The following is a 144,179-nucleotide window of genomic DNA, read 5'->3' as shown; positions in this document are numbered from 1 at the left end:
GCCCTCTTTGGGACAATGTTGTAGACCTACTGACCAACTACCACCCAATTCTGCTTCTCCAAGGGAGTACTCATTGACAGTACTAAAAGCTTCTACCGTGACGTTATTTCAAGTAATAATGTCCAGTGTTACAACTATCTTACATTAGCATCTTATCCTTTTCGGATAGCTTCCAGATGAAACATAACACTTTTTCAGATGATAACACTCTGGTCTCATTCACAAAAATGCTTAGAAATCATTTCTTAGGCTAGGCTATTTCTGGAGAGTCCCATTGATATGTTTCAGTTTTTTAATCTCATTGTTTATATGCCTTCTTGATACATAAGAGAAGTGATTCGTAAGCAGATGTGTGCCTTGGAGTCTCCACACGCACTGAGTCAAAACCTTTACACTTATAGTCTCTGCTGTGCTCTGAATGTTTGTGTCCCTCCAAAATTCCTGTATTAAAACCTAATGCCCGGTGTGATAGTGTTAGGTGGTGATGCCTTTGGGAGGTGATTAGGTAATGAGGAAAGAGCCCTCATAAATGGCATCAGTACCCTTATTTAAAAAAAAAAAAAAAGGCTCAGGTATCTTGTTTGCCTCTTTGACCATGTGAAGACACAGCTAGAAGATACCATTTACGAACCAGGAAATAGGGCCTCAACAGATACCAACTCTGCTGGTGACTTGATCTTGGACTTCTCAGCCTCCAGAACTGTGAGAAATAAATTTCTGTTGTTTATAAGCTACCCAGTTTATGGCATTTTGTTATAGCAGCCCAAACAGACTAAGTCTCCTCCCACTTTCTTGTCATATGTATTTTGAGACTATGTCCCAGGTGAATTGTTACTTCCATAGTTAAAAACCATGCTCCTATGTGAACAGATATTTATATGCCAATGTTCATAGTAGCATTATTCATTATAGCCAAAAGGTGGAAACAACACAAATGTCCATCATCGGTAGAATGGACAAATAAAATGTGGCATGTACAAACAAAGGAATATTATTTATCCTAAAAAGAAAGGAAATTCTGACTCATGCTATGATATTAATCTAAATGAAATAAACCAGGCACAACAGGAGAAACATTTTATGATTCTATTTATATGAGATACCTAGACTAGTCAAATTTATAGAAACAGAAAGTATAATGGTGATTGCCAAGATCTAGGGAGAGGGGAAGAAGTGGAGTTGTTGCTTAGTGAATATGGAGATTCGGTTTGGAAAGATGAAAAAGTTCTGGAACTGAATGGTGGTGATGGTTGCAAAACAATGTGAACGTACTTAATGCCACTGAACTTTACACTTAAAAAAATATTAAAATCGATAATTTTATTTTGTATAAATAAAATCTCTCTCTCTCTCACACACACACACACACACACACACACACATACACACACATACAAGAATACTTTCCCATAGTCCTATTTAGCTGATTTTATACCAAAATAAGCTAAGGTGGGGGGGCGATCCCAATAAGCTAAGGGGAAGAAAATCATAAAATCAAGCCCGAGGGCCACCTAAGAAACTGCCACAGTGCCAGCAGCTCCCCATTTGAAAGCCAGCATTTTTCTCAGCTTTGCATGTGGACAGAGATCTGCACTGTGGCCACTTTGGTTCTTGTTTATTTTGTCTGACTGTTGACTTATGGGATCAAACATTATGTGCTCAGCCTACAGCCTGCATATGGTTCCTTTAGCTTGTTGATTAAAAGCAGCCTCTTATCTCAATGAACTCCTTAGGAAGCTAAGCCCCATCTGGCAACAGTTGACATGCCAGAGGGACTTTGTTTAAACATCATTCAAGAAATGAAACTAATAAGCATTAAAGAAACCCCACAATAAAGAATTTCTTTTCACTTTGCCTTAACTCTTTTAAAGAAAATATCGTTTTTCTCTGAGCATACTGTAATTATTTTTAGTAATGAATAGTTTATTATTTTAGGCATTTGATTCTTTTCATTTAGTTTATTTATAATGAGTTTTGTCGTACCACTCAGCTGTCAAAAGATACAGGAAAATCTTTCTGGCCTTCCCACTTTGGGGAGGAATTCTGATTCATTATGACTTCGTTGACATTCAATATGCAAACTTCTCTAAAATGCTTAGTATGTATCAACAACATTAGAAAATTACACTGTGATTAAAATTGTCCCAATACTCTTATTGTAACCATTGTATTCATGACAATCAGACTTTCACTGGTAGCTTTTCTAATATAACTGTAAGCTCTCTAACCACTTCTTGAAATCCAGTTGCAAATGTATATTTTTTCTTTTGTTAACTAAAGCTGTGGCAAATATAAGGTGCTATTATTCCTCTTCCTCGCTCCACCATTGCCACAAAAAATGAGAAAATGCCTCTTATGAGCTAAAGAATTGATGAAAATGACAATGTGGGGACTTTTCTACTACCAAGTATGGTTCCAAATTAAAGTGCATTGACTTAAGGCGATTAATCTTTTAGATGACCCATACTTTTATGGTTAGTAGAATGTAATGATAATTATCTTCTCAACCTGCTACACCCAAGCAGCAGTGGGTTTGGGAAATGCATAACATTTCAGACACTTTTCACCTACCACTCCAGCAGAAACTGATAAAATTTATTTCCTCGCTAACAGAACATTGACTTCATCTGGGGCAATGTATTAGTTTCCTGCTGCTGTTGTAACAAGTAACCACAAATTTGATGACCTTAAAAAGCCACAAATTTATAATCTTGCAGTCCTGGAAGTCAGAAGTCTGAAATCAGCTTCACTGGACTAAAGTTAGGCAGGTCTACCTCTGTAGGCTCTATTTCCTTGTCTTTTTTAGCTTCTAAAGGTCACCTGTTTCCCTTTGCCTGAGACTCTTTCCTCCATTTTCAAAACTCATCACTCCAACCTCTATTTTCATTGTCCAACGTCTATTTCCTTCTTCTGCTTTTAACCCTCTTTCTTCTCTCTTACAAGGATCCTTGTGATTACAATGGACCCATATGGATAATTCAAGACAATCTCTGATATGGTTTGGCTGTGTCCCCACCCAAATCTCATCTTGAATTTTAGCTCTCATAATCCCTGTAAGTCATGGGAGGGACCCAGTGGGAGATAATTAAATCATGGGGGTAGATATTTCTTGTGCTGTTCTCATGATAGTGAATAAGTCTTACAAGATCTGATGGCTTTATAAAGGGCAGTTCCCCTGAACACTCTCTTCCCTGCCACAATGTAAGATGTGCCTTTGCTCCTGCTTTGCCTTCCACCATGATTGTGAGGCCTCCCCAGCCATGTGGAACTGTGAGTCCATTAAACCTCTTTTTCTTTTTAAATTACCCTATTTCAGATATGTCTTTATTAGCAGTGTGAGAACAGACTAATACAATCTCCCTATCTCAAGATCCTCAATGTAATCACATCAGCAAAGTCTTTTTTCCATGTAAAATAACATAGTCACAGGTTTTCATGGATTAGGGTTGCCACTATTCAGTCTGCCACATGTAGCTATATCACCATCTAAAATAATACATTTGTATGCATTATTTAATATTAAATTTTATAATAGTTAATATTATACATTATATAATATTATAAAAGTTATAATATTAAATTTTAGATAATAGTAAGCAAATAGGTGGGCCTTTGGGGAAGAATGGTTAAAGGATGTTGATTTAGCTGGAAAGCACACTATTTTCTTCTTCCTCTTTCCTTCCTTCCTTCTGCCTCAAAGACAGACATGATGGCTGGAGTTCAATAGCTACATTGGATTGTGAGGTTAATACCAGGCATGTAATCTATGTCTAAGATAGTGAAGCAAAAAAGGTAGGATAAGCCTAGGCCTTTGTAGAGCCCCTATACCCCATTCTGAACTGCCAGACTCTGTGCTTATTGCACATGAGAGAATAAACTCTTGAGTATACAAGTCACTGTTGAGGTTTATGTTACTATCAGTCAAACACAATTCTTGCCTAACTAACATCAACAAACTAATTCAGCAAATCCACCATGTCAGTTGGCCCAAGGATATTTGTTGAGAGTCACATTGCACTGTGTGCCTCTGTATCAGTTGAGCTATCAAGCTAAACTTAACAAAAAAGAAAAAAGAGTATGTAGGCCCCTATAACTGAAACCTTCAGTTAGGGCTGGCATCAGGTACAGCCTGACTTTAGGTCAAACTGGAACACTAGGACCTAGGTTGACTCTGCCTCTTTGGGATTTCATCATCAGGCTGGCTCCTTTTATGATTTCAAGATGGCTGCAACGATCCAATCTTCCTCATATCTTTAGTTCCATAATCTCAGAAAAAGGGTGAAAGCTTCTCTTTTACTGAAGCTCCTACAAGGTCTTCTATTGAGTATTGATTCTAATTAAGTGTGAATTTCCTTGCCTTTTTTTTTTTTTTTTTTTTTTTTTTTTTTTGAGACAGGGTCTTGCTCTGTCACTAAAGCTAGAGTGCATAGCTCACTGCAACCTCATGCTCCTGGGCTCAAGGGATTCTCCCACCTCAGCCTCCCAAGTAGCTGTGAATACAGGTTCATGCCATCATACCTTGCTATTTTTTTTTATTTTTTGTAGAGACAGTGTATTAGTCTGTTCTCACACAGCTAATAAAGACATCCCCAAGACTGGGTAGTTTATAAAGGACAGGCATTTAATTGACTCACACTTCAGCATGAGTGGGGAGGCTTCAGGAAACTTAACAATCATGGTAGAAAGGGAAGCAAACACATCTTTCTTCACATGGAGGCAGCAAGAGAACTGCAAATCAAAGGGGGGAGCCCCATTATAAAACTATCAGATCTCATGAAAACTCACTCACAAGCACAAGAACAGCATGGAGGTAACCACCCCACCTCCTCATGATTCAATTACCTTCCACCAGGTCCTTCCCACAACATGTGGGGATTATGGGAGCTACAGTTCAAGATGAGATTTGGATGGGGATACAGACAAACCGTATCAGGTGGGTTCTGGCTATGTTACTGATATGGTTTGGCTGTGTCCCCATTCAAATCTCAGCTGAATTGTATCTTCCAGAATTCCCATGTGTTGTGGGAGGGACCTAGGGGGAGGTAATTGAATCATGGGGGCCAGTCTTTCCCATGCTATTCTGTGGTAGTGAATAAGTGTCATGAGATCTGATGGGTTTATCAGGGGTTTCCACTTTTGCTTCGTCTTCATTTTCTCTTGCTGCCACCATGTAAGAAGTGCCTTTCAGCTCCCACCATGATTTGAGGCCTCCCCATCATATGGAACTGTAAGGCCAATTAAATCTCTTTTTCTTCCCCGTCTCAGGTACATCTTTATCAGCAGTGTGAAAACGGACTAATACAGTTGCCCAGGCTGGTCTTGAATTCCTGGACTCCAGCAATCCTCCCACCTCAGCCTCCCAAAGTGTTGGGATTATAGGCTTGAGCCACCGTGCCCAGCCTAAGTGTGCATTTCTGAACCAACACCTCAGGGAAAAGAAGCTGAAATAGGTCAATTGGTTTGGTTTATGCCGATCAGGATCTACCCCTACAGATAGGAGTGGGGTCAGTCCCATACAAACAACATGGCTGAAAACCAGAGAGGGAATCATAAAGTGCCACAGTATGCAAGCATGTGAACTCAGAGGATGTCTAGAACATTTAAGGTGGCAGCAAACCACTTTCCTAAGAGATTTCTCCTAGAACCCAGAAATAAAATTTGTACCATCTCATGAGAACAATAGGAGCCTGTCTTTGTTATATGCATAGACTCAGCTACTTTTTTTGGACCACCAGTCTAGGTCTTTAAATGTTCAGTCTTTATTTTCCCTTTTCCATATTTATTTCACATCTGTTTTTTTAGAAGTTAAATACTATTTTCAGAACTAAGCAAGAAAAGGCCCTAAAAAAAACTAAAGTAAAAAGAACTAAGCTAAAAAGTCCTAATTCCCATTTTCCCTCTCTTCCTCAGACATAACCACTACCCTGAAGTTGATGTATATAATTCTCATCCTTTGTTCATGGGCTTTTTGTTTCATTTTTGGTAACATTTTTCTTCATGTGCATATATTCAGATATACTATGGTTCAATCAGTTAATATCCCAACAAGAAACTGATGGCACACTCAAAGGGTAATTAGAGAGAGAATAAATAGAGGGGTAATGAAGGGATTATTTAAAGAGGGATGGGCAATTTCAAAGAACAAGAAGACATGGTAAAACGTCCAGGGAGTGATGAGAGTGGGAGACTCTTACCACCTCCGAACGTGAAGGAGGAAGGGAAGGAAGTAATGATCCCAGGGGCTGGTGTGGGCTGCAGCAGTGGGACAGGAGTCAGAAAAGAGCTGAGAACTTTAGCAGAGAAATTAGAGGATCTCACTTGCTGCCTAAACCAAGGTCTGCTAGGGAAATAAACACCAGGCTCTCTTTCCTTCCTCCCCCGATTTCCTGTCTGTGCCTTTCATTGACCAAAACCAACCAGAAGCCAGGAGAACCTATAATATATGATGTTGTCCATAAAGGTCAGTTTCTTGCAGCACAAAACAGGAAAGAGAAGGGAGAAAATTGATTTGGAAAGGCAGATAGATAATTATCAGTGTGATTGTTTTGTATTTTCATAATTAACACAAATATTAGCAGATAGTACATAAACTTAATTTTAAAATGATCTGTAAACTATTTCTTTCCATACAACCATAAACTAAAAATCCAAGTTATTAAACTACAAGTTTTATTTCTGACACTACACTTGTTTACTAGTATGAATTGGCAACAACAACAGAAAAGAGAAGGGGATGGAGAGAGAGAGATTGATTCCAGAGTTCCGTGAAGAAAAGGGTAGATGTGTTTTTCCTCTCTGATGTTTTACAGAAGCAGCAAGAAAAGAGAAGATTCTGTCTTCTTGTCAGTTGAACAACTTCAGAATTGCTGAGTGTTCTACCTTCACCTTGTCCTAGTGGGAAGCAGAGATATGACAGCAGAAACAAATGCTGTTAGCAAATCAATACCATAAATACCATTGCCCTGCCTTAAACATTTTTTCCATTGAGATATAATTCAAATACCATATAATTCACTCATTAAAAGTGTGCAATTTGATGGTCTTTACTATGTTTAGAGTTATGCATTCATCACCACATCAATTTTAGCACATTTTCATCACCTCAAAAAGAAACCCATACCCCCTAAGTCATCAACCTGATGCACTTTCTTTTTCAGCTTTTTTGATCATTTGGTGTAACACTGAAAGAACTATTACTGTCTAATTTATATAGTTCTATGGCACATGCAATATGTGCTTTTCTTCTAAATTCTGACTCAAATCTGAGAGACTAAACTAGGTTAATCTTTTCAATGTATAAGTAACACTTTTCCCTTATTTATTACCCTTCACCAGGGATGCCATAATTAGTTTGTTAAGCATGTCAATAACTACATGTTCACTTCCTACTCTTTTAAATTACTTTAGATATGTTCCAAAATATTACTTTGGTAAAATTTCAGTTATCTTTAGCCTCCTTCAATATTGTATAAGATATGTGAAGCAACATTTTGGATGCAATAGACTGTTTAAAAGTTTTAAATGATGTAATCGGCATAAATTAAAAAAATCATGAAATATCCAGAAGATAGTTTTCCTTTATTGGGAATTAATTAGAACCTTTATTAATGCACTGCCTTTAAGTGTTCTTCTTTTTTAAAATTGATAAATAAAGGATATGCACATTTTTGAGGTACACATGATAACAATACATTCATATAGTTTGTAAAGATCAAATCAGTGCAATCGAAATATATATATCACCTTAAATATATATCTTTTCTTTAGGATGGAAGCACTCAAATTATTGTCTTTTAACTATTTTGAAATATGCAATAGATTCTTGTAAACTATAGTCACCCTACTGATTAGTAAATACTAGCTTTTATTTCTTCTATGAAAGTATACATTTGATAGAAGAAATTAATCAACCTCTCTTCATCTTCTCCTCTACCCTTCCTGGCCTCTGATAATTACCAATCTACTACCTTTATGAGATCGACTTTTTCAGCTCCCATATGAGTGAGAACATGTGATATTTGTCCTTCTGTGCTGGATTTATTTCATTTAACATAATGACCCCCAGTTCCATCCATGTTGCTACAAATGACAGAATTTCATTCTTTATTATAACTGAATAATATTCCATTGTGTATATATACCACATTTTCTGTATCCATTCATCCATTGGTGGACACTTAGGTTGGTTTTATATTTTGACTATTGCGAATAGTGCTGCAATAAATATGGGAATGCAGATGTATCTAACACATTGAGTTTATTTTCTTTGGATATATACTTAATAGTGGGATTGCTGAATTATCTGGTAGGTTTATTTTTAGTTTTTTGAGGAACTTCCATATAGTTTTCCATAGTAGCTATACTAAATTACATTCCCATGAACAGTGTATGAGAGGTCCCCTTTCTTCCCATCCTTGCCAGCACTTATTATTCCTTGTCTTTTTGATAAAAGTCATTTAAATAGGGTGAGATGATATCTCATGGTTTTGATTTGCATTTCTGTGATGGTCATGATGTGAGCCTTTTTTTATATATGTGTTGGACATTTGTCTTCTTTTGAAAAATGTGTGTTCAAATCTTTTCCCATTTTCCATCTCATTATTATTATTTTGCTATTAAATTGTTTGAGCTCCTCATATATTCTGACTATTAATTCCTGACAGAAGGATAGTTTGAAGATATTTCCTCCCAGTGATCTAGTTTCATTCTTCTGCATATGGAATATTCCATTTTCCCAGCATCATTTATTGAAGACATCCTTCTTTCCCTATAGTATGTTCTTGATGCCTTTTTTGAAAATGACTTGACTATAAATGTTTGGATTTATTTCTGGGTTCTCCATTTTGTTCCATGGTCTACGTGTCTATTCTTATGCCAGTGCCATGCTGATTTGGTTACTATAGGTTTGCCTCTAATTTTAATTCCTTCATTTAAGTGTAACATAGAGAAACAAGAGATAGTTCAGAGGGGAGCAAACAAAATAAAGGATTATAAAAGGGAGTAGGTGTAAACAGAAGTGGATTTTGTTTCACTCTGAAAATGGGAAGGCTGAGGAACACATTGGCTGTCCTCAAGTTTAGAGAAAAGATATTAATTCATCTACATCTCTACTGATACCTGCATTACTCTCACTGTGTACACCCTCCCTGGGCAATCTCATCTACTTCCACTGCTTCACCTACTGGTTGTGGATCTACGAGTAGATTCTGAATTTACAGCTCCATCTCTAAACCTCTTTTCTGGTCCTGGATCTACATATTCCACTGGATATCTGTATTTGAATGTTACATGAAACTCAAAATGTCCAAATTAAACTAATCTTTCCTCTTGGGATGGACAGACTCTAAGGTAGCCCCTTGATCCCTGCCTCACTGTGTTCACACCTCAGTGTCATCCCTCCCCTTTGACTGTGGGCAGGACCTGTGACTTGCTTCTAACCAGTAGAATATGGCAAAGGTAGTGGATGTCACTCCTGTGGTCCTACTATGCTATATAACATTCCATTTTGCCAACAGGATCACTTTAGAGACTCTCTCTGCTGATTTAATAACATTAGTCATGTTGGGAAAGCCCAGGTTGCAGGAAACTGTGACCGGTCTTCAGAAACCTCACGTGACCTCAAGGAGCTAAAGTAAAAAGCTGGGACCCTCAATCCTACAACCACAGGACATGAACTCTGCCAACAACCAATGAGAATGCAACTTGGCCAACACCTTGAGTACAACCTTGTAAGAGGCTAAGCAGAGAACCCAACTAAGTCATGCCCAGATCCCTGACCTCCCCCACAAAAAACTGTGAGATAATAAATGTGTTGTTTAAACTGCTAAGTTTGTGAAAATTTGTTACACAGCAATAGACAACAAATATATCCCCAAATCTCATCCTCTTCCTCTTTTCTGTCTCATTAAACAGCTCCATACTCTACCCTGTTGACCAAGTCATTCTGAATTCTTCCCTCTCCACTCCCACATTTAACCAGTCTCTGTGGGCCATCATTTCTGTCTCCTGAATAGCTTCCTCATTCAACAATTCCCAAACTAGATCCCATAGACTTCAAATAGATGCTCTACACACACACACACACACACACACACACACACACAATTCAGTGTCAATTAAGTATGCCATATGTAAATTCCGATAGTGAGAGTAATGCAGGCATCTGTGGAGATGTAGATCTTTAGAATCATTTGCTTGCCATATCACTACCATAGCCTTTTATAATTTGTCTCTCTACCTCTATTCTTTACTATTTCCAATTCAATCTCATAGAACTACCACATTTATCTCTCTAAAGCACAAATCTATCCATTTCGTTCCCTAAGTAAATGACTTCAGTGGCTTACTGACAAAATCCAGACAGCTTCAAGACAATGTTCAGAGTCCTTATCACAGCTTTGGTCTAACTAGTGCCTACTTGCCTACTTTCATTCCTCACCATTTCTGCTCGAGTCACACTGCACTTTCAGTTCCCCATGTGCACCTTGCTTTCTCAGTACCTAACACACTTGCACAGGTTGTTCTTCCCACCTGGGGCTCCCTTTCTGTCTTTAGTCAACTGGATAACTCCTGTTCATCGCTTTTCACTTAACTCTGACGTTATTTCCTCCAGAAAACTTTCTCAGACCCCTATCCTAATTAGATTCCCCTCCTGAGCCTATTGCAGGAGGTGGGTTACTTGTTTGGGTTTCAGTCTTTCTAACAACACAGTGAGGTCCTCGTCTTCTGGAACTTTGCCTTATTAATTTGCTACCCCTACAGTTAGCATAGTGTCTGATCCAAGCAATAAGTGGTCAGTTAATGAATTAAGTCAGCTGACACCTCATATACAGTTTGGCAGAAAATGCAGTTATTAACTGTACAGGGAGAAGGCAGAGACTTTTGTAGGGGCAAAATGTGAAATAGGAAAGCAGTCTTTCCTCTGCCTTCAGCTCAGGACTAAGCTTCCATTTCTAGGGCATGTTTTGCAAATGCGCTGCTTCTTTACAGAAAAAGATGGTGGGAGGTTGAACATGGTTTTTTGAGCTTGGGTCTTGGGCCTACAGGCCTAAGATCTCCTAAGCATTGGTGAAAATAGTAGAAAGTTGGGGATAGGGCTCAGTGTCATCTCAGAGATGCAATCAGTCTTTGCATATTGGAAGGAAGGTACTGAGAACTGAATGCAGCTCTGATATGGGTTATACTTTTAATTTGAAAAAACAACTCAAATAAAACATTTGATTGCACAAAAGAAAACCAGAGCCCATATAAGACAGTGTAGATATTGGAGTTCTTAGTGATTGGGTTTTTCCAATACCTGAATCTGAGAAAGGACTTGGGTGCAGATTGTTTATTTAGGAGGTGATCCCAGGCAGCTAAAATAAGTGGGCAGGGAAAGTAAAACAGAGAAGGGAGAAGAGTCAACAAAGAGTGCCTCATAGAGTTGTAGGCAAATGGAGTTGGTTGAGGATTGCCCTAGGAGCAACTGCCACCTCCTCCAATGCTCTTCCCTGAACTTTTCAGCTGAACCTGCTCAGGTCGGGTTGAATGGCCTTCTGTCTTTCAAAGAAAGCCTTGAAGTAGAAAGGCAGAGAGATGCCACTACCCACATTTGAGGTTGGATATGGCATGATGCTTGGAATTGTCCACTGCAGCTATGCTGAAACCACCTGGGCTAAGAGTGTGGTTTGGGACACCCAAGTGTCTGCTGTGAGCTCTAAGAAGCTAAACTGCACTTGTGGTCATGGATTTTTTTTTCTATGATATAGCCAGAGCTGAATATCTGCCATCTATGTCCTCTTTGGAGAAATATTTCCTGTAAATAGATTTAAACTGCCTTGTCCCTGCAAATGTTGCTGGGTTTTGTTGGGATTATTGTGTTCTCATTTGAGCAGTTATTGCAGATCAGGCCCAGTCATCCTCAAAACTGCAGGAAGCATATTCAGACATTTTATTCATCTCACACTGAAGAAGAACTCATAAAAGGAACCAGACTAGGTTTAGCAAAGCTCACCTTGGACTGAATTGCTGCTGTCAAGCATATGATATTATTGAAAATATAAAAACACAGGTTTGAGAAATGTTTAAGAAATGTTTTATTGTCTCTTTGTTATTTGGAAGTGGGGCATTTAAGATTGTAATCCTGCTGTTATTAGGTGTGCATCTCCCGTATCGATATTGGATACTATGCTCTGAGGTGTCACATTGAGTAGGATATGTAAGTTGTTATGGAGGGCACGGTGGCTCACACCTGTAATCCCAGCATTTTGGGAGGCTGAGGCGGGCAGATCATGAAGTCAGGAGTTCGAGACAAACCTGGCCAACATGGTGAAATGCTGTCTCTACTAAAAATACAACAATTAGCCAGGAGTGATGGCGGGGGCCTGTAATCCCAGCTACTCTGGAGGCTGAGGCAAGAGAATCCCTTGAACCCAGGAGGCGGAGGTTGCAGTGAGCTGAGACCATGCCATTGCACTCCAGCCTAGGTAACAGAGCGAGACTCTGTCTCAAAAATAAATAAATAAATAAATAAAAATTAATTAATTAATTAAAATAAATGAAGGGCATGGTTGTTTTCGTGCCTATCATCTTGGGAAGAAGAGGATCCTAAATCAGATGAGAAGGGATTTTTTTTCAGCTCTCTAGGCCTTGGCTCTAAGAACATACATGAAGCTACTCATAAAGAGTAAAGGAAACTGGCATCTGACACAGGAAAATATGTGGTAACCAGGCAAAAGAGCAGCCCTGTGGACGAACCATGGTTACAAAAAGAACCATACCTGGTAGCCAGTTATTTGCATTGTGCTTCCATCTGTCCTGAGACTCGTTAAGTTTTGTTAGAGTGGACAGCCTAGCTTCAGCTCAGTTTTGAGGTTGGGAGTCTATCTGTGCTTGATGCAGAGGGCTCTATACTAAGACAAATAAACACAGAGTGCCCAAAAGAACAAGGATGGTCAATGGCGTTACATGCTACAGAAAGGTGAAAGAATGAAGACAAAAATTTTTAAAGCCACAGGGACCCTGCAAGATAGAGGTCAATAGTGCCTCCCAGATGGCCACTGCAGGGAAAGTACTGAAGCTCAGCATCCAATTACAGTCCCTAAACATAGATAAAAGAAGTGAACACAGTTTAGAAAATTCTTTATGTTACAAATTAAAGGGAATCACTGAGTTTTTCTTAGTTATTATTTTAACTATCACACCTTTATATTGCAAATAAAGAAACTGAGTCTCAGATTGTGACTTCCCAAAGTCACACAGCTAGAAAGTTGACAGAGCCAGATTGTTTTTCCCTCTAGTTCAATTATTTTCCCCATTCAATTTCAGGCTGGTGGCTTGATAACCAGGGTCAAATAATGTTTTTTGTTTTATTTTTATGTACTCTTTTCCACACACTCCCTCCTCCTCCAATAAATGGCTGTCTGGGCATATCTATAAACAGAAGATCAAAAGCCAGGGGTATATTCTAAAGAGAAGATAATAATTCAAGAGGTAAACTGGGCTTGGTGGTGTGTACCTGTAGCCTCAACCACTTGGGAGGTTGAGGCAGGAGGATCACTGGAGCCCAGGAGTTCAAGGCTGCAGTAAGCTAAAATCACTCCCCTGCCTTCCAGCCTTGACAACAGAGTGAGAACCTATTGCAAAAATAAAATAAAATAATAAGGGGGCAAAATTCTCCCAGTCAGTAATTTGTTGAAGCTATTACCCAGAGCCAATAACATGTGAGAAAGTGTTTGCTGGGCCTTCTGGGAGAGAAAATCATGTACTTTTCACAGATGCTATTAGTGCTATCTCCCTCCCTGGACCTGCTGGAGGCATTGGAGGAAGAGGAGGGTGGTGAGGTGAGGATGGTGTAAAACCAGAGATTGAGGACAACACTTTGGGAGGCAAAAGAGGGTTAGTAGACATACAAAGACAACAGAATCCTTGGAAATAGATATTAACTTTGAGTTCTTACATTTTTACAGCTCTCTACCTTATACCAATTAACAACCACAAAACACAATATGGTAGAAATCAAGCCTAGATGGAGAGAGAGAAAAGCTAGCAGTCCAAGTTTAGGTCTGACACACCCATCAGTATGTCTAAGTGTTCATGATGACAACATCAGAAGCAACAGATGATGGAGTCCAGAAGATGATTTTTATATGTGACCAGAAGTAGACTGATTAGGTAAATTGTAGAGGAAATCATGATTCAACGTCCTAAAGAATATAGGAGGTGAAATGGCTAATGCCACTGGCTATTCCCAATATTTATTTCACCTTTCTTTCTCAGTAACAGAAGCTGATTGTGGGCTCACTGTCACTAACATACCTCCATTTTCTGTCCTGTCTCACAGCTACATGTGGCTATATTCTGATCAATGGAATATATCCAACTTTCAGGACATATCCTTAGGAAAGAGATAGGTTCTTCTTTATTCCTTCTTTTCTGCCTTCTGGAATACAGACATGATGGCTAGAGCCTCAGGAGCCATCTTGGACCCTGAGGTTGAAATAACTTGTTAAGGATGCCAAACAGCAAGGTAGGAAATCTCTGGGGCCCTGGCACTGCAGAGCATCTGCCAGCCCTGAACTATCTACCTCCAGATTTCATTTATGTAGAGAAATGCAAATTGTTTATTTAGGAGATGATCCCAGGCAGCTGAAATAAGGGGGCAGAGAAAGTGAAACAGAAAAGGGAGAAGATCCAACAAAGTGCCTCATTGAGTTGTCCCCCTCCTACCACAGACACATACCTCAAGCTATCATTATTTTGCATTTACTGTCACTCAAAGCAAAATCTAATATTAACTGATATAGCTAGTAAAGTGGATGAGTGAGTGCAGACATGCTGATAGAAGAGGAGACAGATTGTGGTCTTAGAAATGGTATGATAAGTTGGTAATCACAATGGAAATGTGGGGATATGTGTTGACATTGTTCTTGCTGTGGCCTTGCTGGGTCTCATCAGTGAAAGGACCAACTATGATGAAGATTTCTTCTCTTTGGCTGATCAGCACCCCTCTCTCCTTTCGAAAATTTGTTACTTTTCCCATGTGTTTCTAGTGTAACTGCAATTACATTACCTTCCCCCTAGTCAAGGGGGACTGCAAGTAACTCAGGTTGTTCTGGCTTATAATTATGTTCTCTTCCATTTATTCAGATCATTGAGTCAATGGTTGGGCAGTTGACCCAAGCTAATATCTTCCTCTGATGTTGCCCTAAATGACTCTAAAGGGTAAAGCCCCATTTAACTCTGGAGACACAGGGCTGAAGAGAGGTGAAAGTTGTTAACAGGGCTTGGTCCTTCTGGAGATTCTAGAGGAGAATTTGGCTCTTTGAGTTTTATAGATTGTAGAGGTATCTGCATTATTTGGCTCCTTGCCACTTCCTCTAACTTCAAAGTCAGCAGTACACCATCTCCAAATTTCTCTTTCTCTCTCTCCATCTCCCTGACCTCTGCTTCCATAATCATAACGCCTATGGTTTTAACACTCCTGCCTCCCTCTTTCTTTTTTTTCCTGTTATAAAGACCCTTCTACTAGATTTGGACCTGATAACAGAGGATAATCTCTGCATCGCAAGATTTTTATCTTAATCAGCAAAGCCCCTTTGGCCATGAAGAAAACATATTCCTCATATCACAGATTCTGAGAATTAGGATATGGATATCTTTGGGGAGCCATTAGTCTTTCTACCACCCTAACCTCACTTCTGGACTTGCAAAATAATTATTTTATTCTTCTCTTCTTCCTATCACTTGAAAACAAGAGTTCTGGCCTCACTGACTGTTTAACTTCTCATATTAAATCTAACAGAATAAATACTTTGAGTACACTTACATTTTCCAATAGGCTATAAACCTCTTGACTTAGGTCATCTTGGTTTTATCATAGGAATTCATTCACCTACTCTTACTAGTAAAGAACCTCGGGAGTCATGAGAATTGATGGTCCTGGGTAAATTCACCATGATATTGCCTTTTGCATATGCTTAATCCCAAGAAGACCAAGATTTTAGAGCTAAATTATTCCCAAATAGTGATATAAGGATTATCAAGACATTGTTTAGGATGTGCTCATTTTCCGGAAATTTCAACCTTTTAATTATTGGCAGGAGTCAAAATCTTATGTAAGTAAAAACTCTGAACAATACACAAAAAGTAGCTACCTCAAGACTTTAGAAAACAATAGCAGGTGGATTGTGGAAAGGAGTCAAAACTTAGTGAATAACTTGTACTGGGATAAGTTTTCCTTCTCTGCTCCCCTTCTCTCTGCTGGTGTTGACTTAAGAGCAACTCTAATTGCATGTAACGGTGCATCAGCATATGTATCTATAATTATAAGAGAAATCCCAGCCTTCTAACCAGAGGACTGGAAGGAAGGGCCTTCAGGAATTGTAGAGAAGGAGGAAAATATAGAGGAGAGAGCTGGAGAAGAAAATCCCTTAATTCTGAGTATAAACCAACACGAGTTCCAAGCTCACCCCTGAGCTGAGCATACATGAAAAAGATGTAAAACGGTATAGTGAAGCCTTTGAAAACTAAAATTACATTGGAATTATTTCCCACAGAAATTGAAACAGAGATTGAGGTATGAACCTAACTTGGTTGATTGTCTGTTAAAACAATAAGTAAGCAACATTCTAGAGGACTTTGACAGGTCCTGTAGTCATTAGACAATATTCAAAATGTCCAGTATACAATCCAAAATTACTCAACATACAAAGAACCAGGAAAAAGTGACCAATTCTTAAGGGACAAGACAATCAACAGATGCAAAACCTGAGCTAACCCAGATCAGGAGAAAGCTTTTTTTGTAAACAGCTGGATGGAAGGAATATTTTAGGCCATGTGGGCCAAATGGTCTCCATCACAATAACTCAACTCTGTCATTTAGGACAAAAAAAGTCACAGACAACATGTAGATAAATAAGCATGGCTATGTTCCAATAAAATTGTATTATGGAAACCAAAATTTGAATTTCACGTAATTTTTATGTGTCACAAAATATTAGTCTTTCTTTGATTTTCTCCCAAACCATTTAAAACTAAAAACAAAACAATTTTTTGTTCATGGGCCATGCAAAAACAGGCAGCAGTTTGGATCTGGCACATAGGCTGTGGCTTGCCAACGCCTGATCTAGATGTTGGAAACATCATATGAAGACTCCAAAGCAGCTATTATAACCATACTCCACCAGGTAAAAGCAAACACTCTTGAAATGAATGGAAAAACAGATGTTTTCAACTAAGAAATAGAAACTATTAAAAAGAATAAAATGGAATTTTTAAAACAGAAAAATACTATATTTGAAATAACTGTCAAGAAACTCAGAAAATCTTCAAATACTCTTAGAAATGCTCTGCTTCTGAAGATACCTAATAGAATTAAGATGTACCCCACAATTCTAAGGGTGATTATGAGGAATAAAGTAGACCATTTTTGAAGTAGAATGAAGTTTTGCAGGGGCAGGATCTCAAATCTACAACGTCTAGATATTAGATTTGTTATTTTATTATTTTGTGTGCTGGGAAAAGGGGATGGAGAATGTATCATCAACTAGAAAATACCTGGAAAATAAAAATATTTGCTGTCAGTCATTTTCTTTTATTATTTGTTTGTTCTATTTGTATTAGTTTTTCATCACAAAAGTAATATATGTATATAAAACATTTTTCCAACAATACAAAAGTACATAAAAGCATAAAGTGAAAGTCATCTCTTCATCTCCCAACTCCAACCCTGACAGATAAATACTGTTAACACTTTGTATATTTAACTCTTTACTATGCATATAAAATAAATATGTGTAAATACATTTAAAAAACAAAAATAGGGTCATCTTATAGATATTTTACAACTTGTTTCTTTCATTCAGTGATGTATTGTGAACATTTTCCATTTTAGAGCATTCAGATGTACTCAGTCTTTCTGATAGCTGTTTAGTTTGGCTATACTATTATTACGTAACTGCTTTTCTGTTAATGAGTACGGTAGGTTGAATTATTGATTCTAATTCTTTACTATTCTGTAGTATATCCAACACCCTCGCATGGGTGGCCTCAATGTGATTTTCTCTGCCTTGACTTTGGGCTCAGTTATGTTGCTTGCTTCAGCCATTGGGATGTTATTATGTGACACAAGCAGAGGTTTCAAATGTGCTTGTGCCATTAGATTTGTCATCTTGTTCTTCTATCACAGCCAAGAAAAGCATGCGTGAGGTAGTGAGGTCCCATATGCCTGGGCCCCAGAAAGGGACACATGGAGCAGAGCTGTCCCAGATAACTCATAGGCAGTATGTGAGAACAAATGCTAATTATGTGTGACACTGAGTTTTAGACTGATTTTGTTAGGCAGTATTACTGTGGCAATATAAGAATTACATTTTGGCTAGGCATGGTGGCTCACATTTTTAATCCCAGCATTTTGAGAGGCCAAGGTGGGTGGATCACCTGAGGTCAGGAGTTCAAGACTAGACTGACCAACATAAAGAAACCTTGTCTCTACTGCAAATACAAAATTAGCCAGGCGTGGTGGTGCATGCCTGTAATCCCAGCTATTCGGGAGGCTGATGCAGGAGAATCACTTGAACGTGGGAGGTGAAGGTTGTGGAGAGCCAAGATTGCACCATTGCACTCCAACCTGGGCAACAAGAGTGAAACTCCATCTCAAACAAAAAAAAAAATTACAGAAGTTTCTATAAGAATGTAATATAAGGCATTTTAGAATGTTCATTTAGGTTGGTTATAATTTTTTGTTGTCATAAACAATTTTGCAATTACTATCCATCCTTTTAAACATATCTTGTGGCCAGACACAGTGGCTGTGCCTGTAGTTCTAGCTACTCAGGAGGTTGAGATGGGAGGATCACTTGAGCCTGGAAGGTTAGGTTGTAGTGAGCTATGTTTGCATCACTGCACTCCATCTTGGGTGACAGAACAAAACCCCATCTCAAAAAAAAAAATTACCTTGTAACTCTAAGCCGGATAAGTACCCAGAAATATAATTGCTAGATGAGAGCTTAGTATTTTTGAAGCCACATAATGTTGATAGTAATAAATATTAATAAGGTTAATGTTTGTTAAGCATTTCCTATATTCTAGACTTTTTTTTTTTGAGATGGAGTCTCACCCTGTCACCCAGGCTAGAGTGCGGTGGCATGATCTTGGCTCCCTGCAACCTCTGCCTCCCAGGTTCAAGTGATTCTCCTGCTTCAGCCTCCTGGGTAGCTGGGATCACAGGCACACGCCACTGTGCTGGCTAATTTTTGTATTTTTTTTAGTAGAGATGGGGTTTTACCATATTAGCCAGGCTGGGCTCAAGCTTCTGACCTCAGGTGATCCACCTGCCTCAGCTTCCCAAAATGTTGGGACTACAGGCATTAGCCACCATGCCCGGCCATATTCTAGACTCTTAATCTTTTATGTGTCAAGAACTGTAAAGGGTCTGAGAGTCGACCTCACTTTCAAGCTAATAAGTTATTTTGCCACAGTTTCACAGATGCTAGCAGAGACCTGAAACTCCTGGGTCAGAGACGAAGGACTTTGTTATTCATGATACAGTAAGCAACATGATCATCAGCATGTTTGTATTAGTTGCTCCTGCCCCAAAGTACCACAGGGACATCACATATCAGTCCAGATGGGTACTTGTACATGTAGTGGGTTGCGTTTCAGTGGATGATCCCTGAGTTTAGGGAATCCAAATTTTTTATAATTGATGGTAAGCAAGACTGCCCTTCACTTCAGAGGAAGACATTGTCTCCATTTTCCAAGGCTGTTCCCTATGCAAATACTCTTGAAAAGATAGTCCAAAATAAAGGGCATTCAGTGCCTTTTCTAATAAGTCTTGTAGAAATGTGAAAGACCTAAAGACAATTGTCTCCTAATGGTATTTATTAACTTCCTTAATATTCTCTACTTTATAAATATGGAAACGAAAACACAGACAGTGTAAGAAACTTACCCAAGATCACACAGCAAATGAATAGTAGAGCCAGGCATATTGGTTAATTTTTTTCATTATCATTTAAAACAATAGCCCTTTTGAATTTATTAAGCTGTTCCATTCATATAAGGAAAAAAATGTATCTTGGTAGCACTCTAACTAGAGAGAATGTTTTCCATGAACAGTTATTTATAGAAGCCAGGATGCTTTCCAGGAAGAGAGTGTATGGGAGTATAAAACGAAAGCAGCCAAGCTGTCGAAAGTTCAAAAGACAATATGCACTTCAGGGCTAATGTAGAAATTTGATTTTTTGTCAATAAGTTTGATTGATTTACTACCTCGATGAGTCTTCTCTACTGATCATTATGAGGAAGAAGCAAAGGAAGCAATGTGAATATGGATTTTTCTCTTTGTTGAGGGCCAGAGGAGAAACAATTCTACTTTGTAATATAATCATACCAAAGAAAGTTTTATAAAGATTTAGCCTTTTACCATCTGATAATTGTCTCACCAAGATATCCAAGTAATACCTTGAGCTCAATTTTAATTATTTTAGTGGAATATATGTTTTTGTATTTTGTAGGGGGTTACCACTGTTGTAACAATAAGGTGTCATCTGTATCTAAATACGATTAATATCTAGAAAGGAATCAGAGAACCTCTCCAAAAAAGAAAAAAAATCCTGAGAAATAGGATTTATAAATCGTTTGGAATTCAGTGTCTCAGGAAAATGTTATTTTGATTTCCACTTTTGTCACCCACCTGAAATTTTCTACATCTTTGATGAGACATTTTCTTGTTGTAATAATAACTTTTAGGGACGGGGTCTCACTCTGTCGCCCAGGTTGGAGTGCAGTGGCACAATCATAGCTCACTGTACCCTCAAAACTCTTGGCCTCAAGCGATCCTCCCTCCTCAGCCTCCCAAAATTCTGGGATTATAGGCATGAGCCACCAGACTGGCTGCCTTGTGTTCTTTGGAGGGCTGTATTAATCTTTAATTACTATAACCAGGAGCATTCTTATTCTTTTCAGGAATACAGTCAGTCCTCCATATCCACGGCTTTCCCATCCATAGATTCAACCAACCATGGATCAAGAATATTAGGAGAAATAAAACTTGAAAAAAACTCCACAAAGCCCAGTGCAGTGGCTTATGCCTGTAATCCCAGCACGTTGGGAAGCCAAGGTGGGTGGATCGCTTGAGCTCAGGAGTTTGAGACCAGCCTTGGCAATTTGGTGAAACCTCATTCCTAAAATTAACCAGGGGTAGTGGTGTGCACCTGTAGTTCCAGCTACTTGGGAGGCTGAGGTGGGAAGATTGCTTGAGCCCAGGAGGTTGTTGAAGCTGCAGTGACCCATGACTGAGTCACTGCAGTAGAGAATGACCCTGTCTCAAAAAAAAAAGTTCCATAAAAACCAAACTTAAATTGTGGTGCACCACATACTACATTGGATCCACATAAATGAAGTGATGTGTAGGCATTGTACTAGATATTATAAACAATCTAAAGATAAATTAAATTATAGGAGAGGATTGCATAGATTGCATGTAAATACTGTGCCATTTCATGTAGGGGATTCAAGCATTCCCACATTTTCTTATCTACAGGAGTCCTGGAATGAACCCTCCATAGATACAAAGAAACAACTGTATTTATCTGAATGTACTACTTGCATTTAATTTATCAAATCAGTTCTTTAAGATATATATATATATATATATATATATATATATGTGCCCATGTTTTTCATACGTTTCTAAGAAAGACATAATTTTCCCCCAAATCTACAGAAGGAATAGTGTTATAGCCTTTTTCATTCCATAAATAAAACAACTGTATTCTATTCATCTGATTTACTGGCTTCTGGAATTCAAAGACATACTAAATGTCCAAAAATGCAGCTAGGTCTCAGGAACAAATGAATCAAAGTTCTGACTGCAGTTACAACATTTCACCCAGACATTGAATTCTAAATAACAACTTTATAAATTTTATTTCCAATCAGTTTTCCTATTATTGTGTAGGTTTTCTTGTGCAAAAATTGTGTTGAAGAGACACTGGCTGTGCTGCAGACATACGTTTAGAACATATATGAAAATGAAAATTCTCACAGTCACCATGTAGATGGAACACAAATTTTGAGGAAAAGGATCAGAGATAGGGAGACTCTCAGTGACAACCTCTACAGAGAATCTGGAGTCTTCTTTTCTTTCATCTTGATTTTTTACAGCAAGTTGCAGTTTACTCTTTCTTTGTATGCATGATGCCTCAAATGAATTGGAAAACAGGCAGAGAAGTATATAAATAATAACAACAAAAAAACAAAATCTGTGTTGATAATACTTTATGTTACCAAACCCACAGTTTAGGAATGCAGAACAAATCAATCATTCAGTTCTGCTACATATGTTATAGACTTTCAGATTTGGATATATAATGATTACCTCCATTTTCTTCAATGAAGTCCAGGTAATCACAATGCTAACAGATTGCTTCATTCATTCATTTATTCAACAAGCTTACATTGAGATCTTTTTACATGAGAGAAACATTTCTCTCATGTAAAAAGATATTTGAATAATGCATTTATTTTATTTTTAAATAGGTTATACATTCAAATGATTAACATAGATGCAAAAATCCTTGATAAAGTACTAGCAAACCAAAATCAACAGCACACTAAAAGGATCATATGCCATAGTCAAGTAGATTTATTCCTGCTGTGAAAGGATGGTTCAACATATACAAATCTATAAATGTGACATAACACATTAACAAAATGAAGGATAAAAACCGTATGTGATCATTTCAATAGATGCAGAAAAAACATTTGACAAAATTGAACATCCTTTTATAATAAAAACTCTCACCAATTAGCTACAGCAAAAACATAACAACACAATAAAGGCCATGTATGAAAAGTCTACAACTAACATCATACTCAAAAATGAAAAGTTCAAAGTTTTTCCTCTAACATCACAAAAAAGACAAGCACATCCATCCTCACCGCTTCTATTCAACATAGTGTTGCAAGTTCTAGCCAAAGCAGTTATGCAAGAAAAATAAATAAAAGGTATCTAAATTGAAAAGAAAAATGTGAAATTGCTTCTGTTTGCAGATGATATGATCTTATATATAGAAAATCCCAAAAACTACCTTATAAAAAACGACAGAGCTAATAAATTCAGTAAAGTTGTGAGACACAAAACTAGCATACAAAAATCAGTTGCTTGTTTAATACACTAACAGTGAACTATCTGAAAAAGGAATTAAGAAAACAATCCCTTTTATAATAGCATAAAAAATAAAATGCTTAAGAATCAATTTAACCAAGGATGTGAAAGATCTATACAACAAAAAGTCTAAAACACTGATGCAAGAAATTGAAGAAGACACAAAGAAGTGGAAAGATATCCTGTGTTCCTGAATTGGAAGAGTTAACATTTTTTAAATGTCCATACTGCCCAGTGTGATCTCTAGATTCAATGCAATCTCTGCTAAAATTCTAGTGGCATTTTTCACAGAAATAGAAAAAAACCAATAGTCCTAAAATTTCTATGAAAACACAGAAGTCCCCAAATAGAGAAAATAGAGAAAACCATCTTGAATAAGAATAACAAAGCTGAAGGCATCTTTCAAACTATATTGCAAAGCTGTAGTAATCAAAACAGTATGGTACTGGCATAAAAACAAACACATAGACCAATGGAACAGAATAGACAGCCAAGAAATAAACCCATACATATTTGGTCAACTAATTTTCAACAAAGGTGACAAGAATACAAAATGGGAAAAAATAGATTCTTCAATAAATGGTTCTGGTAAACTGGATATCCTCATGCAGAAAGAAAGAAAGAAAAGAAAGGAAGAAAAATAAATAAATAAATAAAATGAACTCTTCTCTTATACCCTACACAAAAATCAATTTAAAAGGGATTAGTGACTTAAACATAAGGCCTGAAACCATAAAACTCCTAGAAAAAAAACGTAAGGGAAAACCTTCACAACATTGCTCTCAGCAATAGTTTTTCAGATTTGATAACGAAAGTACAGGCAACAAAAACAGAGATAAACAATGTACAGTAATAAAACTAAGTGTACCTAAAATACAGTATCAAACTAAAAAATTTCTGCATAACAAAGAAAACAACAAACAAAATTAAAAGGAAACTTATAAAAAGGTAGAAAATATTTGTAAATCACATAGCCAATAATGAGTCAATATTTAAAATAGGTAAGGAACTCATAAAACCCAATAGCAAAAAATAACAAAAAACAAAACAAACCCTAAATAACCCAATTTAAAAATGGGCAAAGGACCTGAATAGACACTTTCCTTAAGAAAACATACAGGCCGGGCGTGGTGGCTCACACCTGTAATTCCAGCACTTTGGGAGGCTGAGGTAGGCGGATCACGATGTCAAGAGATAGAGACCATCCTGGCCAACATGGTGAAACTGTCTCTGCTAAAAATACAAAAATTAGCTGAGTGTGGTGGTGCACACCTGTAGTCCCAGCTACTCAGGAGGCTGAGGCAGGAGAATTGCTTGAACCCGGGAGGCAGAGGTTGCAGTGAGCCAAGATTGTGCCACTGCACTCCAACCTGGTGCCTGGTGATGGAGTGAGACTCTGTCTCAAAAAAAAAAAAAAAAAAAGAAAGAAAACATACAATGCCCAACAATTATATGGAAAGATGCTCAACCTCACTAATCATCAGAAAAATGCAAATTAAACTGAAATATCACCTCACAGTGAGATATTACCTCACACTTGTTAGGATGGTTATTACCAAAACGTCAAAAGATAACAAGTGTTGGCAAATATATGGAGAAAAGGGAACCCTCACACATTGTTGATGAGAATGTAAATTGGTATAGTTATGGAAAATGGTATAGAAGTTTCTCAGAAAAATTGAAAGTGGAATCACCATGTGATCCAGAAATCTCACTTCTGGGTATGTATCTAAAGAAAGTGAAATCAGTGTGTCAAAGAGATTTCTGCACTCCCATGTTCATTGCAGCATTATTCACAACAGTCAAGATGGGAAAACAACGTAAGTGTCTGTCAACAAATGAATAGATAAAGAAAATGTGGTATATATATACAACGGAATATTATCAAGCCTTATAAACTAAGTAAATCTTGCCATTTTTGACAACATGGATTAAACTTGGAGACATTATGCCAAGTAACAGAAACCAAACACAGAAAGACAAAACTGCATGATCTAATTTATATGTTTAAAGAAAAGTGGAACTCACAGAACAGAGAATAGAATAGTTGTTACCGGAGACTATGGAAAAAGAAGATATTAGAGGTACAAACCTTCAGCCACAAATAAGGTAAATAAGTACTGGAGACCCAATGTACAGTATGATGGTATATTAGTCCATTCTTGCATTGCTATAAGAAAGTACCTGAGACTGAGTAATTTATAAAGAAAAGAGGTTTAATTGACTCACAGTTCCACAGGCTGTACAGGAAGCATGGCTGGGGAGACCTCAGGAAACTTACAATCATGGCAGAAAGTGAAGGGGAAGCAGGCACATCTTCCCCTGGTGGAGCAGGAGAGAGAGAGGGAAGGGGAAGGTGCCATACGCTTTTAAGCAACCATATCTCCTGAGAACTGTATCACAAGACAGCATTAAGGCGATGGTCTAACATTAGAAACCACCCCCATGATCCAATCAATCACCTCCCACCAGGTTCTACCTCCAACACTGGGGACTACAATTCAACATGAGAAGAGGTTTGTGTGGGGACACAGAGCCAAACCATGTCAGCTGTAGTTAATAATAATGTACCCTTTTGAGTTGCTAAGCGAGTAGATATCAAGTATTTTCATTTAAAAAATAGGTAATTATGTGAGGTGATTGATATGTTAAATAGTTTGATTGTGGTAATCATTCCACTATGTATACATATATCAAAACATCATGTTGTATATTTAAAATAGATCCAATTTTTATTTGTGAATCATATCTCAATAAAGCTGAAGAAAAATCCAAATGATTTAAAATCAAAATAATACTAAAAGGTATACACTGTAAAGTTTTATTCCCACAGAGGTTCCCATCTGCTTCTCTTCTCCCCGTTATATATCCTATAGGCAGAGTGATCATACATTGTGTAATTTACCAATTAGCAAACTAAAGAAAAAAAACATGATTATCTCAATAGCATTTGACAAATTCAAATCTCTTTCCAATAAAAACTCTCAGCAGACTAGGAATGAAATGAAATTGACTGGATATAATAAAGGTCAACAATAAAAACCTATGATTAACATCATACTTAATGGAAAGAAGATAAGGACATCCTTCTTTCACAACTGCTATTCAATAATATCAAAGTCTTAGCCAGTGCAACGAGTCAAGAAAAATAAAGACATTCAGATTGAAAGGGGAAAAAATTCTACTTGCAGATGACAGAATTGTTTATGTAAAAAAAATCCCAAATAATACACATGCAAAACTAAAGCTTGTCCTAAAACTAGTAAGGGATTTTAGCAAGGTCATAGGATAAGAGATCAAAATACAAAAGTCAATTATATTTCTATATACTAGCAACAAACAATGGATTTGAAATTTTTAAAAAACTATTAACAAAAAATGGAAAATTTAGATTCAAATCTAACAAAAATATATATTATCTATGTGTTGAAAACTATAAGACACTAAAGAAATAAAAGATCTTAGATATGTGGAGAGATACATTATCTTGGTTTGGATGAAAAATTATATGGTCACATTATCTACACAGGTAATAAAAGACACTTTTTTTGTGTGTACTCCCAGTGCTTATTTATACAAATATAAAATTTTTATCACCCCTGTTGTCGCACAATACCTTACTTGTTCAACTTAAAATATATCCTATAGAATTTTCCATATAAGTACATAGAAATTTTCCTCATTAAAAAAAAAAATTTGGCTGGGCACAGTGGATCACGCCTGTGATCTCAGCACTTGAGGAGGCTGAGGCAAGCGGATCACGAGATCAAAAGATCGAGACCATCCTGGCCAACATGATGAGGAACCCCATCTCTACTAAAAATACAAAAATTAGCCAGGTGTGGTGGCATATGCCTGTAGTCCCAGTTACTCTGGAGGCTGAGGCAGGAGAATCACTTGACAGTAGGAGATGGGTCTAACCAAAATGCACAGGCTTTGAAGCCAGATAGAGCCAACTTCAGATAACCATTCTGTCACTTATTGGTTGTATGGCCCTTAGGCAAGTTACTTAACTTTCCCCAGTGTCAGTTACCTCATCAGTAAAATGAGAATGTAACTACTACACCACAGGTTACAGTCAGAATCATGTGTGGTGATATGAGAAAGTACAAAAGAGTACTTTAATCTTAGGAAATGTAAAATAGAGCTGCAGCAACTCATCACAGCCTTGACCTTATTCATAAGCTTGGTTAATGGAACAAGGTGAGAATCTACCTGGCTATAAAATTTAGTTGGAGCTAAGTGACAGAGACCTTGTAAGAAACACTGTTGCCCTTGGCCACTTCAATTAACAGATTTATCTTCTCAGCCTTGGGCTGATTCACCAGTTCATTAAAAAGCCAGAGACTCTTTCAAATCCTAATCTCTATACCCAGAGCCAATACTTCACCAAAATATCTGGATTGCCCACATAAGGTGAGGAACCAGTTTGTGAATTTGCCATTCTTATTTTTTTATTGTACCAACAAGATATGAAAACTTTGGGTTGTTTCGTCTGCATTTCTTTGTCCATGGAATACATTTCCAACTCCAAGGGGAAGTAGTTGCAGGTGACTTTACTGCCATTTGTGTAACTACAATGGCAAATCATCATCAGCATATATTCTATTTGTAGACCTTTTCCCGGCCTACAAGTAGAGAATGAAACACAGCCTCTACTGGTAGAGGCATTCAAAATTTATTCATTCACTCACCTAACAAAAACTTTCCAAACCCCTACTGTGTGTCAGGGATTGTACTTGGTGTTGAAAATAAAAAACAAAATTCCTGTCCTTAAGTAGCTTACAGTTCAACTAAGGGGAAATAAGATACATTGACAGTTATGAAGTGCTTTGGGAGGGAACAGAATGGCTTCACAGAAGAGGCTAAGTTTCTGTTGAGCTCGAGAGACTGATGAGAGGAAGGCCGTGCCCGGCAGAGTGAGCGTAACTTGCACGCACAAAGACATTCTACGTTAGCAGGCTTGAATTCAGAGTTCCACTGGGGCACTAGGTGCAGAGGAGGCTGGAGGGTTTGGCTGAAGCTATCAGCAGTTTGGTCTTCAATCTGCTCAACGGAAAACTTTAAGTTCAATGAAGGAACCATTAAATGCTTTAAAGCAATGGCGGGAGATAATCAGATTTACTTTTTTCTGAAAGATCTTCTGGTAGTCCTGTGAAAGATACTTTGGGGAAGGGGTAATAGAAAAACCAGTTAGGAGGGTATTGTAGTGAAAGAGAATGTGGTCCTTATGGAATATCTAGGATTTCCATGAATGAAATTATCTTGTTTGGTAAATGGGGTAATGTCTGAGAACTATTTATCAACTGAAAATCAAGAGGGAAATCAGCAAGAAAATCGATGTGTTCAGCATTATTTCAGTCAAAATCCTAGCAGAATTTTTGTAGGTATCAACAAGTTGATTCAAAAAATTGAAAGATAAAGCAGCTAGAAAGTTAAAGAAACAGCCAAGCAAATTTGAAAAAGGACAAAGTTGGAATATTGTACTCCCCAATTTCAAGTTTATTGAAGACTTCAAATCCTTTTCTCTAACTTTGTAATTGCTTAGGTTCTTATACGGTTTGCCAGATGGTGGATAGGCGAAAACAAATGAAAAACACTAATCAATTTGGTTCCTTACTGCTGCTTAATATGGAGATTTGAGGAGGTGAAAACTCTCATTACACAGAAGCACGTGGATATCTTTGAAATGCATGCACGTATCACTTGTCTCTTAATTCCACTGTAAATCAGAGGTCATTGTAAGATAAAACATACATAATGAAAATAATTGGCTCTTTGCACGGACGCTTTAAAATACATTTCCATTTCCTATTAAAAGCTTTATTTGGTCCCTTGCTCTGAATAATGTATGCAGTACTCATTTCTCCTTTGAGTCGGATCGGCTCAAAGCTTGATGAATATGGCTGTGGTTTGATGGGCAGTCTCTCCATCTCACGTTGAGGCTCCGCTATGGAAAGAATTAGAACAGCAAGATCAATGGTCAGGCTAAGTAAATGAGATCTTATCTCAGATCTGATTGCGTTTGGGAGGGCTGAAGTGATTCTTGGCTGCACCCTCAGGTAGAAGAGAGAATTGCATTTTAATTGCCCTGGCAGGGATAACAGGTGTTCTGTCCAGCTACCCAAATGCAAAGCTGCGTCGTCTTTGCACTATAGAAGCCTTTCCCTTACGAGAGAATTCATATTCTTAAAGCAAAACAACTCAGAAGTGCCGGCATGGTGATGCACGCCTGTAATTCTAGCAGTTTGGGAGGCCGAGGTGGGCGGATCGCTTGAGCCCAAGGGTTCGAGACCAGCCTGAGCAATATGGTGATAACCCCGTCTCCACGAAAAAATACAAAAATTAGCCAGGCGTAGTGACGGGCCCCTGTGGCCCAGCTACTGGGGAGGCTGAGATGGGAGGCTCGCTTGAGTTCGGGAGGTCGAGGCGGCAGTGAGCCAAGATACACCACTGTAATCCAGCCTGAGCGACAGAGCAAGACGCTATCTCAAAAAAGTAAACCACCATAAAAAGGAAGGGTAGTTCATGCTCTTTTTCGTTTCATAGCTACAGATTTACAAATACCTATTAACTTGTCGACAGGGCAAGAAATAATTTATGCTGAAGAGACGAAAGACCAGAAAGCGGATTTCTGTATTTTACTCTCCATGTGGCCATCATAGACGAGGACGAAGAAGGACTTAGTTTTTCCTGTAACGAGAATGTTTAAGCTCTCAATTTTTAACCAATTTTTATGCTTGTTAACAAAATCTATTATTTTTCTATCGTTCGGAAATGACTTGATCCTTTAGTCCTCCTACATGTAAAAACGCTGTCTAGGCTTGGACTCTGCTGCAGGGTATGTGTTTACCAAGATTAGCCCAACACCGCAAGTTCACCAGGCAGAGATAAGTCACTGTGAGGTGCATAGCAGAGGACCTCCCGGAGGGCAGCGGCCGGAAACTACATATCCCGGCGTGCCCCGCTCGCGAGTACAATGGAGCCTATAGTCATTCGGTCCACGGCGCTGCGCGTTCCCTGCGCGCCGCCGGATGCTGGACTGGGTGCAGCCCAGGGCGGAGGGGCCTCCTGGGACGGGAAAACTGCAGTTCCCGACATGCTCTGCCACGGGTGCGCCTGCGTATGGGAGCTACTGCGCATAGGAGCGGGTTGGTTTAAAACGCCGTATTAGTTCCATGGAAAGTCGCCAGCCTGCCGCAGTACGGAGCCTCAGGCGCACAGATGGACTGTGGGGTGAGGCTGCTGGGCCCTGGGCGGGTGAGCGGCGGTCGGAGACCCGTAGGGGAGAGGCGTCGGCTTAGATAATGACAGGCTCAGCTCCCTGCCCCCCTCTCCCTGTCCTGAGGGAGTCCAGTTTCTCTCCTTGGAACTCAGGGCCCTGACCTAAGGAGCTTCGGCGTTGGTTGCAGGTGAAAGCCATTTAGGAGCGAAGTTTGCATTGGCCTAGCTCCAGCTAAGGGGTGGGAGATAGCCACCGAGGCCTCCAGATAAGCCCAATACCACCTTCATTTATATGTTAAGTTGGAGGTTAATAGGTTCCTGAGAAGGCTATTTCGGCGTTAATGTTTGATTTTTTGCCACTAGTTATCCTCCCTGGCTTGCTTACCAGAATATAGGTGTCAGAAATTTGCACTTCTTTACGGTTTCCGCAGTACCTGGCGCTTTTGCTGGAACGGAATAGACATTCGTTAAATTCCTGTCGAAGTATCTCCTGTTTATTTACCACCCATAATTTCCAGGCATTGTGCTAGGCTCTAAAGGTAGAAAAATGTCTATCTTGACCCCACTTTGGAGAAGTTTGTATTAATCCGTCGTAAACACCCCACACACGTGCTTCGAATTTGTTAATCTTGGCGTGCTCGGGAGTAGGTCCTTTAATCCTTTCTGTTCTGTTATCGCGCCTTAAGGTTTTATTGAGCTTTTTTTTTTTTTTAAAGAGAAAGAGAGAAAGAGAATGGGGAGGAGGGAGAAGGAAAAGAAAGAGGGAGAGAGAATGGGAGTATTGCTTTCTTGCCCAGGCTAGAATGCAATTTAGTAATGGGTATTGAAAACCTCTTTTATACTGATAATTATACTTAATGATGTAGTCAGGAAGGAATAAGGGAAGAAGATAACAAACAAACAGCCAACCAATATTTAATTTAAACCTATGAAATGCTATGCGATTACTGAGGAGTGATTTACTTCCAATTATATAGTCACCTTTGGAATAGGTGTGAGATGGTAATGTATGTTTTGTGTATTTGAAGTGGAGAGTTCTATAAATGTTTATTAAGTTTACTTGTTCCGGGTCTGAGTTCAAGTTCTGAATATCCTTGTTAATTTTCTATCTCGTTGATCTATAGAATCGTTAGCTCTTCTTGTTGCATTGATCCTTTTGCCATTATGTAATGTCATTCCTCGCCTCTTTTGATCTTTGTTGCTTTAAAGTCTACTTTATCAGAGGCGAGAATTGCATCTCCTGCTTTTTGTTTATTAGTTTATTTTTACTCTCTGATTGGTAAATCTTCCTCCTTCTCTCTGAGTCTTTGTGTATTGTTGTATGTAAGATGGGCCCGGATGCAGCATACCGATGGGTTTTGGCTTTTTATCCAATTAAAATATATATAAGTTTAATACCGGCGTTTGATGCTAGCTGGCTGTTTTGCCCATTAGTTGATGTAAATTTTTTATTGTGTTAAAGTTCTTTGCTTTTTGATATATTTTTGGAAAGGCTGATATTGGTTGTTCCTTTATATGTATAGTGCTTCTTTCAGAAGCTCTTGTAAAGCAGGCCTGGTGGTGGTGAACTCTCTAAGTACTTGTTTGTTCGCAAAAGATTTAATTTTTCCTTCGCTCATAAAGCTTAGTTTGGCTGGCTAGGAAATTCTGGGTTGAAAGTTCTTTTCTTTAAGGATGTTAAATATTGGTCCCCACTCTTTTCTGGCTTGTAGGGTTTCTGCTGAGAGATCTGCTGTAAGTCTGATAGGTTTCCCTTTATGGGTAACCTGACCTTTCTCTCTGGCTGCCCTTAGTATTTTCTTCTTCATTTCAACCCTAATAAATCTGGCGATTATGTGCCTTGGGGTTGGTCTTCTTGAAGAATATCTTTGTGGTGTTCTCTGTATTACCTGGAGTTGAATATTACCCTGCCTTGCCAGGTTGGGAAAATTTTCCTGAATGATATCCTGAAGAGTATTTTCCAACTTGGATTCATTCTCTTCATCACATTCAGGTACACCTATCAAATGTAAATTAGGTCTTTTCACATAGTCCCATATTTCCTGGAGACTTTGCTCATTCCTTTTCATCCTTTTTTCTGCATTCTTGTCTTCTCGTTTCATTTCACTGAGCTGGTCCTCGACTTCTGATATCCTTCCTTCTGCTTGATCAATTCGACTGTTTAAACTTGTGCATGCTTCGCGAAGTTCTCGTGTTGTGTTTTTCAGCTCCATCAATTCACTTATATTCTTCTCTAAATTGTCCATTCTGGTTAACATTTCGTCAAACCTTTTTTCAAGGTTCTTAGTTTCTTTGCATTGGGTTAGAACAAGTTCTTTTAATTCACAGAAGTTTCTTATCACCCACGTTTTGAAACCTGCTTCTGTTACTGGAACACACGTGTAATCTATTAAGCCTTGTTCCGTTACTGATGAGGAATTGCAATCCCCTGTAGAGGGAGAGGCATTCTGATTTTGAGTATTCTCTACCTTTTTACGCTGGTTTCTTCCCTTCATTATATATTTGTCCGTCTGTCGTCTTTATAATTACCGACTTTCTAACTGGGTCTCTGACGTCCAACTTGTTGATTCCCTGCGCCGAAATCTGAGCAATCCACTGAGCCGGCCAAAACAGCGGTGTTAAGATTGATGGTGCTTTTCTGCCCGGGAATCTCCAGACTCTGCACCAAGAACTGGCGTGCTAAGGCACCAGCAAAACCGCCACGCCGGCCACAAGAGTCGCCCTGGCGACCCGTGGAGCTCCTCCACTGGGAATCTCCTGGTCCGTGAGCAACTAATATTCGTCTGAAAGTGTGGCGTCCTCTCGTTCTTTGCGCTTTCTCTGGGAGGTACGTGCCCGAGCTGCTAATCATCAGCCATCTTGGATCTCTCTCTCTTATTGAGCTCTTAAGAATTTATATCTCCAGTCCACACCTCATCCCCGAACTTTAGATCCACAAATTCAGTCGTGTATTGGGTATCTTTCATGTTTTAAATTTGACAATTTATAAAGTACTCTCTCTCTTTTCCACAAAACGGGTTCTTCCTTAGTAAGTTTCCATTGTCTCACTGATAGCACCATCCAGGCCAAAAAACTTATTTTAATCTTGGCTTGTTCCTTTCCCTCATATCTCATATCTAATCCATCAGCAAAAACTATCTTTCAAGTATATCTAGCCACTAACCACTTCTTAAAATAGGAATACCACTGCTGTCACCCTGGTTCTGGCCAGCAGCATCTCTGCTTCTCTTGTTCTTCCACCATGTGGAGTGGAAGGGAGTCAAAGTGATCCAGTTAAAAGGAAAGTTAGACAGAACTCTTCAGCTGTAGACCTCCGGTGGCTCTGAGAATCACTGAGAGCAAAAGCCAGACTTTTACAATGGCCTCCAAGGCCCTGTGTATTCTCTTTTTATTATTACCTTCTGACCTCATCTCTCCATATTCTCTGTGTTACTCCTTCCTCTCCAGCCAAACCCACCTCTTTATTGTGTGTGGACTCATCAGACCGTCTAACTTCAGGCCTTTGCACTTGCTGTTTGCGTCTTCTGGAACTTTCTGTCCTCTGATACCTATATAGCAGGTCTTTACTCAAATGTCATGAGGGTTTCTTAGACCGCCCTGTTTAAAATGAAAACCTACCCTGCAGCCTCCATCCCATGTTCTTTCCTATTTCATTTTTCTCTTTTGCACTTATTACAAACAAACTATGTATTTTATTTACTGTCCGTCTTCTTCAACTGGAATATAAGCTCCATGAAGGCAGGGAGTTTTGTTGGTACTGCTCTACCCTGCCCCCATCCCTCCCCATTGCCTATAATAGTATCTGGTCCATGGTAAATGTTCAGGAAATATTTGTTAGATGTGTGAGTGAATGAAGACATTGTTACCAAATTATTTTCCGGTGGTTGTGATAAACAACTTGATTCCCTGGACTGTTATTTTGGAACCAACAGCATATACTTGTATATGCTTTTGCCAGTGTGCGCCTATTGCCAGGTGTAGGAATGGAGTCTGTGTCCACAGAAGCAAGTGTTTTCTTTTCAAAGTCATCTGGCTTATACTAGTATATTACTTGTGACATTGGTCTCTTTTTTTGGTCATGCTTTCCATAAGGTTACCTGCCTAGAAGCTCTTTGGAAGTATTCTCCCTAAACATTAAGACAGAATTCTATTAGTTTGATTTTGATATTGCATAGAAGTTAGTTATGAATGATCTTTTTTAAAAAGAAAAGTTTTTATCTTAGTTTTTTTAATTACTGTTACTATTAAGCATTCATTAGGACTTAGGTTCAAGGCAGCAGTCAATATTTGCTTCTTTTCAAACACAACAAAGCACAGATTTATTAAAGCTGTTGTCTCTGCTAGAATGTCAGCCATTAGAGGTAAAAACCATTCTTTTCATGTAAGACTGTGCTTCTTAGACTATGAGCTATAGAACTATGACTTAGGAGGATCTGCCAAGTGGCCAACAGAGAGAGAGAGAGAGAGAGAGAGTGAGAGTGTGAGTGTGAGTGTGTGTGTGTGTATGTATATATATGTGTGTGTGTGTGTATATGTATGTATGGGGATGGGTGGCATTTCTGCTATCCCTGTTTTGGGCCTACCAAATGGGGAGAACAGGCAAGGGTGTGAATAACTGCAGTGAAAATGAGAATCTCTCCCTAAGTTTAAGCCCCAACTTGGTAGATTCATTTACTGGATTGAAGTTCTTATCTCTACTTTAACAGCCTCCCAGATACTTGGGGACTCTGCCTGGTGACTTTAAGGCTGTCCTCTTGCTACTCAGCCATCATTGCTCCCTAGCTTCCAAGGACTCTCCTGACCTTGGCACTGTTTGGTTTTTGTTTTTGTTTTCCCGTGGTAGAGGGTGGAGGTGGTGGTTGGGAGAAAGGGTTTTCAGGTAATCCCGAGACTTGTTTTTTGTTTTTTGTTTTTTTTTTGAGACTGAGTCTTGCACTGTTGCTGGGGCTGGAGTGCAATGGCGTGATCTTGGGTCACTGCAACCTCCGCCTCCTGGGTTCAAGTGATTCTCCTGTTTCAGTCTCCTGAGTAGCTGGGATTACAAGTGCCCACCACTATGCCCGGCTAATTTTTTGTATTTTTAATAAAGATAGGGTTTCACTATGTTGGCCGGGCTGGTCTCTAGCTCCTGACATTGTGATCTGCCTGCCTCGGCCTCACAAAGTGCTGGGATTATAGGCGTGAGCTACCGAACCCAGCCAGACTTGTTTTATTTTTATTTTTTTAGAGACAAGGTCTCGCTTTGTCACCCAGGCACACTCATAGCTCACTGTAGCGAGAAGCTCAGTCTTGCCATAGCCCCCACCATGCTTCTTGTTCCCTTCACTCCTGCCACCAGTCTTCTACTTTATGAATTCCTGCCGTGGGTCCTGGGACCACCTTCAGCAACTTGAACATGAGGTGGACCCCCCTTTCACTTCCAGGAAGGTGAGGGTAAGGGAGATACCTGATTATATAGCAAGTGGGTAGAAAGGTATACTCCTGATATCCCTGATTGGCCCCTTGTGAACACATTCCCATAGGAACACTAATGCTAGAGATGGCTAAGGTTTATAGCATGATTGGTATAGAAATGTCTGTACAGGATGGAGTTGCAAGAAAATGTTTTTAAAGTTTTCACCAATTACCTTGTCATTGAACATGGTTCATTTACACGTTGGGACCACATATAAGCTAATTCTGCTTCTGTCACTAATGTCTTGAAAGAGTATTCTCACTATTATTTATTTTCATTGGGTTTTGTGGGAGAGTCTGGAAATTTGATGTCAATAGCCGTAGAAAGGTCTTTGCTCATGCTTTAAGATAAAGTTACATATTATTTTTTAAAATTACTCCTTCAATTTAGTATATATAGTTGGCAAATCATTTATTTTATGACAGCTGTACAGAGGTCCAAGTATATGTTTTTCAAGAAGGTTGGATGGTAATAATGTTATGATGAAAATGGCTAGTAACAAAAGCCATTCCCTCAGCAAGTCCTAGGTCCTCGTGTGTGACTAATAGTGACAAATAGGATAGGCTAAATTATGATGAAATAAACTATTCAACAATTCAATGGCTTACAACAACATAGATGTATTGTATGTCAGGGTTCTACGCTGTATATCATGAATGGGTTGTGGGTCTGTTTGATGTCATCGTCACCTTGGGACCCTAGCATATGGAGAAAGTCCTACCTGGGATGTTTCTCTTCTCATAGAGGAGGGAAAAGAGAGAGATGGTGAAGAACAAGCTGGCTCTTCTAACTTCCACCTACATTTAATTAGCCAAAGCAGGACACATGATCATTCCTGAGTTTAACAGGACACTGATGTGTAATCCTAACACAGGAATGGCAGTGATTATTTTTGAACAATAATAGGACCTATGACACTAATATTGTGACTATAAGGTACATACGGAAACTACAGTGTCCAGACCTGTCCTTTCTCCAACCCACATCAATACTACAGCTTCTAAAGCATTCACTGTACTTCAGCAGAGGATGAGAACAGTTGAGGAACAAACCAGTTCACTGAGGGATGACCTAATAATGTTGGACTTTTGTGAAGAAAGGTAACAAAGAAAAATGAACTAGATCTCTGTAGGTTGAAGAATTTTGCTTCATTGCCTATTAAGTCACAGTAGTTTGGCAGATGAGATGGATATTTACAAAATAACAGAAATAATTTTCATTTGAGCATTACTTAGAAAACATTTGCAAAATGAAGAGTTGTCGTTCTGTGATGGAGCTAGAGCTACTATCACTTTTCCCCTAAACAGATATTTAAAGTGTGTTAATTAAGTGTACAAACTTTGGTATTCTGTTTACTTGATTAAAAACAAACATGTAATTTTTCATGTAATAAATGATTCATTCTTGTTTTAAAATAAAATGACATATTAAAGTTAAAAGCTAAAATATTGCTTCATGACATTAATTTGGTCATTTTCTTCTCCCATATTGTAAATTAAAAGAGGTTTTTGAAGTCTTTAAAAATTTTATGATTTAGAATGAGATTAAAAAATTGTTTTTCCCCTAGTGCTTCTAAACAAGTTATTAAAAGTGGGATTATCAATGGCCTGCAGAATCTGTGGGCTTAAGTAGCCAGTTTAGAATTTACTGGTGTGATTTTTTATTAAAAGTTACATATATATTTCCTGAATGTCTCTCATTCAGGAAAGATATAAAATTAGTATAGTTGGTATTCTAGCACCTATGGAATAAATAACTCTTTAGCAGTTAAAGATTAAATTTGGTACAAATGTTGAGTATGTTGGTTACACAATAGGAATATTTATTGTGACTTTAAAAATTTTCTAAAAACATGAATATATTGCCTCCATACTAACTTTAATAGTTCACTATAATAGAATTAATATTTAACATTTTAATGCATATAAAATATGCCCATAAAATATACATATATGCATACATATTTTATATGCATGTATATATTATGCACCTAATATACTTTAAATAATATATTTTATGTATCACTTGTTTATACATTAAAAAAGTTTTATGAAAAATCCATATTAAAATAAACAGCAATTAAAAAGTCAGTGGCCCTCATTTATTCCACATTGGTCTGATGTTTACCTAATAGCAATCTCTATATTTAAATTTGGAGTGGTTAATAAATGCTTGTTAATGAAAGAATCCGTTCTTTTTTCTTTTTGTGTATTTTTAATTGGTAAATAATTGTACATATTTATGGGGTAAAATGTGATTTTATGATACATGGATACATTGTAGAATGATTGAATCAGGCTAATTAACATATCCATCACCTCACATACTTATTTCTTTGTGGTAAAGAGATTTAAAATTACTCTTAACAATTTTGAAATATGCAATACATTGTTATTAATTATAGTCAATGTACTTTGCAGTGGATTGCTAGAACTTAAATCCTCTTAAAGTGGAGCTTTGTATTCTAATGAACAATCTCTTCTTTCCCTGTCCACCTCCTCACTTCCACCCAGCCTCTGGTAACTACTGTTTTACAGCCTTTACCGTTCTACTTCTATGAATTTGACTTTTTAAGATTTATGTATAAGCAAAATCATGCATATTTGTTTTTTCATGCCTGGTTTATTTCACTTAGTATAATGTCTTCCGAATTAATCCATGTTGTCACAAATGACAAAATTTTCTCATTTTGTAAGGGAGAGTAGTTTTTTATTGTTTATAGATGCAGGGTACCACATTTTCTTCATCCATTCATCTATTGATGGGGATTTATGTTGTGTCTGCACCTTGGCTGTTGTGAATAGTGCTACAGTGAATACGGGAGTGCAGATATCCCTTTAACATACTGGTTTCAGTTCCTTAGGATATGTACCCAGAAGTGGGATTACTGGATCATATGGCAGTTCTACTTTTAGTTTTTTGAGGAACCTCCATACTGTTTTCCAAAATGGTTATACTAATTTACGTTCCCATCAACTATGTACAACTCTGTACAGTTCCCTTTTCTCAATACCCTTGCCAACTTGTTATCTTTTATCTTTTTGATAATAGCCATTCTAACAGATGTGAGGTTTTCTCACCATGTTTTTAATTTGTATTTCCCTGATGATTTGTGATGTTGAGTATTTTTTTTCATATATCTATTGGCCATTTGTATGTCTTCATTTGAGAAATGTCTATTTTGTTTTTTTGCCCATTTTAAAAAATAAGCTTATTTTCTTGTTATTGAGTAGTTTGAGTTTCTTGTATATTTTGAATATTAGCCCTTTATCAGATGTATGATTTGCAAATATCTTCTCCCAAACTGTGAGTTGTCTGTTCACTCTGTAATTGTTTCCATTGCTGTGTGGAAGCCTTTTAGTTGGATCCATTCCTATTTGTCTATTTTTGCTTTTGTTGCCTGTGCTTTGGGAGTCATATCCGAGAAATTATTGCTGAGACCAATGTCAAAGAGGTTTTCCCTTATGTTTTCTTCTAGTAGTTTGAGTTTCAGGTTTTATGTTTTACATCTGTCTTTAATCCATTTTGAGTTGATTCTGGTATATGGGGTGAAATAAGGGTCCAATTTCATTCTTCTATATGTACATAGTTTTCCTAATACTTTATTGAAGAGACTGTCCTTTCCCCATTGTGTATTCTTGGCATCTTTGTTGAAAATCAATTGATCATAAATGCCTGGGTTTATTTCTGAGCTATTCTATTTCATTGGACAGTGAGTCTTTTTATGCTGCTACTATGCCCCTTTTATACTATATCTTTGTAATCTATTTGGAATTAGCTAATATGATGGCTCCACCTCTGTTCTTTTTGCTCAAGATTGCTTTGGCTATTTCAGAGGTCTTTTGTGGTTCCATATGAATTTTCAGGTTTTTCTATTTCTATGAAGAATGACATTGGGATTTTAATAGTGATCGCACTGAATCTGTAGATGGCTTTGGGTAGTATGGACATTTTAACAGTACTCATTCTTCTAATCCATAAACCTCAGATGTCATTCCGTTTACAGTAATGTGGCACATAAGGACATTTCAGTCAGTGACAGAATGTATATTAGATGGTGGTCCCATAAGGTTGTAATGGAGCTGAAAATTTCCTATCATCTGGTGATGTCTAGCCATGGAAGTGTTGCAGTGCAAGGCATCACCTTTTCTATGTTTAGATATACAAATACTTACCATTGTGGTACAGTTGCCTACAGTATTCAGTACAGTAACAAACCATAATGGTTTATAGCCTAGGAGATATAGCCTAGGTATGGAGTGGGCTATACCATCTATGTTTATGTAAATATACTCTATGATGTTTGTACAATGACGAAATCGCCTTACAACACGTATCTCAGAATGTATCCCTGTCATTACATAACTCATTACTGTATTTATGTCATCCTCAATTTATTTAATCAGTCTTTTAAGAGTTTTTATTGTATGGATCTTTCACCTCCTTGGTGAAACTTATTCCTGAGTATTTTTTTGATGTGATTGTAAATGGGATTACTTTCTTAATTTCTTTTTCAGATAGTTCATTGTTAGTGAATGGAAATGCTACTGATTTTTGTTTGCTGATTTTGTATTCTTCAACTTTACTGAATTCATTTATTCTAATAGTTTTTGGTGGAGTCTTTAGGGTTTTCTCTACATATGATTTTGTATGTCTTCAGCAAAAAGAGACAATTTCACTTCTTCCTTTCCTGTTTGGATGTCTTTTATTTCTTTTTCCTTTCTGATTGCTTTGGCTACGACTTACCACAGTATACTGAATAGAAGTGGTGAGAGTGGGCATCCTTATCTCAGTCTTGATCAGAAGCTTTCAACTTCTCACCATTGAGCATGATGTTACCTGTAGGCTTATCAGTCTTTATTAGGTTGAGGTACATTCCTTCAGTACCTAATTTGGTGAAAGTTTTTATTATGAAACATTGTTGAATTTTGTTAAATGCTTTCTCTGCATCTATTGAGATGGTTATATAATTTTTATCTTTCATTCTGTTAATACAGTGGATCACATTTATTGATTTGTGCATGTTGAACTGTTGTTGCATCTCAGGGATGAATCTCATTTGATCATGGTGAATTATTCTTTTACTATACTGTTGAAAATAGTTTGCTAGTGGGTGTTTTTTTTTTTTTTTTGACTGAGTCTCACTCTGTCACCCAGGCTGGAGTGTAGTTATGCTATCTTGGCTCACTTCAACCTCTGTCTCCCAGGTTCAAGTGCCAGCCTCCTGAGTAGCTGGGATTACAAGCACATGCCACCATGCCTGGCTAATTTTTGTATTCTTAGTAGAGATGGGGTTTCACCATGTTGGTCAGGGTGGTGTTGAACTCCTCACCTTGTGATCTGCCCTGCTCGGCCTCCCATAGTGCTGGGATTACAGACATGAGCCACCGTGCCCAGCTGCTAGTGTTTTATTGATGATTTTTACATCTATGTTGAGGGATATTGACCTGTAATTTTCTTTTCTTTTAGTGTCTTTGTCTGCCTAATTTCAGGGTCATGCTGGCCTTGTAAAATGAATTTGATATATTCCCTTCTCTTCAATTTTTTGACAGTTTGTGAAGAATTGGTGTTAGTTCTTCATTAAATGTTGGTAGAAATCTACAGTGATGCCATCTGGTACTGAGTTTTTATTTGATAGGAGGAAACTTTTTATTACTGATTCAATCTTCTTACTCTTTATTGGTGTGTTCAGATTTTCAGTTTCTTCATCATTCAGTCTTGGTAGGTTACATGTTTCTAGGAATTTGTCCATTTCTTCTAGGTTATCCAATGTGTTCACAATTTGTTGTGTGGTTATTCTGAGGATTACAGAAAACACAATAGGCTATTTTAAGGTAATAACAATTTAATTTTTACTGCATATCCAAACTCCACACTTTCCCTCTCCCTGCTCCTACAATTTATGTTCTTAATGTCACAAATTACATATTTTTATAATGTGTATCCCTTAGCAAATTATTGTAGTTGTAGTTGCTTTTATTAGTTTTGTCTTTTAACCTTTATACTAGAGATATAATTGATTAACACACTACTATTACAGCATTAGAGTGATTTGAAGTTGACAATGCTTTTACTAGTGATTTTTATGCTTTCATATATTTTCTTTTGTTAATTATTGTCCTTTTCCTTCAGCTTGAAGTTTTTATTTTTCTTTTGCTTTTCTTGTAGTGTTGATAAACTTCTTCACCTTTTGTTTGTCTGAAAAAGTCTTTATTGCCTCTTCATTTTTGAAAGATAGGATTGTATTCATATTTTGAAAGATAGAGTATAGTATTCTTGGTTGACAGTTTTATTTTTCTTTTGGGATTTTGACTATACTACTTTCTGCTAGCCTACTAGGTTTCTGTTGAAAACTTCATTTATAGTCTAATATGGGTTCTCTCGTAGTAACAAGCTATTTTTCCCTTGATGCTTTTAAAAATCTTTGTCTTTAACTTCTGACAATTTGATGATAATGTGTCTGTGTTAGTTCATTCTGCATTGCTATAAAGGAATACTTGCGGCTGGGTAATTTATAAAGAGATATATTTGGCTCATAGTTCTGCAGGCTGTACAAACATGGTCAGCAACTACTCAGCTTCTGGTGAGGTCTCAGGAAGCTTGCAATCATGGTAGAAGGCAAAGGGGGAGCAGGTGAGTCACATGGTGAGAGAAGGAGTGAGAGAGAGGAGGAGGTACCAGAATCCTTTAATCAACCAGTATGGACTAATAGAGTGAGAACTCACTCATTACCATGAGGAGGGCACCAAGCATTCATGAGGGATCTGCCCCCGTGACCTAAACAGCTCCCACCAGGCCCTACCTCCAACAATGGGAGATTACATTTCAACATGAGATTTGGATGGGACAGATATCCAAACTATATCATTCCACCCTTTTACCCCAAATCTCATGTCCTTCTCACACTGCAAAATATCATCCCTTCTCAATAGTCCCCTAAAGGCTTTACTTATTCCAGCATTAATTCAAAAGTTACAAGTCTAAATTCCAAAGTCTCACCTGAGACTCAAGTTATTTCTACCTATGAACCTGTAAGACAAAAAGAAAGTTATTTACTTACAAGATATAATGTGGTACAGACATTGGGTAAACATTCCCATTCCAAAAGGAAGAAATTGGCTAAAAGAAAGGAGCAACAGTTTCCACACTTTAAAAGTCCAAAACAATCTTTGACTCTGTGTCCCACATCCTGGGCACACTGGTATGCCAGGTGGGCTCCCAAGGCCTTGAGCAGCTCTGCCCCTCTGGCTTTGCAGGTTGCAGCCTCCATGGCTGCTCTCAAGGGTTGAAGTTGAGTGCCTGTGGCTTTTACAGACTCAGAGTGAAAGCTGCCAGTGGCTCTATCCTTCTGAGGTCTGGAGGGTGGGTTCATTCCCACAGCTCCCCTGGGCAGGACTGTTTGTAGGAACACCAGCGACACATTTCCCTTCAATACTGCCATAACAGAAGCCTGCTGCAGGGGCAGAGTCTTTGCAGAGAGCTTCTGCATGGCATCTAGACTTTCTCAAAAATCCTCTGAAATCCAGGTGGAAGCTGCTAAGCCTCCTTCATTCTTGCATTCTGTATGCCTGCAAGCTTAGCATCACATGGAAACTGTGAAGGCTTATGGCCTATGTCCTTTGAAGCAGTGGCCTAGGTTGTATCTGGGGCCCTTTGAGCCATAGTGAGAGCCAGAGCAGCCAGGATGTGGGCAACACTCCTGAGGTGGTGCAGGACTGTGACACCCAGTACCCCAAATCATTCTTTCATCCTAGGCCTTTGGGACTGTGATAAGAGGGGCTGCTTCAGACATTTCTGAAATGCCTTCAAAGCCTTTTTCCCATTTTCTTGGCTATTAGCATCTGGCTTCCTTTTAGTCATACTAATCTCTCTAGCAAATGGTTGCTCCACAGGCTACTTGAATTCCTTTCCTGAAAATTCTCTTTCTTTTTCTACCACATGTCTCGGGTGTAAATTTTCCAAATTTTTATACTATACTTCTCTTTTCAATGTAAGTTTCAACCTTAAGCCATTTCTTTGCTCCTGCATCTAATTGTAGGCTGTTTAAAACAGCCATGTCACTTTTGGAACATTTTACTACTTACAAATTTCTTCTGCTGGATACCTTAGGACATCACTCTTAAATTCAAACTCCCTGGCATGTAATCCCAGCACTTTGGCAGGCCGAGGCGGGTGGATCGTGAGGTCAGGTGATCGAGACTATCCTGGCCAACGTAGTGAAACCCCATCTCTACTAAAATACAAAAATTAGCTGGGCGTGGTGGCGCGCACCTGTAGTCCCTCCCCATCTCCACTAAAATACAAAAATTAGCTGGGCGTGGTGGTGCGCGCCTGTAGTCCCTCCCCATCTCCACTAAAATGCAAAAATTAACTGGGCGTGGTGATGTACGCCTGTAGTCCCAGCTACTCAGGAGGCTGAGGCAGGAGAATTGCTTGAATCCGGGAGGCGGAGGTTGCAGTGAGCTGAGATCAAGTCACTGAATTCCAGCCTAGCAGCTGGAGACAGAGCAAGACTGTCTCAAAAAAAAAAAAAAAAAAATCCAAACTTCCACAGATCCCTAGGACATGGACATAGTGCAGCCAAGTTCTTTGCTAGGGTGTCACATGGGTGTCCTTTACTCTATTTTCCAATAACTTCCTCATTTTTATCTGAGACTTCATCAGCCTGTCCTCTGTCTACATATCTAGCAGCATTTTTGTTACAACCACTTAAGTCTCTAATAAGTTTCACTTTCTCTTGTTTTCCTGTGTTCTTCTCAGTCCTCCAAACTCTTCCAATATCTGCCCATTACCCATTTCCAAAGCTGCTTTTATATTTTCAAGTATCTTTATACCAATGCTTCTCTCTGTTACCAACTTTCTGTGTTAGTCTATTTTGTGTTGCTATAAGGGAATACTTGAGGCTGGGTAATTTATCAAGAAAAGACATATATTTGGCTCATAGTTCTGCAGGCTATAAAAGCATGGCACCGGTATCTGTTTACCTTCTAATGAGGGCCTCAAGAAGCTTACAATCATGGTGGAAGGCAAAGGGGGAGCAGGTGAGTCACATGGTAAGAGAGGGAATGAGAGAAAGAGAAGGAAATGCCACGCTCCTTTAGACAGCCAACTCTTGTGTGAACTAAAAGTGAGAACTCACTCATTACCAAGCCACTCATAAGTGATCTGCCCCATGACCCAAACAGCTCCCACCAGGCCCTACCTCCAACAGTGGGAATCACTTTTTTTTTTTTGAGACGGAGTTTCGCTCTTGTTACCCAGACTGGAGTGCAATGGCACGATCTCAGCTCACCGCAACCTCTGCCTCCTGGGTTCAGGCAATTCTCCTGATCTCGGCTCACCGCAACCTCTGCCTCCTGGGTAACTGGGATTACAGGCACTCACCACCGTGCCCAGCTAATTTTTTGTATTTTTAGTAGAGACGGGGTTTCACCATGTTAACCAGGATGGTCTCGATCTCTTGACCTCGTGATCCACCCGCCTCGGCCTCCCAAAGTGCTGGGATTACAGGCATGAGCCACCGCACCCGGCCCGGGAATCACTTTTTAACATGAGATTTGGAGGGGACAAACGTCTAAACTGTATGTGTCTAAGTATGGGACTATGAAACTCTGAATTCATCTTATTTGTTATCCTTTAGGCTTTTTGGATCTGGATTTCTATATCCTTCTCCAGGCTTGGGAAGTGTTTTTGTTATTTCTTCGAATGTGTTTTCCATTTCTTTTACTTTCTCTTCTGCACTTTTGATCATGGGCATATTGTTCTGTTGATGGTATCTCATAAGTTCCATAAACTATCTTTACTCATTTCCATTTTTTTCTTTCTGCTCCTCATGTTGGATGATTTTCAGTGACCTGTCATCAGGTTTACTTATTCACTTCCACTTGATATAGTCTGTCATCGAGCCCCTCTATTGAATTTTTTCAGTTCTATTATAGTATTCTTCACTATATGACTTGTTGGGTACTTTTTTATACTTTCTTATTCTCTTTTGTTGAAATTCTGTTTGTTCTTGCATTATTTTCCTGACCTTGGTGAGCATCTTTATGACCATTATTTTGAATTCCTTCTTGGATAAACCACATATCTCCATTTCAGTAGGATTGGTTTCTGGAGATTTATCTTGTTCTTTTATTTGGAACATTTTCCTATGTCTTCATTTTTTTTTTTTTTTTTTTTTTTAACTCTGTGTTCGTTTCTGTGGATTGAGTAAGACAGTAACCTCTCCCAGTCTTGTCAAACTGGCCCTTGTGTAGGAGATCTTACCAATTCATACAGCCAGAAATTATAATACATCTCTCAAATATCTGTATTTGTACAATCTGATCTCTCTATTTTTGGTGGCCCCAGAAGATTAAGATATGCCAAGTCTTGTTAGTACCATGAGAGCGGTAAGACAGAAGCCATGCTCTCTAGATGCAGCTGAAAATGTTGGGGTGTTAGATGCATGTTCCAGTTCCTTCTATCCTCAGGGTGAAGCCGAGAGCAGGTATTTATCCCTTATTGCACTAAAGCAGGCATTATCTATCTGTGCAAAGGCAGGCATTTTTCTCTCTTTTCTCTAAGCCAGGGAGAAGCTCTGTGGCAAATACCTGTAGTACTGTCATTCAGACTGCATCTTCTGAGGATATGGCCACTGGAAGTGGGCCCATTGTATATCTACCTCTTTATTTTCTGTGGCCTAAAGATACTTGGAAATGCAGAGCCAGAGCTGGATGTCTAAGGAGGCAGTCCTTGTATGAGAGCTGTAGAAGTTATGACACTTGATGAGTGGACAAACTACGTATAGGAAACTTCTGTAGACTTGGCGTTATCACTGGGGCAAGCTAGGGGAGAAGTCTTGGCAAGTACCAAGCTGTCATTTAGGCTACCGGAGGTTTATTGTTTGCCTGCCCCATTAACTCCCTGATGTAAATTAGTTAGAAGCCAGACCATCAATTATTCACTGGAAGAATGTACAGAGAAATCCTTTTCAGACAAAAACAAAACTATGTGTTTTAGCACTTTATCTTCACTGCTTCCAAGAGGTGTAGTCCCTGAAACTGCTTACACTCCTGTTTAAAACCACCTCCTGGTATTGCAATCTGTGAGTCTCATATGAGAGTCTTGTATTCCTAATCCTTGCTACCCCTAGAGCTAGGATATTTAGGATGCAGTCCCTCAAGTAGAAGTTTTAAAAGTTGGGGCACTTGATGCATGGAAAAACTTTTTCCAGGAGGAATTGGTAGAGCGGAGTTATTGATGGAATGAGCCAGGGGAATAGGTTTGGGGGCTGCCAGGCTCCCTTTCAGGCTGCCAAAGGTTACTGTTTGTCAGCCCGGTTAATTCTCTGGTGCAGGCTTGTATGAAGCTCAACTCTTAACAGCAGCAGTTGATAGAGTACACTGGCAAACCTCTTCCAAACAGAAACTGGGAGCTTTGAGTTTTAGTCCCTTCTCTACCCTGATCCTGGGGGCTGAAGCCTCTGTAAATGCTTACACACCCATGTATAATCACCTCTTTGTTCTGTGGTCTAGGGAGACTCATGTATGCCTAATCCCTTCTGCTCCTAGAGCCAGGTGAATCAAGAGCCACACTGTGGGGAATCTTAGAGTTAGGACTCTAAATATGTAGTCCAAACCCTTCTCTCCTCAGGGAGAGGGTGGGTGTTGGGGATACTTTCCTACAGTGCCTGGGGTGGGGTTTGGGCCTGAGTGTGCCTCAGCTTTTCTTACCTAGTCAATGTGAGTATTTTCTCAGTTGCCAGGTACAGAAGAGTCTCTCAACTTGTTTCTTTGTCTCAGAGGGAATAGATCTGTGTATATCTATACACAGATGTATAGATAGTATATCCCTACATTGAGGGAGAGTCAGAGGCCTGCCATGTTGGTGATGTCACTCTCCAGTTATTCTTACTGGAAATGTTACATTGACTCAATTGTTGGGATTACTGTAGTAGAAATTGCATTGCATAATATTGTTATATTGGGATCTTTTTCCAGAGGCCAGTTGGAAACTCCAAGCTGTTTAGAAGACCTGGAGAGCCAGAAAGTCATCAGTCCTATCCAAAATGAAGTAATTTGTGCAGGAAAAACTGACATTTTATGGAAGAACTGTGAGTTTCTAGTAAATCGAATGTGCCGTCTTGAAAGCCTCATTCAGTCCTTGAAGATGAACATCTTTCGCCTGCAAACTGAAAAGGATTTGAATCCTCAGAAAACAGGTATAGAGATAAGAATCATCAGAAATTTGGTCCTGTGTAGGTGCTTGATTTCCTTTACTGACTTTCTATTGCTCGATGCCCCTCCTGTGCTGTCTGGTAGCTTTTCTGAAAGATCGACTGAATACAATACAGGACAAGCATTCTAAGGACCTGAAGCTGTTGCATCTCGAAGTTATGAATTTGCGCCAGCAACTGAGAGCTGTAAAAGAGGAAGAAGACAAGGCACAAGACGAGGTGCAAAGGTTGACTGCCACTCTGGAGATTGCCTCGCAAACAAAGGTTTGAGTCTAGAGTCCTGAAGTATGTACTGTTATGTGTTAGCTGGAGGAGGCAACAGACCTATGACACTGACTTTTAAAAATAGGTGATGTTTACATGAAGATTCTCGGCATTTGACATTTGGCATGTTGATTTGAGGACTCTTGGCCTATGACATTTGCATTGATAACCTAAACTACCATGTGCTGTCCGTGATTGATTATTTATACAACGCTTACCCCATACAAGTGATGGTAAGGGTCCAGAGGTATGAGATAGAGCCTGTGCTCTTCAGGAACTCTTATGCTCATTGGGAGAACACGCCACAGCATGAAAAATTCAATAAGGGAAAAATAGGATTATAGGAAATGTTACAGTATAGTATAGGACAAAAAGTGAATATTGCCAAGTAAGGGCTTTGTGTTCAGACATTTTTGAGAGGGTGAGGATACCCTATCTAGAATAGATTAAGTAAGCTTCAGGAAAGGGATAGGACCTTTAGAAGCAAAGTATAGGGGTGAGGAAATTTCAAGGAGCATACGCAGAGGCAGCAAAGAATAAGGACTCCTTGGAAAAGAAACTGACAATGTTGTTCTCCCTTCATGGGCTAGGCAACATAATAGATGATCAACGTGTTATTTTGTTTAATCTTTGCAAAACCTTGGGAAGTAGGGTATTACTGTCCCTATTTTTTTTTTTTTTTTTTTTTTTTTTTGGAGATGGAGTTTTGCTCTTGTTAACCAGGCTGGAGTGCAATGGCACGATCTCGGCTCACTGCAACCTCCGCCTCCTGGGTTCAGGCAATTCTCCTGCCTCAGCCTCCTGAGTAGCTGGGATTACAGGCACGCGCCACCATGCCCAGCTAATTTTTTGTATTTTTAGTAGAGACAGGGTTTCACCATGTTGACCAGGATGATCTCGATCTCTTGACCTCGTGATCCACCCGCCTCGGCCTCCCAAAGTGCTGGGATTATAGGCGTGAGCCACCGCGCCCGGCTACTGTCCCTATTTTTTAACAATGATAGTACTGGGTCCCTGGGAGAAATCACTTGTCTAAGATCGCACATGCCTGTCGTCTTCTTGTTACTCAGGTTTGAACCCAGATGTTTCTACTGGTTACAGCTAGGGGAAATGTATAAACTAGCCTTTCAAGAGTGAGGATTTGTTTGTGGGAAATAAGTTGGATATCAGCTAGCAATGACATTATAGAGCAGCTCAAAATCATTAATAATTAGTAGTTGGGGTTGATCCTTTCAAGACAGCACTCCCCATAGGATCAACCCCAACTACTTGAAAGATTAAGATTTTTGATATGGAAGTGACATAATGAAAACAGGAAAACAAATTTAGCAGTATTACAGGATATTGAAAATAGGGAGAGAAATTGGAGGCAGGGAAACCAATTAGGAATCCATGGCATTATTTGAGGCATGAGCCAAATTAGTTCTGATCTACAGTTGTGTCATTTTGAAAAGAAAGAAGAATATTCTTTAAAAAAAAAAAGATATGTTAGAATATGGTACTGGGAGGAACTGATGGCAGTAAGGAAGGCAAAGATGGCTCTGAGGTTTTACATCTGAGATTGTGGTGCCATTCATCTTAAAAAAGAAAGAGAATAAATAGGGAAAGCTGTCTTTTTCATCCTCAGCTCGTAAGCATGAATAATATTTGAAGGTGGAAAAAATAGAGTTCTTAAAAAAAATTAAGAATTTACCCTGTAAGTAAAATATCTTTCGATTACCAGATTATCTGCTAATTACTGAATTTTATATAGGAGGTGGGTGCAATTAATCACTTTATGATATAAAAGAGGAAATTATAGAAATCATGTATATATAATATGCATATATAATAAGATAACCTTATATATAATAAAATAACCTTCCTGCTAATTAACTCATGGTAATAATTACTTCAGGCTTATAACAAAGGTTATAACCATATTAAAAATGGCATGTATGTATAGGTTGCCAGAAAAAAAACCTGATTTGATCTGATAATACCTATAGACAATTCTTTCCTGTCATTTCAGATTATTTAGAACCTTTTCTCCTTCTACTTTTAGAAGAATGCAGCCGTTATTGAAGAGGAACTGAAGACCACAAAACGTAAAATGAACCTAAAAATTCAGGAGGTAAGACAAAAAGATGGAGGGTGGAGGAGGTGTTGGAATTGCACAAGAGAGATCAAGAAAGCTGAAAGAGAGAATGAAAAGAAACATTTGAAGAAGGAAATATGTGACTATGTAGTAGGGAGACTTTAAAAATATGCCACATTGAATTCAAGTGAAAGTCTCTGCCCTTATATGACATTAAGACTTCCTTTTACCTCAATACTGTCATAAAACTAGAAATAAAAAATAAATGCTCTGTGAGCCAGGAAGGAAATAGTTATCACTTGTGGCTGCCCCTATACTGTAGTTAAGTGGACACTTTCATGCAAAGGCCTTTTAATCTAAAGTTGTATTTAAAATAAAAAGTTATTAATAAGTCTGCTCATCTAATTTTACCTTAAACTTTCATTTCAGCTTGTTTTAGTAGATAGCAGATTGGGAAATATGAAGTAGGTGGCTGCTAAAAGCTGTTGGACTAAAAATTTGCAGCTAAAAACAGTGGAAGAATCAGAACTACTAACTCAATATACTCTGGCAGTGGCCTGAAACCTCAATATTCCGTGACATAATAGTATTAATAATTGATGTTAGTTCAAATCAAGTGGGTCAAATTATGTTTAAAAGATTCTGTTATACAAAATAGAGAAGTAGACATATTTTTAAGGAAAATTCTTATGCAAAACTATTTTTAAGGTTCTAAATTTTAGTGCTTAGGTGGTGAGCATCGGTATTTGGAAAATTGTCTTATATTGAGTATTTTATTTGCCAGTAATTTCTGATAAAAGCTTGATTGTTCATAGTTAGACTGTATTAAGTTTATTTTTAAGACATTTTAATAGACTATTTTTAGGGCAGTTTTAGGTTCACAGAAAAATGATACAGAAATCACAGAGTTCCTGTATGCCCTTCTCTCCACTCCTGTAGTTTCCCTATTATTAACATCTTGCATTAGTATGGTACTTCTGTAACATTTGACGAGCCATTATTGATCCATCATTTGGTGAAGTATGTTAAGATTCACTGTTCATCATGCTGTAAAGTTCTGTGGGTTTGACAATGCATAATGCCATGTATTCATCATTATGGGATCACACAGAATAGATGCACTGCCCTAAAAATGCCCTGTGCTCCACCTACCCACCTACCCGTCCCTCCTCATGTCTTCCCCTGAGCCCCTGACAACCATTGATCTTTTTTTTTTGTCTCTATAGTTGTGTTATTATTGGAATCATACAGTATGTATGTAGCCTTTTTGTACTGGCTTTTTTTTTTAGCATATGTGCTTCAAGTACCTTCATGGTTTATCATGGCTCAGTAACTCATTTCTTTATATAGCTGAACAGTATTCTATTGTATATGCCACAATTTGTTTATCCATTCACCTATTCAAGGACATATTGTTTGCTTCCAATTTTTGACAATTATGAGTAAAGCTGCTATAAACAATTGTGTGCAGGTTCTTACATAGACATAAGTTTGCAGCTCTTTTGGGTAAATATAATACCTAGGAGTGTAATTGCTGGATCATCTGGTAAGCCTATGTTTAGCTTTGTATGAAGCTGCAAACCTATCTTACAAAATGGCTGTATCATTTTTCATGCCCATCCGCAAGGAATAGGAGTTATGGTTACTGCACATCCTCACCAGCATTTGGTCTTGTCAGTGTTTTGAAATTTTTGCCATTCCAATAGATGTGTCGTGGTATCTTGTTTTGATTTGCATGATATAATGACATTGAGCATCTTCTCATGTGTTTATTTGCCATCTGTATATCTCCTTCGGTGAGTTATCTGTTAGGCTTTTACCCCATTTTGTAACTGGGTTATTTCTTATTGTTATGTTTTAAGAATTCTTTGTATATTTTGAATACTAGTCCTTTATCAAAGATGTGTTATGCAATTATTTTCCCCTACTGTATAGCTTATCTTTTTATGCTTTTAGTTGTCTTTCACAGAACAGGAACTTTTAATTTTAACAAAGTCCAGTATATCAATTTTTTTCTTTCATGGATTGTAATTTTAGAATTGTATCTAAAAAGTCAGCAAACCCAAGTCACCTAGATTTTTTTTTGTATAATCTTCTAAGAGATTTTGTAGGTTTTCATTTTACATTTAGGTCTTTGATCTATTTTGAGCTAATTTTTGTGAAAGGTATGAGATCTGTATCTAGATGAATTTCTTCTTGGTGTATGGATGTCCAGTGTTTCTGGCACTGTTTGTTGAAAAGACAATCCTTTCTCTTTTGGATTGCCACTTAATATTATTTTTTACTAGGAAAGTCTTATTCTTAATTCTTGGTTCTATGGTAGTCTTGAATTTTGATTAAACTCTGTCAAAGATGTGCAGAAGTACTACACTAGGTCAAACATGGGCATTCTGAGGGCATGTGAAATAGAAAGCGTGTATTAGTTTGCTGGGCTGCCATAACAAAGTCCTAAAGACTTGGTGGTATAAACAAATTTATTTATTTATATGTTCTGGAGGCTTGAAGTCCAAAGTCAAGGTGTTAGCAGATTTGGTTTCTCTTGAGGCCTTTCTCCTTGGCTTGAAGGTGTCTGCCTTCTAACTGGGTCCTCACATGCTCTTTTCTTCGTGTATACCCATCTCTGGTATCTCTGTGTGTCTAAATCTAAGAAGGATATAGTCAGATTGGTTTAGGGTCCACCCCAGTGGCTTCATTTTAATTTAATCACCTGTTGAAAGACCCTATCTCCAAATAAAGTCTCCTTGTGTGGTAGCAGATGTTGGGCTTCAACGTAAGAATTTTAGAGGACACAATCAGCCTATGACAGAGGATTATATACAGATAGAAGAAGTGTGGTATTTATCTTCCTAAGTGATAATAAATATAAGATAGATACAAAATCTGGATATGATAAACATTCAATGGATTAACTGATTGCCCTTAATAGTACTTCAGAAACAAATACTTCAGTATTAAAGCATTCTCTTTGTAATATGCTTTTGTATAGCACATTATAGGTATATCATGTATAAGAGAGGAAAATGTCTGTTTTTAAAAGTGGCCATTCTTTAAAAAGGTGGCTAGCTGAATGCTTTGAAGCATACATAATAGGGGTGATTTACACAGAATTTAAAAGAGTGAAATATTTAATTCCGAATGAACTAGAGATTGAATCACATTTGACAGTGAGGCAAATAAAATTTAAATGAGATGATTTCCTGAATATTTTGAAACTTTCAAGAAATAAATTTTATCTTGAACAAATTATATTACATAATTTGACACAAAGTTCAGAAAAGTATACTAAGCTACTCTATATGATAATTATAATCTGATACTAAAATCTGAAAAAATATAACCACAAATAAAATGGCTCATTCTTACATAAGATTGTAATGTTTAACATATCATTGAGTAAATATGCAATTTCTAAGCTTAAAAGGAATGATATTATTAAAAGGTCAATAGATTTGACCACATAAGAATACTTCTACATATAAAAAGCAAAACTAATAAAGCAGCAGTCCCTAACCTTTTTGGCACTAGGGACCAGTTTTGTGGAAGACAGTTTTTCCATGGAGTTAGGGAGTTGAGGGGAATGGTTTTGGGATGAAACCGTTCCACCTCAAATCATCAGGCATTAGTTAGATTCTCATAAGAAGCACGCAACCTAGATCCCTTGCTTACACAGTTCACATTAGGGTTCACGGTCCTATGATAATGTAATGCTGCCACTGATCTGACAGAAGGCAGAGCTCAAGCGGTAGGGCTGGTTCACCCACTGCTCACCTCCTGCTCTGTGGCCTGGTTCCTAACACGCCACAGAGCAGTACCAGTCTGTGGCCCCGGGGGTTGGGGACCCCTGTAATAATTAGGCATTATAACACAACTAGGCAAAGAGTTAATAGTTTTCCCTTTTAAAGAACTTAACAGCCTGAGCAACATGGCAAAACTCTATTTCTACCAAAAAAAAAATTAGCCAGGCACAGTTGTGTACACCTGTGGTCCCAGCTACTTAGAAGGCTGAGGTGGAAGGATCAGTTGAGCCTGTGAGGTTGAGGCTGCAGTGATCATGCCACTGCACTACAGCCTAGGCCACAGAGTGAGATCCTGTCTCCAAAAACTCCCCAAAAACTCAAAACTGCCAGGCACAGTGACTCATACCTGTAATCTCAGCATTTTGGGAGGCTAAGGTAGGAGGATCGCTTGAGCCCAGAAGTTTGAGACCAGCCTTGGCAACAAAGTGAGACCCTGGATCAATAGCAAAATTTTAAAATCAGCTGGGCATGGTGGCACACTCCTTTAGTACCAGGTACTCAGGAGGCTGAGGTGGGAGGATCACTTGAGCCTGGGAGGTCAAGACTGCAGTGAGTCATGGTTGTACCACTTCACTCAGCCTGGCTGACACAGTGAGACCTGTTTCAAAAAAAAAAAAACAAGGGCCTGGCGCAGTGGCTCACACCTGTAATCCCAGCACTTTGGGAGGCCGAGGCGGGTGGATCACGAGGTCAAGAGATTGAGACCATCCTGGTCAATATGGTGAAACCCCATCTCTACTAAAAATACATAAAATTAGCTGGGCACAGTGGTGCGTGCCTGTAATCCCAGCTACTCAGGAGGCTGAGGCAGGAGAATTGCCTGAACCCAGGAGGCGGAGGTTGCAGTGAGCCGAGATCGCGCCATTGCACTCCAGCCTGGGTAACAAGAGCGAAACTCTATCTCAAAAAAAAAAAAAAAAAAAAAAAAAAAAAAAAAAAAATATATATATATATATATATATATATAAAATTGTCTAAAAATACCCAAAAAAATGGACAAAGGATAAGTATTGACAGTTTATTAAATAAATATATAAAGAGCTGATAACTATATTAGAAGATATTTAATCTCATAGTAGCCAAAGAAATGCAGAAATATTAAGATGTTAGTTTTCATTTATTAGATCAGAAGAGATTTAAGCAAATTTTAATACATAGTACTGATGAGATTTATTCAAATAGTACAGATAGGAAGGTAATAATTGGAAAATTACAGTATGTATCAAAAATTTTAAAAAACATTTATACCTTTAACCTAGTGATTCTTCTTACAGGAATTTGTCCTAAGGAAATAATCAGAAAAGTAAGGAAAGATCTACTCACAAGTATGATCAGGAGAGCAGTATTTAGAATAGTGAAAAATTGGAAAAACCTGTATGTCAAATATCAAGGATATGATTAAGAAAGTTATAGAACATTTCCAAAATGATCAATAAAATATAAAATATATTATTCATAGAGGAAAAAATATGTGTACACTTTAGAAAACAGGTAGAGTGTACTCTTACCATCATCTACAGTGGGGTTTTCAAATAGAAGTTCTTTCAGTTTCACATCACTTCTTAAAAGGAATAGCATTCTTTGCAATTCCCGTTTCAATTGGAAAGGATCTCTTTACCTAATAATAAAAGAGACTCTTAACCTTCTTTTTATTTTGTATGATTCTTTTTATAATCATTTATTGACAGAAATAAGGTCAGTGTGCCTCCAAAATAGAGGGAAAAAAAAGTGTGTTTTTCTACTCTTATATACCTCACAGCACAACAGTTCTGACACCCAATGACACACCAAGAAATTCTGATCTTCATGGACACCAGTTGAGTGTCCTGTAATTCAATTGAGTCCTGACACTATCTACCTGGAGATAGGTGAGGATTCAGTCTCACAAGATTTCCCCCCCACTTCAGATGCCAATTGCAAGCCCCAAGTTGTCCTTCTAACTGACTTGCAAAAAATCGTTGTTCCTATGTTGCCTCTCCACAAGTTTCAGTAATTTGCTAGAATAGCTCAGAGAATTCAGACACTTCATTTACACCCATTTGTTCTAGAGGACATTACAAAGGATACAGTTGAGCAGCCAGATGAAAGAGATGCATAGGGCAAGGCATGTGGGAAGGGGCGCAGGCCCTTTCTGGGGCTCATCACCCTCCAAGCACCTCCGTGTGTTCAGCTATCCAGAAGCACTCTGAACCTAGTTCTTCTGAATTTTATGGAGACTTCATTACATAGGCATGATTGATTAAATCATTGGCCACTGATGATCAACTTCCCTTACAGCCCTTTTCCCATCATTAGAGATTGAAAGGAGGGCTAGAAGTCCCAATCCTCTAATCATGCCTTGGTCTTTTTGGGGACCAGCCCCCACCACAGCTACCTATCTTCCCCCACCCCCAGCCAATCATTCATTAGCACACAAAAGACACTCTTTTGAAGTGATTCCAAGGTTTTTATGAGCTATGTGCCAGGAACTAGCGTCAGAGACTAAGTATATATTTCTTTTTTTTTTTTTTTTGAGACGGAGTTTCACTCTCGTTACCCAGGCTGGAGTGCAATGGCGCAATCTCGGCTCACCGCAACCTCCGCCTCCTGGGTTCAGACAATTCTCCTGCCTCAGCCTCCTGGGTAGCTGGGATTACAGGCATGTGCCACCATGCCCAGCTAATTTTTTGTATTAGTAGAGACGGGGTTTCACCGTGTTGACCAGGATGGTCTCGATCTCTTGACCTCGTGATCCACCCGCCTCGGCCTCCCAAAGTGCTGGGATTACAGGCTTGAGCCACCGCGCCCAGCCGATATTTCTTATTATATCACAATATTACAGCACCTAAATTCTTTGAGTATCAGTTTTGTCTGCTACTTACTGGTTATTTCATTATTTGTTTAGAACTCTAAATTCCAAAACACAATGAAAACAGTTTTCAGAGAGATATTTATAATACTGAAGGATAAAAAATATATAGATAAATCAAAATATAGGAAAATTAGAATTGAAAAATAAAGCCAGAAAATATAGAAATACAAAAAATACACAAAGAATTACTAGTGTTTTTCAAACTTTTTTTGACAATCCATTGTTGGACATATATTTTACACCGCAACACACACATATATATATATAAACAAACATTTCACAAAGCAGCACTTACCCTTAGTACTTCCTATGCACTCTGATATTTTTTTTCTAGTCTTTTTTCCCCCCTTTTTGTAAGTGCTTCTTTCAATTTACAAATGGGTTTTAACCTCCAATTTGGAAAACAGACCTAAACTATAGGAGGATGAGAGCAATAAATTTTGCTCTACATTCCTTAGGAGGTATTTCTAGTTAATCCCGGGAGAAACAAAGGCATGTTTCTGAGTAGTCATAAATGAATTAAGACTGTTAGGGGGTGAGATGGCATGTCTGATAAACTTCTCAGGTAACTGATGTTTGTTTAACTAGTATGATGTTCAGTTGGTCTTACCTAACTGCAGTGTTGCTTTGTAGCTAAGGAGACAACTGGCTCAGGAGAAGTACCTTAGAGAATAGAGAAATCAGGATCAGCCATGCTCCTCAAAATACAAGAAATGGGATCAACAGTGGAGGTAGAACGAAAACAGGTAGAAAGAATTCCTCTCCTTATGTATATTTGGGATGTGAAACCAAACAAAAATTGATATTTTACCTGTAAACTTAACATTTTACTAATTTCCTCTAGATTTATTAAAATATGTACTTTTTGTTAGTAATATGTTAACAGTCTTACTACTGTTTTTAAGTTAGTGCAAAATAAGAAAGACCCTAATGTCATTATTAAATGCTCTTAATTTATAAATCAGAGAGCTAAGGACCAGAGAGGTTAATTTACTTCAGGCTTTATAGAGGTGAACTCTTGGCTCCTAAGGAAAGATATCTTTGCCTTATACTATATACTTTCTGCTATAGTGATTGATTTTGGAAGGCATTGCCCTGGTCTCATTCTGTGTATGTCTGACATGGACAGAAAATAAAGGCTAAACTGATCTAACACTGGAAGCAAAGGATGTCAATAAGTAAAACAATCAGGACTATGTTTATACTGCTGTTCAATTATCATTATTTATTTTAACATGATATTTTTACCTTCATATTTATTATTTGAAGTATCTACATATAATTTAGCATACTTTAAATTCTAACTATCTGAGTCGATTCATATTTTCATATTTTAAAATAATTTTCTTGGATGATATAATCTTTATTTTAACCAATGGTTTTTCTTCATAACTGAATTATAACTTAGATTCTACTTTAGGAATTTACAAATGACCCTTTGTTGCTCTAACTTGCAGTGCCAATATGGTAGCCATTAGCCATATATGGCTATTTAAATCAGTTAAATAAAATATTTATTTCTTCACACATTAGCCACATTCAAGTGTTCAGTAGCCACTTGTGGCTTGTGGACTGTTTTCATTGGAGAGTGCACAGAAGGTTCTATTGGGTGGCACTGCTCCAAGACCGCATTTTATTGAGATTTTAACTGTAACATAGACCAACTTCTTGTTGCTTCTCAGTGACATTAAGATTGGAATGTTGCCTTACACATGTGGTATACGGTAGTTTATTAGAAATCTTTATCTTACAGAAAAGGAGTTTTTCTGATACAATTTCAGGGGTACATTTTGCAGCAAAACTGCATTGCTCTACGCGATTCTATACAGAGCACTCAAGAACTACTGGCCCAGGAACAGAAAAAAAAAGAAGAGTTGGAGACTGCTACTTCACAGCTCAAATCTGATCTAAGTATGAAACTAGATGCCAGAAATCAGCTTCTTGTTAGTTTTTTGAGATTTCATCGAAAAACTCTTAAGATCCCACATTCTTAAAGTGGCAAGTGTTACTGGTATTTCCCACAGTGCTGTATGTAAAAAATTGCAGATTTCCCTTCTACCTGTAGTACTGAAATAGAAAGGAATGTTGTTAATAATAGATTTGACCTTCTTAATTGTAAACAAGTCCTTATTTAGTTTTTTTCCAGCTTGTTTGTGGACCTGGGGATATTTGGTTTCTAGACATCTGGATTGAATATTTGGCAAAAAAGTAAAACAATAGATTGAATATTGGATAATAAAATAATAAGTAAGGCCATGAATCCTTGGTAACTTACTGATTCTGTCAATTCATCATGTCAGAGTCTCCATTCTTCGTGTTATCAGTCTATTTTGGTTAACCTATATTTGTAGATGTGGAAATTGTAAGGTACCTTAAAGAGAGCTTAGATTAATCTCCTCTTTTTATAGATAAGTCCTCAAAGGTGACAGGGCTAGGAAATGAAACAGCCTAGACTTGATCCCAAGGTGTTCAGTTATGTTTCTTGTAACACATCAGCCCTTTATCATACCACTGTTGCTAGTACTTTATTGTAAAGCAGTTTCCAGATAGTCTCAATGACAGAGGTCACAGAGTAATAGTGCAGTGCTTCATGTGACTAATACATCATGGTTTACACTGAACTTTCACATAAATTATTTCATTCAGTACTCAAAGCTATCCATATTTCCCAAAGTTACAAAAGGAAAAAAAATGACAAAGTAAGACCTAGACCTGGATCTCCTAACTCCAAGCCTAGTGTTCTCTCTAGTTTACCTTTTCTGCTCTGTGGCTGTAATGGGGGCTGATAATACCAAAAAGGAAATGGAAATGATAAAAAATAATAGAGCAAGAGTAATCTGTTCAATGTTTTGACTTACTGCTTTTAGCAGAAAATATTCCGTTTTCTTACAGTAGTAAATTACTGTGTGAAGTTCTCACTGACAATGCCCCTGGATAATTTTCTGTCTTTCTGTAATTGTGTGCCTACGAACATACATGTACATTTTATGGTGCTGCCACATTATCTCATTTGAGCACTGCAACAACCTTGTCAGAAAGATAAGAAGATATACACATTGCGTAGAAGATTGAAAATGATCCACACTGACTGTACCCAAAGACCCACAGCAAGTGGAATAGCTGGGCCTAGAACAGTTTATCTTTCTATTATATTAGTTGGCCCTCTGAATTTTTACGTTACTTTCTTGTTGGATTAATGCTTTATTTTTGGATTTTTATAAAGAGTTTGTGCAAGACCATTAAAAATGAAGATTAAAACACAATTTCAAACTGACACAAGGAAAAGGAAGCCTGTCTGAATGCCAACTAGATGCTTAATATTGAATTATAGACTTGACATATATTGAATTATAGATGACATATATTTTATTACTTAAAGGTACAAGTAGTTGTTCGAACTACATTAATAAAAGGAATGCCTTTGAATGTTTGCTTCAATGGATTAAAAGTGTAATCAAGTTTATTAACAAGCATTTATATACATATTTATAGTACTTAAAATGAATAAATTGTTCTTCCAAGTAAAACACTTCTCTTTTATTCTTATTTTGGTTAGTAGAATTTTCCAAAAAAAGTCATATAGTTCATCTGTTTTAATCCTTCATATATTTTAAATTAGAGTTTATTCTGATGAGTTGTGGATTCATATGTTCAAAAAGTATAGTTTATCAGAGGTATATCCTATATAAAATGTGAGTTTTATGTGTTTTAGAATTTCTGGCTTTAGAATATTTAAGTCAAACAAAACTGATCTCTGTGAATTTTTCTGTGAAGGCAATTACTCTCAGATAAGTTTACAGTTTTTGGCTACTGGTATATAATGCCAAACTTCCACAATTTGCTGTCTTTGGTTTTCTTTTCGCTACGTATGCTCTGAGTGGTTTCCAGTCTTTTTTTCCATGCAAAGTCGTCCTCCTGAGTTCTAGACCAGTATGTTACTGTCAACTAAATATCTACATTTAGATACCTTGCAGATGTCAAAACACGTGAAAAATTTAAGTGTTTCACTCTTTCTATACCTGCTCCATGCTCTGTATTCCCTATGTAGCTGAAGAGTCCACTGTTCACCCTGCTGCCCAAGTCTGAATGCCAGTTGTTCTCCTTGTCTCATCTGTTGCTTTTACCCCACCAGTAAGCCACCAAATCCTAAAGTGCTCTCTGTTTAGTGTTTCACATATCTGTTTTTCCTCTACATCTCTGTTGTCATGACCAGTGAGAGTCAGTCCTCATTGTCATTACTTTATTGAATTGTCATTTACTCATGTGTCAGTTACTTTAACAGCTACTAAATTCATCTCCTTGCCTTTATTGTACCTTGGTTAGAGTGATCTCTCTAACACATATCTTTTGATCATACCCCTCCTCAGCATAACATCCTTCAGAGTCCTCATTTACCATTGCAAATGACTGTGGACTAGTTTCTTGATAATTCCATAACAGTTTCTAATCTATAAAAATATGATAGAAATAGTTGGGTTCTCCTTATCTCTATAAAAAATAGACATAAAAAATTTAAAGCTTCTCACTATGTGATTTCAATGTAGCAAGTTACTATTATCATAGTTATGTGGAATTTTTGTTTTTAGTTTCTAGAGACGATCTCATTTCCAAGTTGGTTGAAGAAAATAAGGTAAGTTTTGAAGTTGTGGAGTACAGAGGTGGTCTTTTCTGTCTTTTCTAAGTCCTATTTCCTCATCCATGTTGGCTTACAATCCTTCTGATTCTCATAAAAGTTTTATTTAAAAAAGTCTCATGTAAATGAGTAGTATATTTAGGATAATAGTATTAAGAAGGTTACTAGAGTTTGAAAAATGTCAGTTGGCAAATTAATAAGACATTATTTTTATTAGACTTATTTTGATAGACTTAAGCCTACTGCAAACAAATTGTTATAAAATAAACTTAATGAAATGTAAGAAATAAAACTACTTTTTGGTGTTGGTGGTTGCACAACTGTGAATGTATTTAATGACACTAAACTATACACTTACAATGGTTTGAATGATAAATTTTGACTTATGTATATTTTGCCATAATTTTTAAAGTTAAAATGACTGGCCAGGCATGGTGGCTTACACCTGTAATCCCAGCACTTTGGGAGGCCGAGGTGGGTGGATCACGAGGTCAGGAGATTGAGGCCATCCTGGCCAACATGGTGAAACCTTGTCTCTACTAAAAATACAAAAATTAGCTGGATGTGGTGGCGAGCACCTGTAGTCCCAGCTACTTGGAAGTCTAGGGCAGGAGAATCGCTTGAACCAAGGAAGCAGAGGTTGCAGTGAGCCAAGATCACACCACTGCACTCCATCCTGGCAACAGAGCAAGACTCTGTCTCAAAAATAAAAATAAAAATGATTTTATATCTTATTACATTTCTAAATCTGTTGATGTGTTGATTGTATTTCTTTTGGATGCTATCTCATCCTGTGTTATATGATGTTTATTTTTCTTGAGATGCTTCTCCTGGGAAAATAGAAGGGTGGTTCTTCCTCTGTAGGAAGAGGATTTATACTTTGTCCTTCCCCTTTCTACTAAATACCTTTTAGGGAAAGCCTCATCTACAGTGCACATCTGTATCACTTCTCTCATCTCGAAGGAAACTAGCTTTTTTTTTTTTTTCTGTAACCGCAGAACAAAGGTGCTTTCTTCTGCTCCACACTTGGGTCCTCGTTTTTGAAAATAACTTCACTTTTAACTTTAAAAGATCTTTGAATGTGTTCCTTTGAAGTCATTAGATCTTACTACTAATAGGAAAAAAATGTGTTTGTATAATAACATAATAGATATTTAATTTTAGGAAGTAGAACTTTGATATAAAGATACTAGTTTATTTAGGTTATACTTTTAGGCAAATTCTTTCTAACTGGAATCTCAATATAAAAATAGATGTAATCGTTTTTTAAAATAGGCTTTATTTTTAAGAGCAGTCTTAAGTTCACAACAAAATTGAACAGAAGGTAAGGAGATTTTCTGTATACTCTCTGCCCCATTCATGCATAGTCTTCCTCATTAGCCATTTGATGGATATCCATTTGAAAAATGGATACACCATTTTACATCCCCCACCAGAGTGGTACATTATTACAATTGATGAACCTATGTTGACACCTTATTATCACCCAGTGTCTATAGTTTACATTAGGGTTCACTCTTGGTGTTGTGCATTCTATGGATTTAGACAAATGTATAATGACATATATCTACTATCTATTATAGTAGATATGTTTTATAGTATCATATAGATTAGTCTCATCGCTCTAAAAAATCCTCTGTGCTCTGCCTCCCTTCCCCACTAAACCCTGGCAACCATTGATCTTTTTATTGTCTCCATAATTTGCCTTTTCCAGAATGTCACCGAATAGTTGGAATCACACAGTCTGTAGCCGTTCAGACTGGCTTCTTTCACTTAGTAATAAGTATTTATGTTTTCTCCATGTCTTTTCATGGCTTGATAGCACATTTTTCTTTTCTTTTTTCTTTTTTTTTTTTTGAGACACAGTCTCGCTGTCACCCAGGCTGGAGTACAGTGGCATTATCTCAGCTCACTACAATCTCCGCCTCCTGGGTTCAAGCGATTTTCCTGTCTCAGTCTCCCGAGTAGCTGGGATTACAGGTGCTCTCCACCACTCCTGGCTAATTTTTGTATTTTTAGTAGAGACGGCGTTTCACTATGTTGGCTAGCTGGTCTGGAACTCCTGACCTCAGGTGATCTGCCTGCCTCAGCCTCTCAAAGTGCTGAGATTACAGGTATGAGCCATCGTGCCTGGCTAAAAGCTTATTTCCTTCCTTTTAGTGCTGCATAATATTCCTTTGTCTGGATATACCACAATTTATCCATTAACTTACTCATGGATATCTTGATTGCTCCGAGTTTTGGCAATTATGATTAAAGCTGCTGTAAGTATCTGTGTGCAGGTTTTCCTGTGGGCATAGGTATTCAGCTCCTTTGGGTAAATCCCAAGGAGCATTATTACTGGATCATATGGTAAGAGTATGTTTACTTTTGTAAGAAACCACCAAACTGTCTTCTAAAGTGGCTATACCAATTTACATTTCCACCAGCAATGAAGGAGAGTCCCTATTGCTCTACATCCTTGACAACAGTTGGTGTTGTCAGTGTTCTAGATTTTGGCCATTGTAATAGGTATGTAGTGTGGTATCTCATTATTGTTTTAAATAAACAGTCTTGTTTTTTTTTTTGAGACAGAGTTTCGCTCTTGTTACCCAGGCTGGAGTGCAATGGCGCGATCTCGGCTCACTGCAACCTCCGCCTCCTGGGTTCAGGCAATTCTCCTGCCTCAGCCTCCTGAGTAGCTGGGATTACAGGCACGCGCCACCATGCCCAGCTAATTTTTTGTATTTTTAGTAGAGATGGGGTTTCACCATGTTGACCAGGATGGTCTCGATCTCTTGACCTCATGATCCACCCGCCTCGGCTTCCCAAAGTGCTTTGATTACAGGCGTGAGCCACCGCGCCCGGCTAAATAAACAGTTTTATTAAATAATTTAGAAATAAAGAGAAGTTCAGGAGTTGAAGATGTCAAGATTTTTATAAATTCTTTATGAGACACTTATAAAGTTGCAGTGTATGTCATTGGAACTTGAACTGGTATTGACTGAAATACAAAACAGTTATTTTTACAGGGGTGCATGTAATATCTCTTATATGTGAAAAAGAGAGTTATTATTTTTTCCTTACAGAACGTGCAGATATCTTTCAACAAGGAACACAAAGAAAATGAATATTTGAGGTCTGAAATAATATCTCTTCATGAAGCATCAGAAAAAGCACAAGTAAATTTTCATGCTTTCACTAGTTTTTAGATGTTACTTAATTTTGTTCAATTAAATAACCAAGAAACAAAATTAGTCTTGATTATATAAATTCATACCATCTCCATCACCCAACTTTTCATTTCTATAAGACTTATTTCGTCTTTGAAACATCAAATTAACTGCATTTCTCATTTCATTCTCTGAATTCCTATTATATGTAAGTATACAAGCTATACCACTAAAATTATGCACTAGTTTATACTTTGCCTTTGTTTACTTTCTGATTTTCTCATTTAATATATGTCTTCCTCCCTTCAAAGTGAACTTCTGAATAGTTCCATGGCAAGAGGTATGTCTTACTTTCTTTGTATCTTCTATAGTAAATAGCATAGTGGGAACCTAACAAATGTCTACTGAATTTTAAAGTTTATGTGTAGTCATTTCTGGGATGGTGATTCCCAAATTGGGCTGATGTTTTATATATATGTGCACCTGCAGCAAGAAGAGTCACCAGATATGCAGGCAAACTGGAGTTACTTGTCACAGAGCCCAAACAATTGTTTATCACTTAAAGTAACTTTTCTCTTGGTACAATTTGATTGTCTCAATATTAGGATCATAGTGTTGCTGGGCTCTCTTTATAATAAAGAAAAATAATTTTAAAAATACAAAATGTGTTTTTAAATATAATAGCATCAACTACTATTACTCTTCCTATGCTAATAGTAGTTAAGATTTTTACTGAGCCCATTCCACATTGTAGGCACAATTCCAGGCACCTTATATTACTAACAAGTTGTAATCCTCACAATTGGCCTATGAAATGGAAACTGTTATTCACATTTTAAAGATAAGGAAGCTGATATACAAAGAAGTTCAGGAACATAGAGAGTAGGTGGTAGAGTTGAAATTTGAACTCACATAATCTGGCTCCAAAGAAAATTAGCTATTTCTTTTCAAAGAGCAAGGGTTCTCCTCTGTTTCACTCCCAGGTATTCCTTGATGAATAGCTTGTACATCTGGTGCGACTTTATGCCCCTGAATGTGTTTCTAACTACTGTACTGTCCATACCATTTGAGATGTTTGCCACGTAATCTTTTATTTATCTTTTCTTTTATTCCATTTTATTTTTTGTGTTTCTTTTTCATAGTGTTCCTTCGAAGTTTCTTGTTCTTGAAGAACTTGTTTAAAACATAAGTTCTTTGCTAAATCTACCTTGCAAAAATAACTGATAATTGAGATAAATCTTCTTGGCAATAATACAAATTTCAAATTATGAAAAGAAAAGAGAATGATTAACTACCTACATGTATGATGGATCTGTGTAACTCAAAAGATTTTTGTTTTATTTTGAAAGATTAATCCTGTGATGGTAAAATCATTATATTTTGCTTTTATGAATATTATTAGTTGGTGGCGAAGGAGCTTAGGTATTTTGTGTTACCAGCTAAATAATTCTGAATGCTCATGGATTTCTATAATATTGGCTAGGCACTGACATTATAAATTCCATTTTGCAGATGTCTTGCCCCAATGAACCAGTGTTCAAAGTTGTGAAGAATAGATCAGTAAAATGCTGTGTGCATCAGTTGCTCTACCAAATCAACAAATCTCTTCTTTTAATTTATAATTATTTAGAGTATAGATTTTTAGTATTCAAAAGTAATTTTTAGACTAATGCAATGTGAATTGAGGATAGGTTAAATAAATTAGGTTCACATACATAGTGAGATATTATGCATTCATTAAAAATAATGATACATAAGTAAAAATAGTTCTTTATTGGAGAAACCAATGAATCGGTGTGTGTGTTTTCTTAGGTTTTGAATGACCAATTGACTAAAAAGTGTTCAGAGCTGAGCTGCATGCTTCAGACTGTTAGTATGGAGAAAGCCAGAATCATTGCTGAGCATCAGGCCATTCTGCAGGTATTCATTTAACACTAGTGAATGTGTTAAATTTAATAAGAGTTCACCAGGTGGCAGAAAACCACCCTGGTTGATAGATCAGGAAATGTCCATGGCCAACTGGAAAAATAAAATATTTTAACAATAAATTTCAAAAAATTGACAGAATTATCTTATTTCTATTAATGCTTTTCACTTTTCATCAGAGGGGTGATTTGGCCTTACAGTCAGGGCTTTTCATGGTTTCTTCTCAAATATTATCACTTGAGGAAAAAAATAATTATTTGTCCCATTATTTATAGAATCATGGAGAACATGTATGACTAAACCTAAAGTACTTAACCTTTTCCTCAAATACCTTGCAGTTTCCCATTTTGCTTATGCCATTTTCTATGCTGAGAATGCTTTTTACTTTGTCTTCAATATCTGAAATTCTGTTTATTCTCTAAGAGTCACTTTCATCAGGGAGCTTCCTCATCCCAATAAGAAGGGATAAGTTTTCCCTTTCAACTTCTATTCCTGGGACACTAAACAGACTACCATAGTAATAATCACTTTCTCTTTTTATAAGCATTGCTTGCTATATACACCAAACATTGTGCTTAGGATTTTACACATATTACCTCCTTTAATTGTAGCAGCCATTATGTAAAAGGATATTTATTATCCTCATTTTACAGATAAGAAAATGAGGGTTAGAGAAGTTCACTTGCCCGAATTCACCTAACTAGTAAGAAGTAGAGCTGCGTTTTAATCTAGGCTGACTTCAGAGTCAGTATGTTTAATTGTTATGTTACTTCCCTATTCTGCATTCTCTAGTAGTAATTTATGTGCCGGTTCTTTTCTTGGGTTACACTGTGAGTTCCCTAGAAGCAAGGGCATTATTTCTCATAGTGCTAAGCACACTTTGCACATAACATATACTGAATAAATAATTCGTTTTTTAACTCTGTGCAAGTATAATGCTGTATCTAGATAGGATTATAGTGGTGAACAAGACAGAATTCCTACTTTCATGGACTTATAATTCAGTGGACTGACTATATAATACTATTTATTACAAATATTTTAAAATTTTGTAATATAACACAGTTGGGATCCCATTTTACTAAGTGTGAAGGCTTGCTTTGCAATCAAATGTTGTTAAAATAGAAGTATTTAAAAAAGTATTAATAAAACTGATTGTTAATATGTACTGTATTTGCAAAAACTTTATAGATTATGTGTAGGGTTATGTGGTACACAAAAATGTTATGTTTTGATAATTCCAAAATGGTGAGCCAAATAAAATAAATTATGTAAAACAGTTATAGTGCTTCTGCTGTAACAGTATCTGACTGCAATTTAAGATAGTCTCAAAAGAATTCACAGCAAACTGTTCAACATGGTAATTCTTAGAATGTGGGATTATTTAGAGGGGAAGTGTGAATAGGAAGGGATCTTTTCATTTTATATACATTTATATTGTTTCACTTTTAAAAATAAAGTACCATATTGAAATTTTAAAATGCCAAAAATACTCCTAATACACTATCTTTAAAAATCTGTTGGTATTAGGAGTTTTATAATTTTTCAGCAGGCTGGGTAAATAATGTATCTTGACTATTGGTTAGTAGAGCTATAAAATGATAGAATTGTGGTCAACTCAGAAGAGTACAAAGAGAAACTGGGCATTAAAATAAATTATTTTAAAAAGAGGTTTTGTTTATATAAATAAAACTTGTTTTTTTTTTAAGTTAGTTCAGTGTCTTTGATCAGTTACTCCAAATGATACCCTGTAATCCCAGCTATCAAAAGACTTTCTAGAGCCTCAGCTTCCAATACTGCTTTTAACACTCAGGTGGAGCAGAAAATGATGACGCAGACATTTCAAGAACAAAACTTACTGCTGGATGCAGCCCATGCCAGTATCACAAATGAACTACAGACCGTTCAGAATGAGAAAACCCAACTCCAAGAACATCTATAAGTAAATTATGGGCAACTTCTTACACATTTTTCGTTCTTGCATTTGTGTTTCTTATCATGTGTGTGTGTACGTGTGTGTGTCTGTCTGTCTGTCTTATCTGCAATGAAAGAAAACATTTGATCCTGCAATTTTTGGGCCAGTTACAAAGATAAAATTAAGACTCTGCCCTTACGAAACTAGTTTTGTTAGACCATTTTGGTAACTACTCTCAGTCAGGAAATATGTTCTATAAGAACATTTAATTGCTCTTTCTGTTAAATTAGAACTCTCATTTAGCTTTCGTATGTTCTTGTTCTCTTCCTGCAGGGATCATTTAATCCTTGAGCATGACCAGTGTATCCAGAAAGCACAGGATGCTGAAAAGAGAACATCTGTGCAAAAAGAGCTGCTAGAATCAACTATTGCAAGATTGCGAGGTGAATTGGAAGCATCAGTGCAAGAGAAGAAGTTTCTGCTAGAGGAGAAAGAAAGATTTCAGAGGGAGGTAGGTAGAAGCAGATTTACATTATCTTCTCTTTGTGGTGTGGTGATGTTTTAAAATTATATTTTAAATGCAAAAGACAATAAAAGAAACCCAGATGCAGTTTGTCTGAGTTGCCCAATAAAGAATCTTTAGGTGGCTAACCTATGCCTTTTAGCATGTGAAGTAGTCTGTGCCAAATAGAACAGTATATCCTTACCCAGCAATAGTGAATGTTAACTAGTAATTCACACATCCTTGTGTTAGTTAAGGGGTCAGATTTAAAAAATTGATTTCCCCTGAAGGAGTAGGACAGTGGAGGTTAAGGGGTAACAGCCCTGTCTTCCTACTTAGGAAGGAACCAGCAAAGTCTGACATGTAGACGTGTCTTTCTAATTTCAGGGCTATTTGTGAAGTCTGCTCTGCTTCAGAGACTCCCCGATTGGCCCCTTTTCTGAGAGGATGTGCTATCTCTGCAGTGTATGTATCTATTGACACACTGGATATGTCTGCTATAGTGGAGCCTGTCAACTGCTGTAAAATTGACCCATTTCTTTTTTTTCCCATCCCCCTTTGGCAGGTTAATAAAACAGAAAAAGAAATAGCACAAGAAAGATGCAATTTGGAAAAAGAATTAGCTAAAAAAAGGTATTCTACATTTTACTTATTGATATTTCACTATATTTCCATCTGTATTGCTGCCTACTGTATCAGCTTATCTTAATGAAGAGATGGGTGATGAATACCAAGCTGTGGGAGAAAGGAGAGCTACAAAGCTGGATACCACTCACAGTACACCAGTCACTGCAGCAGAAGGCTGTTTCTGGGGAACATTTTCTTGTTGAGCATCTGATGTTTGCCAGTGAGTCATCACTGCCTTTGGCCCTAGTGTTAACTGAGGATTTTAGCCAAGAAGTCACCTGAGAGTTAGCTAATCGGTCTGTGAGAGGCAAAGAGATGATTGCTGACTAGGCTGTTTTTAAATAAAAATAAACAACTAACAGCCAGGCGTAGAGGCTCATGCCTGTAATCCCAGCACTTTGGGAGGCCGAGGCAGGCGGATCATTTGCGGTCAAGAGTTCGAGATCAGCTTGACCTACATAGTGAACCCCCATCTCTACTAAAATACAAAAATTAGCTGGGTGTGGTGGCAGGTGCCTCTAATCCCAGGTACTTGGGAGGCTGAGGCAGAAGAATCGCTTGAACCCAGTAGGAGGAGGTTTCAGTGAACTGAGATTACGCCACTGTACTCCAGCCTAGGTGACAGAGCAAGACTCCCTCTCACAAAAAACAAACAAACAAACAAACAACTAAGACTGCCTAAGTACCTATCAGCACTTGCCACTTTATCTTCTAGGTACCATGTTATGGGTTCTAAAAAAGTAGAATGTCCAGAGAAACAAATGAAATCCTACCAATCTTTAAAACATTGCTGTTTGTGTTTCAAATTTTGAAGAGAGTAAAGATTATGTATCACTGTCATCTAGAGAATATATCTGGAGCAGTAAGGAACATTAGCTTACTTAGACAAGAAATCCAGCAATAGGTATTGGGTAGAGTCATCAAGCCTTGATTGCTTCTTTGCTTCTCGTTTGCCCAAGTAGCATTTATATTACCATATATACATGTAAATTTTTTTTTTTAATTTTTATTATACTTTAAGTTCTGGGGTACATGTGCAGGTTGTGTAGGATTGTTACATAGGTATACACATGCCATGGTGGTTTGCTGCATCCATTCCCCCATCACCTACATTAGGTATTTATCCTAATGTTATCCCTCACCAGTCATTCAACCCCCTGCTATCCCTCCCCTAAGCCCCCCCACCCCACAACAGGCCCCAGTCTGTGATGTTCCCCTCCCTGTGTCCATGTGTTCTCATTGTTCAACACCCACTTATGAGTGAGAACATGCGGTGTTTGGTTTTCTGTTCTTGTGTCAGTTTGCTGAGAATGGTGGTTTCCAGCTTCATCCACGTCCCTGCAGAGGACATGAACTCATCCTTTTGTATGGCTGCATAGTATTCCATGGTGTATATGTGCCACATTTTCTTTATCCAGTCCATCATTGATGGGCATTTGGGTTGGTTCCAAATCTTGGCTATTGTAAACAGTGCTGCAGTGAGCATACATGTGCATATGTCTTTGTAGGACGATTTATAATCCTTTGGGTATATACCCAGTAATGGGATTGCTGGGTCAAATGGCATTTCTATTTCAAGATCCTCTTAAAGAATTGCGACACTGTTTTCTACAGTGGTTGAATTTACACTTCCACCAACAGTGTAAAAGTGTTTCTATTTCTCCACATCCTCTCCAGCATCTGTTGTCTCCAGATTTTTTAATGATCACCATTCTAACTGGCGTGAGATGGTATCTCAATGTGGTTTTGATTTTCATTTCTCTAATAACCAGTGATGATGAGCATTTTTTCATATGTTTATTGGCTGCATAAATGTCTTCTGAGAAGTGTCTGTTCATATCCTTTGCCCACTTTTTGATGGGGTTGTTTTTTTCTTGTACATTTGCTTAAGTTCCTTGTAGATTCTGGATATTATCCCTTTTGTCAGATAGGTAGATTGCAAAATGTTTTCTCATTCAGTTATTCTGTTGGTTGCCGGTTCACTCTGTTGTAGGAAATTTTGACATCTAAATGTGAATCTCCCAACTTTTTTTTATTTTTTTTGAAGATTGTTTTAGCTATTCTGGGTCCTTGCATTGCTATATGAATTTTAGGACCAGATTTTCTATTTCTGTAAAAAAGAATAGCTGGAATTTTGATAAGGCTTACATTGAGTCTGTAGATCAATTTGAGGAGTATTGCAATCTCAGTAATACAATTTGTTATGTATTTTCTGTATACAGTAAGTCCTGACAACATCAATAGGTTCTTAGGTTTAAACTTCAAGTGAAACGATATACAGCAGGTCCTTGAATAACATCATTTCATTCAATGTTGTTGTGTTATGATGTTGATAAGAAAAAACTGATTTTGTTATACATTATCATTTCACTTAAAGTTGCAGTCTCCAAAAACCTATCAATGACAGTGAAGACTAGTGTATAAGATAGTATAATCTACAAATAGAGATAGTTTCACTTCTTCCTTTCCAATTTTGCTGCCTTTTATTTCATTTTCATATATAATTCCTGGTAGAATCTCCAGTGCAATATTGAATAGAATTGGTGACAGCAGACATCCCTGTCTTGTTTCCGATCTAAGGGGGAAAGCTTTTAGTTTGTCACCATTAAGTGTGATGTCAACTGTGAGTTTTTTCTTTTTTTTTTTTTCTCACTGTTATCACTACAAATTTTATTCAGAAACCCATCTTTGTGGTTTTTTTTTTTTGTTGTTTTTTAAAAAAAATTCCCCTTATGAACTGGTTTGGTCAATCAACTACAACACTTTCTAGCAGACATAAGGTAAAAACGGCATGGCTCAGAATCGCCCAGATCTTTCACTATCTCTCGACCGCCTCCTGTCACGCTCCCGTCCGCCGCCGCCTCCGCCACCGCCGCCGCCACTGCCACGACCATGGTCTCTAGACCGAGAACGACACTCACGGGATCGGGATCTTGATCTATGCTTCTTGCGATGGCGCCCATACAGCTCCCGCCGCAGCTCTCTGGAAATGGGCTTCAAATGCATGAAGTTGCAGAAGCCGCCTCGCGTGCATTCTCCCATCTCATACTGACGGCAGCAGGCTTCTCTGAAGTCCGTCACAGGCGACAGCTCGGCGTGGATCGGCTGTCCATTAAACCAGCGGTTATTCAAGTCAATCACAGCCTTCTCCGCATCTTCCTCACGGCGAAACTTGACATAGACGTTCCCCACCAGGTGGTCGCCCAGGTTATCACAGACGTTCATCTCCTCAACTTCCCCATACTTCTCCTCCATCTCTGTAAAAACCTCCTCAAAAAATTCATCATAGTGTTCCTGCATCTCAACATCGCTCACAGCACAGCGCAAACCGTCGGCAGACTGGGAAGAGTTTTGAGGGTTACGGTAAATGTTCAAGAGGGCAATGGTCTGGCTAAACGTCGGTTTATTGTGCAACCGAGAGCACCTGTCTCCATGACGACATGCTCCAATTTTGAAATAAAATGAACAGTTGACTTTGTCTTTCTCGGTGCCGAAGATGGAGGCCAGATACTCCGCCATTTCCCACCCACCGCCGCCGCTGACACTGCTGCTGACCAACTGTGAGTTTTTTCAATGCTCTTCATTAGGATTAGAAAATTCCCTTCTATTTCCAGTTTGTTGGGAATTTTTGTCATGAAATTATGTTGAATTTTGCCAAATGCTTTTGCTATGTCGATTGAGATGATCTTGTGTGTTTTGTCCTTTGTTCCATTACTATGGTGTATTACAGTGATTGACTTCAAATGCACAACTAAGCTTTCATTCCTTGGACAAATTTTACTTGGTCATGTTGTCCTTTTTATATGTTGTTGCATTAGGCTTGCTAGTATTTTGTTAAGTTTTTTTGCATCTCTGTTCATAAGGGATACTGTTCTGTAGTTTTATTTTCTTGTAATGTTTTTGGTTTTGCTATCAAGGTAATACTGGCTTCTTAAAATGATTTGGTAAGTATTCCCTCTATTTCTATTGTTTCGAAGAGTTTGTGAGGCATTGGGGTTAATTCTTCTTTAAACATTTTGTAGCATTTACCAGTGAAGCCATCTGGTTCTGGGCTTTCTTGTGAGTAGAAAGTTTTGTTTCTTTGTTTCATTTATTATTTTTATTCTTAGAGGTCTAGCAGTTTTTCTATCTTTATTTGAGTCAGTTTCAGTAGTTGGTTCTTTCTAGGAATTTGTCCATTTCATCTAGGCTAGTTTGTTAGCTTACAATTTTCAGAGTAACCCCTTGTCTTTCTTTCTGTAAGGTCAGTAGTAGAGTCTTCTCTTTCATTTCTAATTTTAATAATTTGTGTCTCCTGTATTTTGTTCTTGGTTAGTCCAGCTAAAGGTTCGTCAGTTTTGTTGATCTTTCCAGAGAACCAAATTGTAGAAGGTTTTATAGATTTTTCTCTATTATTTTTCTCTATCTTATTTCTGTTTTAATCTTATTATCTTCTTTATGTTTGCTTGGGGTTTAACTTGCTTTTCTTTTTCTAGTTTCTAAAGATAAGCTTAGGTTATTGATTTGAGAAATATTTCTTTTTTTTAAATGTAAGTGCCGACCAAAGTACTCTGAACCTATTCTGGTTCAGGGGATTGCTCGTAAAAAAATAAAAAATAAGTGTTTGCAGCTATGAATTTCCCTCTCTGCACTGCTTTAGCAGCATATGAGATGTTTTGTTACGTTTTCATTTTGTTCATCTCAGACTGTTCTTTAATTTCCCTTGAAATTTCTTTTTTGACCCATTGGTTGTTTAAAAGTGTCATGTTTATTCACATATGTGTATTTCCCAAATTTTCTTTTATTGATTTCTAATTTTATTCCATTGTGGTTGGAGAACATACTTTGCATGCTATCAGTCCTTTCAGATTTATTGAGAGTTGTTTTATGGTATAACAAGGATATACCTTGAAGAATGTCCCATGTGCACTTGTGTATTTTGCTATTGTTGGGAGGATTGTTCCATAGGTGTCTGTTAGTTCTAGTTGGTTTATAGTATGCTCATATCTTCTGTTTCCTTATCAATCTTCTGTCTAGTTGTTCTATTTGTTATTGAAAATGAGATATTGAAGTCTCCAACTATTACTGTTAAATTATTTATTTGTTCCTTCAATACTGTCATTTTTTGCTTCATATATTTTTGTCCTCTGTTGTTAGGTGCATGTATATTTATAAATGATACATATTCTTGATGAATAAACACTTTTTTCAATATATAATGTCCTTTATCACACCAGTTTTTTCTTACTGTCTATTTTGTCTATTAGTACAGTCACTCTAGCTCTTTTTGGATTACTGTTTAATTTATATGGTATATATTCCTGTCCTTTTGCTTTCAACCCCATTTGTGCCTTTGGAACTAAAGTGTATATTTTATAAAGAGCATATAGTTGGTTTTTTAAAAACTCATTTTGCCTGTCTCTGCTTTGTAATTGGAGTGGTTTAATCATTTATATTTAATATAATTACTATTCAGGTAGGATTTATACCTGCCATTTTGCTATTTTTTGTTTTGTTTTTTTTTGCTTTTTGTTCCTCTGTTTCTCAATTAGTGCCTTTTTTGTGTTAAATATATATTTAAAATGCACCATTTTAACTCCCTTATTTATTTTATTCTATATTTTGGTTTATATAACAAAAAGAATTACAAAAATATATACTAACTTTTATGTATACCTGTGTTGCTACCTTTACTGTTACGTTTTATTTCTTATGTGGATTCCAGATATTGTCTAGTGCCCTTTTATTTTAGGTTAAAGAACTTCCTTTAGTATTTCTTACAGGGTATGCTTTCTAGCTTCACAACCCAAACCCCACCAAAGATGAGGACCTGGAGAAATGACTCCACATTTTAGGTGAAGAGTCTGAAGAACCACATTCTCAAGAGTATGTTTAAACCAGAAGAAAAGCTCTTGTATGAATTCTATCAATTTTTATTTATCTGGGAATGTCTTAATTTTGTTTTTGTTTTTGTTTTTGAAGAATAGGTTTGCTGAATTGAGAATTCATGGTTGAGTGTTTTTCTTTCAGCATTTTGAATGTCATCCCACTGATTTCTAGCCTTAAGATTCTGATGAGAAATCAGCTGTTAATCTTGTTGAGATTTTCTTGTATATAAGCCACTTCTCTTTTGCTACTTTTAAGATTTTGTGTCTCTTGCTTTCAACGATTTACTTATGTATGTTTTGGGGCATGTCTTTTACATTCATCCACACAGTTGGCAACTCTCTTTTAGCTTTCATTTCTAATTTCACATCAACAAACTGCTGCTAGAATTCTCACACCTATTATTGCAAATTCAAAACCCAGGAAAGACTTCTCCTGGGAATTTACTTTATGTTAGGCTTGGGCTGCCTGGTACATGGCTGCACTCACAACTGGACAAGTTCAACAACACAGGAGACTTTCCACAGACCATGATTATTGTAGCTTTATGATAAATCTGAAGTTAGGTAGTTTACTCCAACAGTGTTCTTTTCCCGAAGTGATTTAGCTATTTCATTTGCTTTTTTGTGTATGTTTTAGAATGACCTTAATGATTTCTACAAAAATGTCTTGTGGGGATTTCAACTGAAATTAGGGTTAACATTTCAGCAATATTGAATTTTCTAATACAGTCATGTTGTCAATTAATGATGGAGATACATTCTCAGAACTGCATCTCTGAGCAATTTTGTTGTTGTGCAATAGAGGGTACTTACACAAACCTTGATGGTGTTGCCTACTACACACCTAGGTTATTTTTTTTTTAACTTTTAAGTTCAGGGATACATGTGCAGGTTTGTTACATAGGTAAATGTGTATCATGGGGGTTTGTCATGCAGATTATTTCATCACCCAGTTATTCTTATTTTTCCTGATACTCTCCCTTCACCCTCCCTTCACAGTTTGATATGCCCCAGTGTGCGTTGTTCTCCTCTGTGTGTTCATATAGTCTCATCATTTAGCTCCCACTTATAAGTGAGAACATGTGATACTTGGTTTTCTGTTCCTGTGTTAGTTTGCTAAGGATAATGCCCTCTAGCTTCATCCATGATCACGAGGACATGATCTCATTCTTTTTTATGGCTGCATATTATTCCATGGTGTGTATGTACCACATTTTATTTATCCAGTCTATCATTGATGAGCATTTAGCTTGATTCCATGTATTTGCTGTTGTGAATAGTGCTGCAATGAATATACACATACATGTGTCTTTATAATGGAATGATTTATATTCCTTTGGGTATATACCCCATAATGGAATTGCTGGGTCAAATGGTATTTCTGTCTTTAGGACTTTGAGGAATTGCCACACTGTCTTCCACAGTAGTTGAACTAACTTATGCTCCCACCAGCAGTGTACAGGTGTTCCTTTTTCTTCCTAACCTCACCAGCATTTGTTATTTTTTGACTTTTTAATAATAGTCATTCTGACTAGTGTGAGATGGTATCTTATTGTGATATTGATTCACATTTCTCTAATGATCAGTGATGTTGAGCTTTCTTTGTATGTCTTCTTTTAAGAAGTGTCTGTTCATGTCTTTTGCCCATTGTTTAATTAGGTTGTTTGTCTTTTTCTTGTAAATTAGTTTAAGTTCCTTATAGATGCTGGATATTAGAACTTTGTCAGATGTGTAGTCTTCCATTCTGTAGGCTGTCTGTTTACTCTGTTGATAGTTTCTTTTGCTATGCAGAAGTTCTTTAGTTTAATTAGATCCCATTTGTCAACTTTTGCTTTTGTTGTGATTGCTTTTGACATCTTTGTCATGAGATCTTTGCTTGTACCTATGTTCTGAATAGTATTACCTAGGTTGTCTCCCAGAGTTTTTATAATTTTTGGTTTTATATTTAAGTCCTTAATCTATTTTTTGTTAAGTTTTGTATATGGTGTAGGGAAGGGGTCCAGTTTCCATATTAGGCATATGGCTAGCCAATTATCCCAGACCCATTTATTGAACAGAGAATCCTTTCCCCATTGCTTGTTTTTGTCAGGTTTGTCGAAGATCAGATAACTGTAGGTATGTGGTCTTATTTCTGGGTTCTCTATTCTGTTCCATTGTCTGTTCTTGTACCAGTACCATGCTGTTTTGGTTACTATAGCCCTGTAGTATAGCGTGAAGTTGAGTAGCGTGATACCTCCAGCTTTGTTCTTTTTGCTTAGGATTCAGGCTCTTAGCTATTCAGGCTCTTTTTTGGTTCCATATAAATTTTAAAATAGTTTTTGCTAGTTCTGTGAAGAATGTCAATGGTAGTTTAATGGGAATAGCATTGAATCTGTGAATTGCTTTAGGCTGTATGGCCATTTTAATGGCATGATTCTTCCTATCCATGAGCATGGAATGTTTTTTTGTTTGTTAGTGTCATCTCTTATGTGAGCAGTGTTTTGTAGTTCTCCTTGTAGAGACCTTTCACCTCCCTGGTTAGCTGTATTCCTAGGTATTTTATTCTTTGTGTGACAACTGTGAATGAGAGTTTATTCATGATTTGGCTCTCAGATGTACTGTTGTTGGTGTGTAGGATGCTAATGATTTTTTCACATTGGTTTTATATCCTGAGACTGAAGTTGCTTATCAGCTGAAGAAGCTTTTGGGCTGAGGTGATAGGGTTTTGAAATATAGGATCATGTCATTGCAATCAGGGATAGTTTGATTTCCTCCCTTTCTATTTAAATGCCCTTCATTTCTTTCTCTTTCTTGATTGCCTTGGCCAGAACTTCCAATATTATATTGAATAGGAGTGGTGAGAGAGGGCATCTTGTCTTGTGCTGACTTTCAAGGGGAATGCTTCCACCTTTTGCCAATTCAGTATGCTGTTGGTTGTGGGTTTGTCATAGATGGCTCTTGTTATTTTGATATGTTCCTTCAATACCTAGTTTATTGAGAGTTTTTAACGTGAAGGGATGTTGAATTTTATTGAAGGCCTTTTCTGCATATATTGAGATAATCATGTGGTTTTTCTCTTTAGTTCTGTTTATGTGATCAATCACATTTATTGATTTGTGTATGTTGAACTAACCTTGCATCCCAGTGATGTAGCCTGCTCGATCATGGCAGATAAGCTTTTTGATGTTCTGCTGGATTCAGTTTGCCGTATTTCATTGATAATTTTTGCATCAGTGTTCACCAAGGATACTGTCCTGCAGTTTTCTTTTTTTGTGGTTGTATCTCTACCAGGTTTTGGTATCAGGATGATGCTGGCCTCATAGAACAAGTTAGAGAGGAGTCCCTCCTTTTCAATTTTTTGGAATTGTTTCAGTAGAAATGATACCAGCTGTTCTTTGTACCTATGGTAGAATTCAGCCGTGAATCTGTGAGTCTAGGCGTTTTTTGATTGGTAGGCTATTTATTACTGCCTCAATTTCTGAACTCGTTATTGGTTTCTTCAGAGATTCAATTTCTTCTTCCTGGTTCAGTCTTGGGAGGGTGTATATATCTAGGAATTTATCTGTTTCTTCTAGATTTTCTAGTTTATGTGCATAGAGATGTTTATAATATTATCTGATGGTTGGTTGTATTTCTGTGGGGTCAATGGTAATATTCCCCCTATTATTTCTGATTGTTTATTTGAAACTTCTCTCTTTTCTTATTTATTAGTCTAGGTAGAAGTCTATTTTATTAATTTTTTCTTAAAAAACAGCTCTGGATTTGTTGATCTTTTGAATGGTTTTTGTGTCTCTATTTCCTTCAGTTCACCTCTGATTTTGTTTATTTCTTGTCTTCTGCCTCCTTTGAGATTTGTTTGCTCTTTGTTCTCTAGTTCTTTTAGTTCTGAAGTTGGGTTGTTAACTTGAGATTTAAGTTTTTGATGTGGTCATTTAGCACAACAGTTTCCTCTTTACAGTGCCTTAGCTGTGTCCTAGAGATTCAGGTACATTATCTCTTTTTTCTCATTAGTTTCAAAGAACTTATTGAATTTTGCCTTAATTTCATTATTTACCCAGGAGTAATTCAGGATCAGATTGTTCAATTTACATGTAGTTGTGTGGCTTTCAATGAATTTCTTAGTCTTGAATTCTAATTTAATTGTGCTGTGGTCTGAGAGACTGTTGGTTAATTTTGCATTTGCTGAGGAGTGCTTTGCTTCCAATTATGTGATCAATTTTAGAATAAATGCCATGTATTGATGAGAAGAATGTATATTCTTGTTTTGGGGTGGAGAGATCTGTACATTTCTGTCAGTTCCATTTGATCTAGTGCTGAGTTCAGATTCCAAATATCTTTGCTAATTTTCTGTCTCTATGATCTGTCTAATGTTGTCAGTGGAGTGCTAAAGTTTCCCATTATTATTGTATGGGAGTCTTAGTCTCTTTGAAGGTCTCTAAGAACTTGCTTTGTGAATCTAGGTGCTCTTGTGTTGGGTACATACATATTTAGGATAGTTGGTTCTTCTTGTTGAATTGAACCCTCTACCATTATATAATGCCCTTCTTTGTTTTTTTTTTTTTTTTAATCTTTATTAGTTGAAAGTCTGCTTTGTCAGAAACTGGGATTGCAACCTCTGCTTTGCTCTGTTTTCCACTTGCTTGGTAGATTCTCCTCCATCCCTTTATTTTGAGTCTATGACACGCCTAGGTTATATGGTTTAGCCTGTTGCTCCAGCCATTGTTGCATATGTGGTCCATCGTTGATTGTTACACAACACATGTCAGTACATGAACATGATATATCTATTTTATTTTAGTTTTTTATTTCTCTCATCAGTATTTTGTAATTTTCAGCACATCCCATCTTAGACATATTTTGTTAGATTTGTACTTAAAGAATTTCATAGTATTAGTACTGTTTTAAATGGCATTTTAATAAAATATGAATTTCTAATTGTGCATTGTTCATATATAGAAATACAATAGATTTGCCCTTTTATCCTTCAGCCTTGACACACTCACTTATTCTAGTACCATTTTTGGAGATTCTTTGGGATTTCCTTTTTGGATGACCATATGTCTTGAGTAGAGACAGTTTCATTTCTCCTTTTCCAATCTTTACACCTTTTATTATGTTTTCTTGCTTTATTGCACCAGCTATGGCCTCCTGTATGATGTGGAATAGGAGTGGTGAAAGTGGATACCTTTGCCTTTTCTCCAATCTTAGGGGGAAAGTTTTTTACCATTAATTTTGATATTAGCTGTAGGATTTTTATAGATACATTTTATCAACTAGAGGTGGTTCCCTTTCATTTCTGGTTTGCTGAGTTTTTATAATGAATTGATGTTGAATTTTATGAAATTATTTTACTGTGAGTATTAAGATGGTTATTTGGTTTTTCTTCTATAGTCTGTTGATGTGGTGTATTATACTGATTGATTTTGAATGTTCAACAAGCTTTGCGTTACTGGCATAAGCTTCACTTAGTCGTAATTTGTTATCTTTTTATATATTGCAGGGTTTGTTTCGCTAATATTTTGTGGAAGATTTTTGCACCTGTATTCATGAGCTTGAATTGATTTTAAGTAAATACCAGAAGGATTTTAACTTACAGTAAAGGAGAACTATATAATTTACAATAACCCTTTTGTTGAGGGCAACTAGAAAAACTCAAAAAATGGAAAAGGGTTATTTAAAAAAAAAAATTTAGACCCACAACCATACAGAGAAAAGGGTTCTTAGAAACATCATAGAGCTATCAGACTGACTGGTCAAATCTCCACATTTAAGAGGCAAGGGAACATACGGAAGATATTGTCCATTTTACAGTTATAATTGTTATTTTTAAAATAAGATAATATTTTTTGGATCTGGCATAAATAGTTTATTTTTTACTTTTGTTTCTCTAAAGGTAGACATAAACACATTAACTCAGAACCTGCAGACTCTTGAAGAAGAGAAAAAGCAGCTGGCAGATCAAATGGCTTCCCTAGAACTTCAGCAAGTCACTTCTCATTACCGTGGGGTGGGTATAAAAAGGTCAGTCCAAATAGCAATTAGTGACTAATGAGTTCAGAAACAGCAACAATCAGAAGTCAGAAGATGGGTTTTCTTTGTGTTTTCATAATTATTATAAATCTTGAATAATTCAGAACAAATATAGCAGAGATTCTTACAGTAGTCAAACAGTAGTTAATTTGAGAAACCATGAATTTAAGGCATTTATTAAACATTTGCCTTCACAAGCCATCTATGTTACTGAAAAGTACAAATATATATGATGATTTAAAATAGTTCCTCTTCCATAAATTATGAAGAAAAAACTTGTATTTTTTTTCTCATCAGACAATTCCTTCCATTAGACAATCAGTAATAAGTCTGATTTCTGAAAGCTATTTGACAAGGTCAGTGCATTACAAATAAATGGTACAGTTCTTAAAACATCTTCTCCAAATAAAGGGGATTTAAAGATACGGTCATTCTGTTAAGTAGCTAATAATTTTCTTGTGTGCTTTTGAATACATGAAAAAGTATTACTTACTGCTTTTAAGGATGCAAATAATCTTCGAAAATTCCTAGAAGACCCTGATGTGAGTCTGTTTTAACCTGAGCTAAAGTCTTTCAAACCGTCATAAGCTGCTCATTACTTCAACTATGAAAAATTATACAGACTAAGTCTAAATCTTCTTATATTGTGATGGATTTCAAGCCAGATTTCCTACTTTTCAGTATTGGCCATGACTTTGGGTATGATCCTTAACCTCTCTGAGCCTCAGTTTCTTAATCTGTCAAAATGAGGATAATAATGCTATTACTATGAGGGTGTTTGAGGTTAAGTAAATTAATACACACAGGACATGTAGCAGATAGCTAATGTTTATTGAATTCTTAGTATCTGAACTGTCTCAGAGAAAAATAAGTGACTATTGGAATGACAGGATCCATTAACTGTAATCCCTGGTACTATTTTAGAACAACCCTCTCTCTCTACAGAATTAAAGATTCAGCCATGTCCTTTGCTTGTTGGCTAGCCTAAGCTGGGTTCCTTTGGAAGACCACATTCTCAGTCTATTTCCTGAATCCATTGCCAGTGAGCAGGTCTAGCCTTACTTTATTTTAGTGACTTTGACAGATCTTGCCAGTGATTTAGTCAATGTTGATTTTTGCCTGCCTACCTGTCTTGATTATGGGTTCCCAGTGATAACTCATAGACAACACAATTCTAGCTTGCAGTTCTGTCTCCACCCAGAAGCGTCTCTGACCACGCCTGCCTGGAAATGCTTCAATTGGCTATATGAGTTTGAGGAATGAACTAGAGATTTCAGGATTTGTTTTTGAATCTTAGCAGTATCATTAAACCTATTGTCATTCAATGCTGGCAGTTTATTTTTGTTCTTTGACAGTTAAAACTTGAAATTCTTTATAAAGGGTACCTTCTGGTATAACCCCTCATTAATTTTTGGTGATAACACGTGTGTGTTTTGTGTGTAATGCCACAAACTTGAATTCACATAGACCTGGTTTCAACCTCCATTTGCTGTGTGACCTGGGAAGGCTCTTAACCTCTCATGGCCTGCCATGCCAAGAGAATCTCTCCTGGTGTAGGTATCCCACAGTATACTCTGCGCACCCATATATCAGAATAATTACTACATTGATTAGAAATGGACCTGTTTATGCATCTATGTTCACTCTCTTCTAATACAAAAACAGTAGTTACTCATTTTTATCTTCCCTTGCCTAGCAGAATGCCTAATACATAATAGGTGCTTTAAAAACATTGACTGACTGGAATACAAAGAGAGTCATGTCTGTTTTGCCAGGCAGTAAGGATTAATGTCATATTGCAATAATATTCTCTCTGCTTTTTCTTTTACATTTCCTAATTTTAGGGTTTTTTTTTTTTTTTTTTACCATTTTAGCCTGTAGTGATAGTGCAATTAATTCTGTTACTACTGACAGGCAGGCAGGGAACCACAGTGAGAAAAGATCCACATGTAGGAAGGTTTCCATGCCTGAGTTCAATTTGAATGATTATCCTCCCCACTTCTCTTTTTGGGTTTAAACATATATTTTTAAATTGTTGCACCAGACAGAAATATAATTTCCTGTATAACTGGGACTTTAATGACTTGAAATTAAATAATGAACTGAAATGTATTATTTCTTAAAACCAGGATGACATTGTCAGTGTACACTCATGCAGATGTCAAAGTTGATTTGATTTGCTGGGGCTCATGTCATAGTGGTTGTTAAATATTTTGAATAAAAAATTCAAAATAATTGAAACCTTTAAAAATGTTTATAGTCTGCCTATAAAATAGGTTTACCAAGATGCCAGTATCCCACTGGTTTTGTGTATTCTTATAACAGCTTCTGCTAGTTTGTACAGCTCACCTGGGCTTACAAAATGATTTTAGAAATAATTTTGTGGCTTACTTTTGATCTTTGGCAACCTGCCTTTCATATCTTAAGATAATTCTCCCTATTTTTAATTCCTGTTTTTCCAAAGAGTGTTATCTATGTGTTTCTGAGTTAAAATGGATATTCTAATGCTTGGCATTTTTCTCTGTATGATGTTTCTTAAGTGATTCCCCAGTTTCTGTTTTGCTGTGTATATTAATAATGTTTATAGTATGTTACCAAGAGTATTTAAGCAAAAGTTAATATTAGTTGAGTCTTTTATAACTCAGAACCTGAGATATTCACTCATTTAAGTGGTTTCTAATTTCTGGTCTCCTGTTGATTAAAGTACAAGGGCCTATTTAAATCTGTAAACAGTAATTTAAGTAACTGCCTTAACATCCACTTTCCCTTAGCAATTGGGAACAATTTTTTTTGTGTGTGTCATAGTATTTAAATAAGTAACCCTTTGTCAAATATTACGTTCTGAATTTGCTCAGACAATTTTCATTTAATATATTAGCACTCTCTTTGATGGCAAAATGGGAAAATTATTATTTTAAAAATATATTTAAAAGATTAATAGAATTTCTTTATGCCTTTGTCTAAAAGAGGGAATTGTATCGATGGGAAAAAGTACCACTATTTTTAAAATTTTTGGTCAACTTTTATAGAAGACACAGATAATTTAAGTTATTCCTTAATAAAACCTTTCCACATTTCAAGAAGATAGTTACTTTTTAGTGTTTACTGTTTGTTAGAACTTGCATATTTTAAGTTAACTCTGGTTCTTGGTTTTTCATATGTTCTACCTATGCTTTACAGCACACTGGGACATCTTAATTTGTAGAAGTTTGAATCAAATTTTAAATAATTAAAGTTTTATTGTTGTTGTAGCTTTGCTTTTGAGGTATTATTGACCATGCTTGCAATTTATTTTGCTGCTGAAGACTTGGTCAACATAATCCTACTCTACTTGTCTAAATGCTTTTTAAAATATATTTTCCTTTGCCTTAGGAGGAGCAGTACAGTTTTTGAAACAGACCCTTGCTTTGTCGCCAGGGAGTGCAGTGGTACAATCTCGGCTCACTGCAACCTTTGTCTGTTGGGTTCAGGCTTTTCTCCTGCCTCAGTCTCCTGAGTAGCTGGGACTACAGGCACGCACCACCACGCCCAGCTAATTTTTGTATTTTTAGTAGAGATGGAATTTCCCCATGTTGACCAGGATGGTCTTGATCTGTTTGCCAGTATGGTCTCAATCTCTTGACCTTGTGATCTGCCCGCCTCAGCCTCCCAAAGTGCTGGGATTATAGGCGTGAGCCACCACGCCTGGCCCACGGTGATTTTTAAAACTTTTAAAAACTGAATTATGAATATTTATAATAATGTATGAAATATTAATTCTGACAGGACAAATACTTGGTCATAATAGTTAATAATCCACCAAAGTCTAATATTGGATATACGTTTTTATATCAACAGTGTGTCATTTTAGGGTAGGTGGCATATAAGGGCTAATAATTCTTTTTGGCTTTTCCATAGATTTTTATCAAGTGTTGAATGTCAAAAATGCAAATTCTTCTAGCCAAGGCAACTGCTAAGGAGAAAACAATGTGCCAGCCTACTGTGCCTTCTTTTTTTTCTTTTTTCTTCTTTAGAGATGGGGATCTTGCTTGGTCTTCCAGGCTGGAGTGTAATGGCATCATCATGGCTCACTCTAGCCTCAACTTGCTGGGTTCAAGCAATTCTCCCACCTCAGCCTCTCAAGTAACTAGGACTAAAAGTGTGCACCACTATGCCCAGCTAATTTTTTAAATTTTTGTAGAGACAGGGTCTTGCTATGTTGACCATACTGGTCTTGAATTCCTGCCCTGAAGTGATCTTCCCACCTCAGCCACCCAAAGTGCTGGGATTACAGATGTGAGCCACCATGCCCAGCTTAATGTACCTTCTCATAGAAAATATTTTGAACAGAAGAAAATCTGAGTTACATATTATAGTAATCTAGTTTGGAATTTTTTTTCTTTTATTTAGAAGCAGGTATGTTGGGTTCACATACTTGAAATAAAGGGTATTACAAAGTGGTGACTAAAGAATAGCTGTAATCATGTTGGAAATGATGAGGAGTATCTCCTATGTAAATTAATACATGGGTTTTATCTTTATCAGCTTACCTAAAGTTGAACATAAAACAAAAGTCTAAAATTCTTTGGCTTAAAATGTCTAAAAGACATTCTGTTCTATTATTCACCAAATAAGCAAATATAAACCAGAAATAGTGAATAATGTCAACATAAGATACTTGCCAACATTAATAAGACTTTGAACTTGATATTTACTGCAAATGATCCATAGTGCAGCTAATTAGCTTATGAGTGATTAAGAGTTTGTGTCCTTAGTCACATTTGCTTGTGTGTCCTTTATCTCCACATTTGATTTATGATAATTTTGACATATGGCTATTTTTCCTGTTATTAAGATATAATACTGGCATTGATTGTGGAGAGTGAAAATCTCCATGTTTAGTCAGTTTAATGATGCCCCTCATATAAAGAAAGTACCGATATGGCCCAACGTTTAATCAAAAGAAAACTATATTTTGTACTTATTTTTTCTGATATAGTCTGAGAATAACAGCATATGAAAAAATAGTTGTTGTTATTAAGGGCTGTTTAAATAATGAAAATATGTAATTTTGTGAAATATAGAACCTTTGGTAATGTTTACCCCAGATAATGCTGTGTTGAGTATTTGATCAAACAATGGGTTCGAGTCTCCAAAAAATATTTATTTTGTTTTTCAGATTTTTCTGAACAGCGTTTTACCGTGGTAAGTGAGGTGCCTTCTGCTGTCAGTGGTTGTGGTCATTTGCAGCTGCTATTTTCTTCAAGAACTGTGTAATGCTCCACGGACTACCTGCAGTCACTCATACAACCACACCACATCTGGGTTGGATCACAATTACAAAGGAATAACTGACACAACAAAAAAAGAGTTAATATACAAACCAACAAACTCTGGTACTCTTAAGGCTTCATGCTTTTATTAGCAGTCTGTACATGTTGCATATTAGCCATGTGATCAACTATATTGGGAAAGATTAAAAGGCAGCAGTAGCAAATAAATAGGAATCTTGATCTTATGATGATAGAAATGGTAAGGATATAAATACTTGTTTAAAAATGAAAATGGTTATTCCTTTCTATGCTTAGAGATTCTGATGCCTGTGTTTGCCTTATCAGCTTGTCCAACAGAAGGTGGAAAATGTCTCGGGGAAAAATTACTGAAAGTAAAAATAAACTGGCCTATTAAGGGAAAACTCCAGGTATGAGATTTATTTTCTGATTTTTCTTGTCTGAATTTTAAGAATACCAATTGTCAAAAATAAGCAATGAGGAAAGGATTCCCTATTTAATAAACGGTGTTGGGAAAACTGGCAAGCCATATACAGAAAACTGAAACTGGACCCCTTTCATATACCTTATACAAAAATTAACCCAAGATGGATTAAAGACTTAAATGTAAGACCTGAAACCATAAAAACCCTAGAAGAAAACCTAGGCAGTGTCATTCAGGACATAGGCATGGGCAAAGGCTTTATGACTAAAATACCAAAAGCAATGGCAACAAAAGCCAAAATTGACAAATGGGATCTAATTAAGGAGCTTCTGTACAGCAAATAAAATATCATCAGAGTGAACAGGCAACCTACAGAATAGGAGAAAATTTCTGCAATCTATCCATCTGACAAAGGGCTAATATCCAGAATCTACATGGAACTTAAACAAATTTACAAGAAAAAAAAACCCCATCAAAAAGTTGGTGAAGGGTATGAACAGACACTTCTCAAGATGACATTTATACGGCCAACAAACATATGAAATAAAGCTCATCATCACTGGTCATTAGAGAAATGCAAATCAAAACCACAATGAGATACCATCTCATGTCAGTTAGAATGGTGATCATTAAAAAGTCAGGAAACGGTTCACACGTTCAGTCTCCCTTGGCTGACTTGCCGCCCTCACTACTGCACCATGGATACCCTGAGACAGGTGGTCAACTTCAGACCTGGTCCCACCAAACTGCCACACTTGGTGTTGTTAGAGGTACAAAAGGAATTATTAGACTACTTGTTAGAGATACACAAAAGGAATTATTAGACTACGAAGGAGTTGGCATTAGTGTTCTTGAAATGAGTCACAGATCGTCAGATTTTGCCAAGATTATTAACAATACAGAGAATCTTTTGCAGGAATTGTTAGCCATTCCAGACAACTATAAGGTGATTTTTGTGCAAGTAGGTGGGTCCAGCCAGTTCAGTGCTGTCCCCTTAAACCTTATTGGCTTGAAAGCAGGAAGGTGTGCGGTCTGTGTGGTGACAGGAGCTTGGTCAGCTAAGGCCACAGAAGAAGCCAAGAAGTTTGGGACTATAAATATCATTCATCCTAAACAAAAATTCCAGATCCAAGCACCTAGAACCTCACCCCAGATGCCTCTTATGTGTATTATTGTGCAAATGAGACAGTGCATGGTGTGGAGTTTGACTTTATACCCGATGTCAAGGGAGCAGTACTGGTTTGCGACATGTCCTCAAACTTACTGTCTAAGCCAGTGGATGTTTCCAAGTTTGGTGTGATTTTTTTGTGGTGCCTAGAAGAATGTTGGCTCTGCTGGGGTCACCGTGGTGATTGTCCATGATGACCTGCTGGGGTTTGCCTTCCGAGAGTGCCCGTTGGTCCTGGAATACAAAGTCCAGGCTAGAAACAGCTCCTTGTACAACACGCCTCCATATTTCAGCATTTTACGTCATGGGCTTGTTCCTAGAGTGGATTAAAAACAGTGGAGGTGCCATGGCCATGGAGAAGCTTAGCTTCATCAAATCCTAAATGATATATGAGATTATTGATAATTCTCACAGATTCTACGTATGTCCAGTGGAACCCCAAAATAGAAGCAAGATGAATATTCCATTCCACATTGGCATTGACAAAGGAGATGATGCTTTAGAAAAAGGATTTCTTGATAAAGCTCTTGAACTCAATATGTTGTCCTTGAAAGGACATAGGTCTGTGGGAAACATCTGGGCCTCTCTGTATAATGCTGTCATGATTGAATATGTTCAGAAACTGGCCACCTTTATGAAAAATTTTTTGGTGATGCATCAGCTATGAACACATCCTAACCAGGATATACTCTGTTCTTGAACAACATACAAAGTTTAAAGTAACTTGCGGATGGCTACAAAAAGTTGACAAACACAATATTTTTCTCAAATAAACATGGTTATTATAGATTGTTCTTTTTTGAAAGAACAACAGCAAAACATCTACAGCTCTGCAAAGCTGGTGGAACCTAATGTTCGCCCTAATTGTGACTCGAACTGGAAGCATTTTAAGAAATCTTCTCATTGCTTTTCTAACAAATTCCAGCTTATTTTGCCTTTGCTGCTACTTTTTCTAGTTAGATTTCAAACTTGCCTGTGAAGTTAGTAATGCAAGTTGCAATTATTTCTGGAGTCATGGTAACACACAGCATAGAGGGTAAGTGGGGTCCTCTAGGGGCTGAATCTAGACATCTTTGGGGTCTCCTGCGTTCAGCGGCTGTTGATTCAAGGTCAGTATTGACCATTGGGGGAGTGGTTTAAGAGTACCAGGCAAAGGGCAAACTGTAGATCCATCTTTATACTGTTATTACAAGAGAAGTGACATATTTTATATATGTTTATATTAGCAAGGTCTGTTTTTAATACTATATACTTTATATGTCTATGCATTTACATTTCTAATAATACAGTTATCACTGATACATGTAGAGACTTTTAGAACTTATAAATCCTTGACCTTGTGCATTATAGCATTCCATTAGCAACAGTTACACCAGCTCCCCAGTCTTCCCCTTCTTCTTTTTAAACTGTTTTATGAAAAAAAGCTAGAAGTTCTTGATTCATTTTTACTGTTTTTTCCATAGGTAGAAGAGAAAGTTGATTAGTTGGTTGTTGTTGTTTTTTTTTTTTTTTTTGAGACGGAGTTTCACTCTTGTTACCCAGGCTGGAGTGCAATGGTGCGATCTTGGCTCACCGCAACCTCCGCCTCCTGGGTTCAGGCAATTCTCCTGCCTCAGCCTCCTGAGTAGCTGGGATTACAGGCACGTGCCACCATGCCCAACTAATTTTTTTGTATTTTTAGTAGAGATGAGGTTTCACGGTTGGTTGTTTTTTTAATTATGCCATTAAACTAAACATTTCTGTTAAATTACCTTTAAAAAAAGGTAGGAAACAACAGATGCTGGGGAGGATGTGGAGAAATAGGAACCCTTTTACACTGTTGGTGGGAGGGTAAATTAATTCAACCGTTGTGGAAGACAGTGTGGCGATTCCTCAAGGATCTAGAACCAGAAATCCCATTTGACCCAGCAATCCCATTACTGGGTATATACCCAAAGAATTATAAGTCATTGTGCTATAAAGACACATGCACACGTATGTTTATTGCAGCACTATTCACAATAGCAAAGACTTGGAACCAACCCAAATGCCCATCAGTGATGGACTGGATAAAGAAAATGTGGCACATATACACCATGGAATACTATGCAGCCATAAAAAGGATGAGTTTATGTCCTTTACAGGGACATGGATGAAGCTGGAAACCATCATTCTCAGCAAAGTAACACAGGAACAGAAAACCAAACACCGCATGTTCTCACTCATAAGTGGGAGTTGAACAATGAGAACACACGTACACAGGGAGGGGAACATCACACACCGGTGCCTGTTGGGGGTGGGGGGCTAGGGGAGGGATGGCATTAGGAGAAATACCTAATGTAGATAATGGGTTGATGGGTGCACCAAACCACCATGGTATTTGCACACCTATGCCGTGGTATGTAACAAACCTGCACATTCTGCACATATACCCCAGAACTTAAAGTATAATTAAAAAAATACCAATTTTCAAATATTGCTAGATTTTGAGAATACCTAGCTCTGTCATTTACTAAGTCTATAGTGTCTGAACATCCCTAAGTTTGTGGCCTCATTAATCTCCAGGTGACTTCTATTTACAAGCCTGTAGTTGCTGAAACCTAAAATTATGAAGCCAAAACCTATTCTGTAATTGTTTGAAGCTTTATTATAATCATTTTGTGCGTAGTCATTCACTGAGAATGTAGAAAGCCTATAGCTCTTTTTGCTGAATTTTTATAACACATTTCTAAAAAGAAATAACCCTGGAAACAGAGGCAATTGAATAGACTGGTTTATCCATGGAGACAGGGTTTCTGCCTGAGTTCCCAAAAATGTTATTCATCCATAAAGTAGTTGTCAAAAATAAAAATAGTGGACAAATAGCTTCATCTATTAATATTTTCCAGAGGTAGCAATGCATTTATTATCTACACTTGTGTGACCCTGGAAAGGTCTTAATTTTCTTGAGTTTCATCTTAATCATCTGTAAAATGAGAATAAGCACGCCTCTCTTACCTACTTCTCATTGGGAAAAATAGGCTACATTATAGGCTGGGCGTATACATTTTTACAGGCATTAAATAACTTTCTCCTTTGTGAAATGAATGATCTCAAAAAGACTGTGACCCATGACTTTAACCATTTTTTAGCTTTCCCAAGAAAAATGAAGTGTGTTATTAAATATATAAGACAAATCCCAGGCTCTCACGACAGACTTAAAGCCAAATTTTGACTGGGAATGGAATATATTTTATAATTTATGAATGGGTCTGATGTTATCTGTCTGACCTTTTAAACCTCAACTATGCAATCTTAGAAAGTACCTAGATTGTATGTAATCATAAGGAAAAATATGTCTTTTTGCTGTTCATATTCCTATAATAAGAGTTTAAGATTTTTGATAGTCTTTGGAGAAATACTTTTCGAACTATTGTGAACTATTGATTCATTGGTACTTTTATGTCAGGTCTTGGGCTGCCACATTCCAAAAGCACTGACTTCATCAGCTCTAGGAAAAGTGCTCTTGGAGCACATAACTCTTACAAGACAGTTTAAAGGAAGAGCTGTATACTAAACATTGTCAGAACAGTAGTCTGCTGTGTGTTCTCTCTCAACTGGATTAGAATGGATTAAAAATATGCATAGGAATCGTATTTGGTAAAAGACTGCATTTTCAGAATCAACTTGTTAATGAATGATGTAAATACTGGATTTCGTGTGTTAACTTAGACAGTATTGGAAACTGCTGCCTCATGTTCAAACATGGTTTGAACTTCCTTTTCAGTGCTGCACAGTATTCAATTATGTAAATATGCCACAATGTATTTATTCTTCTGTTGATGGATAATCAGCTAGTTTCTAATTGATTGCAAACAATAACAATAATGATATGATGAATTTTGTACCTGTCTCTTTATACTCACATACAAAAGATGCTGTCAGTTAAATATAATTCTGAGGAGTAGAATTATTGGGTTTTAGGATGTGCATATCTTGAACTTAATTTTGTCATATTTCCCCTAAAAGTAGTTATGCTAGTTTTAAAATCAGTATATTTAAGAGGGTATATTAAATAGGTGCATTAGAGTTACATGTGTTAACATGGATGCATCTCATAAAACAATACTATATACCGTTTAGGGATACATATAAAGTTACTTTTTAAAGAGTAGGGATGATAAATTCAGCATAATAGTTAACTCTAGGATAGAAAGAGGAGATTTGGTTGGGGTAGGCTACACAGACGCTTTCAATTGTACCGGTAATGTTTTATTAAGTTCAGTGGTGGATAGATGGGATAGATGGTATATATGTCTGAAAGATTTCCAACACTTTTTAAGTTGTTTTTAAAATATGTCAATTTGAGTTACTTGGCTTCACTCTAATCTACCATTGGCCCCATCACCTAACCAACAGGATTTCAACATTGTGTTAGCTGCTTGGCCCCAGTAAGCAATTGCATTTGTGACCTTTATTTAGAAGTTAGGTAAGTGCTTGGTATACTTTGGCTTTTCAATTAATTTCTTGTTAAACTATAACATATATCTGAAAAGTACATAGGGCACAGCCTCATGAATTTTTTATAAAGTAAATGTAGCTATGTGATCAGCACTCAGATCAAGAAGCAGAACATCCCCAACACCCTGCACCCTCTTCCAGTAACTGTCACCCACAGGGCTCATTAACCATCCTGACTTCTAACACCCCATTCAAATTTTAACAGTTGCTGAAAATATCCAGTAGCTACAGTGAAATAGATGTTTTGCCTCTACAGATAGGAAACAAAATATTGAGAGATGGAATTAAATAAAAAAAATTTGAATGATAATTTTCCTGATTTAGGAGTAGGTTCAGTAATTTTAATTGTTGTATGTGAGGGGGTTGGGGATAAAATGAAGCAAATATGGAAAAACACATAATTTGGAGATTTATGAGTATATATTAAATGATTTTGTCCTCCAAAATGATAATTTTCTTTAAAGAGAGACGTGTGAATAGTCATCTTTGTGAATTAGTTTTAAAATATAATTCAACATATAAGAATTCCATTTATTCAACTTTTGTAATTCTGCGTCAGTGAAATACAAGACTCTATGCCTGTTCCCTCTGCCCCCCAACTCCGTTCTTCTGGTCTGATATGTCTGCTTCTTGCATTGACAGTTCTAATTATACATACTCAAAAGGATTTTGAATGCCAGGTACCACGATTCAAATACATTAGCCACAAATTTTTGAATTATGTTAGCCACAAAATCTCAGTTATATTCATGTGTCATGTCCATTTGGAGGTCTGTAAGCACTAGAAACCAAATGAATTATCTCCGTACAATTAAATGGCTACAGTGTCTAAATCATTTTTTGCATGATTAAACTTAGGATTGTTTTTTGCAAGTTTTAAGGAGTCTCTGTTTTTCTTTTGTTTTTTTTTTTTACAACTCATGACCCTTTTTCCCCCTCCTGGAGTATATAAATATGTGTAAATATATATATATTTTTAATGTCTTTAATTTTTAAATTATTTTTCTCTATTTTTGTTTTTCTTCTAGATAAAAGTTAAACAGCTAGAAGAACAAGTACAATCTTTTACTGACACCAGCTTACAGAATGACCAACTACGAAAGTTGAATAAGGCGCTATAGGCCAGATATGTTCAGGTGTGATTTATATCTACAAAAGTGGATTGCTGCTATATTTAGTTTTTTTTGTCTATCTTTTTGTTTCTGTTTTTGCTTTTGTTTTCTGGCTGAAGTGATCAGGAAACACTATCATTTTTCCAAGTATCTTTCCTTTGTGCAAAGAAAAATGCTCTTTATTTATTTTTACTTCTATTTTAAAATTTTATTAAGTGTTGGCAAATATATATATGTATGTAGTTCATTGATTTTTAAAAAATTTATTATAATTTAAGTTCTGGGGTATATGTGCAGAACGTGCAAGTTTGTTACATAGGTATAAACGTGCCATGGTGGTTTGCTGCATCCATCACCCCACCATCTATGTTAGATATTTCTCCTAATGCTGTCCCTCCCCAATCCTCCCACTCCCCACTATCCCTTCCCTAGCTCTCCACCCCCCAACAGGCCCTGGTGTGTGATATTCCCCTCCCTGTGTCCTCATTGTTCAACACCCATGTATGAGTGAGAACATGTGGTGTTTGTTTTTCTGTTCTATTATACATGCACATGGATGTTTATTGCAGCACTCTTCACAATAGCAAAGACTTAGAACCACCCAAATGCCCATCAATCATAGACTGGATAAAGAAAATGTGGCACATATACACCATGGACTACTATGCAGCCATAAAAAGGATGAGTTCATATCCTTTGCAGGGACATGGATGAAGCTGGAAACCATCATTCTCATCTATGTTTAGTTTTTAAGAAATTGACATCTTTCTCCCTACTTTATCATGCAATCCTAGAAAGATAAATACCATGTCACTTGACTCAATTTAACAAACTTTTTAAAAAGCACCTAGTACATACAAGGTTTTGCTAAGCCTCAGAAATTTGTAAAGATACCTGACACAGCACTGAGACATTCAACTTGCTTATTATAGTTAGGAAATGTACTCCATAGACTTTATTAGAGAATAGAAAATTATGCTTTTCAGAAAAATACACTGTATTACTGAACATTGATTGGGAGCATTAATATGAGTAGAAGTAGTGAGAAATGCTTTCATAAAGGCAGTGCTTTTTGAACTTGAGCCTTACAAATTTTGGCAGTTGTGAGGAACAAGTGTCCTTGTTTCTTTGAATTAAAGGCAAACTCAGAACTCAGTGCCAAGAAGGTACACCTGCAACAGGCAGATGCTCGCCTGAAAGAGGTATTGGTAGTGAAGGTGCTTACTTGTCAGCATGGTGGCTCTTGAGGCTAAAAACCTTTCATAGGTCATATAATATTTTAACAAATGAATAGAAAAAGTTAAGCAAGATATTGAAAACATTTAGTGAAGAACATACCCCAGGAAGGTGTTACCAGAAGAAAATGATTATACACATTTAGCATGCATATCATTAGGTTATTTTTTAAATCGTTAACTCTTAATAAAAGCATATGTAACTTCTGTGTCTATGATATTTGTGTATCTTCCCTGGTAAACAAGGAACTGAAATACGTTTTCAAATGGAATACTCATAGGATTCTAACTCCTTGACTCTGCTGATGAGCATTGAGGTCACAGAGTTGTTAGAGGGGGGCCTCATTAGATACACGCTGTGTATCTAAATAAGGTCTGTTTCTTCGCTGGGTCATAAAGTGTGATATCTTCATTCTGAAAGCAAAGAAACACATTTTCAAATATGTTTTTTATTACAGCTCCTTCTAGAACACTATTTGTGGTGTTCTTCTAGTAAAGTGGCTATTCCTTGAAAGGTAACTCTAGGTTTTAGCTGATTTTATTGTTTTTATTAATAATTGACAATGCCTCTAAGAAAAAGGAAATCTCCAGAGAGGCCTGCATCTTCAAAATCCCCTGAAATCTCTACGTCTCATGTAAACAGTATAAAGGATAGGACGTCATCAGTTCTACATGCCATGTGAGCTTTGCACCTAACCACCCTTCTATGAAAACATCTCAGGATATTGGAGACTCAGATCTCTCCAAAGACTGTTTTGAATGCTATTAGAACCATGGAGGGAAGACTGGAAGGCAAAATAGAGACTGTTGCCTCAAGACCTTTAGTAAATGGTGAATCACCACAGTTTTTTAAACGGGACTCGGTAAGTGAAGACCACAAATTAAATCTTAAGAAAAATTTAAATTTATACAAGAATGAAGTATTAACAGTCCAGAAAGATAATGCTTGAAGAAATGAGTAATGAGGAAATAAGGTTTTTAACAAACAGAAAAAAACTAATATAGATTGAATCCACTGTCCTAGCCATCATATAATTAGTTTTAGATAAAGAAAATTTGGCGTAACAGTAACTACTGAGTTCTTTTTATATAATTTTGATTTTTTTTTTAAAATGGAAACTTGCTACCTAATCTTAACATTTGACCTAAAATGCTTGGATAAAGCCTCATTTTCAAGTAGAAATAACTTAATTCAAGAAACCCTAAGAAATTTATCTTTGGAAAATATTTTCTTGAGAAAACTTGTTAGAGCATTCATCTTTACCTGATATTTAGAAATAGAAAATACTGTAGCTTATCTTCTAGAGTAGGCTACTGTTCCTGGAAGGAGGGCTGTGAGTGTGAGTTGTCCAGTCCTTGGTGTTTTGAACAAAGAATTGAACAAAACGCACAAAGTAACAAAGAATGAAACAGGAGGGAAGCAGCCAAAGCAGAGATTTATTAATAAAAGGGAGAAAGCACTCGGCAGGGTGGGAGTGGGCCTGCGCAAGTGGCTCAAGGGCCTGCTTACAAAGTTTTCTGGGTTTTAAGTACTCCTTTTGAGGTCCCTATTGACTACCTCTTATCTGGATGAAGGATTTGGCCTGTGGCTAGTTAAAGGCTGAGGTGAATTGACCCCCTATGCTGATGAAGGGATGGCCATTCCTGGCCCAAGGCCTATCTAAGGCACTCTCCCTTTCCATCTGAGACATGGTAGAAGGGGGAGGATTGTAGGGAGATTAGCCTTGATCCTTTGCTACTTGCTGGGGAGATGGGGTTTTTCCCTTTGGTTTAGCTTTTGGAAGTTGGTATTAGGTAGACTTAGATTCCCTGTCCCCAAACCCAGGTGTTTTCCTTTTGATCCAGTTTTGGGAATTCAGCACAAGATGGCCTCAGATTCCCTGCCCCCAGACCTTGGTGTTTTCTCTTTTAGGAAGTCAGCACAAATTGGCCTTAAATTCCCTGCCTTAGGACCCTATTCTCCTGCCTCACTACTACTATCTAGACTCCTTCTGTAAACATCTAGTGGCACTTTTGCTTTTATAAGTGTATATGTGTGTGTATACATACTGATATATATATACACTTAAAAAAATGGTTAGAATTTTTTAAATGATATTGTGTACTTATCTAGAACAAAATTCAGTAGATTATCAGGACCTGTAAATTGCCATCCTTTGCAGTCTTCTGGGATCCTTTTCTGTAGAAAAAATTAAGTATTTTGTATGTTACAGGTTCAAGTTTAAGGACTTTAATAATGTTGAGGTAGATGTGGGGAAAAGACATTCTTTGTTGGTATTGGGATTAAAAAAACAGTACAACTTCCTATGGAGGGCAATTTAGCAATATTTATCACAACTTTGACCCTACAATTGTCCTTCTAGGACTTTTTCCTACTGATATACTGGCTTGTACACATGACATGTATACGAGGTTACTTACTGAAGTATTGTTGGTTAATAGCTGCAGAGAAAGCAACCAAAATCTCATCAATAAGAGACTGGCTAAATAATAGTGTATCCATAGTTTGTAATACTGCTTCAAGATATGTATGTTATTAGGTTTAAACAATAAAAGTTCAGAAGAGTATATATAATATTTTACTATTTGGATGTAAAAGGGATGGGGAGATAAAGAATATATATATATGTATGTATGTATTCACATGTATAAGCATAGACTGTCTCTAAAATGACCCATAATAAACTGGCAACATTTTTGAGGAAGGAAACTGGGCAGCTGGGATGTTTTTCACTTAATCTTTTTGTACTTTAAGAATAATGTGAATGTACTACCTATCCAGAATAGTTTCATGAACGTTTTCTTTTCAACAAAACTGAGAGCAGAGAAGGGATAGTGTTTTCAACAAATGGTGCTGGGTTATTGGATATCCATATGCAAAAACAAAGTATCGTTGGTCCATACCTCACAAAATATATAAAAATTAAAATAGATCATAGATCTAAATGTAAACCCCGAAACTGTAAAACTTATAGAAGAAAACATAGGAAGAATTCTTTGTGATCTTGGATTACATAAAGATTTCTTAGATTTGATATCAAAAGCATGATCCATAAAGGGACAAAATTGATAAATTGGACTTCATCAAGTTTGACACCTTATGCTCTTCAGAAACATTAAGGGAATGGAGAGACAAGCTACAGATTGGAAGGAATTATTTGCAAATCACATATCTGATTAAGGCCTTGTTTCCAGAAAGTATTGAAAATATATTTTTAAAATTTAAATACTAAGAAGAAAACCTAAGAAAAAGAATAGGCAAAAATTCAAACATATTTTCTTTGGCAAAGGTATGTGGCTGGTAAGTAAGTGCTTGAAAAGAGGTTAAGCATCACTCATTGGGGAAATGCAAATAAAATCACAGTGAGATACTACCACACACCTATTATAGCACAACCATTTTAGAACTTATTTTGGGAATTTCTTTAAAAGTGAAACATACTACCACCATATGACCCGGTCAGTGAACTACTAAGTATTTACCAAAGACAAATAAAAGTATATCTCCACAAAGACTTGTACACAGGTGTTCACAGCAGTTCTATTTGTAATGACTTAAAACTGAAAAAAACTTAAGTGTCCACCAAGTGAATGGATAACAAAATTGTGATGTCCCTACAATAGAATACTAAAGAACAGAAAGAACTATTGAAATATAGACAATTTGAATGACTCTCAAAATAATTACACTGAGTGAAAGAAGTTATTCAAATAAGAGTGCATATAATTCCTTATAAAATTCTAGAAAATGCAAGCTAATCTATTGTGACAAAAAACAGATCAGTGATTACTTGTGAGAATCAGTAGGAGTGTGGGAAGAGAAACAGAAGGGGGAGATTATAAAGGAGCATAAGGAAACTTTTGGAGATAATGGAAATGTTCAGTATCTTAATTATGGTTTCAAAGTCTTATACATATGTCAAAACTTATCAAAATTTATACTTTAAGTATATGTAACTTATTATATGTCACATGCCTCAGTAAAACTGTTAAAAAATCCCTATGTTAACCTATTCAAAAATGTATTAAATGTTTAAAGTAACATTCTTCTGTTTTTAAGACGTAGTCTCACTCTGTCGCCAGGCTAGAGTACAGTGGTGCGATCGATCTTGGCTCACTGCAACCTCTGCCTCCTAGGTTCAAGCAATTTTTGTGCCTCAGCCTCCCTAGTGGCTGGGATTATAGGTACCCATCACCACACTTGGCTAAATTTTTTTTTTTGTATTTTTAGTAGAGACGGGGTTTCACCATGTTGGCCAAGTTGGTCTCGATCTCCTGACCTCATGTTCCACCCACCTCTGCCTCCCAAAGTGCTGGGATTTACAGGCATGAGCCACAGTGCCCGGCCTAAAGTAACATTCTTGAAAGGACAGAACTATAGAAATAGAGAACTGTACATCAATGTAGTGTGGGAAAGAAAAGAGCACAAATTAGTGGTTGCCAGAGGACAGGATGAGTTTTTGGAAGTAAGTGTGAATACAGAGATAGCACAAGGGAATTCTTCCCTGGTAATGGAGCAGTTCTGTGTCTTGACTGTGGTGGTGGTGGTCACATGAATATGTAAATAGGATCAAATTGTATAGAACTGTGTGCATGCACATGCACACACGTACACATGAATGAAGGTTGAAAAAAATGGCAAAAGTGGAATAACTTATGTAATCTAGTTAATCAAGTTAACAATTTATGAATGTCAATTTCCTGGTTTTGATGTCGAACTACAGCAATATGAGATGTCACCATTAGAAGTAGGATAAAGGGGCCGGGCATGGTGGCTCACGCCTATAATCCCAGCACTTTGGTATGCCAAGTTGGGCGGATCACCTGAGGTCAGGAATTCAAGATCAGCCTGACCAACATGGTGAAACCCATCTCTACTAAAACTACAAAAATTAGCTGGATGTGATGGTGCACGCCTGTAATCCCAGCTACTTGGGAGGCTGAGGCAGGAGGGTGGAGGTTTTAGTGAGCCCAGATCATGCCATTAGGCTCCAGCCTGGGTGACAGAGAAAAACTCCATCTTAAAAAAAAAAAAAGCTAAGAAGCAGGATGAAGGGTACATCAGACTCTGCACTGTTTTTGCAACATCCTGTGAACCTAAAATTGTTTTGAAATAAAAAGTTTAAAAAGTAATATTTAGAATAGTATGATTATCTGAACTGATGATATGGATCTACTAAAACTGTTTCAAGGATATAAGATTCTACTGTACATTTAAAATTTGGATTCTAAATTGCTATGTCTTATTCTAATCACTGATGTGTCATGTTTTGTAGTTATTTATTGTTTCTTTTTTTTCTGCTTAGGTGCAATCTGTTCCTGAAAGAAGTAAAGAGCTGTCCCGAACAGTGTAGTGTCGTAACGCAGCCCTGAAAGAGAGTCAGATGTTGAAAGAGGACCTGGAGGCTATGGAGGACAGGGAAAACAAGAAAGCAAGGAATCAGTCCCTTCTGACCGTCTGTCACTGAGAAGAAGCGCTTTTGAAATCTTTCATGAGCCATATGTTTTGCTTTCTTGCTTTCATTAGTAAGAAAGAGTGAGGATTGATCAGGGGAGGATTTCTTTTTTAAGAGAAAAGATAATTTTAGAATAGTTTGAAATTTTTCCCTTAAAATTACATCATATATATAACTCCCAGTTTTTTTTAACTTTCTGTCTTAAATACCAAAAGAGAAAGTTCTAATTTTTTCTGTTGAAACATGACTGATCTTGGTAATGGTAACCTTTATAGTTTTGTTGTATTAATGTGATATAAGATTTCTGTGATGCTTTCTCTTTAACAGTGTGTGTGCTTAGTGGGAATAGAGTTCACATCCCAAACTTCTCTTTGCCAGCAAGTGCTAGATTTTGCCTCTCTGAGGAGGGCTCTGAGTTACCTCATTGTTCAGCAGCTTCCACTTTCTCTTATAGTCTTTTTTTCTCAGATAATTCTGATGCGTTTCAGATGTATTATTTCCATCTGACCCCATCAGAAGACTTCTAAGAGGCCAGCCTGGCATCACCTCTGGACGGAGGTTGTGCTGAGTCAGGCCTCTCTGGTTAATGTGTTTGCTGTAACATGACCATAGTTGGGAAGCTGCAGAGTTCACCGTAGAATCTGGGGTCAGCTTTTCTTTTCTCAACAGTAACTTAAGAAACCACCTAAGAATAAAATATACTTTAATTTTTCCCCTTAACATCCTACTGTGTCTGCTTGCCTGCTTTCCATAGTCTTTCCAAGGAGTAATGGATCCACAAGCAGAAGAGTAACCAGAAAGGATCAAATGTCTTTGTGTTGTTTCATTTTCTGTTAGGTGGGAAACTTTCAGCGACAATTGGCAGAGGCTAAAGAAAACAACTGCAAAGCCATAGTCATGTTGGAGAATGCCCTGGCTTCTCACACTAAGATGCAAAGTGATCTGGAGAAAGTACAAATAGAGCTTGTGCAGAGGGATTCAGAGATTGCAGGCCTCAAGAAAGAAAGGTACCTGTGGTTTTTTTTTTCCTTATCATTGGTATTGCTGCATTGTACTAAGGAGCAGTGTCAAGTTAATAAATGAAATCACTTTATGTAGCTTCCTTTGCAAAAATCTAGTAAAATGGTATGTTTAGAGAACTACCAAATTAGAGAAAATCTAGAATTTGAAATACTATTTCCAAAAATTCAGAATGCCCCTATAATGTAGTAATGTGAAGGAATTTCTAGACTGTATAGCCTAGAAATTCATTAGCTGTACTGTTGTTTTACCCTTGCTTTCTGCACCATGTAAACCTAATTCTGTCCTTGCTTCTACAGAGTAGTAATTGTCAAGATAATTGAAACTAAGTACATACTTTAGTTTTAATTAATTATCCATTTATTACTATCCTGTTTCAAGATTAATAGTTATTTTAGGTGAATCAGTCTGTGAACCACTTCTAGCCATGTTTTATAAGTAAATTTCTTCATAGAATATTTTAAAAATTAAATTTCTATTTAGGTTAAAGAATAAATGGTCTGAGATTAATAGGGCATATTGCCTCTATGTTATGAGAGGACAAGTGAGTTTCATTTTTTTCATTGTGTTTATCTTTTTTACATAGTATGAAAGTATATTACCTTTGAATTTTTAAAAAGTCAAGGGAATGGTATTAAAAATATTTACTATTCACAATAAGTTTATAAGTGACTGTTATATATAGATGCAGAAATCTCAACAGCAAGCCAATCTTTGTAAAGGTGATGTATTTTTTGCTAGTGATATCACTAGTAAAATAGTAAATTATGTACTATAGTGACATATATCACTAGTAAAATAAATATATAGCATAAAATTACCAGCTCATAAGTTAGTCAGCAACATGTATTGATAGACTGATGTGTGAAGACAAATTGAATTATAAATGAGACAAGTTATTTAATTCCTAGAAGCCTTAGTTTCTTTTTTTTCTTTTTTAAAGACTAGTCAAGTGAAGTAGTGGAAGTGGAGAAGGAACAAAGAAATCTGTAACTGGTTGTGATCAATTAGTTGTAAACACCACTGCACTCGGACTAGCCGAGCCTTAGTTTCTTAACCTGAAGCTGAGGGTACTGATTGTCATCTATGAACTCTCAGATATTTTGAGCATCTATTTTAGCTTCTTAGAAGAACTCCCAAGTGGTATCATTCCTAGATGATTCTTTTCTATAGTCACTCTTTCTGTGTTTTCTGTTTTTAGGGATCTCAATCATCAGAGGGTGCAGAAGCTGGAAGCTGAAGTGGACCAGTGGCAGGCCAGGATGCTTGTCATGGAGGACCAGCACAACAGTGAGGTCAGGGCCAGGCTTTAAAAAATGATAACATCGGAGGGTTTTCAAGATGGCCGATTAGGAGGAAGTCGGGATCGCAGCTCCGAAAGAAGGCGCAGAGGGTGAGTGGACGCCGCATTTCCAGACAGATTTTTACTGACCACAGACCAGGGGATTAACAGGAGGAGGAGCCGCACGGGTCACCAGCGCCGCTGGTTTGAGCGGAGCGGCGCGCCGCTCGGCCTACGCCCTGAGGTGGGGGGCGGCGGATCCACATACAGAGCGAGAGAGACTGAATCACCTCTGAGCCAGCAAGGGGAGCTGAAGCAGGGATTCAAGCCAGGACATTCCCGGGCAAGGGCGCGCCACGAATCTCAGAGCCGCTGCTTTGACTGATGCAGCGGCTCACAGGGCAGCGGATTTTTACTGCCCACAGACCAGGAGATTCACAGGTGGTGAAGCCCCATGGGTTGCCAGCGCCGCCGGTTGGACTGGCGCGGCTGCTCTGCCTGCACCCGAGGCAGGGAGCAGCGGCCCCTTGTGCAGAGTGAGCGAGACCGGATCCCCTCTGGGCCAGCAAGGGGAGCTGAGGCAGGGATTCAACCCAAGAGTTTCCTGGGCAAAGAGGACACCTCCGGAAACACAGCTGAACACGGGACGGTCCAGCTCTGTGGAGGAGGGGCGTCACCCACCGGGAAACACCCTGCAGTTCCCAGGACAATTTGCCCACAGCAGCTCAACGAAGCCTCTGCAGGCTGAGTGTGACTAGGCTGCCACCTTGTGGGCAGGGAAAACCATTGCAACAGCGGAAAATCATAACGCCCTAATTCCCTGGGACAGACCACCTAGGGGGAAGAAAAGGGGGTTTATGAGTTCAGCTACTACAGACTTAAAATTACCAAAATCAGAAAGACAGCAACTACAAAGTCGATAGATGGATAAATCCACAAAGATGGGAAGAAACCAGCGCAAAAAGGATGAAAACACCCAAAACCAGAACACCTCTCCTCCTACAAGGGAGCACAACTCCTCACCAGCAAGGGAACAAGACTGGATGGAGAATGAGCGTGATGAAATGACAGAATCAGCTTTCAGAAAGTGGATAATAAGAAACTTCCGTGAGCTAAAAGAACATGTTCTAACCCAATGCAAAGAAACTAAGAACCTTGAAAAAAGACTTGACGAAATGTTAACGAGAATGGACAACTTAGAGAGGAATATGAGCGAATTGATGGAGCTGAAAAACACAACACGAGAACTTCGCGAAGCATGCACAAGTTTCAACAGCCGAATTGACCAAGCAGAAGAAAGGATATCAGAGGTCGAAGATCAACTCAATGAAATAAAACGAGAAGGCAAGATTAGAGAAAACAGGGTAAAAAGGAATGAACAGAGTCAACAAGAAATATGGGACTATGTGAAAAGACCCAATCTACGTTTGATAGGTGTACCTGAATGTGACGAAGAGAATGCATCCAAGCTGGAAAATACTCTTCAGGATATTATCCAGGAAAACTTCCCCAACCTAGCAAGGCAGGCCAATATGCAAGTCCAGGAAATACAGAGAACACCACAAAGATATTCCTCTAGAAGAGCAACCCCAAGGCACATAATCGTCAGATTCGCCAGGGTTGAAATGAAGGAGAAAATACTAAGGGCAGCCAGAGAGAAAGGTCGGGTTACCCACAAAGGGAAGTCCATCAGACTTACAGCAGATCTCTCAGCAGAAACCCTACAGGCCAGAAGGGAGTGGGGGCCGATATTCAACATCCTTAAAGAAAAGAACTTTCAACCCAGAATTTCATATCCAGCCAAACTAAGCTTCATAAGTGAAGGAAAAATAAAATCCTTTGAGAACAAGCAAGCACTCAGAGATTTCATCACCACCAGACCAGCTTTACAAGAGCTCCTGAAGGAGGCACTACACATAGAAAAAAACAACCAGCACCAGCCATTCCAAAAATGCACGAAATGGTAAAGAGCATCAACACAATGAAGAATCTGCATCAACCAATGGGAAAAACAGCCAGCTAGCATCAAAATGACAGGATCAAATTCACACATAACAATATTAACCCTAAATGTAAACGGACTAAATGCCCCAATCAAAAGACACAGATTGGCAAATTGGATAAAAAGCCAAAACCCATCAGTGTGCTGTATCCAGGAAACCCACCTCACAAGCAAGGATACACAAAGGCTCAAAATAAAGGGATGGAGGAAGATTTACCAAGCAAATGGAGAACAAAAAAAAGCAGGAGTTGCAATTCTCATCTCTGATAAAATAGACTTTAAAGCAACAAAGATCAAAAGAGACAAAGAAGGACATTACATAATGGTAAAAGGATCAATGCAACAAGAAGAGCTAACGATCCTAAATATATATGCACCTAATACAGGAGCACCTAGATACATAAGGCAAGTTCTTAAAGACTTACAAAGAGACCTAGACTCCCACACAATAATAGTGGGAGACTTCAACACCCCATTGTCAATATTAGACAGATCAACGAGACAGAAAATTAACAAGGATATCCAGGACTTGAACTCAGACCTGGAACAAGCAAACCTAATAGACATTTGCAGAACTCTCTACCCCAAATCCACAGAATATACATTCTTCTCAGCACCACATCACACCTACTCTAAAATTGACCACATAATTGGAAGTAAATCACTCCTCAGCAAATGCAAAAGAACGGAAACCATAACAAACAGTCTCTCAGACCACAGTGCAATCAAGTTAGAACTCACACAACTTTCTCCTGAATGTTGACTGGATAAACACTGAAATGAAGGCAGAAATAAAGATGTTCTTCGAAACCAACGAGAACGAAGACACCACATACCAGAATCTCTGGGACACATTTAAAGCAGTCTCTAGAGGAAAATATATAGCAATAGGTGCCCACATGAGAAGAAAGGAGAGATCTAAAATTGACACTCTATCGTCAAAATTGAAAGAGCTAGAGGAGCAAGATCAAAAAAACTCAAAACCTAGCAGAAGACAAGAAATAACTAAGATCAAAGCAGAATTGAAGGAGATAGAGACACGAAAAACCCTTCAAAAAATCAATAAATCCAGGAGCTGGTTTTTTGAAAAGATCAACAAAATAGACAGACCACTAGCCAGACTAATAAAAAAGAAAAGAGAGAATAACCAAATAGATGCAGTAAAAAATGATAAAGGGGATATCATCACAGATGCCAGAGAAATTCAAACCATCATCAGAGATTATTACAAACAACTCTATGCACATAAACTAGAAAACCTGGAAGAAATGGATAAATTCCTGGACAGTTGCCTCCTCCCAAGCCTAAACCAGGAAGAAGTCGAAACCCTGAATAGACCAATAACAAGGTATGAAGTTGAGGCAGCAATTAAGAGCCTACCACCCAAAAAAAGCCCAGGTCCAGATGGGTTCACAGCCGAATTCTACCAGACATACAAAGAGGAACTGGTACCATTCCTACTGAAACTATTTCAAATAATCCAAAAAGAAGGAATCCTTCCCAAATCATTTTATGAGACCAACATCATCCTAATACCAAAACCCGGCAGAGACTCAACAAGAAAAGAAAATTACAGGCCAATATCCATGATGAACATAGATGCAAAAATCTTCAATAAAATACTGGCAAGCCGATTGCAACAGCACATCAAAAAGCTTATCCACCATGATCAAGTAGGATTCATCCCGGGGATGCAAGGCTGGTTCAATATACGCAAGTCTATAAATGTAATTCACCACATAAACAGAACCAAAGACAAAAACCACATGATTATCTCAATAGATGCAGAGAAGGCCTTCGACAAAATTCAACAGCCTTTTATGCTAAAAACTCTCAATAAACTAGGTATCGACGGAACGTACCTCAAAATAATAAAAGCTATTTATGACAAACCAACAGCCAATATCATACTGAATGGGCAAAAACTGGAAGCATTCCCTTTGAAATCGGGCACTAGACAAGGATGCCCTCTCTCACCACTCCTGTTCAATATAGTACTGGAAGTTCTAGCCAGAGCAATCAGACAAGAAAAAGAAATAAAGGGTATTCAATTAGGAAAGGAGGAAGTCAAATTGTCTCTATTTGCAGACGACATGATTGTATATCTAGAAGACCCTATCATCTCAGCCCAAAATCTCCTGAAACTGATAAGCAACTTCAGCAAAGTCTCAGGATACAAAATCAATGTGCAAAAAACACAAGCATTCCTATACACCAATAATAGACATAAAGAGAGCCAAATCAAGAACGAACTGCCATTCACAATTGCTACAAAGAGAATAAAATACCTAGGAATACAACTAACAAGGAACGTAAAGGACCTCTTCAAGGAGAACTACAAACCACTGCTCAACGAAATAAGAGAGGACACAAACAGATGGAGAAACATTCCATGTTCATGGTTAGGAAGAATTAATATCGTGAAAATGGCCATACTGCCCAAAATAATTTACAGATTCAACGCTATCCCCATCAAGCTACCAATGACCTTCTTCACAGAACTGGAAAAAACCACCTTAAACTTCATATGGAACCAAAAGAGAGCCCGCATAGCCAAGTCAATTCTAAGCAAAAAGAACAAAGCAGGAGGCATCACACTACCAGACTTCAAACTCTACTACAAGGCTACAGTAATCAAAACAGCATGGTACTGGTACCAAAACAGAGATATAGACCAATGGAACAGAACAGAGGCATCGGAGGCGACACAACATATCTACAACCACCTGATCTTTGACAAACCTGATAAAAACAAGCAATGGGGAAAGGATTCCCTGTTCAATAAGTGGTGTTGGGAAAACTGGCTAGTCATATGCAGAAAGCAGAAACTGGACCCCTTCCTGACACCTTACACTAAAATTGACTCCAGATGGATTAAAGACTTAAACATAAGGCCTAACACTTTAAAAACACTAGAAGGAAACCTAGGCAAAACCATTCAGGACATAGGCGTAGGCAAGGACTTTATGACCAAAACACCAAAAGCATTGGCAACAAAAGCCAAAATAGACAAATGGGACCTAATCAAACTCCACAGCTTCTGCACGGCAAAAGAAACAGTCAATAGAGTGAATCGGCAACCAACAGAATGGGAAAAAATTTTTGCAGCCTACCCGTCTGACAAAGGGCTGATATCCAGAATTTACAACGAGCTAAAAAAGATTTACAAGAAAAAAACAAACAAGCCCATTCAAAAATGGGCGAAGGATATGAACAGATACTTTACAAAAGAAGACATACAAGAGGCCAACAAACATATGAAAAAATGCTCATCATCACTGGTCATTAGAGAAATGCAAATCAAAACTACATTGAGATACCATCTCACGCCAGTTAGAATGGCGATCATTAAAAAATCTGGAGAAAATAGATGCTGGAGAGGATGTGGAGAAATAGGAACACTTTTACACTGTTGGTGGGAGTGTAAATTAGTTCAACCACTGTGGAAAACAGTGTGGCGATTCCTCAAGGACCTAGAAATAGAAATTCCATTTGACCCAGCAATCCCATTACTGGGCATATATCCAAAGGATTATAAATCGTTCTACTATAAGGACACATGCACACGAATGTTCATTGCAGCACAGTTTACAATAGCAAAGACCTGGAACCAACCCAAATGCCCATCGATGATAGACTGGACAGGAAAAATGTGGCACATATACACCATGGAATATTATGCAGCCATTAAAAACGAGGAGTTCGCGTCCTTTGTAGGGACATGGATGAACCTGGAAACCATCATTCTCAGCAAACTGACACAAGAACACAAAACCAAACACCACATGTTCTCACTCATAGGAGGGTGTTGAACCAGGAGAACACATGGACACAGGGAGGGGAGCACTATACACGGGGGTATGTTGCGGGGGAGTGGGGGGGACAGCGGGGGGGGAGTTGGGGAGGGATAGCATGGGGAGAAATGCCAGATATGGGTGAGGGGGAGGGAGGCAGCAAATCACACTGCCATGAATGCACCTATGCAACAACTTTGCATGTTTTTCACATGTACCCCAAAACCTAAAATGCAATAAAAAAAAAAGAAGAAAAAAAAAAAATGATAACATCGATTCTTTTGGTTTTATTGGGATATTACTGTTTTTGAGAAAAATTTTTTTTTCAGTCAAGTCTGAGTTTTGCACAGTGACATACCTACAGATGGGAAATTGACCTGTCTTAAAATGAGTCACTTATTGGCAGACTAGTACCACAATAATGACTAATCTGTCTTATATGGTCTGCATTTTTATTCATTTATTAATGCACAGATGACTTCAGAAGTTCATAGGCTTAGAAAATAACTTATAATCTGTCAGAAGCAGCTAGAGTGATCCCACTATTAATAAGGAGTCACCTACACAAATGTGCTCACAGGCATGTGTACATACCTGTATATGTATCTATATGCACATATAAAATACACATGGATATTTAATAAATAAGGTTTTTTTTTCTGTAGGAATCTATAAGGAACAGTTGACAAGTCTTTTTTTTCCCTCTAGGGAGTAAGACCAGAAGGTCATAGGATCAGGAAGGGGAATTTAGTTTAAAATTTTAAAAATTAGGATAAATTAAGGTGGGTCTGTTTACCAAAGCTCTCTGTTGACTAATGGAGCATACCTTTCCCGTTGGCTTCTAAGGGTTTCCTAAGCAATGTCTGTAATAAGTTCTCACATATATATTCCAGGCACCTGGAATCTTTGCTTCTGGTTCCAACTAATTGTTTCAGTAGCACTTGATGTTAGAATGTGAGGAGTGATTACACAGTGTTATGAACTTCTTGCATCTCTTTGTTACAGTGGAATTGAAAACATTCTTCTCTCTTTCAGATTGAATCTCTACAAAAAGCTCTAGATGTAGCTAGAGAAGACAGCAGGAAACTGGCTATGAGTCTGGAACAAGCTCTCCAGACAAGTATTCATCTGCAAACAAAGCTAGATCATATGCAAGATCAATTTGAAAGCAAAGAACTTGAGCGACAGAATTTGGAAACCTTCAAGTAAGAGCAGTATAGTCACAGTAAAATTAGGGAAGTGCCTCTGGAGGAGTAAGTCACATTCACATAAATGGCTCATTCACATAAATCAGTTAAACCCTTTTCTCCTACTTTGAACTAGTACTCCCAGCAGAGCCATGTTAAGGACCAGGCATAGCTGAGCACCAGCAGATAATAGCTGGCTAGAGCATGCTCATTTGACTTCCTTCTCAGCTTTTCCTTCATCCACTATCAAGCTGCTGTTTTACATGAAGGTTAAACCAAAACTTAAAGGATATTGATTAGAAGAGACATTCACATGTTTCTACCAAGGCTTTTCTATGAACAGCTTATATGGTCTTTAAAAGCATGATTTAGACAAGAAAAAAACATCAGCCTGGGTGGAATGACTCAATCTAAGCAGATGTTAAGCCATTAAATGTTTTCGGTTTTGACCTGAGATTAGTTAGATGAGACCTATCCAGTTCAGATCAAATGACTAAAGTTTTACCTTAAATTATACATAGGTAGATATTATTTACATATTAATAGCATTCTATGAAAATTTATACTTAATGGAAATACAGTGTGCACATAGATCTTTATTCCTTTATGTATTTTTATTTATTTATTTACTTGAGACTGAGTCTCGCTCTGTTGCCCAGGCTGGAGTGCAGTGGTGTGATCATGGCTCACTGCAGCTTCTACCTCCTGGGCTCAAGTAGTTCTCCTACCTGAGCCTCCTGAGTAGCTGGAACTATAGGCATGTACTGCCACACCTGGCTAATTTTTTTGTATTTTTTTTAGAGATAGGGTTTCTCCATGTTGCCCAGGCTGTCTCAAACCCTTGGGCTCAAAATCCACCTGCCTTGGCCTCCCAAAATGCTGGGATTACAGGCATGAGCTGCTGTTCCTGGCCTAGATATTTATTCTTTTCATTTATTGAGCATGTTGATAGAGGAAAGAGGTATAAGCTGAAACAAAGACAGTATTTTCCAGATATATGATCTCTGCAAATTTTATATTCAGCTGAAATGTTACTGCCTTAAGATTGTTCCTTATTGTATTTATGTAACGGTTGGCAGCATCATTTAAAACTCTTCAGTGTCAGTTTAGGTAATTATGATTTAGATGGTTAGTAATTGTTTCAAAAGCCTAAACATGATTTAGGTAACTATAAAATGTAGTTCCTACTACTACTACTTATAACAAACGAAACCAAAAAGAAAAAAAAAACGATGGTTAGGTCATTCACAGAAAAAGCATGAGGTGAGAGTTAGAGGTCTCCTTGCAGCATTTGCTTCAGAATTTACCTTGATGTCACTGCTTATGATAATAGTTTGTATTTTCATCATAGGTAAATCACGCTTCTTGAGATCTGTGAACCTCCTAAAATCATATGCAGAACTGTGCTTATCAGTGTGCAAGCTTAGGAAGACAGAGCAGGTTTTGGAGAACTTGTTGAGTTTCAGGTGGTTATTTAATAGATTTAGAAATGTAGGCTTAGTTCTAAGAGGCTGCTAGTTGGAATTCATCTCTATAAAGATAAAAGCTAGAGGCCAGGCGTGATGGATCACGCCTGTAATCTCAGCACTTTGGGAGACTGAGGTGGGTGGATCACAAGGCCAGGAGATCGAGACCATCCTGGCCAACATGGTAAAACCCCCAGCCTGGCACCAGAGCAAGACTGCATCTCAAAAAAAAAAAAAGATAAAAGATAAAGCCTTGGAATGGGTTAGACTGCCACGGGCAAAGTATAGAGAGAGAACCAAGGTCAGAACTTGGAGATGTGCTGCATTTCAGGTAGAAGGGGAACAGAGGCCACAGAAGGATCCAGAAAAGGAGCATTTAGTGGAAGTAAGGAAAGAATCGGGAGAATGTAATATCACCAAAGGCAAACAAAAAGTGAGTCAGATGCTGCAGAGTCAGAGACCAGAGAGGAAGCCACTGGGTTTTGCAACAGATATCTACCGCTCATCCTCCAGATGGCCAGTTTCTGTAGATAAAGGCGGTAACAAAGAGTAAGTAATAGATGAGGAAAGGCAGGCAAGGAGGACAATGGTGAAGGTAAAGAAGATTGTGTAGCAGCTCAAGAGCATAACATAAAGAAAAGTTATTCTGCTGCTGTCCTCTTTTTAGAATGAGAGGAACTGGACTGTGATTAAAGAGTATGGAAAGAACTCGATTGAACTGGAGAACAAGAGAGAGGATAAGCAGAAGGGTTATCTTTAGAGATGAGGTTGGATATTTCTTCCTTTGGATTTAGTGGGAAGCAGAAGCTGGGTGAGTCTTCAGAAGACTGTTGAGGAGGCTGATTGGTAGAGGGTCTGTGATTTTCCTTAGAAGAAAAAAGAGCAAGATGAATACATTCTAGAGATCTGCTGTGAAAACAGGGCTAGGCTATAGTGAACAACACTATATTGTTTGCTTAAAATTTGTTAAGAGGGTAGCTCTCAGGTTAAATGTTCTTACCACAGTAAAAAGAAGAAGAAAGTAAGAGTTGAAGTTGAAGTGCTATGTAGGGGCTTAGGGCAGAGGTAGAGACTTGAGAGAAATTTTTAAATTTAGAATTTGAATTTTTAGCGCTAGATGATGATGATGATGATGATGACAATAGCTAATACTTGTTACATGATCATGATATATTGGGTAATATGCTAAGGGCTTCACATGCATTATTTCCTTTAGTACAAACTATTACCCTGTGATGGTGGTTAGTGTTATTATTCCCATTTTGAAGATAAGGAAACAAGCAGGGGAAGTAGGTGTACCATACTCAAGGCCAGACATCATCTTACTAGAGCTGGGATTAGGATCCAGGCAGCATCAGGCTGACTCCAAAACTTAGAGTCTTAATCATTTTGATATAATAAGCACAATAAATTTAAAGGCAATTTAGAAAGTTATAAGAAAATCTAAATACAGTACTGTACAAATGATGGTTTTGTTCTCTTTCTATAGCTCCATGAATTTTTTGCTCATTTTCCAGATTGACGTGGGCATGGGGAGGAGTGTGGGAATGTAAGAAAGAACCATCATTATCCCTAGTGACTTCAGGATCTTCCATCCCTTTATGCTGTGCCTTAAGGACAGGCTTCAGCAACTTTTTAGATGTGATGTACCAAAGTTTATTGATACATTCCTGCCTGGGGGACTGGAGGGACAGTTGCAGTTACTGCAAGACCAAGCCCACTGAATGCTGCCAAGTGGACAGACTGAATCCATTAGTAGATGTACTTTTAGAGACACATGGAGAACATGGATATATTATCCAAATAAGAGCAAGAGATGATCAGGAGAGAGAGGGAAAATGAAGATGATTTCATGTCAGGGCAGGCTCCTCTTACCCTTTGAGAAATAACCGGTAACTCAAGAGTAATCATAGAGTAAGTCATTATCAGCTAGATCAGAGAATGTTAAAGCTGGAAGAAGCCTCGTAATTGTTTAAGTCCATTTAGTCCTTTTTGGAGTCATTTATCCTTTTAAAAGTCAGAAGCTATGGACTCAGCTATACCCCCTCACACACGCATACACATTTTGCATATTATTTCAGGGAATTCCCACATTCTCAGAAGATTAACCATGGGTCTTGAACAAGGAGTTCAAGTTAGGAATGCTGATCTAATTTAAAGCTCTCAGTTTAAAGATAAGGAACAATATTATTAGAAGTTAATATTTAAATGGTAAATAGCTGCCAGCAAAAAGACATCATCTTACTAGAGCTGAGATTACAATACAGGCGGCAGCAGCAGGCTGACTCCAAAACCCATAGTCTTAATCGCTTTACTATAATAAACAGAATAAATTTAAAGGCAATTTAGAAAGTTATTAAGAAAATAAAAATACAGTGCTGTGCAAATAATGGTTTTGTTTGAAAAGACAAAGGCAAGAGAAAAGACAAAAACAAATATCCCTTAAAGTATTTCTACTTCCTCTAATATTTTTCTTTGACGTGAGTTTTTTACTCTGGTTGGATCTCTTTACGTAGAATTAATGTTTTTTAATATTACAGGTAAATTCACTTCTTTTTTCTTCTGTTAATGAGCTCCAAATTAGTGAGGTTCACCAGGCTACTGATAGGCTGCTTGTTTTTAAATAACACACCTTTTAGAGTTGGACACTCCCCTCCAAAACTTTCTTACCTCTTAAAGTGATTTCTAAATGACTTCTCACCTCTTTTCTTCAAAACAGAGAACGGATGACTGAAGAGTCCAAAGTGGAAGCAGAATTGCATGCTGAACACATAGAAGCTCTAAGAAAGCAGTTTCAAACCAAGAGAGAAACTGCAAAGAAAGTGGCACAACGGGAAGTGGCTGAGGTATAGAGTCATGAGAAAAGTTTCTCTCTTGGTGAATGCCTCTTAGGAGGATAAGCAGCTCCAAGATTTCAGAGAATGGCTGCAGTTGTTCTTTGACTCTTCTCATCCGCTTTTGACCAGCAAGCCAGACGCAATTGAGACCTCTCTGTAAAGGAACACACAAGAAAAAAGTTTCTGACATATAATTCTCTGCCCAACAAAGGAGTACCTTGATGGGAGATTTTCCATCAGAGTGATAACCAAGAGGGATAGAGGAATAAGGAGACTGCCATGTGATAGACAGAAATGAAATCATCTCTCTTCTCAGTTCACTTAACTGGCATCTATTCTGCATCTACCATTTCCTGAGAGAGACAGGGAAAACGGTAGAAAATATGGTCCATGCCCTTGTGTGTGCCAAATGACCCTTGTTTGTGATCTCCACTCTGGACATGAGACAAATAGGGAAAACATCAGAGATCTTTCTTGGGTAGCTAGAGGCTGTGTGTAATTTTGAAGGAATTCAAAGTAAGAGAAAGTTTATTTTAGGCCATTTGATTGATAGAAGAAGGAAAGCTTAATGAGAGTACAGGATTGAGACTAGCAGAGATGACAGGGCTGGACACCTTACAAAACAGCACAGACCAAGCTTACTTACAAAAATGAACAGGACATGTTAGCAGATGAAAAGTAGCCTGTCTTGATTAGAGCAGAGACTTTGGAAAATGTTAGAGAAAGAGTGTTAACTTACATGGAACCACCTGATGGATGGCCTTAGTTATGGAAATGTTGGATGTGAACTCTTAAGTAGAGATGGAGTACTACTTAAGAGTGAGCAGGGGGTGGCAAGATAGAAGCATGAGTTTAGGAAGGTTAATGTAACAGCAGAAGACAGTAGAGAAGAATAAAGAGAAACTGGAGGCATGGAGGCTCAAGAAAACTATAACAGTTAATTTAAGTATTAGATGATTAGGGCCAAGCAAAGTAGTTCAGTTGAAAAATAGAGAAAAGCCAATAGAAAAATCATCAAACAGGCCGGGCAAGGCGACTCACCCCTGTAATCCCAGCACTTTGGGAGGCCAAGGCAGGTGGATCACCTGAGGTCAGAAGTTTGAGACAAGCCTGGCCAACATGGTGAAACTCCATCTCTACTAAAAATACAAAATATTAGCCAGGCATGGTGGTAGGCAGCTGTAATCCCAGCTACTCAGAGGAGGCTGAGGCATGAGTATCACTTGAACCCGGGAGAAAGAGGTTGCAGTGAGCTGAGATCGCACCACTGCACTCCAGCTTGAGCAACAAGAGTGAGACTCCATCTCAAGAAAAGAAAAATCATCAAACAGACATTAAATGTTGTATCATGGAGAGGGAGGGATTAAAATAATTCTTTGGTTGGCATGGATGGTCTGTGTTTCACCAAATTTGTTACATTTAGTAGTTGCAATTGATGGAAACTATTCACAAAATCAAACTCAAATAATAGTATATAAAACAATTTTGTGAATTGCAAAGCACTATATAAATATAAATGTTATAAAAAGCAAATTCTGCTTTTTATAGAAGAATTAGGGAACATAAAGATGTGCTAACTGTAGAAATGTACCTTTAGTTGAGAATAATTACAAAACTGAAATCCTTTGAAGAAAGATCAGTGACAGTGAAGAACAGTGAAAGTGTGACAGCAGTAGAAGTTGGCAGCAACAATAGGCTCACGGAGCGCTGCCTGAGTCCCAGCTCTGCGTCTTACTGTGTATTAATTTATCGTCTGAAGAAGTGACTTAATTTCAGAGTTTCAGTTTCCTCAATCATAACATGTAAACCATCACAACTACTTTCCAGGTTTGTTTTGAGAATTAAATTTGGAAGCATTTGTAAAGTAATTATCGCAGTGCCTGAACTTAATCAGTACAAAGTAAATGATAGTTGTTAGGGCTTATCCAGTTTTAGAAAGGCTGTGATTGAGATAACAAAGTTAGTTGAGTAGTAATAAAAGACTGTAGTGTAAAGTTAGGATCTAAAAGAAGGAACTAGTATAGAGAGAAAAGGTACAGACACCCTTGACTTCACTCTTTGCTGTTTTAAATGCTGCCAGCCATAGAGAATACCACCTTCCTGTTTTCTCCCTTCTCAACTACCTCTTGCTCCTAAAGTTTTCAAGTGGCACTGCTTTAATGGCATATTAGAAGGATGGAACTCTGTAAAATTATTTAAGTAACTATGCAGTTTTTTTCACAAGAGAAATTAAAATCCTTAAGAACAAAAAACAAAATTATAAAAATGTGTGCCATGACACTCAATAGCTGACAGATATTTATAGAAACTGCCATATAATTCATTTTCATTTCTTCAGACTGAGGTTACAAATGACAGAAAGAGAAGAGCTTATAGCATGATAGTCACAGAGTAATTATTGTGTGCCAGACTCTACTTCTTTCTCTATATGAAGTTATTTGTATCCTATGAGTTAGGCTATACACACACTGTTCAGATGATGAACCTGAGGCTTAAGATAGTTAATTGCCCCAAAACACTGAGCTAGTAAGTGGTGAAGCTGATGTTTGGACTGAAATTAACTCCAAAGCCAGGCTTTTAAAATGCAAATACTGAATATACATTTACATTCTTTATCTATTCCAAGAAAGATTTTGTTCTTTAGTGATAAAAATTGTGAAAACCACTTGGTCTGTTGCTCCGTAAATCTGCTTAATCAGACATTATTGCCTTACTAATGCTCCTTTTAAAAAGAAAGATCCAAAGACGACAAAATATGAGGACAAAACTAAGTAAGCTTCTCTTAATGGAAAGTAAAAATGTTTCAGTTTTTTCTTTTGTGTTTTAAGCTGAATAAAGTCCTTGATGAAGCTAACTTCAGATCAGCTGAAGTGTCCCGGACCAACCGAGAGCTGGGACAGAAACTTGCAGAGCTAGAAAAAATGCTAGAAAGTAACAAGGAGAAAATAAAGAATCAGAAGGCCCAAATTAAACTCCACTTGTCAGCTAAGGTGAATAATGCTCAGAATATAGAAAGGATAAAGGTTATACGAGAAACCTCTTCTCACTTCCTGGGTACCCTATGAGGATGTGGGCAGTCAGTGGTGTCTGGGGAAGACAGGTTTTAGAACCCTACCCGCCCCATGTATTCTCTGGGAGTTACAGCCAGTTGCCTTTGGGGAGACTTTTTCAGTGGAGACACTGCTGTGTAAATGTTTGATTTCTCATTTGCTGCCAGTGTCACATTCTGGCTCCCCATCTGTCCCTTCCGTGTTGATTGTATTGGACTTTACTCTTTCAGGATCAGTGGGCCAGATGGGAAAGAAAGCTCAGCAAGAACTAGTAACTTTGGGTCTCATATTGGATTCTGTCTGTCATCCCACAGGCAAAAAGAGCAAGCCAGTTTTTCCACTGATCATCTTTTTATGTTATTTTCCGTTTACTTTTAGCACATAGAAACAGAATTGAAGCAAATGGAGCTAATTAAGGATCAATATCAGAAAAAAAATTTGAACAGGTAGATGATTTCCATATACTCTATGTTTACATGTCATGCAAAATCTCAAACTTGGAGGGTGTTCACCAAATGTCTCCATCTTTGTATTCTTCCAGTCTTTGAGTATCCAGAGATTGGTGTGTGAAATGACTAACCTGCAGAAAGAGATGCAGATGTTGGCCAAGAGCCAATATGATGCCTCAGTACGGAATAAACAACAAGAGCAGCTCCTAGAAGCAGAACGGAAAATAAGGCAGGAGCTAGAGAATCGACGCCAGGTAAAAGGTTTCCTAAGATTTATCTTAAGGATGATCAGCAAATGGCATGTGCCAAAGCCCAACAGTATTGAACCTAGACTTTCTAGAGTCTACAGAAGACAACACACATTTACAAATTGTTTATCTTTGCTAAGTCCTTAGAATAATAGTATGGAGGAAGAAGGCTGTAGTTTGAATGTGGCAAATGTTCTCCATTTTCAGCTTAATAAAAGTAATGTCAATTTTTAAAGAACATCTAGAGGTTACATATGCAAAGTATCAGTTACCTAAGTAAGACCTCTGAACTGAATTTCATAGCCTTTCAGGAGCTTTATACACCTCATTTCTTCTCCTAGCACAGATACACCTGTTGCTCTTAAAAGACTCTTAGGTATTCCTAAATGAATAAAAAGCATAACATTATATCACTGAAAAGGGACTTCAAGAGATCTCTGAGCTCTTGTCTTTCAATAGGGTTTGTCGTGAGAAGTATCTTCCCAGTTCTGAAAAGAGATTAATCACTGTCCTCAACAGAATCCATAACTGAAAAATCAAAATGTGTAATCATATCCACATATGTAGACTATAGGCTACACTGAAAATCACAGTTTTCATCTCATATGTTGGCAGCACCTGAAGTTAGAAGGCACTCCATCCTACTTTCATCTTTGGTTGCCCATTTATTATAATAGTGAAGCATTTGGTTCCTGATGGCACATTGGAAGTTTATAAAAATCTTTGTATCACATTTTCAGAAATTAGAAGAAACTGTCAGACACCTGAAGAAATGTAGAAAGGCAACAGAGAATAAACTGAAAGAAGCCAGTGTGAAATCAGAACAGGTGAGCCAGACCCAGACAAGCCAGACTTAGACAAGTTTCCATCAACACAACAACCCCGAAACAACCCAAGTCAATGTGAAATCCTTCATTAACATGATTGTCAGGAATGCAATAGGCAAGAACCAGTAACTTCCTAAGTGTAGTCTCTATTGTAAAGAGTGATTTTTAGATTAAGAGTCTGTGTCTTGATGATAGATGGTAGATAACAATGCTAAAATATTAAACCTGAAGTCCAAATCTCCCTACTAAAGATAAGGGAAGTCCAGCATGTGTGTGGATTTTAATGCATTATTGTTTGAAATGACCCTACTGAAGGTAGATGCTCTTTGTTCAATCAATCAATAACTGAAAAAGTAAAGTAGTCCCTATTTAACTAATTTGTGTATTTGTTTTCTGTATTCTAAACTTAAATTGGCCTTTTGTGGAGTATTTCAAAATCATACTTTTTTTTTTTATACAGGGTCTCTATCTATCACCAGGCTGGAGTGCATGGTGGTATTTTTTGTAAAGATGAAGTTTCACCATGTGGCCGGGCTGGTCTTGAACTCCTGGACTCAGGTGATCCACCAGCCTTGGCCTCCCAAAGTGCTGTGATTCCAGGTATGAACCACCACACCTGGCCCATGAACTACTACATTCTTAAGAGTCTTTCATATATTTTTTCATTTTCAAAGACATCTTATACTTTCATTCTTAATTTTCTCCTGGGTCCTCTCTTATATTACTTCACATCCAGGAAACATTAACAAATACATGAAAAGCAGCAAGTCTGCAATGCATTCTTTTTATTTTTTATTTTACTTCAGGTGTATACTATATCCAGCATTTCTCCCCATGTTATCCTTCCCCACCCACTGCTGTCCCTCCCCTACCCCCTCAACTGCCCCCGGTTTGTGATGCTCCTCTCCCTGAGTCCATGTGTTCTCATCGTTCAACACCCATCCATGAGTGAGAACATGCAGTGTTTGGTTTTCTGTTCTTGTGTCAGTTTGCTGAGAATGATGGCTTCCAGATTCATCCAAGTCCCTACAAAGGACACGAACTCATCGTTTTCTATGGCTGTGTAGTATTCCATGGTGTATATGTATCACATTTTCTTTGTCCAGTCTATAATTGATGGGCATTTGGGTTGGTTCCAGGTCTTTGCTATTGTACACAGGGCTGCAGTGAACATACATGTGCATGTGTCTTTACAGTAAAATGATTTATAGTTCTTTGGGTATATACCCAGTAATGGGATTGCTGGGTCAAATGGAATTTTTATTTCTAGATCCTTGAGAAATCGCCACACTGTCTTCCACAATGGTTGAACTAATTTACACTCCACCAACTGTGTAGGAGTATTCCTTTTTCTCTACGTCCTCTCCAGCATCTGTTGTCTCCAGATTTTTTAATGATTGCCATTCTAACTGGTGTGAGATGGTATCTCAGTGTGGTTTTGATTTGCATTTCTCTAATGACCAGTGATGATGAGCATTTTCTCATATGTTTGTTGGCCTCATATATGTGTTCTTTTGAAAAGTGTCTGTTCATATCCTTCGCCCACTTTTGAATGAGGTTGTTTGTTTTTTTCTTGTGTGTCTGTTTTAGTTCTTTGTAGATTCTGGATATTAGCCCTTTGTCAGATGGGTAGATTGCATTGCAAAAATTTTTTCCCATTCTGTTGGTTGCCGGTTCGCTCTAATGATTGTTTCTTTTGCTGCACAGAAGCTCTGAATTTTAATTAGATCCCATTTGTCTATCTTGGCTTTTGTTGCCATTGCTTTTGGTGTTTTAGTCACAAAGTCCTTGCCTATGCCTATGTCCTGGATGGTTTTGCCTACTTTTTCTTTTAGTGTTTTTATGGTGTTATGTTTTATGTTTAAATCTTTAATCCATCTGGAGTTAATTTTAGTGTAAGGTGACAGGAAGGGGTCCAGTTTCTGCTTTCTGCACATTGCTAGCCAGTTTTCCCAACACCATCAATGCTTAACCGCTCACTCAGAAATTACTCTCACGTATAGGTTATTAAGTATGTTGTGCAAATAGGTTGCAAAGAACATGTAGTCAGAATTTGGGTCTTTTAATTTCTAAGTAAAAAGTCTGCAACTAATATACAAAAAAACTTGTAACTTTCTTTGTGTCTTTTAATGGTGACATTCATATGTTCAGATAACAGCTAACCTGGAAGAAGCTCATCACTGGTTTAAGCACAGGTTTGATGGTCTACAACTTGAGCTGACAAAAAACCAGTTGCAGGGGCCTTCTGGGGAAGACAAGTGTCAGGAAAAGGTAAGACTAAGACATGGATGTCTTAAACAATTTTCTACTTGTTGCTTCTCAGATTTCTAATCACCGAAGTTCTGTCATCATCTCACTATTCTCTCCATTCATCTTTCGTTTCTTTACAGTAATGCTAGGAAACCAGTTTTTTTTCTTACAAAGCTCCACCTGTTCACAGACTTTTTAGATTAAAATCACCTGTTTTCATGAATAAATGACATGTATAGAGGCAAAACAGGTACAGATTGCTGCAGTTAGCTTTGAACAGTCAGTATTAGGTGTATTTTCTTTCCAACAGGACCAAGATGTAAGACGTGATGTCATGTCCGGCCAATGTGTTCTGCGTCGATGGGAGAGAAAACAGAATCTTAGGCCCATGCCTAAGAAGTATCATTCTGAGGTACAGAGGAAGTGATGTCCTTGACAAGGGCACTTCTTTATGTATAGCTCCACTCCATGATTCCATGAGCCCAGCAGCCAGGGCTGTCCTGTTTCTACAGTCATAAGAACATGAAGTCTTTGATGTGGTCTGAAGATTTCAGACCTGAGTTTATAATTTTATGAACTCTTATATCAGTACAAAACTACTCCTTTTTTTTTTGTCCCTTTTCACATTTTCCACCCAATAAATTTCTGTTAATTTGTTGAATGATAGGAGATGGTGTTGCATGATTCTTGTCTGTTTTTCTAATAAGTATGTTTTATGAAGAAGTTTTTAGCAAGGTTCTAAATGATATTGCTACTAAATGATATGATACTTTGTTTCAATGATGTGTCTTACTCTAACATGTAGTAGATAATTCCTGGAAATAGAATTGTGTGAAAAATGGTAGACTCCTTACTGTCTTGTAAACTTACTTCTGAGTTGGGTAATTACCAGCATATCTTTTTTTCTTTTTTCTTTTTTTTTTGAGATGGAGTCTTGCTCTGTTGCCAAGCTGGAGTGCAGTGGCACGATCTTGGCTCACTGCAACTTCCACCTCCCAGGTTCAAGCGATTCTCCTGCCTCAGCCTCCTGAGTAGCTGGGACTACAGGCATGTGCCACCACACCCAGCTAATTTTTGTATTTTTTGTAAAGATGAGTTTTCACCATGTTGGCCAGGATGGTCTTGATCTCTTGACCTCGTGATCTGCCCGCCTCGGCCTCCCAAAGTGTTGGGATTACAGGCATGAACCACCGTCCCTGGCCCAGCATATCTTTTAAAAGGCTAATATCTCTTTTCTCAAATAAGGCATTTCAGAGATTATGTTTACGGCTTGCTTGGTCATTAAAAAAGTTATAGAATGCAGCAGTCTGTTCTGCTCAGGAAGACTATGCCTGACCAACATAGCTCTTCCTTACTGTAATTAAACAATAAGTTCAGCTTTGTCTTTTTATTTCAGATGTTGAGTGTGGATTAGGTAATCCAGATTTAACATATGTAAATGGATGGCATAATACCTGGTTTAATTAATACTCGAGTAATCACAGCTGCTGCTGATATTATCAGGACCTAAATCAAGTAAGCAATCATGAAACTGGAAATAATATCAAATATAAGACTGTCAAAGGTTGATGAGCCTACCACTCAATATCTGATATAAAAGACAAAGCTGAATTTATTGCTTACTATATAGTAAGGGAGAACCTGTTGTTCAGGCATAGTCCTTGAGCAGAGCAGACTGTTAATCTCATATAGGTTTTTTGGAAAAAATGGAATTCATATCAAAATCTGTAGAGTGTGGTTACTAGAGAGAGACTATTCATTGATCACATTCAGAAACATGTAAATTGGAGTGGGTCTATTTCTGTTTGACCTTAGGAATAAAGGACTCTCACTGGTTTTCAGGTTTGTAAAAGCATGTACAAAAAGGCAGGTTGGTCGGGTGCAGTGGCTCACACCTGTAATCCCAGCACTTTGGGAGGCCAAGGCAGGCAAATCACTTGAGGCCAGGAGTTCGAGACCAGCCTAGCCAACATGGTGAAAGCCTGTCTCTACTAAAAATACAAAAATTAGCCAGACGTGGTGGTACACACCTGTTGTACCAGCTACTTGAGAGGCTGAGGCACAAGAATCACTTGAACCCAGGAACTGGAGGTTATAGTGAGCCATTATCATGCCAGTGCACTCCAGCCTGGGCAACAGAGCTAAGTTCTGTCTCAAAAAGGGGAAAAGGCAAGTTGGCATTGATCTAGTGGACAAGTTAAAAACTGGTAAAAACTGGTAGTTAAAACTAACTGCTTGTTCTCATGGCTTCTAAACAGTCTGTTTTTGGGAGGATGTAAATGTTTTATTCTTTGTGCCCCTTTTGGTGCTCATAACATCATATGTTAGTTCAGTGGCTCTGTAGAAGCATTTGAGACTGAACAACAGACATCAAACAGCTATTTTGTTAACCAAGGTACGTATGAAGTGTTAGCACTGGTGCATACACCTCTCTGGTTGGAAAAAGAAAATAATTCATGGCTATTTCATTACCTATAACTACTTTGGTTCTATGGTTTGAATGTGTCCCCTCCAAAATTCATGTTGAAACTTAATTCTTACTGTGGTGGTATTAAGTGGGGAGGGCCTTCAGGGTCTCTGGGGAAGTGTTAAGTGGGAGGCATTTGGGGCTCTGCCCTCAGGAATGCAGTAGTGCCTCATTAAAGGGCTGGAGGGAACTAGCTTAGGCCATTTTGCCCTTCTGCCTTCTACCATGTGAGAACACAGCATTCAGCCCCTTTGGAGGACACAGCAATAAGGTGCTACCTTAGAAACAGGGGACGAAGACCTCACTAGACATCAAATTTGCAAACACCTTGATCTTGGACTTCCCAGCTTTCCAAATTGCAAGAAATAAATGTCTGTTTTTTATAAATTACTCAGTCTTAGCTATTTTGTTATAGCAGGAGAAACAGACTAAGAAGATGCCTGGTTAAGAAAAATTTAAATTATTTGCTGTATCTCCAAGGGTTGGGCTGTGTTATTTACTGGGTCAGCTGAAGTGAAAGAACACATTTTGTATGGTGTCCTCAAGTTGTCAGACTCCTCTAGGATAGGTCACTATCCTCAGGAGTTGATATGGTTTGGCTTTGTGTCCCCACCCAAATCTCACCTTGAATTGTAATTCCCAGTGATAGAGGAGGAGGGGCCTGGTGGAAGGTGATTGGATTATGGGGGCAGTTTTCCCCCTTGCTGTTCTTTTGATAATGAGTGACTTCTCACAAGATCTGGTTGTTCAAAAGTGTGTAATACCTCCCCATTCACTTGCTCTCTCCTGCTGCCATGTGAAGACGTGCTTCCCCTTTGCCCTTCCGCCGTGATTATAAGTTTCTTGAGACCTCCCCAGCTATGCTACTGTACAGCCTGTGGAACTGTGAGTCAATTAAGCCTCTTTTCTTTATAAATTACCCAGTCTCAGGTAGTTCTTTATAGCAATGTGAGAATGGACTAATTCAGGAGTCTCCCTAAAAAGCGATCTGTCCCTTTGGAGTCTTTATAAAGATATATAGTCAATTGAGGGTATTGGGGAATTATAACCTTAAAACAGCCTAACCAGGAGCCCCCCAGAATAATTAACCTTGGACCATGGTTGGCATTGAAAACCTTGGTGCTGAATTCCATAAAGGAAAAATATCCCTCTTACTACACCAGGGAAATGATTAACCTTAATGGATTGTAAATGTATTATCCCTTATGTTGTCATGACAGTCACAGTTATATGACAAGAATATTTATATCCTCCTTTTCCAGAACAAGGACATTTTATTCACTTAGGTATTGTCCTTAAAGGGTATCATTATTAATATAGTTAATATAACATACCTTTATATTATTTTTTAGATTGGCTATACTAGATTGGGAGAAAGCTACAGTTAGATTGATAATCATTTTTAGTAAAGCTTATATTTGTTATAAGAGGTATTATGATAGCTAAATCACAATTACCTAAGCTTAAACCAGTAAACAGAGGAGTATGATCAACAGAATAACAGACAAAGGTATGTTAAAGAGAATGTGACAGAAGAATCTTGTTCGGATAGTCTTAGGCAGAAGCCACCTGTTTTGTGTGGTTATCTGCTGTTCTGAGGCTTTTGGGTTAGCAGTCAACTTGTGCAGATCATCTTCTGAAAGCCCTTCAGAGAACTTTGGGATCTCTAATAACTTTCTGATGCTATTAAGACCTTTTCTATTTTTCCAGAGGATTGAAGTGATATGAGCAATAAGAATTTGTTTAAAAGACAAAGCATTTATAATTCAAATCATGAAAAACCATTCCAACTTAATGTGTCTCTGTATTATTAGATAGATGTAATGTCCTTGGTGGGAAACACAAACTCTCATCCTTTTTTAGCCATTGTAAGTGCTGGCTTTTTGACAAGGGAGTGCTTCCACTCATCCAGAAAATAAATATACCATTATTAATATATATAACACACATAGAATGAAGTAGTTATATAAAATCCATTTGAATATACTCCGAGAGTCTTTTAGGGTATGGTTCTAGTTCATACCCCACCTTTATAATTTTTCCAAATTAATTTCATTACAGTTAGACATTATCTGGCCACATTCTTTGCCATACTCAAAAAGTTTCTATCAGTGATTAGTATTGTGGAAACTTTTTCTCTACTGTGATAGGTTGTTTTATAGAGGATTTTAGCAAGTGTCTATTTGAAGATTTTTTTTTTCCTTCAACTTATTTTAGGTTCAGGGGTATATGTGCAGGGTGTACAGGTTTGTTACCTAGATAAATGTGTGCCATGATGGTTTGCTGCACAAATCATTCCATCACCTAGGTATTAAGTCCAGCACTCATTAGCTATTCTTCCTGATGATCTCTCTTCCCTCACTCTACCCCTTACAGGTCCTAGTGTGTGTTGTTGCTGCCCATGTGCCTATTTGTTCTCATCACTTAGCTACCACTTAAAAGTGAGAACACATGATGTTTGGTTTTCTGTTTCTGTTTTTTGGTTTTCTGTTTTTCTGGTTAGGATTGCCTCAGCTATTCAGGCTCTTTTTTGGTCCCATATGAATTTTAAAATAGTTTTTTTCTAATTTTTTGGTTTGCAGAGGATAATGGCTTCCAACTTCATCTATGTCACTGCAAAAGACGTGATTTTTTTTTTCCGTGGGTGCGTAGTATTTCATGGTGTATATGTACCACATTTTCTTTATCCAGTCTGCTATTAATGGGTTAATTCCATGTATTTGCTATTGTGAATAGTGTTGCAGTGAACATACACGTGCATGAATCTTTATAACTGAATGATTTACGTTCCTTTCGGTATATTTCTAGTAATGGGATTGCTGGGTCAAATGGTATTTCTGCCTCTATGTCTTTGAGGAATTTCCACATTCTCTTTCACAATGATTGAGCTAATTTACATTCCCACCAACAGTGTAAATACTTTCCTTTTTCTCTGCCACCTCGCCAGCATCTGTTGTTTTTTGACTTTTTTATAATAGCCATTCTGACCGGCCTGAGATGGTATCTCATTGTGGTTTGGATTTTCATTTCTTCAATGATGAGTGATGTTGAGCTTTTTTTTCAAACATTTGTTGGCCACATGTATGTCTTACTTTGCGAAGTGTCTGTTCCTGTTCTTTGCCTACTTTTTAATGGGATTGTTTGTTTTTTTCTTGTAAATTTGTTTAAGTTCCTTGTAGACTCTGGATATTAGACCTTTGTCAGAAGGATTAGATTGCAAAAATTTTCTGCCATTCTGCAGATTGTCTGTTCACTCCAATGATAGTTTCTTTTGCTGTGCAGAAGCTCTTTGGTGTAATTAGATCTGATTTGCCAATTTTTGCTTTTGTTGCAATTGCTTTTGGTATTTTTGTCATGAAATCTTTGCCTGTGCCTATGTTCTAAATGTTACTGCCCAGATCTTCTGTTAGCGTTTTTATAGTTTTGGGCTCTACATTTAAGTCTTTAGTCCATTGTTAGTTAATTTTTGTATATGGTTTAAGGAAGGGGACCAATTTCAATTTTTTGCATATGGCTAGCCAGCTATCCCAGCACCATTTGTTGAATAGGGAATCCTTTCCCCATTGCTTGTTTTTGTCAGATTTGTCGAAGATCAAATTGTTATAGGTGTGTGGGCTTATTTCTGAGTTCTCTATTCAATTCTATTGGTCTATGTGTCTGTTCTTGTCATGCTGTTTTGGTTACTGTAAACTTGTAGTATAGTTGAAAGTAGGGCAGTGTGATGGTCCAGCATTGTTCTTGTTGCTTAGGATTGCCTTGGCCGTTCAGGGTCTTTTTTGGTCCCATATGAATTTTAAAATAGTTTTTTCTAATTTTGTGAAGACCATCAGTGGTAGTTCAATGGGTATAGCATTGAATCTATAATTACTTTGGACAGTATGGCCATTTTCATGATATTGATTCTTCCTATCCATAAGCATGGATTGTTTTTCCATTTGTTTATGTTTTCTGATTTCTTAGAGCAGTGGTTTGTAATTCTCCTTAAAGAGGTCCTTCACTTCCCTTATCAGCAGTATTCCTAGGTATTTTATTCTTTTTATAGCAATTGTGAATGGCAGTTTATTCATGATTTGGCTCTCTGCCTGCCTGTTGGTGGTGTACAGGAATGCTAGTGATTTTTGCACATCGATTTTGTATCCTGAGACTGCTGATGTTGCTTAACAGCTTAAGAAACTTTTGGGCTGAGACAATGGGGTTTTCTAGATACAGAATCATGTCCTCTGCAGACAAAGATAATTTGACTTCCTCTCTTCCTATTTCTTTCTCTTGCCTGACTGTCCTGGCCACAACTTCCAACACTGTGTGGAAAAAGAGTGGTGAGAGAGGGCATTCCTGTCTTGTGCCAATTTTCAAGGGGAATGCTTCCAGCTTCTGCCCATTGAGTATGATGTTGGTTGTTGGTTTGTCATAGATGACTCTTATTATTTTGAGATCTGTTGCTTCAAAACCTAGTTTATTGAGAGTTTTTAATATGAAGCGATGTTGAATTTCATGGAAGGCCTTTTCTGAGTCTATTTGATAATGTGGTTTTTGTCTTTAGTTCTGTTTATGTGATGAATCACTTTTACTGATTTGCATGTGTTGAACCAACCTTGCATTCCGGAGATGAAGCTCACTTGGTTGTGGTGGATAAGCTTTTCTCTGTGCTGCTGGATTTGGTTTGCCAGTATTTCGTTCAGGATTTTTGCATCAGTGTTCATCAAGGATACTGGCTTGGAGTTTTCTCTTTTTGTTGTACCTCTGCCCATTTTTGGTATCAGAATGATGCTGGCCTCATTTAATGAGTTAGGGAGGAGTTCCTCCTTTTCAATTTTTTGGAATCATTTCAGTAGAAATGGTAGCAGCTGTTTATGTCTGATAGAATTTAGCTGTGAATCTTTCTGGTCCTGGGCTTTTTTTGGTTTGTAGGCTATTACTGCCTCAGTTTCCAGACTTGCTCTTGGTCTGTTCAGGAATTCATTTTCTACCTGGTTTAGTCTTCGGAAGGGTGTATGTGTCCAGAAATTGTATCTGCTGCTTCTAGCTTTTCTAGTTCACGTTCACAGAAATGTTTATAGTATTCTCTGATGGTTGTTTATATTCCTGTGGGGTCAGTGGTAATATCCCTGTTATCATTTCTGATTGTGTTTGATTCTTCTCTCTACTTCTTTAGCCAGTAGTCTATTTTTTTCAAAAACCAGCTCCTCGATTCATTAATTTTTTTTTTTTGAAGGGTTTTTCATGTCTCTTATCTCCTTCAGTTCAGGTCTGATCTTGGTTATTTCTTGTCTTCTGCTAGCTTTTGAGTTTGTTTGCTCTTGGTTCTCTAGTTCTTTTAGTTGTGATATGAGACTGTTAACTTGATATCTTTTTAATTTTTTGATGTGAGCATTTTAGTGCTATAAATTTTCCTCTTAACACTGCTTTAGCTGCATCCTAGATATTCTAGTATGTTGTATCTATGTTCTCATTAGTTACAAGGAACTTCTTGATTTTTGCCTTAATTTAATTATTTACCCAAGAGTCATTCAGGAGCAGGTTGTTCAGTTTCCATATTGTTGTGTAGTTTTGGGGGAATTTCTTAACCTTGAGTTCTAATTTTATTGTGCTAGGGTCAGAGAGACTGTTTGTTATGACTTCAGTTCTTTTGCATTTGCTGAGGAGTGCTTTACTTCCAATTATGTGTTCAATTTTAGAGTAAGTGCCATGTGACGATGAGTACAATATATATTCTGTTGGTTTTGGGTGGAGAGTTCTGTAGATATCTATCAGGTCCATTTGATCCAGAGCTGAGTTCAGGTCCTGAATATCTTTGTTAATTTTGTGTCTCAGTGATCTGTCTAATATTGTCAGTGGGGTGTTAAAATCTTTCACGATTATTGTGTGGGAGTCTAGATCTCTTTGTAGGTCTCTAGCAACTTGCTTTATGAATCTGGGCGCTCCTGGTTTGGATGCATAGGATACTTAGCTCTTCTTATTGAATTGAACCCTTTACTATTATAGAATATCCCTCTGTCTTTTTTGATCTGTTGGTTTAAAGTCTATTTTGTCAGAAACTAGAATTATGACCCCCACTGTTTTCCATTTGCTTGGTAAATTTTTCTCCATCCCCTTATTTTAAACCCATGTGTGTCTTTTGTTTGTTTTTCATCTCTTTGAGATAGAGTCTTGCTCTGTTGTCCAGGCTGGAGTGCAGTGGCGTGATCTCAGCTCACTGCAGCCTCCGCCACCTGAATTCAAGCAATTCTTCTGGCTTAGCCTCCTGAATAGCTGATTACAGGCACCCACCACCATGCCCAGCTAATTTTTTTATATTTTTAGTAGAGATGGGGTTTCACCATGTTGGCCAGGCTAGTTTGAAACTCCAGACCTCAACCTATGTGTGTCTTTGCACATGAGATGGGTCTGTTGAAGACAGCATACTAATGAGTCTTGGCTCATTATCTGGCTTGCCATTCTGTCTTTAATTGGGGCATTTAGTCCATTTACATTTAAGATTGTTATTGTTTTGTGTGAATTTGATCCTGTCATCATGATGCTAGTTGTTTATGTGGTTGCTTCATAGCGTCACCGCTTTGTGTACTTCAGTGTGCTTTTTTACTGGCTGGTAACAATTTTTCCTTTCCATATGTAATGCTTTCTTATGGAACTTTTGCAAGGCAGGCCTGGTGGTGATGAATTCCGTTAGCATTTGCTTGTCTGAAAAGGATCTTATTTCTCCTTCACTTATAAAGCCTAGTTTGGCTGGATATGAGATTCTGAGTTGGAAATCTAAACCCATTTATGTTGGAGGTTGCAGAATTTTTTTGTGTGAAAAATCAGACCTTGGCAATGACCTTGAGCAGTAGTATATAAATAACTCCCACAAGCTTAGTGTTCCAATAATGGAACACTAGACATAAATGGCTTAAGAATATTGATTATTGGTTTCCAATCTCTTCTGGCTTATAGTGCTTATGCTAAGAGTCCTCCTGTTAGTCTGATAAGGTTCCCTTTGTAGGTGACCAGGCCTTTCTCTCTGGCTGTCCTTAACATTTTTTCCTTCATTTTAACCTTGAAGAATCTGATGATTATGTGTCTTGGTGTTAATCTCATGAAGTAACTCACTGGGGTTCTTCGCAGTTCCTGAATTTGAATGTTGGCCTGTTTTGTTCATTCCCTTTCATTTTTTTTCTCTATTCTTGTCTGCCTTTCTCATTTCAGAAAGATAGTCTTCAAGCTCTGAGATTCTTTCCTCACTTAGTCTATTCTATTGTTGATACTTGTGATTGCATTGTGAAGTTCTTGTGTAGTATTTTTCAGCTCCATCAGGTCAGTTATGCTCCTGTCTAAACCATTCTGGCTCTCAGCTGCTGTGTTGTTTTATCATGATTCTTAGCTTCTTTGCATTGTATTAGAACAAGCTCCTTTAGCTCAGCAAAGTTCGTTATTACCCACCTTCTGATGCCTACTTCTGTCAATTCAACCATTTTATCCTCAGCCCAGTTCTGTGCCCTTGCTGGAGAGGTGTTGCAGCCATTTGGGGGAGACAAGGCACTCTGACTTCTTGAGTTTTCAGTGTTTTTGTGTTGATTCTTTCTCATCTTTGTGGGCTTATCTACCTTCGATCTTTGAGGTTGCTGAACTTTGAATGGGATTTTTGTGAGGTCTTCTGTTGTTGCTGTTGTTGTTTTCTCTTCATTTTTCTTTTAACAGTTAGTCTGCTCTTCCATAGGGCTGTTGCGATTTGCTGGGGATCCACTCCAGACCCTAGTTGCCTCCATTTTTTCCTTACCTGGAGGTATCACTAGTGAAGGCAATGAAATAGCAAAGATGGCAGCCTGTTCCTTCCTCTGGAAGCTTTGTCTTAGGGGGGTACTGACAGCCTGAACTATACCTGTAGGAGGTGTCTGGAGACCCCTTTTGTGAAGTCACCCAGTCAGGAGGAACAGGATCACAAACTTACATAAAGAAGCAGTCTGGCTGTTTTTTTGGTAGTGCAGCTGTGCTGTTTTGTGGGGGACCCTTCCTTGTCCAGACCATCTGGACTCTCCAGAGTCAGCAGACTGGAGCTGCTGAGTCGACTGAACTGCAGGCATAGCAGCTGCCCCTGCCCACAGGAACTCGGTCCTTCTCAAACCGACTTCAGCCTGTCACTGCTGGCTGGCTGGAATTCCAAGCCAGTGTGTCTTAACTTGTGAGGTGCCGTGGGAGTGGGGCCCACAGAACAGTGTGGCTGGCTCCCTGGATTCAGATCCCTTCCTAGGGCTATGTACTGACGGATCATTCCCCTTGCTGGGATCCTGGGGCCAGAGTATGCAGAACTCCTGGGTCTCTGTGTGTGCCCCAGTGGCTGCTCTGCCAGGACTCCACATAGCTCTGTATTGGTCGCAAGGCCCTGTTGGCGTGGGCTTATGAGGGGATCTCCTGATCTGCTGGTTGCAGAGGTCCGTGGGAGAAGTGTGGTTTCCCAGGTGGGATCGCACCATCACTTACTGCTTCCCTTGGCTGGGGGTGGGGGTTCCTTTGGCTCCATGTTGCTTCCAGGTAAGCCATCACCCTACCCTGATTTTCTTCATTCTCCATGAGTCGAGCTGGTTGCCTAGTCAGTCCCAATGCAAGAACCTGGATATTTCAGTTGAAGAGGCTGAATTCACTCTCTGCTTTCATTCCTCTCCATGACTGCACAGACTGCAGTTGCTTCTAATCGACCACCTTGCCCTGTTCCATCCTCTGCCATTTGAAGTTTTATCTTGTGCTACTGAGTGACCATTCTAGTTTCACTAGATCTTATCATCAAGGATCTTACAACCCAGTCATTCTTAGTGTTTCTTTGCAGAATTTGGCAGTGGGGAAAATTTAGTATATTCAAGATGGATTCCTTGAACTTTTCCATGGATTTGTTATTTGGGTTTTTTTTTTTTTTTATAAGTTGTCTTTATGTAAGGACTTTAGTTAGAACAGCCTGTTTAGCGTGTTGATTTGCTAAAGTATTTCTATGATATAGTTAATGTGTTTCTGTTGTATTTTTAGTGTCTATAATATGATATACTAACTTCCATTGTGGGCCTCTACTTTCATGACAGCAGTAGGATCAAAATATTATTAAGGCATTGACTAATTCATGTATTTTGTTCATTTTTAAAGGATACTTGAGACTAAGAAATGTCTTTGTTTCTCTAGCATTTCAAAGGAGTGAATTCTACAAGTATTGCAGCTACTAGAACATACATTCATTCTGTATTTTCACAATTTTTCATGCCTTACAAAGACCACAGTTTAGTCATTTAAACAATTTGGGTCCTGGTAAAGAATTAAATTCCTTAATAGACATTTGTTGACATTCTATAACCAGCCTGATCTGTCCCTTTTTGTTTTTAATATAAGATTCATCAACAAACAATATTAAGTCAGAATTTGATATCAAAGTGTGCACATGCTCTGTTAAGGACATGGATACACACTTGAATTACTGAAATGCTATAATGAAATTCTCTTCCACTGAGTAAGAAATATAAGATTGCTGGGCTAAGGCTATTAAGCCAGGGTGTCTGCTTCCGACCAAGATAGGGTTACAGGGACCAGATTATCCTCCCACCCAAAGCAACCAAAAAACAGACAAATATAGAAACATTGGTTTTTAAGAACACTGGAAGTCATGCAGTAAGAAACAGTGATCCTTGAGAGAAAAGGAACAAATGAGGTAAGCCCTACAATTGCCCCAGTACATTGAGAAGAAATCAAGGTGGAACCCAACAGGTCCCCTGAGTTAAGAGCTGGAGCTGAGATTCCAGAGAGACAGAAGCAGCTAGAGTAGCAGGACAGAGACCAGAAAGGAGAGCTGGACAGAGGGGACATTTTCAGGCACCTGCAGAAGTTTCTCTTAGAGTATTCAGAGGAGTTCTGGTCAGCACACGCAGGGGAGGAAACCACCTAAGGCTGGAGAAAGAATTGTCCACAAGGGTTAGTGGTAATGATACCTGGTACAAAAATATAGTGCCAGTTCCCACCTATCAGAATTGGAAACCTTATTGGGTAGAGTATACAAAAGAATCTTATCTCAGTAGTAGAGAACAGTTAACCCTTGGTGAACACTGCTGTGGTCTCACCTAATGAATCTTGAAAGACCCCAAATTGTCTGTTTCCAAGTAACTGTGTCCAGGATAGTGCTTAAGAATATTTAGAGGAATACTAAAATATATAGCACTCATCAAGATAAAATCACAATGTCTGGCATCTAATCCATAACTACCAGGCATGCAAAGAAGCAGGAAAATATGGCCCATAAAGAGAAATCAATCCAAATTGACCCAAAACTAACACAGATGTTAGAATTAGTAAACAAAGATATTAAAAAGACATTATCATTACAACTGTATTCTGTATGTTCAAAATACTACACCAGTGGATGGTATTATGAGAAAGATATAGTCATCTGTTGCTTAATGACAGGGCTATGTTCTGAGAAATGTGTCCTTAGGATATCTTGTCATTGGGCACACTCCTTGCCTCAGAACAATGAGTACACTTGAAAAATTAGTCAAAGCATCTACAGATCTTGTATTAGGATCAAGATCCTAATTAAGATTTTTAAGAAATTTGTTGTTACCATGTGGTAAATAAATCTCTATTGCTAAATAAAGCCACTGATCATTTTTCTACTAGTTAATTACATAATTATGAATTAATGTCACTACAATCATGTACTACATGATGACATTTCTTTCAACGACAGACTGCATATATGATCGTGGTCTCATTAGATGACAATACTGTATTTCTACTGTGCCTTTTATATGTTTAGATACACAAATACCACTGAAGAACAACTGCCGGCCAGGCATGGTGGCTCACGCCTGTAATCCAAGCACTTTGGAGGCCAAGGCGGGCAGATCACCTGAGGTCGGGAGTTCAAGACCAGCCTGACCAACATGATGAAACCCCATCTTTAAAAAATAAAAAAAAAATAAAAGAAGAACAACTACTTATAGTACCAGTACAGTAACAGGTTTGTAGCCTAACAGCAATGGGATATACTATATAGCCAGGTATGTAGTAGGCTACACCAGGTAAGTTTGTGTGAGTACATGCTATGGAGTGTGCCCAAAAAGGAGGCTAAGCCATGGCCACTGAATTAAGGGATAGGCAGTACCTCTTCTAAGTGTGTGGTATTGTTGAATTAACACCCCTAGAGCATGGCCTGACCTTTTCATGTTTGTACAAAAAGATTTTATGGAAACCTAGGAACAATCAATCTGTACTGTAATTGACTTTGCTGCAGTTTAATCTGTGGAGTCTTTTGCCCTTGTACCATAGCTTTTTCTCTGGTAGTTGCTTAAGGTATTTAGTGAGATTAGTGGTGTATTCTAATGTCATATCAGCTATAATCTGATCATATGTAAGAGCTGCAGTATATATTATGTGGAACTACATCCTACCTGTGAAATCTATAGGTGCCACAAGAAATAAAAGGATATTGTCCTGACAGTGATCCCAAAGTAGCAGCTACAGATTGGGACTTAGTATTGTAATTTCTCATTTTTTGGTTGTTTCTAGTAAACCAAAGCGAATAAAGTCAAGCTTCTATAATCATTATGCATTCTAAAATTCACCTTTTATCTTTTGTATTATCTATTACTTGTCACACACAGTTGATTTTAAGACAAAATCTCTTATAAGTCAATTTGCCTTTTTGCATTTTAGACAACTTGAAAATTTCTCTCTGAAGAATCTGATGTTCCACAGTGGTGGGACTGACTGTCAATAACACTAGATCAACAAGAATGCTATATTCTTCTACTTGGGAGTGTAGAGAAAGGAGAGGGGATTGTTGTGAACTAACTTATCCTTGGTGTGGGGCATCGTTAGACAGGTTTCGGATAGGTACCCTTCAGTTTCTTAGCTGGTATTAGACCATTGTTCTTTCAGTGATCCTTTTACTTACACTATCTTCTGGTTTCTTTAATAGTCTTTCAATTCTTAACGGGAGACTTTCTGGTCTAGGTTTTATGTCAGAGGTCATTTTTATAAAAAGAACCATAAGTTTTATTGATTTCTAGCTTGTATACTTTTTAAGGCTCCCTAAAAACATTTGGTCACAGATGTTTTCTGAACAGTTTCACATTTCTTTACTTTTTTCTTATGACACTGTCAAATTTAGATTTAAGCCCATTAACAAAAAGAGAGGATAAGTCTTTCTTTACTTCATCTATTGGGTCTACCCCATAATACTATGTGAAAGAAGGGGAAACCTGCTAAGACATTTGTCAGCTATTTAGCATTTGGCATCGCTCTCCTCAAGAGCATTTATTCTGGCTCTTATCTGATGATCAGTCATGTCACTGAGCAAAATGGCTTAAGTTGGCACTATACCATGTGATCCTGTGTTCTCTGCCTTGGACTTCTGTAGACAATAGATACTCTATAAATCACTTTCTAATTGTAAGCCCTTTTATAAGTGGTCAGAACAATGTACAGTGTATAGCAGACTAAAATAGACTATGGAATATTTTCTGTTTACCAACCTCAACAGAAAGACAGCTTCGCTTTTTTTTTTTCTTTTCTTTCTAATAATATTGAGTCTCATTGGACTGGTCACATGCCTACACTCAACCAATCACTGTGACTCGAAAGATAGATTATACACTGATGGTGGGTCTGGGTGCCATGTTCCATCTCTGAAACTGAGGGTGGTTTTCCAAAGGAAATCAAGGTGGTGTTCTCATACGGAAGGGGAAATGGTGGGAGGTCAGACCAAAACCACAGATGTCCAACAGTCAAAAGATTTTAAGTAGAGAAAATACACCAAGGTGGTCACTATTGAATTTTATTAATGCTGCAGCCAGAGAGCTCTAAGCTTGTTCTGGGTTCTTCTCTTATACTGGCACCCCTTTTTTTCTAGAGCACTTATATAAGATAGTCATAAGCTGTCTAGTTCTTCCTGAAGCTTTTAAAAACTGATTCTTTAATAACCTATATATAGGAACCTCTAGGTAGCTACAGACAATGGCAGCTGCATAGCTACCCGCCTCTCAGTATTTCCTCCACCAAGACAGGAAAAGTCAGTTCTGCATGAAAACCACACCCTCAGCATAATTTGAAGACGGACAATGCCAAATCTTCAAAATATCTAAGTAAAAAGAGAAAAATCACCAAATCCGTCTACACACTCTCTCCTATGAGTACTTCTGCCCAACCCTCACCTCACCACAAGGCAGGAAACAAAGGCAGAGCAAGAAAAACTGTAGGGACTACGAAAAAAGGAAGCTAGTGCAGGGGTCAAAGACCGATCCAAAACTACCACCACAAAGACTAAATGCACCCTAAGTCGGCGGGGAATAAAAGTGTCCAGGCAGATTAGAGCATTAACTACAGGGAAGGAACTTTAGGTTACACAGGATTTAAAGATGGAGGCAAAATTTAAAGCCAAAGGGCTTAGCTTCTGGAGGAGAAAAAAGGCAAAAAGAAAGAGAGAAAGTCCCTTTTGGCAATTGGATTGTTAAATGGAAAGGGAAAAAGGAAAGGAAAAGAAGAGGGATTAGCAAGAAAAAAGAGAAGCATAAAATCAAAGGACTCATAACCCTTCCCACAATCACAAGATATCTCCCTCTCTCTCTCTCTCTCTCTCTCTCTCTCTCTCTCTCTCTCTCTCTCTCTGCTACATTCACAAAAGAGGACATGACAAACTAGAAATATTAATAAACTGAAAGTGAACATTTCAAACAATATATTCAGACAAACCAGGATATGGAAAAAACACTGTGAAACAGAAATTCAGAAATAGGATAGAAGTGGACAAAAATCAGAGAATAAAAGAGTAGATTCAGATAAAAGCAAGAGTCATTGAAAAAGCCAGGAAAATAACCAAGAAAATGAAAATGACAAAGAAGTAAAAAAGATCACAGAAAAAGTAATGGAATAGAAGACTGCAGTATTTGTGTTACTGAGGAAGAAAATTAAAATAGAACAGAGGTAATGTAGAGCACTTTCAAAAATAAAAGAAAAAAATCAGTCTATATAAAAGTGTTTAACAAGTGTTATATTGGGGTGCAAAAGTGGTTGCAGTTTTGTAATTAAAGTAATGGGAAAAACTGCAATTACTTCACCAAAAATTTCCCAAAATATCTGGGAAAAATTGATCGACTTTGAGACATACTCTAATAAAAGTATTAAATTTCCAAGACAAAATATCCTCAAGGTCAACAGGGCCAAAAGATCAAAAGAATTTACAAAGGCAAAAATGACTGTCGGACATTGAGAAGCCAATACAGTAAGCAAGGTGACAAGGAAGTGGTGAGGCTGGCAGGATCCCTCGCCCACTGGTGAACTTGCCTGCATCATCCCTAGACTGTGAAAGTGATGGATTTTACTCCCTTAACTAGATTATATGTCAGGGTTAATTTTACGAAAGGGAGATTATCCTGGTGGGCCTGACCTAATCACATAAGCCCTTTAAAAGCAATTTTCCCCAGCTGCTTGCAGAAGAGATTTAAAGCACAAGAAGGATTTCATGTGCTCTTGCTGGCTTGAAGAGGAGGAAGCCACATATGCAGGTGGGCTCTAGAAGCTGAGAGCAGCTCCTGACTGAAAGTCAGCAAGAAAACAGAGACTTCAGTCCCAAAACTGCACCCACCTGAAGGAGCTTGGCAGCACATTCTTTCCCTGAAGTTGCTTTAGGGCTTGGAGCTGAGGGGAGATGGAGCTCAATGTTGAGTAGATTCGACTTTGCTAAGTCGGGGCCACCAGTCCATTTCCTGACAGCCCCTCAGCACTCTGAACCTTTTCCAGCACCTAAAGAGGGTGCCTTGGGGCAGGTAGAATCTACCACCAATAATGATGATTCCTGTCCAAGGAAACCCAAATAGAATTTATCTCCCAACCTAGGTGAGGCTTGTAAGTTTCTGATTTCTACTGCCTTTAATGTAGGTGCCAACACCTCTTTCCACACCTTTAAAATCACTGCTGCTTCTACTGCTCCGAGGTATTGGAGTAGCTGAACAGAGCTATCCTATGTTGTTTCCTCTGATTCTCTTGAGTCTCAGCTTTGCCTCCTTCCATCAGATTCAAGAACCATCGTGGGGTTTTGTGTTTTGTTTTTTTTGCCTCTTGAGCTACCTGAAATGGCCTGCAGATGGCAGCACTCTTGATTCTTGCCACCTCCACTGCTTTTATAAACCTAAGTTCTTGACTAGCCCTAGCAGACACAAAGCGAGATGACTTCTGGCTTCCTGATGAGACTGGGTTCATTTTGGTTTAAGGGAAAGCCAAAAGCTTGCTGTAAAGCTTGGTCAAGCCGAGAGTCTGTGTACTCTTCCTGTATTTCTAATCCTAATAACATCTCGGTCCACCTCTGCCTTTTAGCCTCTGAAGCGCCCCCAGCTCCACTTTCTGCTTCCTGTTAGCGTTCCACTTCAGCTGTTTCAGTGGACCTGTTTCTTCTCTATTTTGTTGGTCAGATGTAGATGGGGCTGATCTGCTTTCTCCTGGGATCCTCCTAAGAACTCCACTCGATTTTCCAGGATCTTCCTTACATTTCTAAACACAATCCAACTTTATTGTGAAGTTTCATGTTGCCATAAAGGAGGAAAAACTGATAAACTTGATAATACTAAAATCTAAAACTTGAGTCTTAAAATATACCACAAATAAAGTGAAAAGTGACAAAGGCTGAAATACTAGAATAAGAATGCCTATGATTCAATAAGAAATATGACCCAATTTTTTAAAAATTGGCAGAGAATCTCAAAAGCAATCCAGATAAGAAAATCCAAAAGTTTTAAAAATATATGAAAAGATCGATTACAACTTAACCAGTATGCAAATGAAACAACCATTTTTCACTTTATCGATCAGGACAAAAACGTGAAGTTTGAAGCAAGCATGGGGAAATGGGTCTCCCCACACAATTGGTACAGCCATTTGGGAGGGCATCCTGGCAGCATGTACTGTATTCAAATGCATGTACCCTATGATCTAGGAATTATGGCTATGTACACAGCAAGGCATGCAGGTTTTTTCTTTCTTCTCTGGAGACGCTTTGTTTCCTACAGGTCCTATGCGTTCCAGGAGGAAAACTTTAGACCTTTCCATGTGAATCTTCTGCAAGACAAACAGACCTTGATATTGTTAATATTGACTGACTCTTGCAGCAGAACTTCAGTGTGTTAATGTCTTAACATCTCTTTTCTCTCAGGCTTACCAGAAACCCTCTAGGAAAAGAATGGGGATAGGAAGAGAAAAGATACTGAGGAGAGGGGAAGAAAACCTATCTTGTTATTTAGCAGCTGAAATTATCAAGACATTTTTGGCCTTTAAAAATTTCCTAGAGATAATGTGATTTGTTTTTCACTCATTCTAAAGCTGGCTTTAGTCTGCGACTCGAAGGTAATGCTTTTCAACCTTTTTCGTTTCATGGCACACAGAATAAACAGCACTATACATAAGGTATGCTGAGATGAATGATAAAGGCTGCTCTGGGATTTACTGGCTTCCCCAAGGCCTGACAGGTGACCACACTTGCTCCCAGCACAAAGTTGGAGCACTTGGTTTTTTGGCATGGTGGTGCGCGCCTTTAGTACTAGCTACTTGGGAGGCTGAGGTGGGAAGATTACCTAAGCCGGGGAGGATGAGGCTGCAGTGAGCTGTGATTGCACCACTGCATTCCAGCCTGGGTGACAGAGCAAGACTCCATCTCAAAAAAAAAAAAAAAAAGAAGAAGCTTGGCATTCTTGGAACTAGTTGTAACAGAAGTGACTTCTGCTTGTCCTCTTTTATGTAGTTTTAAGTCACTGGGCCAGAAGTATCTGGTTATTGGCTTTCTCTTTCTCCTCTATACTTGCCTGAACTCCCTGAATATAAACACCTGACTCTACTAAAATGCCAAGTGGTCCTTCTATCTCTCAGTTTTCACATTAGTGTACTTACCCTGAACTGCAAACAGAATAAATTTGGGGTATGATCTTCTGGGTTGTGATAAGACTTTTCATGCTTGAAATGGTCACCTTGATACCTGCTAGACTTGTTTAGGTTAAAGCTGAAAAGTGGGCAGTAAGAAACACATACTAGGTCCAGCTGCCCTTCATGGGAGTCATGCAGACAGAGCTTTTGGGATCTGATGCTCAAATGTGGAGGGCGAGACTGAAGTTTTTTCTGTTGAAATGTTAAAAGTTAGACATAATATATTAAGACAATTAAATTTTACAAAGTACAATCCTAAATTTCTAGAAATGTACTGCCATCTACTGCATATAAAAAATCATTGCAGGATATGTTCCTCCCACTGGATTTATCTATTTATTTATTTATTTTTGTTTTTAATTTTTTTGAGCTAAAGTTTTGCTCTTATTGCCCAGGCTGGAGTGCAATTGCACAATCTTGGCTCACCGCAACCTCCGCCTGCCAGGTTCAAGCAATTCTCCTGCCTCAGCCTTCTGAGTAGCTAGGATTACAGGTATGTGCCACCATGCCTGGCTAATTTTGTATTTTTACTAAAGATGGGGTTTTTCCATGTTGGTCAGGCTGATCTCAAACTCCCAACCTCAGGTGATCTGCCCACCTCAGCATCCCAAAGTGCTGGGATTATAGGTGTGAGCTACCACAGCTGACTAGAATTATTTATAATCAAGCAGTCACACACATTGAAATATACATGAATTTATAAGATATGGTAACTGCCATAAAGAACTCATTTAGACTTTTATAATCTTTAATTTTCTTATCTGAAATGTTCTCATCTCAATTTTCCATTTTATCTCTTTAAATTCTATTTTCATATTTTCATTGAATTAACTTTTGCAGTTACGTTTTAAATCTCATAATGCTTAATTCTTTGAATTCCTTCCTTTTAATAGCATCTTCTTGTTTCATGTGTATGATATTTTCTTATCTGGGGATATGAATTGCATTTTGTTTTTCTACTTCCTGCGTGAATTCTGTTTCCTTTGTGTTCCTTCCTTCCCTCCCATTGTTTATATGTCTCTCTCCCACTCCTGAAGCATTCCTCAGCAGTCAGATGATTGTAAGCTGTCCACTCATGCTGCTAGCAAGGGGCCAGCAAGCTGACAGCAGTGGGAGGGGTTTGTTCACAGGCAGGCTTCTCTGGCCAGGATGGGCTGCTGTTTCATTGATAATCCTCAAACTGCCAGTATATGTAAGTATTTTTTTCTTGGATAGGATTTCTCAGAAAGGAACCCTTTAACTTCCTGCTTACAGAATGTTAAATTGATCCCGGTTTTCTAGGAGCTGAGGAAGCTGGGTATCTCGCTGCTCAGTGTGTAGACTTCACCTTAATCCTCTGCTTTCAGTATAACACTGTGGCCTTCATCTCTGCCTGGTATTCCCAAATCCAGAGGTCCTGATTCAACAACTCCAGAAAATAGACTAGTGTTCCATGGGTGAGTGGAGATGTAGTTTCCTGCTCTAGGTGAAAAGGGTAAGTAGGAGGGTCTCACTGTGGCTTAACAGGCTTTCCACTGCTCTTGTTTTCGACCACACTTCCCCTGCCTTTGGAGGCACCTAATATACGAGCTTTAAGGTCCTGAATCAGCTTGCTTCTGCCCCTCTCCCCACCTCCTCCTGTGGGCATTTCGCTTTTATTTTTCTGTAGTTTATTCAGTTACCAATTGCCCATTTGCTTCCTAGTTTGTAAAAATTATTTTGTCATCTCCCTGTCATTTATTCTCTTATCCTTTTTGGCCTTGAGTTTATACTGTTTTCATTTGTGTGTTTTGTTGGTTTTTGGATTTTGCAAGTAAAAGTAACTGTGTTACTCTGAGGAGCCAGGGACCCCTTTAGGGGCCTGCAGCCTGTTCTCCCACCAAACAGAATTTTAAAAATCTTGAGTTCCTTAAAAAAAAAAAATTCCAGACACCTAACTCGCCCTAAAAAATAACTTAAACAAAAAGATAACTTAATAGCCAAAAAAAAATTAGTCACTGTATGTTTGGTCTCTATAAAAACTAAAAAGAGCATCTTATAACATGTCCCTAAGTTGTTTTTCAAAAGCCCAGACCTGCCACCAAATGGATCCACTGACACATAGACCTCTAATAAGTGGGAACTGAAGATTAAATACTGCTATTCCTTGTTCTGAATTTCTTCCTGAGGGCCTAAAAAAGTCACACCCATGTGCCAGGGCTAACATTCTTTTCTGATGACCCCAACATTTTAAATAAACTTCTCTTCCTTAACCACTTACGAACCAAAAAAGTGTTTAATCTACCTGTTACCTCTAAGGCCCAGCTTCAAGATATCCTGCCCTTTTAGGCCAAATCAATGTATTATGGAACCACCATGTATTAATTTACAATTTTGCCTGTAACTCCTGCCTTCCTAAAATGTACCCCTGCCTTCAGAAACCCTTCCTTACAAGCCATTGGAGAGGTCAGGTCCTAAGTATAAACCTCCCAATTCTCCTTGCTTCAAGGTGCCTACAAATAAATGCCCTCCTTTCTCCTGCTGAAAACCTTGGTAGAGATGTTTGGCCTTACCCATATCCTCACCCACTATCTTGGGCGTTAACTTCTTTCTACTCTGTTCAGTATTATGTTTGAGTGGACGTTCTTTCAATCTTAACTATAGTATTATAATACTATTAGCTTTACTACACCACAGCGGGAACATTCCTCCTGTTCTTGCTCTGAACAATTTTGAAAAGCCTTTTTATTGTGGATTAGACTTTGTGACACTGCTTATAATTCAGCAACAAATTTTCATATTCATTCCTGTTTATGTTCTTTCTTCCTATGAAAATAGCTAGAAAGCAGTAATGCTAAACTAAAAGGACGATGGGGTAGTGAATCAATTCGAATGTTTTGTGTGTGCATCTAACAGAAAAACCCAAGCTGGTGTAAATATTAAAGTGGAAGCTATGACAGAATCAAGGATATCTCCTAGAATGAATCCAAGGGTAAGAAGGCAGCTGGCCTTAAGATAGAAGTGAAAACTGGAAATCTCTGGAGCTTCAGAGAACTCTCTCCTTTGCTCATCTTTACTTCTTGTAATGCATACACCTCACTTATTTTTTTAACAGAAAGAGTTAACTGCTAGTTGGCCCCATTGTTCTGAAGTTCTGGCCCCAGATGAAGGCTCTATTTCAATTCTGAAATTCCCAGGGAAAAAGGGAGGAAACTTGGTTGGTTCAGGAGCAGACTCCTTCCTCGATCAACTGTGATCATGCAGGAGCAACGGAATCTCAGTGCATACAACAGTTATCAGGATCCCACTGCTAAGGGGAGGATGGCAGGTAAGAGAATGATTATGAGCTTTTAAAGAGACACTCCAAAAGATGTTTTCTGCAGGGGCTTTGATGGGCTGAAGTCCTAGAAGACAGAAACACTGCCAGTTTCATTTTTCTTTCTCAAATGAACTTATGTTCAACATTTGTTGTTAATCTAAACTAGAGCAACTAATGTTCTTCTGAAGGAAAATCTCTGATCAAGGAGTAGCTTGCTAGTGATTGTGAACATGCGATTTAACCTTAGATATAAGGTGCTGATGACAATATCAATAATAACACCTACCTTGCAGTTCCCTG

At 37.8% G+C, this 144,179-nt stretch overlaps 2 protein-coding genes, 1 non-coding gene and 1 pseudogene across 3 annotated transcripts; 2 read left to right on the top strand and 2 right to left on the bottom strand.

The window, feature by feature from the left end:
• Nucleotides 1-47,819: 47,819 nt before the first annotated feature.
• CCDC150 (coiled-coil domain containing 150) lies at nt 47,820-121,890 on the top strand. Its single transcript, XM_064373218.1, is given in 26 exon segments — nt 47,820-48,030; nt 48,131-48,309; nt 50,354-50,422; nt 57,668-57,704; nt 57,707-57,780; nt 58,816-58,945; nt 61,621-61,664; nt 64,736-64,828; nt 66,632-66,739; nt 68,559-68,683; nt 68,994-69,171; nt 69,728-69,795; nt 87,275-87,328; nt 87,330-87,345; nt 94,035-94,142; nt 100,660-100,785; nt 101,647-101,816; nt 103,031-103,124; nt 109,943-110,112; nt 114,280-114,406; nt 117,226-117,420; nt 117,826-117,885; nt 117,980-118,150; nt 118,885-118,971; nt 121,123-121,242; nt 121,532-121,890. Coding segments are annotated over 26 exon segments (2,808 nt in total). The 5' UTR covers nt 47,820-47,942; the 3' UTR covers nt 121,649-121,890.
• On the bottom strand, nt 72,434-73,322 carry LOC105718403 (splicing factor U2AF 35 kDa subunit-like protein). The gene has a single exon (XM_064373217.1). The coding sequence runs from the start codon at nt 73,306-73,308 to the stop codon at nt 72,586-72,588; it is 723 nt and encodes a 240-aa protein (XP_064229287.1). The 5' UTR covers nt 73,309-73,322; the 3' UTR covers nt 72,434-72,585.
• On the bottom strand, nt 76,005-76,186 carry LOC135273740 (small Cajal body-specific RNA 16). Its single transcript, XR_010341550.1, has one exon. It is a non-coding gene; the product is annotated as a small Cajal body-specific RNA 16 (non-coding RNA).
• On the top strand, nt 87,648-89,310 carry LOC105718402 (phosphoserine aminotransferase-like; annotated as a pseudogene).
• Nucleotides 121,891-144,179: the final 22,289 nt, after the last annotated feature.

Source organism: Aotus nancymaae, unplaced genomic scaffold, assembly GCF_030222135.1.
Source record: "Aotus nancymaae isolate 86718 unplaced genomic scaffold, 86718_ANA_hifiasm-v0.15.2.pri h1tg000008l, whole genome shotgun sequence".
Taxonomy (NCBI): Eukaryota; Metazoa; Chordata; class Mammalia; order Primates; family Aotidae; genus Aotus; species Aotus nancymaae.
This window is presented reverse-complemented; position numbering and strand designations above follow the sequence as displayed.

Bases quoted from the DNA above. Each gene is read 5' to 3' on its own strand.
- LOC105718403 (XM_064373217.1), bottom strand. From the start codon at position 73,308: ATGGCGGAGTATCTGGCCTCCATCTTCGGCACCGAGAAAGACAAAGTC.